At 36.8% G+C, this 144,179-nt stretch overlaps 1 pseudogene; it reads left to right on the plus strand.

Moving 5' to 3' along the window:
- Positions 1-47,871: 47,871 nt before the first annotated feature.
- On the plus strand, positions 47,872-48,791 carry LOC118847523 (annotated as a pseudogene).
- The last annotated feature ends 95,388 nt before the right edge of the window (positions 48,792-144,179 follow it).

Genomic DNA, 144,179 nt, shown 5'->3' on the forward strand with positions numbered 1-144,179 from the left:
TCTCAAGGGAGCTTCAAAACAACTCAGTGGGAATATTTGGGGTCAGGAAGACCTGGTGGCCAATATCTCCCCTGATACTATCTGTGAGTCTACAGGCAAGTCACTCAACTCACTATGAGCAAGGATGTAATTGCCACAAGGAACATACACATGCAAGAACACTTATCAGGTTGATTTGTGCTAGATAACCATGAAGGTATCTTTTTGGAAGGCCCAGGTCTCACTGCCTTCATGTAATCATTTCGTTTCTGCCACTATAGTCTGCTACCCTAGATAGGTCACAACATCTCTGGGCCTCTTCCATTTACTTGACTCTAAAATAAGGAAGGACGTTAGACTAGATAGCTTCTAAATGCTACTTCAGATAATGTCATCCCAGTTTTACTACTAAAGAAACCAAGATTCAAAAAGGTGACATAATTTTCCTATAGTCACCGAATTAGGAAGTGCCAGAGGAAGACTTTGAACCCAAGTCTCTCCTCACTCAAGGGACAGTGTGCTTATTATGGTATCACACAACTAGATGAAAATTTTTATTTCTGTTTCCTTATTGCAAAGATCAGGAACATCTTCAAGATGTCATATTGCTTAGAAGAAGACTCCATTTTCTTGCTAATGCTTCCATATTGCTCAAAGAGGTGATTTCCAATAACAACAAAAATGGAAAATTAGAGACATCTCTGTCTTACCAAACCTAGGACAATTGGATTGTCCATATTTGGTCCCAGATGAAAAGTCTAGATCATTTTGGACTATTCTATTGGGGCAATGATGGAAATATTTTTATGGGAGAAGGATTCTTTTCTTTCTATTTACATAAAGCTGGCTAATAGCCAAACAGTCTGGTGTTTCACTTTAAACACAGAACCATTTATTATACATAACATACATAAGCTGCCTTACCTGGGAAGACCTTTCTATTCCTTCCTTGCTGTTCTTTTATGGAAGATGTCTTATCCAAGTCTTTTTTTTGTTTTTCTTCCATAATGAGTATTCACTGCATTGTTAATAAAGCTAAGTAAGGTATATATGACCATGGGTCATTGGAACAGTGATTAATTACAAGTCTGTCACAACACAATTAATAATTCCCCCCTAAAATAGAAATGTCTGACTTTGGTCCGTTAAGATAAAAAAGGAGAAAAAAGGAGGAAGAGAAAAAGGAGAAAAGACAAAGAACAATAGAGAATCAGATGCAAATTGGAGTAAAGATTTTCTTGAAGACTGAAATCAATGTTAGGTTTTAGCTTATTTGTGCAAACACACTGCCACTCGCACAACAGTAGCATCAAGGTTTTCTTCTGATGGTTAGGTATTAGACTGAATGGTTCCATAGAGACTCCTTCAAATACGTATGTTTAGAAGGAAAAAGGAAGATTTAAGGGAGTGGGAGAAAAGGTGCCTCTAGCTTTTGAGTCCTTTATGTGAGGCTAGGGATGGGGGAGGCTCACCTTTTTGAGAAGTTATCCATTCTGGCTCCATTTCTACCATGACTTTCTCCTTATTTTTTTTAAATCTCATTCACTGCAACTATAGGATGCTTTAATTCTATCAAGTTCCAAATGGAGAGGTTTCAAAGTAAAACAATACAGTTTGTTCCAACAAAAGAAGGGCACAGCCACACTAAAAATGAGCTTCTACAACCAAGAGAGGCAAGTACTTTTTTCCTCTGAGGCATATAGCTATATTAATAGTCAGTTCATAACCACATCATTTTGCTAACCAACACAGAGCTATATTTAAATACAGAGTGCTGCTGACATGAATACTATAATATCATCATCTTTTTTAATACTAATTTTTCGTGTCTTTTTTCTTCCCCTGAATGATCTGAAAGCTTATGGAAAATGTGGCTTTTTTCGTGGTTCTCCCTCATCATGTTTTCTTCTTCCCCATCTCCCCAGGTGAGGATGTAGCAGGTATAATGACCCTCAGATTACAAGCTGACATGAAGCCCTAGGAAGAGTACAGGAGACTTGCCCAAGGCCACTAGTCCCTAGTGAAACTCTTTCCATTCCATTTTGAGAATTTAGTGGAGTCCTCCCTTTGTAACTTTATGTGGATGATCTACAGGTTTTTTGATGAAGGTGGCTCTAACAGAGGAAGATGATAACCCCTATCTACTGGTGTCAAAGGATGACCTCAGTCCCCCTTGTCACACATCCATTCACTACATGATTATGCAAATATATACTAACTAGGCTTAGTTCCCTACTTAGACTTCCTTCCCACTGCCTGTATGATAGCATGGGTGCTGACAGAGTTTTGGAAGAGTTACTAAATAGCTGGAAGGCTTTCTGAATATATCTATCCTGGCCTGTCAAAGCTAGAACAGCGCTGGTCCATCTGGGCCTGGAAGACAATTTCTATAGTGTAAAATACTCTTCGATTCTTTCATACTGTAGACAGCCAGCTGGTGCTGGAACAAGACAGCCAGATTCACTTTACGGAGATCTCCATTCCAAGATAAAGGTTTGCCTGGGATGACCCCAAGTCTGGGTCTATACAATGGCAAGCAAATGTTTGGGGAAAGGAATATGCCATTGCATATGGTTGTAGAAGACAGTCTCGCAGGCCCTTCATGGGTAAACTAAGGGAAATGGAAGATGCTGGCAATTATTTGAAATATCCAAGCCAAAGAAAGAATTTTGGTTCATGTATATAGATATTTACCAAGAATAACAATTAAGAATAATAGTTCACATATATTTAGTATTCTAGTGTTCACAAAGCACTTTACATGCATTGTCTCATGGATCCTCACCACAACCCTGTGAGGTGGGTTGCTGTTTATTATCCCCATTTTAGAGATGAAGAAACAATATGAGAGAGGTTAAGTCATTTACCTAAGGTCAACCACACAGCATGTTGTTTGGGTGTCTGAGGAAAGATTTGAACTAATGTCTTCTTGACTCCAAATCTAAAATTTTATTGTGGAGAAGGCCCTGAATTTTCTAGGCCAACTGCCTCATTTCTCTATTTTGCTTTGATATATATCAATTACAGCCTTGATATGTTTTTTCCCGTTCTAACCCATAAAGGAGCCCTACAAGATACATTTGCCATTAGGCACACCAGCAAAGGAAAGGAAATTGCTTCTGCAAGAACTCTAAGAACTAAACCTCAAGATATAGGATGAGCCAATGCATTACTATGCTGATCGAATCTAGAAACCATTTATTTGAATACTCCAATGGTATGGAATTTTGTCAGCATTGGTAGTCCTTCCACTCATGCAAATTGCAACACCCTTATAACTTAATCAATTGTGATCAAGAATTACCATGGCCCCACATTCATCACCCTGTGGTCAATCTTCAGTAGAATAGTCCTGAGACAGTAGACATGCAATCTACCATTAGACCATTACTGGAAATCACATGGCAGAGGAAGAGAAACTTACAGCATTTCACCTAAGGAATCTATCAACAAACATTTGTTAGCATAAGCATAAAACTTTGAAAGGGAAGCTGGAATTGAGGTACAATCTTGGGTCAACACCACCAAATCAAATTATTTTAAACAAAGGGATTCATCAGTCATCACAGTTAGCCACTCAAACCAATGATAGAGTCACAGAGCTAAGGATCCAAGGGAAGCAAACCCAGCAAATGAGAAGAAAGATCAAAGACACAGGAAATTAGAAGAATGTGACTAAGTTATTAGCCATGGAGAGCTGATAAGGTCTGCTAAGCTAAGATGACCAGAAGTTAGTTGGGTGAGATAAGAGGGAACACTGAAATCCAGCTTCACAAGGAAGGACCCAAGTATATTCCCAGCAGAAAGGAGAATCTCCTGAGGCCTTCAGTTCCTGGTGGCATCTGATATTTTTTCCTCCTTAACCTGATCTGGGAACACAGGCTAAATCTTGTAGGACCATCCTGCCTGCTTTCTGATAGTAATCTCACAATAAAAAAGAAAGCACACATACCCACAAAGGAAAAATACCAATTATTCTGCCCTTGTCCATAACTGCTAAGATAAGATTACTGCCATGAAGAACTCCTTGGTTCTCCTAAGAGTATGGTCCTATAAATAAGGGAGGAAACAACTTTGCTTCCACATTTAGATGGGGGAGGGTTTAAAATATCTCAGTAGGTTTTCGACTCAAATATCCTGCATGTTATGGTGAGGCCTTGAATTGCACATGAGTCGAAGAGTCTGAAAGCAATAGTTTATCAGAGACAGTCTGCCCTAGTAGTGGGGCAGCAGGATTTGATGTAGACCAGCCTTGATTGATTTGGTGTTCCCATAGGCCAGACCCCCTTACTTATGCTTTCTTCTGAGCCTGATACAGGTCAATGAAGCATAAATATCACCTAAGCTCTGAGAAAATCAGGCAGAAATACTCAGAAAAATTGTACAAACTACAGACTTTTCAAGAAGGAATTTAAAAGCCACCTATGGGTATTCCTTTGGAGGAAATAAGCCCCGTTGTCCACTACCATTAGGGATCATTAAGGACCTTTCGGAAACTGAGAGTGGTCATCTAAGAACTAGAATAGCTGACATTTGTATAGACACTTAAACTCTGAAAACATTTTTCATATATTTTATACCCATACTAACTACCTGGGAGGTAGGTGATATTAAGATCTTCATTTTACAGATGGAGAAAATTAGAGTTTAAGTGATGTGCTGAAAGTCGCATAATTAGTAAGTGTGTGAGACAGAATTCAAACTCAGGACTCTATGACTCCATGTACATAGTTTTACCTACTGAGCAGTTAAGTTTTCTCTGAGGTTTAGGGTATTTGGCAAACTGGGCCAGATACCAGATATCCAGATCAATCTTTAAATTCTTCTCTGACTTGCTGCTTGCCTATACATCAACATATGTTGACCCAAACCTCCTGTTCTGCCCCTGGCTGCTTTCTTGTTAAATGCCTCCAGGCCTCAATGAATCCAGCAGTCAGTCAATAGATGAATAAGCATTTATTGAGCCCCTACACTAGGAACTAATTATCTCCTCATCTGCCATATTGTCAGTTCCAGGAACAAAGTTGAATTCAAGGTTCACAGTAGATGTTATCTTTCTCTTAAAAAAATACAGAGAAGACTAAGGGTTATTGGGGTTAAGTACTTATTAAAGTTCTTAAAAGTCAACAATGGATTTAGTAAGAAACTATGACTGGAATAACATACCCCATTAGGAGAGGACCAAAAACATGGAATTATCCTTACCCCATAGAGGAAATGGGATATGTTAGAAAATAAGAATAAGAAAGTGAATACTTCCAGGCTGTGTTCTGTCACGCCCTCTTAAAACTTTGCAAACCCCTTTCCAACTTTCATATAATTGTCTCACAGGTCTAAAAAAACCACTGCTTTCCATCTTTGTGTACCTGTCCCCTTGTGAATATTCTATTTTGTTTGGCTGGATGAGGTCCTTGACCATATGGGCTTAGAACAGTATGGCAAGACCATGGTACTAATATTGAGATTTAGGCATGGCAGTAGTTTCATGTATCTAAAGATAAGTGGTGAAGTCCACTGGCAAACGGAGCCCAAGATGCCTAAGGTAAACTGAAGCAAGGAAGCCCATTTCAAACATGGATCATCAAGTTAGGTCGTTTTACAAATTAAAAAACTGAGCCTCAGACTGGTACAAGATACAATGGAGTGAGCCCTTGGTAAATGTGGGGGAAATGAGGGAATTGTACATTTGTGGAGAAAAAAATCCAGAAACTATTATGCACAATGTTCCAGGCAAAATACATTGCCTTAAATGGATAAGGTATAATTGAAGTTAGCACAAATATGTGTCTTTTCCCTATATTATTTTTTGTCTTAGCCCTGTTTTCCTCTGTCACCCCAAATGCTCATATACTATCTCCTATCATACATAGAGGGTCGTAAGGCCCAACCAAAACTGCTTTCTCCAATGTTACTAATATCTCTTAATTGACAAATATTTTCTTTTGTCAATCTTCATCCTTCTTGACCTTTCTGCAGCCTTCGACACTGTTGATCACTCTCTTTGCCTTGATACCCTCTTCTCTCTAAGTTTTTGGGACAATATTCTATCTTAGATCTCCTTTTATCAATCTCTTTTGCTGGAGCTTTATCCAGGTCACATCTGCTAGCTATGGGTACCTTATAGAGCTAATGGTGGGTCCTCTTCTCTACTCCCTCTATCCTATTTCACTTAGGGACTTTGCCAGTTCCCAAAAAATTCATTTATTATCTCCATGCTAATGATTCGCAAATGCACTTATCCAACCCTAGCCTCCCTACTGACCTTCAGTCTCACTTCTCCAACTGTGCTTCTTGAACTGGATGTCCTGGGGGCACCTTAAACTCGAAATGCACAAAAACTGACTCATTATATTTTTTTCCTAAAGCCTTCCCCATCTCTGGACTTCCTCATTACTATCAAGGGAATCACTACCCTCTCAGTCCCCCAGACTTGCAACCTAAGTGTTGTCCTCAATTTTTCACACTCCACCCCCCCATCTTCTATCTAATCTGTTGCCAAGACTTATTTATTTTGCCTTTTAACAACTCTCACGTATGTCCCCTTCTTTCTTCTAGCACTGCCACCACCTTGTTACAGATCCTTATCAGCTCATACCTGGACTATTGCAATAGCCAACTGATTTTTCTCTCAGCCACATAATTCTCCTCACTTCAGTCCGTCCTCCACTAAACTGTCAAAGTAATGTTCCTAATGCACAGGTCTGACTATGTCACCTCCTAGTTTCAGTGGCTCTCTACTATCTCCAGAATCAAATAAAATCCTCTGTTTGGTATTCAAAGCTCTTTAAAACCTGCCCATCCCCCAACCTATCTTTCTAGGCTTCTTGCACCTTACCTCTCCCTTAATTCCCCTCACCTCTCCCCCCATGTACCATACAATCTAATGACACTGTCCTCCTTGCTGTTTCTCACAAGAGACACTCTATCTCTGGATTCTGAACATTTTGACTGACTGTGTCTCCCATGCCTGGAATCTTCTCCCTCATGCTCTTTACCCCCCCCCCCTTTTTTTTTCTTCAGGACCCAACTAAAATCTCATTCTCTATAGGAAGCATTTCCTAATCCCTTTTAATGCTAGTGCCTTCTCTCTGTTGATTATTTCCAACTTCTCCTGTACATAACTTGTTTGTACAGAGTAGTTTGCATATTGTTTCTTCCCACATTAGATTGTGAGTTCCTTGAGAATGACTTTTTCTTTGTTTTTTGTTTTAACCTTTCTTTGGACCCCCAATACTTAGCACAGTACCTGGCATTACAGTAGGTACTTAATAAATTTTTATTGACTGGCTGACTGACTGACCCTATGGATTTTCATGAACTATCTCCCCTGCTTGAACTTTACCTTCTCCTTACTTGTTCCTCTTGGGATCCTTACCTTCCTTTCAGGTTCTTCTCAGGACCTACTCCCTGTCGAAATCATTTATTATTTCCCATAGATATTTAAGCATTCCTCAGAATCTTTTGTATTTACTTATATGTTTTCATGCAATATTTCTGCTGAAACTAGTAAGAAGACCTAAGTTTGATTCTTGGCTCAAACACTAGTTTTATGACCTTGAGTAAGATAATGTTTCTGAACCTCAGTTTCCACAACTCTAACACAAGGGGAGAGACCTCAATGATCTCTATGATTCCTTCCAGCTCTAAATCTATCATATTTAAAGGTGAAGATAATTTGTCATTTTTGTCTTCTTAATGACCAGCACAATGCCTTGTACATAGTAGGAGCTTAATGAATATTTGATGAATTGAAATTAATTTGTCAGATACATTTTTAAAAAATATTCTAGTTTTTGGAGTCAATGCCCATTTTGAAACAAACCTACACATATGTGAAGAATGTCATGCTTTAATATCATGTGGTGCCTCTGGGCATTTTGTCAAATTATTTCCTTTTTCTATTTTGTCTCCTAATGATTGCAGACACTCACTATGCAAGTGAAAAAAAAATATATTCCATCCCACTCTTTGCTTTAAATACTCAGTATTACAGAAGAAAAGGATATTCCTACACTTGAGGCTTAAACTCAGTTGTCCTCTCTTTGTGTTTGAGATTATGTCCTTATTGTTATCCCCACAGAAATCAGTAAGAATATTTCTCTTCTGTAAACTGTTTTTAATCCTCTAGAACTATCTCTGTTCCTTGTTCCTTGTTGCCAATTCTAGACTTTCATAATACTTTCCCCTCTTTAACATTGGCATATTGATTTCTTATCAAAGGATCGTATATTGTAGTGCTGGAAAAGACCTTTGAGTCATTTTTTTCAAACCTCCTTTTTCACAAGTGAGGAAACCGAGACTAAGGAAAGTCGCGTGACTTGAGAAAGGTTACAAAGCCAAAAAGTGACTGAGGTAGATTAGAACTCAGATCTTCTTACTGTAAATCCATCATTTTTACCACTGCAATATATTGCCTCCCTTAATTGCAAATAGAAATAAAGATAATTTATTTGCTTAGTTCTGTTCTGTAGCAATAGTTCTCAGAACCTAGCCCCCTCCTACCTTTCTAGTCCTTTTACGTCTTACTTCCACAAAAGGTCTCTTGAACCAGTGACACTGGGCTCCTGGCTTTTCTATCAACAAAACATTCCATTCCTCAGCACCAGACATTTTCTATGGCTGACCACCATTCCCAGAATACTCTCCCTCCTCATTTCTGATGACTAGATTCTCTGGCTCCCTTTAAGTCCTAGCTAGGTGGTTCTGTGGATAAAAATGCTGGGCCCAGAGTCAAGAAGAACTACATTCAAATCTGGTCTCAGATGCTAACTAGCTGTGTGACCCTGGGCAAATCACTTAACCCTGTTAACCCATCTAGAAAATGAGCTAGAGAAGGAAATGGCAAACCACTCCAATATCTTTGCCAAGAAAACCCTAAATGGGGTCATAAAGAGTCAGACACAACGAAACAACAAATATCACATCTCTTACTAGATGTCTACTCCAATCTCACTTAATTCTAGTGACTTCACTCTGCTATTTCCTAATTTTCCTGTATATGACTTGCTTTGCATATATTTATTTGCATATCATCCCCTCCATTAGATAGTAAGCCCCTTGAGGGCAGGAACTGTCTTTTGACTCTTTTTGTATCCCTAGCACTTAGTTCAGTGCCTGGCATGTTTATCAAATTGAAATGAATCATCAAATTCATGATGAATACAGGACCTATGTTCAATAAGGCAAGTAACTTATTTCAAAGAAGAAGACAGTGTTGGACTTTCTTTAGTCGCTGAGTTTTCACCTGAAATCCCAATCCTTGCACCAGAAGCAGATTCTTTCAACAACTGGTGATCTCTGAGTATGGGAGGAAATCAATTTAAACATTTGTAGTAGCCTGCTCCTTGGATAGGAAACAAGCCAGACCTGATTTTGTAGGACTTTGTTACTCAGACTTGAACTTCCACTAATTGCCAGTCTTATATCTAAGGCTGGATGTATTGTTTAAAGGTGCTGGATACCCAATGCAAATTGTGATGCTTATTCAAAATAGTTTCCTTATTGGATTGGACACCTAAAATCTGTTTGCATTTTTTTCGGGAGTTTGATAACATAAAGCTGAGGATTTTTATGATAAACCAAGCTGGAACATTTTGTCAAAAGCATTGTTTAACTAGACAACAAGAGAACTAGATTTGGAATCAGAGTACCTGACTTCAAAGCTCAGCTCTATCATACACTACCTGTATGACCTTGTGGAAGTCCTTTAAAATTCTGGGGCTTGGTTTTCTCAACTATAAAATGAGGGCATTGGACTAGATGGCCATTGAGCAGAGAGCTCATAGAGGGCATAGAGCAGGCGACTGCAAGTATTTAAATTTATTTCCTCTCACACTCAGAGATCACCATCCCCATTGCCCCTTAAAGATGTGAACAAGTTTGGTTGTTGAAAGAGGCAGACAAAAAGATATATAAAGAAAAAAATAAGTAAGTCAATTTGGGAATGCTGGAAGGTAATGCCCTTTCCAAAGGGAAAGAATTTGGTGGCTGAAAGGGGCAGAGAAAGAATTTTTGTTTAATAAAAACTTCAAAGAAATCTACGCGTAAAGAAACACAGATTTCAGTCAAAATGTGACCAGTTTGGTTGCCAAAAAGGAAAGAAAATTAATTTTTTCAAGGAAAAAAAGTTTTAAATCACTGTCTAAAGGACATAAAATGATGACCTTTTCATGTGTGAACAGTTTACTCTCAGGAATTTTTATTTAACAAAAACTTTAAAAATCAAGTTTAAAGAAACAATTTTCAGAGGCTTAGAATGTTAAAAGGACTATTTTGAAGACCTTAGAAATGGCTTAGTCTGTAGGGCACTGTAGTTAGTTCCTCAATTAATTTGCATGCAACTATCTTTAAGACATAAGGAGTTAAAATTCACCAAAAAGATCAAATGACTAAGGAACATGGGGTGGTTAAAAAGGACTTTGGTTTTATAACTAACAGAAAAGGAAAATTTGTGAACTTTTACCTGATAAGGACAAGGAACCTTGGGAACCTGATTTTGAAGCATTCAAAGTAGTGGTTTGGGAAGTAGAACCAATTTGATATAATAGCAGGAAGCAGAACAGCAAGCTCCCCTTAGGCTCTCCCCCTCCAAAAAAATAGAAGAAAAGAAAAACCTCCTTCAAGAGTTTAAAATGTTTTTGCCAATGAAATGAGAGCACTAGAGGAAAAAATGGAAAAGAAATGAGAACTATGGAAGAAAGAATTGTAAAGGGAATTAATTTTGCACAAGAGGTACCAAAACTGTGCCCCTGCAATGAACTCTCCCAAAATTGGAAAGAGACAGTTAAAGAGAAGTCAGAAACCTTGGGAAATGAAAGAAGCCTAATCCATGTTCCTAGACTTTCTTAGCTTCCTTCAAGACTCACATGAGATACTATCTCCTATAGGAAAACCTTCTTCATGCCCACCCCCAAATACACATAATCACCTGCTAATGTTCTCTTCTTCATTAAATCATCCTGTATTTATGTATCTGTGGTTGGGGAGGGTGCGGGGCAGGGAGGTTTCTCCATAGAATGTAAGTTCACCCCCAGCACCTAGCAGAGTATCTCATACAGAGCAGGCACTTAGTAGCTTCTTATTTGTTGAATTTGACAAATCAAATTACCAGGGATGTGTGTCACACATCCACCCTAAAGGGTCATCCATTGTTTGGGAGGCTTTTCCACCCTCTATCCATGATGCAAAAATAACATTTTTCTCTTGAGGTAACTTTAGCTAAAGATGGTATCCAATGTGGATAAATGCCTCCAGTGGGGTATCATATGGTGGTTCTGATCTTTTATTAGCTGAGAAAAAAAAACATCATTTCTTACGGGATTTGGCTGAAAAGACAGCTTGTAGGACTCTGTATGAAGGGATCTGATTAGTACAGTACATGACTAATAAAGGATTTTTGTACCTTAGATGTTCAAAGCCTTCTCCTAAACAGGATTCAGATGAGCTCTTTCTTAAGAACTATTTAAATAAATAATTTGCTGAACAGGAAAGACAAATAGTCCCTGGAAGTAATTGGCTTTTTAAAAGTAACTTATTCAAGAGAAAATCAAAGCCAAATACAGTTTGTTTCATGCCTGTTTACAGGACCATCAAAATGCATTTTCTAAAAACTGGCATTCATATCCTCCACCTCCCACATCCCACCCACAGAAAAGGTAAGCAGATAAATGACCTCCTCCCTTCACAGAAAGAAGGCAATGCCTAATGTCCAACAGCCTTTATTTAATCTCCACATTGTTGGATTTTTTCCTTTGTATTCTCAGTGGTTTAGGTCAAGGACTTTGTAAAATCATAGTGACTAGTAGAATGAAAGCTTGGGTATGAAAGGCAGCAGAGACTGAGGTCATGGGGCCCAAGTTCAGATCTTGGTTCTTCCATTTACTATACGTTTGACATCAAGCAAGTCACTTAACCTCTTTGGGCCTCGGTTTCATCATCGGTAAGATAAGAGTGGTGAAGTGGGCTAGATGACCTCAGAGACCTGTTCTAGTTCTGTAACTATGATGCTATGGAATTCCTGACTCCAAATATAGCACTCTACCCACAATACATACTGCTACTTCACATATGTGAAGTCATGAAATATGAAATGATCATGATATATTCATAAGAAAATGAAGAACCAGCCAAAACAAGGCAGAAAGTGAATTTTGGAAAGGAATTGGGAATGATTTTTGGTAAAGAAAGATTTGATACAACGGATAGGCACTAAAGAGTCATTGAAGGTTTTAGAGCAAATTAATATTAAAACTAAATTGTTCTCACAATGGTACACTGGGTGGATTAGTATACAGAAGGCCTCCAGTTAGTGGGGCCATTTGGGAGGTTGTTATAAAAAACCACATGTGAGGCAATAGAGATAGTGGAGAAAGATGGGGCAGCAAAGAAAAGATTGAAGAAGCAAAAGGAAAACCAGCTAAGTCCAACAGCTCTGAGTGAGTGATACTGTGGTAGAAAGAACAATACATTTGGGGTCAAAGGATGTGGATTAAGTTTCCAGTTTACTAGCTGCAACATTGGACAAATCACTAAAGTTCTCTGAGAGCCAGTTTTCTCATATGTAAAATGAGAAAGTTGGATGCCATGACTTCCATGCACACATACACATACACACACATTTCTGAATTATACTTAGGCCCTAAAATAATAATAATAACAATAATAATAATAATAATGGTGTTGTCAACATAGAGACCAAAGAGAAGAAGCGTTCCCTGTCAGTGATGAGATTTTCCATGTGGCTTCATTCCCATTTGGTCTTGGTTTTGATGCAAGTTATTGGAGGATAGAGGATAGTGCTGAGTTGAACTAGATAGATATGGGGTCATGATTGGGAAGGGATCAAACTTAGGTTATTTAGAATTATCTCTGAAGTATTCAATCTAAGCATCTTGCACTGGAAAATGAAAGTCAATGAGTAGCACGTATTGATGCCAAACCACTCCCTGAAACAAAAGTTGCTATTTTTCACATCAATATTCCTCTTGGTCTGTTTTAAGGCTGTGAGATATAAGATACCACTACATCTGAAAAAAAAATTGAAGCCATAGATTACCCTAATGTTAATGGTGAAATGTTGTTCCTAAAATATGGTATCCTATCTCCCAACTGTGCCCAGCTCTAGAGTGAACTTCTTTCTCACTCCCACCTCTTGGGATCCACAGCTATCCTCAAGGTTCAATTCAAATGTTACCTCCTACATGAAGGCTTTCCTCCCAAGTTGCTAGTGCCTCTCCACTCCTCACCATATCCCTAATTATTTTAATTTCCTTTAGATATATTTTGCTTTTACTTTTATGGGAAAAATATATTCTTTCCCTCAGGTAGAATGTAAGCTACTTGAAGGAAAGAACTATGTCATGATGCTGTTTTTCCCTTGCCTAGAGCAATACCCTGGAACATAGTAGGTGCTTGTTAAATACTTATTGATTGGTCATGAGTGGGAGGAGACTACAATCTATTAAATACAATACTTTTATCATCAGGGTACAGGTTTGTTGACAATTACTCACCTTCATAGACTCTACATTCTAATCAAATTAGTTACTTGAGGTTGACTGTGTATGGCATTTCATTTTCCACATCTGAGTCTTCATACAGGCTCTCCCCATTCCTGGTGTCTCACTCTGCCCCTTTGGAATCCCTAGGTTTCTTCAAGAATCAGGTAAAGTGTCATCTCCAACTTCAAGTGGACTAATCTGAGACCCCCTCCCTCAGTTGCTTAACCCCAAATTACTTACATTTGCCTTGTGAATTTATTTATATGTGCACATATTGTTTCCCTCCATTAGAAAGTAAGTTGTTTGAAGGCAGGGACAGTTCTATTTTGATTAGGATGTCAGCTTTTTGAGAGAACAGATCATTTATTTCTTCATCTTTGCGTCCCTAGTACTGTATAGTAGTGCAGAGTAGGCATTTAACAAAGGTTAATTTATTGATTAATTCATTTTGAATTTGCATCTCCAGTAGCTAGCACAATGCCTCAAACTGGGTAGGTACTTAATACATATGTGTTGAATAAAGGAATGAAAAGGATAGTTTTCAGAAGAGGAACAGAGTAAAAGCTATCAGTGCTTTTATGATTGAGATCGGTGGAGGGAGCTAAAAAATATAACAGTAGCAAGAGATAATTGATGAGCAACCCATGATTCCAATATGACAAGATGAAGATCTTGGGAATAATGTGTGTATTTATAGGTGGGAAAATACATAAAAATTCCATATTGGTAGGTACAGGTTATATAGTTCTATATGGATACCTACATACATATGGAGACACATATAAGCACATGTGTATACACATATACACATTCACATATATACATATATACATATACATCTGTATCTGCATGTGTATATGTGTGTATGTACTATATATGTGTATTATATATGTGTATATATGTATGTATGTATGTATGTATTTGGAGAGAGAAAAAGATAGAGGCAAAGAGAGACAGAGAGAGAGCTGTCTATCTGATGGATACTTCCTAAGCCCATACATGATGACGATGAACTAGTCTTACAGATAAGTAGGACAAGGGAATAAGGATATCAGTGTGGATCACATCTGAAAACTTCAAACAGTTCAGTCCTCCCAAATCCTTTCTATTAAGCTCCAATGTCCTCTCATTGAAGCTGTAGGGTCAAGAATCATGGAACACATGCTCCCTCAAGAATTGCTAACATAGTAGTTTCAAACTAAATTAAAGTATACTTGTGGGCACATATTGACTTAGAAAACCACAGATGAACATTATCTATATTTTAGTCTAATTTATTTATTTTATTTAATATTTTCCAATTATATTTTAATCAGGTTCAAGCAGGATTTGGGAGTTCTGGCACAACATATTACCAAGAGTGACTTAAACATCAGAAGTGGGGGCAGCTGGATGGTATAGTGGATAGAGCACTGGCCCTGGAGTCAGGAAGACCTGAATTCTAATGTGGCCTTAGATACTTACTAGCTATGTGACCTTGGGCAAGTCATTTAACCCTACTTTCCTCAAAAAAAAAAGATTTTTAAAAATGTGAGAAGTGATGTAAACTTTGTCTTCAAAAACATATCTGACCAGAAATAAACATAAGCAAGGAAGGAAGCATGTAGTAGGAGATAGAGTACTTGATTTGTGGTCAGAGGAAATACTTTCCAGCCTCAGTTCTTCCACTAACTAACTACTTGTATGATTTGAAGGCAAATCACTTCATCCCTACCTGGCCCTTTGATTTCCTATGTGTAAAATGAAGGGTAGGGTAGGGTGACCTCTAAGGTCTCTCCTAGCTCTAACCTGAGATCTGGGAGCTAGTTGTTAATTTTTTAATATTTTGATAACTATTAAAACATACTTGGTTTCCTTTATAATCATCTGTATTTTTTGCATTTGAAAATATAAATCTGCAAAGTGGTCTATTAGCTTTCCTAGATTATCAGAGGAGTCAATTATACCAAATATAAATAGACAGATAGATAGATAGATAGGTAAGAGCCCCTGCTCTAAATCTATTTAGTAAGAATGAGGAATAGCAAATGGAATCCTAGGTGTACAAGTGGCATTTTTGCAAAATAAAACAAAAATAAAAGAGGAGGGAAGGCTTCTAGTGTATTGGATAGACCCCATCTGGATAAGAATCATTTCCTATTGGATGATATGGAAGGTTATAATCCACATTGGCAGAAGAGTACCTACAGTGATGAGATTGCATCCATCACTGCTGAAGCAAGGCATGCTGTTTCTTTAGACAGAGAGTTAATCATGGCCACTTAAGATGGCATGCATTCACATATATAAGACAGCATAAAGGAAACCTTGGTCATTGATTTAGAAATGCAAAGTGACTAGTGAAATGAATGAATGTAATCATCCATTCAGAACATGAAACTTTAGACTATAGACTATTTACAAATAGGAACTATAGGAACTTTTCCTATAGACTATTTACAAATGTTTTAATTCTACAATAACATTTTGCCAACCCAAGAATGTTTTTAAAAATAACCCTGGTAAGATATATGAAGAGAAAGGCTGAAGAAGAGAGGTCAATATACCAGACATCTTGCTTCTTGATTAAAAACTAATAAGGCATTGAGAAGAAATAGTTGCAAATGGAAAAATTGTGCGGAGATATGTATGAAGAAAAAAATAAATGAATTATCCACCGACAGAGTCCCTAATATCGATGTAGAAATAGGAAAGCAGTAAAGATGGTTATCCTCATGGAAACTGGGATGGCTTTTTGTGTTCTCATTTCTCATCTTACAAAACTGGGGTCAACCCTGTTTTGGTGATGATTCAGACAACAGACATTCCATACACTTACTATGTAGCACATAGTATGTGATGTATAGAAGGAAGCAGCTAAGTGGAAGAACAGATAAAGCATTAAACTTGAATCAGGAAGTCCTGAGGTCAAATTCAGCCTCAGACATTTATTAGCTATGTGTGACCTTGGACAAGTCACTAACTTCTCGGAGTTTCCTCATTTGTGAAATAGGGAAGTGAAGTAATATTTACAAAGTGCTTTGCAAGCTTTAAAGTACCATATAAATTGTCTTTATTGTTATTAGATGCTCTCTGTCCTCACAACTGATCATTGAAATGTATCTGGCCAGAAGCTCATTCTTTGCTGTAGTAAATTAACATTAAATTCTTTTGCTCTGAAAAGAAAATAATAAAACTCTTGTGAGCTAAGAATTTATCATCTCTAGTGACCTGAAGTACTCAAGTAGAGTACATTTGCCCAAGATTCCTCCAGTGGATAACAAGCACTAGTGAGCTCTTAACACTGGATGATCCCAGAAAGTTTCTGGTCATTCTCTCAGAAATTCTCTCAATTGTAAAATCTGTTCTGTTTTCTATAGGCCAGGCACAGAGAAAGTGGTAGTCAATAACCTTTGGCACTGGAAGTTCTGCCTACTGACATGTGACCACGGAAATGTTCCTGGTTTTCTTTGCAGCAGTTCACCAACCTTGTAAGGAATATTTTTATTTCATCTACCATGCAGACAAGTAAGCTGAGTCAGAGAGGATGTTGATTTTCTTATCTCCACTGTGCATAGGAAGGAAATTTCAAAAGGGAAATATGTCCCTGCTGTCCCCCTCTGTCCCTATCTGAGGACTTATTCTAACCACAGATCTAGAGGTTGTTAATTGAGAACATGAAAACCAACCCTGCTATGTAGGATTTCCTAAAAAATATTCTCTCAGCCTGATATTTATGGTATAGAAACGAAACAATTCACATTGACAAGCTGTGCTAAGCTAGGGCCTGAATCATACTGTGCGAGCTTCTCTGTGGATCCCTGAAAATACTCAAGAAATATGCACTTGACATCTGGTTTGCTGGATCCCTGCTGAGAAATGGAGGCTTTGGTGAGATGCTGTCTGTCCAGGTTGGCAGATTGGCTGTGCGTATAACTGGGCATGAATCCACACAAAGGGGTCATGTTCAGGCATTAATTGGGTATGTTCCAACAGAATGCCTAGGAATCAAATGAGAGGAGATTGAAAAGTTGTATTCATGTGCAGAAAAGGCAGCAATAGCTTAGGGCTATGGATGTCAGACTTGCACCTCCACTGAACTCCTTTCGCAGAAGGAAATGCATGCTTGAGAATGTGAATTAACTCCCCACCTACAAAATCTGTTTAGGAAAAGGAAGGACCACTCTGTTTTCAGTTTCAGCTACTATGGAATAGCATTCTGAGTCAGTCAATCAGCATATTAAACTTATTGAATAGGCCACTGCACTAATGGGTGACCCCAAAGAAACATAGGTTTGTAGATTTAAATCTGGAAAGGAGCTTAGAGATGGAACCCCTTCACTTTACAGATGAAAAAACTGAGGCCTAGAAAGAAGTGACTTTCCCAAAGTCACAAGATAGTAATTGGCATAGCTGGAATTTGAATCCAGGTCCTCAGACTACAAAGCTAGAATTCTTTCAACTAGCCTGCTATCCATTCACTCAACCAAATGATTACAGAACTCCTTGCTCTCAATAATCAACTACATTAACAGGAGCAATCAACCGGTACATGCGTAAAGACTAAGGCACTCGTTATATTTCTATGATTTCGTTGTAGTTGGTGCTGTTGTTTTAAATTATGTTCACTGTCTCTAAGTAGCTTATATGACTGAGTCAGTTGACATCATCTTTGAAACCTTTAAGAAAATGATAACTCTGAGTCCCAGTCATAGGACAGGAGAGACCACACAGATGTGGGTACTCCTTCATCTTCCTAATTTCATAGATGAGAAAGGTTAGGCCCAGAGTGGTTTAAGATATTTACCCCAAATCATGTAATTAGTTGCTATGCACAGTTACATACAGAATTACAACCTAGATATCCTGACTACCTCCTCTATCTCAAGCCTCATCTCTATTTCTTTTATTCTATTTTGCTTCCTCATTAACTTTTTCTTTTTCCTTATAAAACATTGCTGCATTAAAACAGTGGGCACATTTTGCCAATTATTTTCCTTAAAATTTTATATAATCACTATTATCACTTTTAAAAAAACTATAAATCTTTCAAAATCTCTATCTTGGCTGTAAAGGGGACTAGTGCTTTCCAGCTTGCTTCACATCCCAGGATTCTCTGAGAACATTGTGAGAAGCAGTCAGTTGGACTTGATTCAGCAAATATTCAATTATTGAGGTGATTCCACAGATGACCTCTATAGTCTCTTCCAACTTTAGAGTGAAGATCTTATGAATTTTGTGTGAATGTGTAAAGGTTAATGTACTTGGAGTCAGGAGTACTGGGTTTGAATCCTGGCAGTCCCAATTTAACTATGTGGCCAGAGGAGAGCCACCTTTCTAAAGCTTCTTATCATCTACATGTAAAACAGGAATTAGGAAAGCACTCCATAAAATTTGAAAGCACTATCAAAATGTAAGTTAAGTGTACTAGTTTTATGTGATAGCTTGCCGTGTAGACTCACAGTCAGTTCTATACTATTTTCATCACCACATTAGGGAACCTGTAAAATCCAGTGTGGGCCAGCTAGGTAGCACAGTGGATAGAGTGGCTTGGAATCAGGAAGGCTCATCATGAGTTCAAATGAGGCCTCAGACAGCTGTGTGACCCTGGGCAAGGCAGATAATCCTGTTTGCCTCAGTTTCTTCATCTGTAAAATGAGCTGGAGAAGGAAATGGCAAACCACTCCAGTATCTTTGCCAAGAAAACTCCACATGGGGTCACAACGAGTTAGATATGACTGAACAACAACAATAAAAACTCAGTCTAGGATACTTTGTGAGAACCCTAAACATAGTAGTTACTTAAGGAGGAGGAGGTTAAGTGACTTGATCACAGTAGTAAAAGCATCAGAGGCAGAATTTGAACCGTAGTCATCTGACTCCAGAGCTGGTACTCTTTCCAATGTATTATGATGCCCCTCAGTTCAATTGTTGATCCTTTCTCTCAGAATATCTGCTGACCAGGGAACAAAACACTAGCCTTTTTTTTTCTACAAAGACCACTAAATAACTGTCAGGAGGTAACTGTAAGAGTTTAAAAGTCTTTATCCCATTACCAATCCCCTGAGACTTCATGGTTATTGGCAGCGGCTACTTAACTATCTTTATTTCTGACCTCAGAAACCAAGGCAGTGCTTCATAGTCAGGAGCAACAAGTCAGAATGAGAAAGTAAGACTGATTCCATTTGAGATAATAAGTGTGAGTCAACTGGGTTTGGGTTAATGGTGTCATGTCCTTTTCTGACTCATGTGCCCAACTTCAGTATAAAAGCGTTCAGTGGGATAAAGAAAGTACGGGGGTGGTAGTGTTACAGTCAATCAATAGGTGGCAATTGGGATGAGCACAACTTACAGCACTGTCATAAAGAAATGTGTGGTGGAAGGAAAGGGAAGGGAAGCGAAGGCAAGGGAAGGGAAGGGAAGGCAAGGGAAGAGAAAGAAAGGGAAGGGAAAAGAAGGGAAGGCAAGGGAAGGCAAGGAAAGGGAAGGCAAGGGAAGGGAAGGGAACAAACAAGCCATGTTCTCACGGCTGTCCCATGTCACCTCAGAGCTACAAAATACAATTTGCTTGTCGCAAAGACGTGATAATACAGTCAGAAATAAGGCATTAAGATATTCAAAAGACCTGAAGCTGAGAGAATGGAGAAGAAAAAGGGATCAGGCAGGAGAAAGGAGGAATGAGATCAAAAAGAGAGAACAGGAAAAGGGAGAGAGAGAAGAGGGAGGAAGAGAAAAGGAGGGATAGGCGACCGAGGACAGCAAGGAAAGAGGAGGAGAGCGGGGAAGAAAGAAAGGAGAAGCAGAGTCGGTGAGCTGTCTGCCTTATTTGTAGCTTCCCTCTCTATTCTATCTTTCCCAAGGTAGGAGTTCAATAGTTTCTCATTTGTCTGGTCCCACTATTGATCCACATGAGAGCTTTGCTCTGCTCCTTTTCTGACCTGGGCTGCTTTGCCCCTTCTGAGGCAGCTAGAGCTTCATCACATTGGAACCTAACTTTAGGGTAGGCTCATGATTGGCTCTAATCCTCCTGAGGCTCATAACTCCAAAACTAGAACAATCCAGGAGCCTCAGCCTCCCAAATATCAGAGATTAGATATGTACACCAGTATGTCAGGCTCCCTTTCTTTCTTTTTGAAAGCTGGCCATGCCGCAAAGGCCTTCACATTGTATATGGGAACTAATGAGTGTATTCATTTTTTAATCCATAATAAGTCAAATCTCAAGAAATGAAAGTCTAAAACTAGATGCAAACAGCTTGTCCCTGTATAGCAACCATGACATAGGAAAAAAAAGCTAGCAGAATAAGCTTTCTGTATCTTGTTTTTCTTCTTTTCTTTCCGTTTTTTTTTTGTAAATAAAAATTAGCTGACATCTCAGCTTTCCTCAAGTAGTAGCATCAGGCTTTAAAAAAAATACCTTTTGGTTTCCCAGGAAGCTCATCAAGCAGAAAACAAGCTGAGTGAGAAATGTTCTTTGGGAGTTAGATGAGGAAAATCCTATCGACAAGGATCATGGTTCACAGAGGTTGGTATCCCGGATAAAGATTGCATCCTTAAAAAGAAAGAGAAAAGAAAGGAAGAAAAGAAGGAAGGAAAGAAGGAAGGAAGGAAAGAAGGGAGGGAGGGAGGAAGGAAAGAAGGAAGGAAGGAAAAAGAAAGGAAGGAAGGAAGAAAAAAGAAAGAAAGAAAAAAAGGAAGAAAAGAAGAAAAAGAAAGAAGAAAGGAAAGAAAAAGAAAAACTGGAATGTGGCACATCATTCTGCTTTGTTATAGTGACAACTTTAGGCTTAAAGGGGCAAAGAAGGAGACATACACTGCCCAGTGGAGGCACAACTGGCTGATGTTCATCTGTAATTAACATTATATTTCTATAATAAGAACTATAAAGGAAAAAAATAAATTTCCACAACTTAAGGTTGCTGAAGATTTCTGTTTCTCCTATTAGGAGGATTTTAGTGTTTTTCAATAATTACAATCACACACGCACACACCCCTCCAGATAGCAGAATCAAGACAGATATTTTAAAGAGTTAAAGGGGAATACGGAAAGGGGGATAAAACTAAACCTTTAGACTCATCTGTTTTCTTTTGTTGTTGTTGTTTTCTGATATAAAGCAGAAATTGGCCTAGTGAGATCTGATGAGTGTCTTATTATAAACTTGAACATCAACCGATAGTAGGGGGAAAGATGATGGAACTTGCAAGTGAAAAAAAGTAAAAGGATATAAATGACTGGCAGTTCCCATTTCTTTACAAGTGTTACATTTCAGTCCCTTGCCACTACCACATGTTTCCTGTTCACAGATAATTTGTACAACATATTTTATCATTCAGTTTTAGACACAGTTGAAAGGCTTTTGCCTAAGGCTTGGAACACTTTGAAAATTGTATACCATTTGCAAAGCTTTCTTTTGCTTCACTGTGCAATTAGGTGACTGTCTTTCTACAGATGCTGGGTTTATCATTTATGGGATTGTGCTGTTTTGTTTTGTTTTTAAACCAAGGTGAACTAGAAATCAATGGGAGGGGTTTCCAATAACCTACAGAAGAGAGATTAGCAAGAAAAACCATTGCCTCAGCTTGGTGGAGAACTAGTGTGTCCACATGCAGCAAGTTTGTTTTCTGCACCAAAAAAGGGTCGTTGTAGGTGACAAATTTCTAATTTTTACAAGCACCAAATTTTATGTGCATCTCAAGAGATATATACTTAAAGTAATATTGCCTTGGTTCTCATGAAAGCCAATATCTCTAATCTCTAATAAAGCCACTGCGCACACATTTTGTTTTGTTTTGTTTTGTTAGCTACTTAAGGAGTCTCCTCTGCCCTGTTTTGACTAAACTTCTCTGTTTCTGAGAGGAGTGGGAAGTACTGATGGACTAAGAGCTTCCCCTACTGGAGATTCCTGGCAAAAGGTGCCTGAGCTAAGAAGGGACAAATCTGGGACTTGTTCCCAGTTATAGGCTCATTGGCGTATTCAGCTCCCAAAGAACAGAGAGTACATAATGTGACTTGAGGTTCTGATTGAATTTCCTGTGCATTTCTATGTTTTACATAACCTGAATTTTAAAGTCAGATTTGATAAAAGATAACTTATTCCCATCATTATGCCACTTCGTAGTTTTCCACTGAATAATGCAAACAAAAAAAAAAAGATGGGGTGGGGTGGGGGGAGGAGGACTGAGACTAATTCAACCCTCCCCTCACAGCAAGAACTTGACTTTCCTCTGAGATTTAAGGCAGCACCCACCATTATATTCAGATATGGATCCACTTGCATATTTACCAAATAGTTGGGGGAGAAGTTTAGCGATTGTTTTTCTCCCTCCTCCCATGGACTAAATAACGATTTTCGGTCAGAAGAATGAGGAGCAAAAGAAAATTTAGGCTATTTTCCTGATCACCTCCCCTCCCTTGTGCACTGAACACAAATGATGATTGCAGTCATTTCATTTATATTGTTTTGCAACTTTCATTTATCTCTACAAGCTGAAAACCCCCAGACAGCAGGAATTGTATGTCTGTAAGCTGTTCTTATTGACAGCCAATAGGCACAAAAAGGCATTTTAATGGTGACAGGCATGACGGGGCACGTAATCCAGCTGGGGGTGGGAGAAGGTAAAAAGTGAGCAGTAAAACCCAAAACTCGTTCCTAAATTCGATATATTTTGTCAGAATCATTACAGAGCTGAAGGAGACCTCGAAGGTCATTTAGTTCAATCCTCACATTTTAAGGAAACTGAAGCCCAGAGAGATTGTGATTTGCCCAAAGTAAATGACAGAGGTGGGATGTGAATGCAGGTCTTCGGACTTAGAGGTCATCGGGTATAACACTCTTATTTTACAGATGAGGAAACTGAGGCCCAGAGAGGTCGTGATTTGCTCAAGGTCACAAAGCTAATAAATTTCTGAGGCAAGATTTAGCAAATGCTGGTTAATAAAAAAATAAGGTCTTTGGAGAAACAGAAAACATAAAATAGATACAGTTTTCATACAGTTATCTATTTCGTGAAATGTTCCATGCCAAAGGGCATGGCCTTCCTAACCTCACAAAGATAGTACAATTTTAAATGATTTCTTTGATAAAATCCTACCAAATGCTAAGCATGCTGAGAACACTAGGAACTTGCTCAGATATTAAGCTATTTAAATAATTGCCCAAATAATAACACTTTCTAATAGCACCAATTTGTGAGCTATGGGGAAGAACATCATTATATTCAAAGGCCAAACCTACCTAGTCACGATGGCCCTGCTAATTCAGAAAAAAGGAGCAAACAAACAAAGAATTAAGCCCCTTGAAGCCTGGTCTTATCTAGTTTCCTTGGGTCACTATATTTTGCCCCAGGTTCCTTGATATGCTTTGTTTTTTTTATGAAAACATTAAGGATAGTATAAAATAGGAACACTTAAAAACTGCATCGTCTGTCAGTGATCAGAATGACTGATGAAAGCTTCTGGACATTTTTTAGATTTATACATGCATCCGTGACCAAGAATGAGAGGTTTAGGTCAGCCAGAATGTCCCTATGATCATAATTTATTTAAGGCCACTCACAGATGGATGCAGTAAAAGACACAGAGGGCAAGAGACCTTCCTAAATGAAGTGCTGCCTTTCTCTTGAAACACGAGACTTGGCAAATAGTCCAAATGATGCATACTTTTGGACCCAAGTACTTTGGGACAACAAATAATCTTTTTTATCCAAATCCTGCCTTCTTAAGAAGACTTAGGCCAGGGAAGCATGAGGAATTCAAGGATCTGTTTTTCAGTTCACTAATGGTTCATTCTAAGTTTCCTGAAGGCATTGACACAATTACTCAGTATGTACTTGAACACCTTCCACTTCACTAATCAGCTCATCCATTAGGGCTTTCACAGGGGGACTTTTATTTGGAGATTGAAGAATCCATGAAAAGTTAGTCTCCCACTCCAGCATGGCCCTGAGTGGAATTCTGCTTGGGACCATTCCCTGACATGCATTCTGCATTAGTTCCAATCCAGATAAAAGTGAGAATAGATGTCTAAGAGAAGAACTCATCATCTTATCCATGCATAACACTTCTAATTTTGTGCAAATTCTTAACTATGTCACTTCTAAAACATCTCCAATTCATTATGCAACTCCCCAAGTGCTTATCTTTCTCATGTGCTGAGAGAAAAGGCATTGAAATGTTATGTGTTGCTCTCTGCATGAGTTTTGATTGACCTGCTACCCGTAGTATTAAGGAATCTCTTTCTTGAAGCCTCACTTTTTTAGTGTGCTTTGCTGGGAGTATGCTCTCACAAGAACATAGACTAAACTCACTGGACTGTATAACATGTGTATGTTGGTGAATTGAATTTCTCCATCTAGCATGTGATGATTCTTTTATATAGGGTATCAAAGAGTACTGCCATTCTTCTTGCTTTGGTTTTTTTTTTTTAACATTGGATATTTCATGAGCATTCATCAAACAACAAGCATTGTACATACCAACTGATGCAACTGTTTCTTTTTCTATCATTTAGTTTATATAAGAGGCATTGGTTTGGGAAGTTGGTTGGTTTATTTGTTTTTAAGAAACACTTTCCTTTCTTGGCTTCAAAGTCACTTCCCTCTTTCCTAGTCTTCCTAAAATTATTGCAATAGGCTCCCAATTGATCTCTCTGCCTCGTCTTCTCTCCAATCCACCTTCCACACACCTGCCAAAGGAATATTCCTAATCAGTGTTCTGACCATGTTACTCTTTTGCTCAAAATTCTCCTGCAGCTTCTTATTCCCTTACGGACACAAACTTCTATTTGGCATTTGATGACTTTCATAGTTGAGCTTCAGTCCACCTTTCCTGGATCATTGCATGTTACCACTCTCCACATACCTCCAGCCAAACTAACCAAAATGCTGTTTCACATAAATAACATTGCATCTCCTATCTCTGTGCTTTGCACTGTCTTGTCTCTGAAACTGGCATGCTCTCCCTCCTCAGAAAATTCCTGCCCCTCTTCAAAGCTTATCTCAAGTACTATGTCTCACATGAGAATTCTTCTTGGCCTTCTGTAACCAGAATGGCCTTTGTTTTCTTTGAATGACTCAGCTTACCTCATTGAGCCTCTGGACACTGTGGCTTGCTCTTCCGGGGCAGGAAGCCCAGAGAGCATGTCAGGAAGCAGAAAACCTCCTGTGATGAGTCATGGGGCTGGCTGAGGGGAGGTGTTAACGTCTACGCTAGGGGGAGGGGCCAACTCAAGAACCAATCGGCCCTGGTCATTCAGGAAACTCTATAAGAGGGGAGAGGACAGCTTGAAGCTCTCTTTTTCCTTTTCTGGTTGGTGTGGGAAGCAGCAGCAAGTAAGCGTGACTCTGGGCCAGCCCTTGCTCTCGGGTCGAGCCCAGATGTTGGTAACTATGAATAGTATTGGGTCTGTCTGTTGATATTTGTAATTTGTTTGTATTTTGGTTTTGAGGTTCGGGGTGCTGGTTTGTTTTTCCCCCGATCTAAATGAATGTTTTGAACCTCAGGGTGCTGGTTTTTTTCCCCTGAAGTAAGTCAATGAATCTGTATTTGGTCTGTCTCTTGATGCTTGTCTGTATGCTCCCCTGAACTAACTGAATGCTAACTGAATGCTGGCGTTTTCCTCTGAACTAAATGAATGTTGTCTGTATGGTAACTGAATGCTGGATTAAAGTAAGCTGGTCAACCCCTTCACCGTGCTTTCCTTGTTTAAGCAGATAAAAAGAACCTGTGCTTTTCCAGCGTCCCGGCAGCATCCTGGGTGCATCTTACACCCCCACAGAAGCTGCTAGCTGGGTTGTTAAAACACCTTCTTACTTGTTAAGCCCACTCTCACCCTAGAAATTTGCTTTACTTTGTGATATACATATATATAAATATATATATATGTATACATGTATTTATATGTAAATGTGATACACATGATGTGATAGATAGATAGATAGATAGATGACAGATAGATTCCTAGGCACACTACTAGGTGTTGGGGATTCAAAGGCCAAAAAGTAAAAATTTTAAAAAGCATTCCTTGTCCTCAAAGATTTTGCATCCTATTGAGGGAAACAATAAGCATAAATATGAGTAAAAACAAATATATGTGTTTGTGTCATTTTACTTATATGTATACTAATATAAACAAGTAAAAATAAATATGTGTATACATAAATAAATGTGTACATATTTATAGAAATAGTAAATACAAGTTTGTGTATATGTGTTACATAATACATACAAACACATTTTTGCTTAAATGTATTCTTGTTGTTGAGCACAAAATCTTTGAGGACAGGGACAATTTTTTTCTTTCTTCATATCCCTAGCAACTAGCATAATACCTAGCAATCAATCCATCAATAAGAAAGGATTTATTAATCTCTTATTATATGACAGGCATGGGTTAGGACTTAGGTGCTAGAGACAAAAAGGCAAATATAACAGTTTTTTTCAATCAAGGATTTTACATTCCATCATGGGAGAAAGTAGACTATTTGTATGTGCATGCATGTGTGCATATATGTGCATATATAAATATGTATGTATGTATACATATATATGCATATGTGTGTGTATGTACGCATGTAAAAATAAATCCAAGGTAGTGGCAGATAGTTGGTGTTTAATAAATACTTGTTAATTGATTTACTAATTCCTACTGTTCTCTGTGTTCCTATACTTATGCTATCTTCTCTTCCTCCTAATGGTGGGTTCCCTTCATGGTTTGATTTTCCTACCCTCTGATGTTCCCTTTTTGTCTTATGTCTTTTAAGAATCTTATCTAGTATTGGCATTTCCACTAAAATGTCTTCATGTCACCTGAAAGCAACATTATTCTAAACTTTATTCTCATAATCTACTCAAGCCAATCAATGATCTTTCCCTCCTTCCCTATTCTTATTAGCACCAAAATTTTCCTAGTCATTCAGATTTGACAAATTAGAATAATACTAATAACTTAACATTATACTCAAATAATCCAATGTATTTGCAGTCTCATCATTTTGGAAGTTGTCTCCATTTATACAGATTTCAACCTATCCTTTTTCCCTAAATCCTTTCTATTAGCCTCATCCATGCCCTTCCATGATTTCCCCCTAAGAGATTCAATCAGTTCGTTGGAGGCCTTCCTCACTTTCTCCTAATGTTTCAAGAGTACCACTGATATCTACCTGTCACTTTTCGCCCTTACCACTTGATCATCCCTCCAACTCTTCCTAGAGTTCATTCTCTTGATAACATAAGATCATATGGTTGTTCTTGGATCTAGAGCTGGAGGGGACTTTAAAAGTTATCTAGTTGTGTTGGTAAGCAAAATGGACTTTGTTTTCTTTGAGTGACTCAGTGTATTTCATTGAGTCTTGCTGGGTGCTGGGTGCTGGGCCCCAGGCCCAGAGCCCTGTTAGGTGTGGAACATATGTGGGTGCAGATTGGTGACTGGGGTGGGCCCAGGATGGGGCTGGCTAGGGGGAGGTGTTAACTCCAGAGCCATGCCCTATTGGGTGTTGACCTAATCTATGTGGATGTGAGCCTCCCAGGGTCCTGGGGGGAGGGGCCAACTCAAGAACCCATCACCAGAGCCTGGGCTCTGGTCATTCGGTTGACGCTTGATGATGTCAAAAGCTCTATGAGGGGAGAGAAGACACCTTGAAGATTCCTTTTCTGTTGGAGCTCTTTGTGGCAGCAGTGGTGGCACGTGACTCTGGGCCAGCGCTTGTTCTGAGCTCCCGGGCTGAACCTAGATGTTGGTAACTATGAATTGTATTGGGTCTGTCTGTTGATGTTTGTAATTTATTTGTATTTTGCTCTGAAGTTCAGGGTGCTGGTTTTTTCCCCTGAACTCAATGAATGTTCTGAAGTTCAGGATGCTGGTCTCTTCCCCTGAAGTAAATGAATGAATCTCTATTTGGTCTGTCTGTTGATGCTTGTAATTTGTTTGTATTTGTTCTGAAGTTCAGGGTGCTGGCTTTTTCCCCTGAACTAACTGGATGTTGTCTGTATGCTGGATTAAAGTAAACTTGTCAACCCCTTCACCTTGCTTTCCTTGGTTAAGCAGATCAAAAGAACCTGTGCTCACCCAGCGTGCCGGCAGCTTTCTGGATGCTGGCTGTGGGTGGATCTTACACCCCCACAGAAGCTGCTAGCCGGATTGTTGAAACACTAGTCCAACTACATTATATCAAGAAGATCCAGAGATGATAAATGATTTGCCAAAGTTTTCACAGGTAATAAGTAACTGAGGTTGAATTTGGACCCAGGTCTCCTGACCAAAACCAACAAAAAGAATATGGTTGATCTCTTATTTGTGTTCTTCTTCATCATTTGTTATATTCTTCAGTCAGTTCATATCCACTGTGAATCTCTCCATTATCCCTTGTGTGGTTTTGAATTTTGGTTTTGAAAAGATAGGACCAATATTCAAAATCACACCAGGGACAATGGAAAGATTCATGGTGGGTATGAACTGACTGAAGAGTATAACAAATGAGAAACTTGGAAAAAAGGAAAAAGAGAAATTTACATGATAACTGTAATATATGTTTTAAAAGGAATACTGAGTTGTATATAATAGATGTAGTTTCATGGGCAATCATCTTTTTTTATTCTACTGTGTTATGGGAATGCTTGTTTTATATCTAAGATTAAAAATAAAATATATAACATTTTTCAAAAGGAAATAAAAGATGGGCCATTGTTTCTGTGGAAAGCTTAGAGAAGGAGGTACAGGAGGAGGAGGAGGAAGAGAAGAAGAAGAAGAAGAAGAAGAAGAAGAAGAAGAAGAAGAAGAAGAAGAAGAAGAAGAAGAAGAAGAAGAAGAAGAAGAAGAAGAAGAAGAAGAAGAAGAAGAAAAAGAAGAAGAAGAAGAAGAAGAAGAAGAAGAAGAAGAAGAAGAAGAAGAAGAAAAATAAACAAAGAAAAAGAAAGAACAAAAGAAAGGCAGAAAGAGAGAAAGAAAGAAAGAAAGAAAGAAAGAAAGAAAGAAAGAAAGAAAGAAAAAAAGAAAGAAAGAAAGAAAGAAAGAAAGAAAAAGAAGGGAGGGAAGGAAGGAAGGAAGGAAGGAAGGAAGAAGTGAAGGAAGGAAGGAAGAAGGGAAGGAAGGAAGGGAGGGAGAAAGGAAGGAAAAGGAAAGGGAAAGAAGGAAAGGAAAAGAAAAGAGAAGAGAAGAAAAAAGATGAGAAAAGAAGTGAAAAGAAAAGCAGCTAAAAGAAAGGAGGAAAGGAAGAAGTCACAGCTGCGGGGAGGAGGTCATAAAACTAGTATATGACACATCTTTGTCTTCCTTCATATCCACCTATTCCCTGCATCTTCTCAGTCCCTAATTATCATTTCTTTTTTTTAAATATCGCTTGAAACTTCTTTTCATACCTCTGATGTTGCCATTTTTTCTTATGTTACTTAAGAATCTTATCTAGTATTGGTATTTCCACTAAAATGTCTTAATGTCACCTGAAATGCAACATTATTCTAAATGCGATGGGTTGATGTATGGGTTGAAATCTGTATAAATGGAGACAACTTCCAAACTGATGAGACTGCAAATACATTGGATTATTTGAGTATAACTAACTTATTAGTATTATTCCAATTTGTCAAATCTGGATGACTAGGAAAACATTGGTGCTAGCGATAAGAATAGGGAAATACTTCTACCCCATTCCTACTGCCACCAACCCAGTCTAGATTTTAATCACCTTATATGTGGGTAACCTTCTAAGGAGTCCCGTGCTTCCAATCTCCAACACAGCCTGCATATTGCCAACAAACTCTCTGTAAAGCAGTCATTAGTGATATCATTCTGCCACTTCTAAATCTTCATGGCTTCTCACTGACTACAGAATAAAGTCAAATTTCTCTTGCCTGTCAAAAAGGACTCTTCACAGTATGACTTCGCCCACCCTTTCCAAACTAAACTCTCATTGCTCCCCCATGCTAATTTTCTACCACTGCCAGAAAAGCTCCTCATATCCCTCCCCAAAATGTCATCTTCATTCCCGCCTCATTGCCTTTTATCTCTTCCCAACGAGCTACACCTAGTCATCCTTTGAAGCCAACCTTGAAATCCCACTGCTTCCATATAGCCTTTTCCCCTCACTTCAGTCATTCCTGATATTCATTCCTTTGAACATGCAGAACATTTATTTTCTTTGTTTCTTATTTGGGAACTTCAATTTTGAAAAACTTCATAATTTTATTTAAGGGTTTCATTTCTATCTGGCCTCCACATCTAGATTGTAGTCTTCATAAAAGAAAAGGGAGAAAAAAAGAAGGAAATGTATGTGATAACTTTATTATATATTTAAAAGCGATAGCAAGTTGTATATAACAGATTTGCAGTTTCACACGCATTTTTATTATGCTATGTTATACTATGTTGTTTTATTTCATAAATTAAAAATAAAATAAATAAAAACTTTAAAGAGAGAAGAAATGGACTATATTGGAAAGAATATTAATCTGGCAGGCAGATTCTGGTTCAAATGTTGCTGCTAACTGTATGCATGATTTTGTGCAAGTCATTTAATCTTTCTTGGCCTCAGTTTCCCAATTTGCAAAATGAAGACTTTTTCCTACATCTTTTGAAGATCTTTTCTAGCTCTAATATTCTATAATTCTGTCATTCTTCTTTTGCATCCCTTGCAACATACACCAGTTTCTATGCATATAGTATGTATTTCACCAATTCTCCTTTCATGACTGACTGAAAGAAGTATTGTTGAACTTGTATTAGCACTATAACATAGCACTTGGGAGAAATCTAGAGTATTAATGTTATTTGGTAGTTTATGATTTAATATTTTTGTACACAGAAGTCCATCATGTAAATAAGCTTCAAAAGGCTTCTGGGCCATTCCATGCTGTAGGCAGAAAAATGAGGAGGATCCCTCACATACTCTAGAGAGAAGTTTTACATAGAGGCAGAGGAGTTGAGAATTAGGAATCTGCAATCCTTGTAGGATTCAATCATGATTTACCCTTGGCATAGAGAGGTGAAAATGCAGATCTTTGGAATTCTCTAATAAGACTAGATACTCCAGTGATACCTACCCTGGATCCACCATTTTTCAAGAATAAGGCAGTTATAAAGGATTATTCTGTTTACTATATTCCAGTGGTCCCCAAAGAAACCAAAAATTCTCCCAAGCCTTAAGGGCCATAAAAGAATTCATTATATTTGCCAAAGCCCTTTATCTTTACCCTTTCATTCTTACTGTTCAGCCTTTCAGGATTCATATTCAACAGTCCGTGAGCTAGGCTCTCCAAGGGTTTAAGTGATTCCCTGCTTGTAATTCAACCATATGGGGAATCTGCATTAAGTATTTTAGGCTAATGGGATACTTTAGAAAGCAACTGTTTTAGGTCTACTAAATGGCTTGCTGGTAGCTACCCAAACAAACAAACTTATTCTAGGAGCTTCTGCCAGAGAGAAGAAGCTAATGCCACATCATTAAGAGTTTGGGAATCACTAGAACAAAGTACTATAGATTTTCTCATCTTAGGCATGCCTCTACTTGACTTTAAAGCCCTCTGCAAATCATTGGATTTAATTATGTTTCATATTGTGTATCTGTCAAATGGATCCAAGAATGTCCATGATCCAATCACTTCATACACCTTGTGATGGTGAAGGACTTCAAGTGTATAAATGCTTACTGGCCCCAAATGATATTACTTTTCTCTAAATTAAAAATTTCCCAATATGGATAGAAGTTGGACTCATGAGTTCATTAGGATAGGGAACTACTGGATGAGGAAACTCCCTCTACCAATGTAGACAGACATCTTCTCCTCAACTTTTAGTCTTGGAGCGTTGACTAATAGAGGTATCAAACTTATGGCCCTTGAACAAAATTCTACTGAATAGCAAAAGCCAGATTAAAATATAGTTGGAAAATGTTTGATAAATACAAATAAAATACAACATAGATAATGTTATTTTGTTGCTTTCCAAGCAACCATACAGCCACAGGAAATAATTTTTATTTGGGTTTAACAATATGAATAGAGCATTAGGAGATTAAGATGAGGCTAAATGGCTTACCCAAGATCACACCATCAGTATGTTTCAGGGGTAAGACTTGAACCCAGTTCTCCTTGCCATTGAAACCACCTCTGACCACCGTCTTTGCTGACTCTCTAATATAATAACTATAAATATAACACCTTTTAGGTAGCAACTAGGGTATGAGATAGTATTAATAAAGCGGTGGCACATAGTAGGTTTTCTTATTATTAAATGCTATTATTACATTCAGGAAATAGAGTTCTTCCAACATGAATGTCAGTAAATCAAAATAATGTCCCATTCATCCCTTCTCATTGATTACATGATAAAATAAGCTTGTCCTTCCTTTTATAAGTAATGCATTTTTAAAACAATCTCAAGCTTCAGACCTTGGAATTCAGAAATATATCAAATAAAACAGTGAGTAATGTAACAGTGTTACCCTTATCCAGTTCTTGTGGTAAGGGCAAAAACTTATATTGTATGGCTGGAAACCATCCTGCAGAAACTACCTAATGCCATCATAAAGCAGAACTTAACTTTCCTCATAGACCTAGAGTTTATACAAGTTCGTGCCCAATATATTGAGATTTGTACTGCAATGCTCTTTTCTCCCTTTTGTAAACCTTGCATTTGAGTCATCCAATGTATTTTAGACTGAGGGTCTTTTTAAAGTCAATGTTTCCTCATATATTTCCTTGCCATAATTGTTAGCAATTGGATCATTCAGCTGGATACCATTTACCTCCTGGGTAAGAGCCCAATATAAATTGAATTATTGTAAATAAATATTTCCTGTGAACCATTAAAAAACATATAAAGCTTGGAATGAAGGCAAAGTAATTCAGAAGCTTTCACAATGGGCTCACAATCTATAGCTTATGAAAAATCCAAAAACTTTTATTACTTTATTTTTGGACACAGCATGAGTCTTGGAATTTTCTCAGTTTTCTAGATGCTACAAAAGACCTAGAGATGAAGGCAAAAGAAAGGATGGAAGAGGGCTAAATTTTGAATGACAAAGGAAAGAATGGATTTCATTAACTCTTTGATAAATAAAAACAATGATGGGCAAGAAAGCTGGAAATATGGGTTCTTATCTCAACTCTGGCACTACCCCATTGTTGCTATGTTGGGTAAGTCATTAATTCTTTAGGTTTCAGTTTCTCCATTTTTATAACAAGAGGGAAGAAGTAGAAAATGCTAAGGTCCCTCTCAGCCACAACATTCCATGAGTTCCACTAGTTCTGGATAGTTTTCCCAGGAGCCCATCTCTGACACCAAGAACTTAAGATCCCATTTGTAAACTGTAAAGATAAAAGCAATGAAACCTATCCCTTTCACAAAAGTTGTATAAGCTATTCTTTTTACATGACAAATGTTAGAGGGAATATGGAAACATTGAGACACTAATGCATTGTTGGTGGACCTGTGAATTGATGAAGCCATTCTGGAGATCAATTTGGAATTATGCCCAAAGGGCTGTAACACTGTGTATGCCCTTTGATCCAGAAATATCGTTACTAGGTCTATATCCCAAAGAAATGAAAAAAGGAAAAGGACATATCTGTACAAAAATATTTATAACAGCTCTTTTTGTGGTGCAAAGAATTGGGAATTAAGGGGACTACATCAACTAGGGAATGACTGAACAAGTTATGGTGTATGATTTTGATGGAATGCTATTGTGCTATAAGACATGACAAAGCAGGATGCTTTCAGAAAAACCTGGAAATACTTGCATGAACTGATACAAAATGAAGTTAGCAGAACCAGGAGGACATTGAACACAGTAACAGAAATATTGTATGATGATGAAATTTGAATGACTTAGCTATTCTTAGCAAAAAAAAAAGCCTAAGACAATTCTGAAGGACTTATAATTTTAAAAAAATGTTATCCACCTCTGAAGAAAAAACTAATAGAGTCTGAACCTAGATCAAGTCATCCTCTTTTGTTGCTTTGTTTTTCTTGGCTTTTTTATTTGTGTTTTCTTTTACAACATGGGTAATATGGAAATTAGTTTTGCTTGACTACACATCTATCAAATTGCTTGCCTTCTCAAGGAGGGAGATGGGGAGGGAGGGAAGGAGAAATTTGAAACTCAACATCTTAAAAAATGAATATTACAAGTTGTTTCTACATGTAATCAGAAAAAACATAAATCAAAAAATATTTTGTTTTGTGGAAAAAAGGATGCATTTAACTTATCAAAGATCTGCCCTGCCAAGTGTCAGCCTCAGATGATTCTTACTATCCATAGCCTTCACTGTTACTCACATTCTGTTGAAATAAGCAAGTGAATGCTGGAGCTGAATGTGAAACTTAAAAAATACTTTTAAAATATGTATTTAGGAATCATCAAGAATAAATATTTTCATATATGAAATACAAAAAAGAACAAAAATGAATGATAAAATTCCAGTTTCTTCTCAATAAACTATGAGGTATTTAATTACATTTATTTATTATATTTACTTTTTATCAATTGCATTTATTCATTATATTTAGTATATTCATATTTATGCCATATATACTTCTATGTCTAAATCTGTATCTTCTTGTCTCTCCCATGGGGGAGGTAAGAAATTGTTTCCTTGTGTATGTATTATTTCACCACCTAGCACAAAGCTTGGGACATATAGCAAACCTTTGCTGGTTTATATTATTTATTCATTCATTTATTTATTTTTAGTTTTCAACATTCATTTTTATAAGATTTTGAGTTCTAAATTTTGCCCCATCCATCCCCTCCCCATGCCCAAGACAGCATGCAATTTGATATAGATGATACATCTTTGCAGATTAATTAATAAACTTCTGTTCCATAGTTTCTTTTTTAAAAGTATGTATTGCACATCATTTAGACATAAAGGGTGGCATCATAAGCAAATCAGAAGAGCAAAGAATAGTCCCTGTAAGATCTATGGAGAAGGGAAGAATTCATGAGCAAACAAGAGATAGCACGACAAAATGTAAAATTAATAATTTTGATTTTATTAAATTAAAAAGATTTTGAACAAACAAAATCAATGCCACCAAGATTAGGAGGAAAGCAGAAAGCTGAGAAACAATCTTTATAGCAAATATCTCTGATAAAGGCCTCATTTCTTGAATATATAGAGAATTGAATCAAATTTATGAGAATACAAGCCATTCCCCAACTGATAAATGGTCAAAGGATAAAAACAGGCAGTTTTCAGATGAAGAAACCAAAGTTATCTATTGGCATATGAAGAAATGCTCTAAATCACTTTTGATTAGAGAAATGCAAATTAAAACAACTCTGAAATACCACCTCACACCTATCAGTTTGGCTAACATGACAAAAAAAAAAGAAAATGATAAATGTTGGAGAGGATGTGGGAAAATTGGAACACTAATACACTGTTGGTAGAGTTGTGAACCAATCAAACTATTCTGGAGAGCAATTTGGACCTATACTCAATGGGCAACCAAACTGTACAACCCTTTGATCTGGTAATACCACTACTAAGTCTGTATCCCAAAGAGATGATAAGAAAAGGAAAAGGACCTACATGCACAAAAATATTTATAGCAGCCCTATTCATTCTGGCAAATTATTGCAAATTGAGGGGATGTACATCAATTGGGAAATGGCTGAATAAGCTGTGGTATATGAATATAATGGAATACTATTGTGAAACAAGAAACAATGAACAGACAGATTTCAGAAGAAAAACCCAGAAAGACTTGTATGAACTGATGCAAAGTAAAACGAGCAGAACCAGGAAATATTGTACACAGTATCAGCAACACTGTTCACAGCAACATAATGATCCAAGACAAGTACAAAGGACTCATGATGGAAAATGCTATCCATATCCAGATAAAGAACTGATGTACTCTGTATGCAGATTGAAGCATATTTTTTTCACTTTATTTTTTTTTCTTTTGATCTGTTTCTTCTCTCACAACTGTGACTAATATGGAAATATGTTTTACATAATTGTACATATATAACCTCTATCAAATTGCCTACCATTTTAGAAAGAGAGGAAGGGATGGAGGGAGGGAGAAAAATTTGGAACTCAAAATCTTGTAAAAATGAATGCTAAAATTGTCTTGACATATAATTGGGAAAAAAATAAAATGCTGTTAAAAATTTAAAAAAAAGAAAAGACTTGAGAAAAGTGAACATATACATAAATGATACAAGGATGCTTTTGTTAACTATGAAAAGCCACATGAGATTAAAACATGGTTAATTATTAGTTGTGTGACTTATCAGTGCAAATACAAATTTAAAATTCTTCAAAAAAAACAAATAAATAAAAAGTATATGTTGAATTTAGCAGTAGAGTAGCTGTTTATATCCTTCCTTGCAATCGTATTTCCTCCTCTGTGTTTTAAATGTTATTGATGTTCTAATGTAATCCACACACTTTAAAATAGAGTATGAGATACTTTGAAGTTCCCAGTGTTTTATTGGTTTGGGTAATTCCTCCAATGATATAAATTACCACTCTCCATATCTTCTTATCCTTTGTGGTTCTTACCGTTTTTTTTTTCTAAAATATCCACAGATCCATCTAACATATTGGAGGCCTTCCTCTCTCATTCTTCTACATTCTTGGAGAGTAAGAGAGCAATTTAACACTTGGACTATCCATATGTATATGGCACCTAACTCTCAACTCATGACAAGCACACTTCTTTTTTTGATTTTACATGCTCTCAATAATATTTTATACACATGGGATTTTTGTACGATAAAAGCGTAAGGTGTTTTAGAAATGCATCACATGATCATTTAGTACATTTTTTCTAGTTAAACTAGGCAAGAAGATGCAAATATAAATTCCTCACTTTCTTCAGGCCTCTTCCAATACTAAGAAGCTGTCATCCTATTTGTTGCATCAAAACAGACTATAAGTAAAAATACCTCCAGATCATCTTCGGCAGGAATTCTTTCCAACTGAGAAAGCTAGTAATGGGGTCATGGGTTTTCTGGAGTAATACATCCCAGGCATCCTGGGTTTCTGGTGTGATTTTCATTAGAAAAGCCTGTCCTCATTATTATGGTAGGTGGACTGCTTTCTTTTGTTTGGCTCCTTTATTAAAGAAGGAAATTTGGATTTAGATGTGGACAACTTCACAGAATTCTTTTTAAATATCTGGATACTAAAATTGATGGAGATTGTTTTTTATAATTAATACAGTGCTAATCTATGCTTGGCAACTGTTTGTAGTCAAAGGAATTAAATACTGGGAAAACAGATAATGAGGGATATGTGAGGTTTGCAGGATCTCATCATCATCATCATCTATTGTTATTTGCTGAGCACCACATGCTGGGTGTTCTGGCATCTCTCATTTGGGTTCTAAGTAACTGACAGTTGGCACAAGTCTGGGGTTTCTTAGTGAAGAAACAAGCCTCTGTTGAGGAAGGGTATCTATTTCCACATTCTGAGGGGGAATGATACCCAGGGGTTTCTCTGAATGCGTCTCTTTCTGGGCCTGAGACTTGTATCAAAGTCTAATGCATTTTGCTCAGCTTTTTGTTACAGTGCTGCCCTTATTAACCCAAGATTTTCCCAGGAGCCAGCTATCTCTTGCAGAGCCATGGGATATCCAATCTACCTGCACTGGTATCTTATCACATTGAAAATTTGGAACCAAAGATTCTTCTCTTTCCAATTTTAGTCTCATAACTTTTATTTAATCCCAAATCTTTTTAACATTGCCCAAATACTAACAACTTTAGATGCCTAAAAATCAGAAATCATCTGGAGAAACAGTAGGGGAAGATTTTAGAACAAAAACAGAAACCTTCACACTACTTTCACTTGGCATAACTACTCTGCCTATACCTTAAATTGGGAGACATTGCCATCTAGTTATTTGTTGCTGAATTATATAAAGCAAAAAGTAAGAAAAAGAAAAGAACCTTATGGGTAAGGAAGAAATGGGTAAATTTTCATGCCTTAATAATGAATTGAATGGTCATTATAGTAGTCCATTTTCTTAGTATTCATAAAAAGCTAACAATTAGCACTAGACTATTCTTTGCTTCATTCAGCCTATCTTCTGAAAGTATTCTCATGGCAAGCTTAGTAGGTCTGATATTAAAAAAAATGACTTAACAGCCCATCAATTTGGAGATTGCTGGGGGAGGAGGGAACAACTGAGGTATATGAATGTAAAGGAATATTATTGTACAGTAAGACATGATAGTCATAAGGAATTCTGAGAAACATAGGGAGATTTGCATGATCTGATTCAGAGAGAAATAAGTAGAACCAGAAGAATAGTAATATAATAAATATAAATTAAAAGTACCCTAAAAGAAAGCATATTAAACAAATGAAAAACCAATAATGATCCCAGAGAACATATGATGAAACATCAATATGCAGGGGCTACTGGGGCAGAATGTTGCATACATTATCAGAATTGCTTCTTACAATTAGTTTTACTTAACTGTTTTTCTTTGTTATAAAATAAGGTTTTATTCAAGGGGGAGGAGGGAGCACTTTATATCCAGAAGTGATTTTAATGTACAATATAGAAAGCATCAGTTATTATATGAAGAATAATTTAGTGGGACAGTACCATACAAGGAAATGTTTAGGATTTGGCATTTTAATCTCCTACCCTTCCTTCAACCTTGTGGCTCAAAGATACACCATATTAATCACTATTAGTAAGAACAGCAAGAGGCACTACAGCTAGGTCCTAATCAGTGCAAATAATGAATCCCCTAAAGAAGTCACATATGCACATTATTTGCACTGATCAGGCCTAACCTTGATATAAACCTACTGGTAATGATATTGAAATGACATCAACTTACATACAACTACTAAACTGGTTTGTAGAACTTTTGCACCTAAGTTAGGAATTGCTTCCCAAATACCATATGCACCTGGAGAAGACCAGCTTTCCAGATGAATCCTAATATTCAGTATAAATTTCTGCATGTCAGTGTGCTATTGGCTTGAGGAAATGGTGGGGGTGGGGAAAGGGAGCAAAGGAGGGAAGAAGGAGGAGGAATGGAAACTAATTTTAGTTAACATTGCAATATACATTCAGAAGGCAAATTGGCCTGTCACAGCTCCAATGTGATGAGTCTTTTTCTTCTTTTCTAATGACTAGTTTCTTCTGATTGCCAGGTAGCAGACATGGCACTCTATTGTGGTGGAGAGACATGCTGTGGAGATTATAGGGGTTAATTGGAGCTACACTTTTTTTTTCAAAAAGAACTCTACTGGAATCCTTCCTGGACCCAGGATATTATTATTTTGATAGGATTTAGTATGCTCTTCAATAAGAACTGGAAGTTATAAATCCTTCCCAAGCTTTTCTAAAAATCTCTGCAAATCTAGGCTATTGGGAAGATTCCACCACCATCCCTCCATCTAGTCATATCCAACACACATTTCTGGAAAGCTTTTCCCTTTTGCACAATTTCAGACATGCCAGAACATTTATTTTAAAGTCCTATGCCTGTGGGCACACAAATATGTTTCTAAAACTGTGTGTTGCTTCCTTCTCAGTCATGGATACCCCTATCCTTTTCACTTGATTTATCCTTTCATATTTTATTTTTGTCTGTGATAGAAGCCCTTTTCCCACTCATGGGATTGCCAGATTTTATTAGTTCTTTTATGCCCTGGCAGAATTCTCCTGACACCTTTCCCTCAGGTGTGAATATGATTTTGTTGGCCTTCACATTTATTTCTTTGTTCTTGTCCTTCAGGCTTCTTTTGCTAGGAGGATCAGGTCATTGTCCAATTTCCAAAATGTTTTAGAGTAGTTTCATTTTGTCTTATTCTGATTTATATGCTCCCTAAAGAAACATACCAGGGCAAAGATGTTGCTCAGAATTGATGCACTTCAAGTAAATGAATGAGCAAATGAATGCATGAATGAATGAAAAAAGCAAGCATTAATCACTTAATATGTTCCAAGAACTGTGCTAAGTCCTGGAATATAAAGAAAATTGAGAAAGACCCTGCTTTCAAAGAGCTCTCATAATAAATGTGGGAGACAATACTTCTAATGTGACTGTTGAAATTTGATTGTGATATCTGAACATTTTCATAATTCTCTCTGCTTTCCCGTCACATTTTTTTTTTAAATTTGGGAAACTATATTTTCGAGATCTTTTTGGTGTGGCAGTGGATAAAACTGTTGTTTCATCATTTCCTAGGAGCATTAGAAGTTGATTTCAGAAACTGAAACAGGAGCAGAAAGCAATGATAGGTATAGAAACACTGGAATTAGAGGTTTGGAGGATTTTTACAAATCATGTAATTTTATTAGTTACAAGTGAGGATAACTAGACTTAAAGAGCCAGAGTGACCAAACCAAGGTCATATTGGTAATTAAAAGTAAGTAAATATTTCAGACTCATAGAGTTTTTGCAATAGTTTCCCGAAATGAGTGCTGTGGAGTAGTCATGAGCACATATGTTGAAGAGGAAATCCTTGCCATATGTAGGTCATTCCCATCTTCTCTCTTTACATGCCTTAGAAGTGCTTAGTTGATGAAACAGTTCTGTGTTTGATTTATCCAGATTGGTAGAAAGCAAAGAGTTAAAATATTTTTTCCTATGCTAGACATAGAGTGTGTTTTTATCTGCTATACATCTGGCCATGTTTCTGAATAATTCACTTAGGTTGGAGTTTGGGGGCACTTGTGTTCATCAAGGTTTTCTTTTGATCAAAGAGATTTCTTGTGGCCCAAACACAAGTTCTTTTTTTTTTTTTAACTGCGCTCTTCTAGTTACACAAAGGAGAGTTTAGGATGTTATTTATGAGGATAGTTACACTTTTTTAAAATGTCCTAAGTAGCCATAGAAATTAATAAATGTAAATTTATTTGTTTAAAACCTCCAATTTACCTGTTGTTTTTAATTTACATTAGCATGCTTCTTGTACTAAGTAGAAATTCTTGAGTTTATATAATTCATGTATGTCATTGTCCATTATCACTGGGCTACTTAATCTTATTTAGGTTAAAGAATATTTAATTATGTATTTAGTATGTTCCTTACTTAAGAAATAAAAGATCCTGCTTTACATATAGCAGAACTATTCCTCTAGATTAGCAATTATAGGACTCCTGAGCTTGACCTTGAGACCTTTCGAAAGGAACAAAAGTTTCTTTTAGGAAATAAATTGATTGGCTAAGTCTCCATAAAAGGGAATTAAAATATTAATAATTTTCACACTACAAGATAGATTGATAAAAAATAGATAAATATATGCTAGATCATAATGATTGTGACAGTGATAGCCGTAGATATAGGTATTGATGAGATGATGATGGTGGTGTGTTTGTGTGTGTGTGTGTGTGTGCGTGTGTGTGTGTGTGTGTGTACTATGGTGGGCGAGCCCCCTATTACAAAACCTAAGGTCTGCTAGACCTCATACAGTGATTTTAAAAATACTTTTGGGGAGGAAGTGTTGAGGAGAAAGAAAGCTTTCAGGTAAGACCACACTGAAATCAGACAGGAAGACCTTTACAGAACTGAAAAGGGTTTCAAAATTATTATAATTTTTCCTAACATTTCATCTAAATCCCTACTCTACTGTTCCAGTAATATTTATGTTAAGATATCAAACTAGCAAATGAGAATGCCAATTGGTCAGAGAAATGCAGGACGAGACCTGGAAATCTCCTTTAGGGGTATGCAGTGTGCGTAAATCTAATTACACTTATGGATTTCTGCTTTGTTAATCTGCTTCTGTTTGCAATGGGATGATGTGGTCAACAGCCAAGTAAAATCTATGGGTTAATTTTGTGTTGTCCTTTCTTGAGCAAAGGCAGGACATGAGTTCAAAATAAATTATGTTTCATTCAGGATCCTACATCAACTGTCATCCTTAACTCATCAATAGATGTTGCAAGCAAGAGTTTATTAACAGCAGGGAGGAATAGTAAAGACTTATGAAAAAGAAGAAAGTGGATTAAAGATGCTCTTTCAAGCAACCATAGAGAGCAAGGATTTTTTTCCATGACCTGCAAACAGTATGCAATATGTTGTTTTTGCCAATATCATGTAACATTTATCTATGAATAAAGTATTATTTTTGTCTCAATACTACAGGGGAAGCTGAATAGGCTAGAGGATGCTGAATAAATTATATCCCAGGTACCAAAAAAAATTAGTAGATATGAATGCTGCCCTGCTACTTCTTTTTTTTCCAAAAATAATGTTGAGAAAGAGGAAAATGCCACAGAACTATAGAAAGTTTGGGGAGTGTGTATATTCATCAAGGTTGTCCTTTGTTTAAAGGTATTTCCTGTGACCCAAACACGTTTCTTTTTTTTTAAGCTGTGTTCTTCCAGCTACACAAAGGAGAGACTGGAATGTTATTTATGAGGATAGGTATACTTTAAAAAATCTGAGGTAGGCAGATAAATTAATAAATATGAATTTATATTTTTAAATCTACCAATTTTCCTATTATATTTTTATGTTACCAAGCTTTTTGTTCCAAGCAGAAATTCCTGGATTTATATAATCCAAATACAATATTGTTCATTATCATTGGATTTCTAATACTAGCACTAAATGATAGGATTAAAATAAAATGAAAAGGGGCAGCTAGGTGGGGCAGTGAGTAGAGCACCGGCCCTGGAGTCAGGAGGACCTGGGTTCAAATCTGGCCTCAGACACTTGACACACACTTACTAGCTGTGTGACCTTGGGCAAGTCACTTAACCCCTGCCTCTCCACCCCCCCCACTGCCCACAAAAAATAAAATAAAATAAAATAAAATAAAATGAAAAAAGGTGAGAATTTCAAGCCTTCAAAACCACATTATTATATTGAGAAACACAGAAAAAAGCCTTTGACCCAACACATGCTCATTTATACTTAAATCCCCACAAAGAATTGAGAAATCTATTTTAAAGTATTATAAAAAAATTATCTAGCTAAAACAAAGCATAACATGCAACAGGAAAACCCTAAAACTTTTTCCATGAAACAAAAGAGTAAATCAAGGATAGAACCTTTTGACATTGTTATTTCCTATATTTCTTGAAATGTAAGCAATAGTAATAATGTAAAAGAAAGAAGCTAAATACATATAAATAGCAGAATCATTTCAAGACAAAACTAGATGCATTTGTTAATGACACAATGGCTTACTTAGAAAATCTCAGGGAATATGTAAATAAGCTAATTGAAACAAATAATAGCCTGGTCAGTGTTGCAGTCTACAAAATAAACCCACAAGAAAAGATACTATTGGTGTTATCAAAATCTAGAAGGCAATAATAGAAAAGGGAGTTAAATTTTTTTAATTTGAATTGATCTACCAAAATGTACTCAATCCCTGTCTAGATTCAATTGCAAAATGCTTCCTAAATAAATAAAAAAGCTGGTGAAATATTCAGTGTTCATGGATGGACCATGCTAATTAATAAAAATTACAATTTAACCAAAGTTAATTTAAAATCTTAATGTTCTACCAATAAAACTACTAAAAGAATACTTTCTAGAGTTATACAAAATAATTAAAATGTCATTTGGAGGCACATAAAGTCTAGAATATCAAAGAAAATGATGTAAAAGGCAAGAATGAGGAGCAACATATTATGAAGCAGAAATCATCAGATTAATTTATGTTGTCTAAAAATGGAAAACTAGCCTAATGAGATAGAACATACAAAGAAAAAACAGAAAGAATTGAACCAAATAAAGTAAGTTTGATAAGCCTCCAAATAAATTACATAGGAAAGAACTCTCTATTTGACAAAAACTGTTCGGAGAAAAAAAATGATATTAGTCAAGTAGAAATTAGTCTTATACCAACACCCTAAACTATATTTGATGTGAATATTAAAAATTATGCTATTAAAATAATTAGAAGGGATATAGATCATATGCCTTTGATTTCTATAGGAAAGGGATGCATTATTAAATCAAAAGGGATTGAGGCAATTAAAAAGATAAAACATAGCTTTGATTACACATGATTTAAAAGCTTCTGAACAAACAAAATTAATACATTTATGGTTATATGGGAAGTAGTTGACTATGACAAAAATCTTTATACCAAACCCCTAATGGAAGGATTTTATATCTAATATATGTATATATATATATATATATATATATATATATATATGTATATATATTATATATATGTATATGTATATTATATATATATGTATATATATAAACCAAAATCAATGCCCAATAGACAGGTGTTTAAGGGATATGAACAAACTCTTCTTAAAAAATAAATATAAACTAGTAACAACCATACAAAAGAATCCTGTAAACCACTAAGACTAAGAGAAACTCAAGGCAGAACAATGTTGAGGTTTGACATCACACCCTGCAAATTGGAGAAAGTTAACAAAAGATTGAAATGGTAAATGCTAGAGGAGATGTAGTAATGCAGGCACCCCAATATACTGGTGGAGTGGGTGTGAATTTGTGCATTCATTCTGAAAAACAATTTGGGATTTTGAAAATAAAGTGACTAAAATGTCCATAGCTTTTGACTTAGCAACTTCCACAAGGTAAGTAATGCAAGGATATTATTAACAAAAATAAAGTCTACAACTCATAACCAAAATACTTATATTAGAACTTTTTGTAGCAGCAAAGAAATGTAAAAATAGTAATCGATCAATTGGGAAATGGCTAAACAAAATTTGGAACATGAATATAAAAGAATATTATGGGGCTGGAGGAAACAATAAACAAGTTGAATGCAGGTGTGCAGGGAAAGACTTATATGAACTAAAGAAAAATGAAGTACGTAGAGTCCTAAAAACATATAAATGAATATATTGAGACTACAAAAATATAAACACAATAACTACAATAGAAAAAACAACCACAAAAATATTGAAAATGAGTGTTGTAAAATTACAAAGAACAAGCTTGGCCCCAAAGAATTAATATGAATAGACACCTACATCAGATTGCCTAAAAAGGCAGTGGTTGCACAGCTATGGAACATTGTATATAGTATCAAATTATTTTCAATGTATTGATTATTTTTTGCTGATTTTTTTATTTTTTTCCTATTAGTTTTTTTTGAAAATTCTTTAGAGAGAGAATTAAAGAAAAGAGAATTAACAAAATAGCCAAGATGACAGAATAAGTACAACCACTCAGAATATCCCCCTTAAAACAACTTTAAAATAATGCCTCAAATCAAATTTTGGAGGAGCAGAGCTAACAAAAGGTTGCAGTGAAACATTTGTCTGGCCTGAGAAAACTTAAGAGGTTGGCAGCAGAAGTCTTTGAGACTAGTATGGAGGCCTGTCTGAAGGCCACACACATGTTGGCATCAACAGCAGACAAAGAGGCAGCAGCTTTGGGAGCAATGTCTGAACCCCCTGTCATTGGAGTTGGTTCAAAAAATGGAAGAATACATAGCGGGACAGAGAGATGGAGAGCGAGGGGGGGGGGGAGTGTTGTGGTATAGAGATGTAACTTAGTAGGGAAATAGAAGAATAGGGGGATAAGATTAAGGGAAAGGATGATTTAAAAAGGGGGGTGATCAGATTAAGGGAGGCATTGGTTATAAACAAAATGGATTTTTGAGGAAGGACAGGTTAAAAAGAGATAGAGGAAGAGAGAGAAGAAAATGAGGAAGGAAATAAACAATAATCATAACTGTGAATGAGAATGGAATGAGCTAACCCATAAAACAGAGGCAGATAACAGAATAGATTGAAAACCACAATCCAGCTATATGTTGTTCACAAGAGATACACATGAAAAAGAAAGACGCAAACAGAATTAAAATAAAGGAACAGAATTTAATGTGCTTTAGTTGAAGTAAAAAAGGCAGGGGTAGCAGTCATAATCTCAAACAAAGCAAAAGCAAAAATAGAACTAATTAAAAAGGTAATCAGGGAAACTGAATTATGCAAAGGTACCCTAGACATTGAAGTACTGTCAAAAATAATTTACAGCAACTTTCTCTGATAAAGGCCTCATTTCTCAAATATATACTTAACATTGAACTGAGTCAAATTTACAAAAAAGAGCATTTCCCAAATTGGTAATTGGTCAAAGGATATGAACTGATGGTTTTCAGAAGAAGAAATCAAAGGAGCCAATAGCCATATTAAAAAGGCTCTAACTCATTATTGATCAGAGAAAGGGCAAGTCAAACTGCTCTGAGGTACTGCCTCCTATCTATCAGAAATGACAAATGCTGAAGGGGATGAGGGAAAATAAGTATATTAATGAACAATTGGTGGAGTAGTGAACCAGTCCAATCATTCTAGAGAACAATCTGGAACTATACCCAAAAGGCTATAAAATAGTATACTCTTTGATCCAGCAATACTACTACTCATCCTCTACTCCCAGATAAATTAACAGAAAAGGAAAAATGTTTATAGCAGCTCTTTTGTGGTGGCAAAGAATTGGAAATTGAAGGGATGCTCATATTTGGGGAATAGCTAAACAAGTTGTGGCAGATGATTACAATGGAGTACTATTGTGCTAAAAGGAATGGTAAGGGGTCTGACTTCAGAAAAACATGGCAAGACCTACATGAACTGATGCAAATTGAAGTGAGATCTGGGAGAACAGTATGCACAGTAATAGCAGTGTGGTAATGATGATCAACTGTGAAAGACTTGGCTACTTTGATCAATGCAATCATCCAAGACAATTCCAAAAGACTCATGGTGGAAAAAAATGCTATCAGCCTCCAGAGAGAGAAACTGATGAACTCTGAGTGCAAATTGAAGTATACATCAATTTTTGCTTGTGTATGGGGGGTGGGGAGTGGGGAGTATGGTTATAGGGAAATATGTTTTGAATGATTTCAAATATATAATTGAAATTATATTGTTTATTGTCTGTCTGTGGGAGAGCAGTGAGAAGAGGAAGAGAATCTGGAACTCAAAACTTTAAAAGAAAAGAATGCTAAAAATATATAATAAAATTTTCAAATGAAAGAAATTTGTTTGTTGTAAGGAATGGCTCCTGGGAGAGAGAAGAAGAGGTAACAGGGAGAAATAAAAGCAAATAATACCCCAAAAATTAACTTTAAACATTGATAACATTTTTATTTGAAAAAAGAATTGAAATGCTGTGCAAAACAAATCACAAAAATGAAATCAACTATCTTTACAGAGATTAAATAATTGGTTACCAGTGTGGACATAATTTTAGAATCAATGTACAGTGTGTAGTCAAAACATCAACTGTTTAGAGTTAATTTCAAAATCAGTATAAAATGTGAAGAAAAGATCAAGTTGAACTAACATTCAATGCAATTTCAGCAAGTATAACTTGTTTTGTTTAAATTATTGATTCTTGAGAAAAAAAGAAGTAGATGAAAATAAATATACTGAAATCCATTCCCATTTTTAACAGAGTTTAACCCACTTAAAACAATATCAAAAAGGAGGTCAAAAGGCTCTTTCCACGAGGCCTTGGGACCAGCTGGTCGTGCTGCTGGTAAAGACGCTGAGGCCCAAAAGGGTAAAGTGACGTGGCCAAACGCACACAGCTTATAAGTAGATGGAGCCTGTGACCCTACAGTCGAGTAAATTTACCACTTTATTTCAGGTACAGTGTAACCATGGCTCGTGGTCCCAAGAAACATCTGAAGCATGTAGCAGCTCCAAAGCATTGGACACTGGATAAGTTAACTGGAGTTTTTGCTCCAAGACCATCCACAGGTCCCCACAAGCTGAGGGAGTGTCTCCCACTCATCATCTTCCTGAGAAACAGACTGAAGTATGCCCTGACTGGAGATGAAGTAAAGAAGATCTGCATGCAGCGATTCATCAAGATTGATGGGAAGGTCTGCACCGATATTACATACCCTGCTGGCTTTATGGATGTCATTAGTATTGAGAAGACGGGTGAACATTTCCTTCTGGTATATGACACAAAGGGACGCTTTGCTGTTCATCATATTACGGCTGAGGAGGCTAAATATAAATTGTGCAAAGTGAGAAAAATCTTTGTGGGTACAAAAGGTATTCCCCATCTGGTGACCCATGATGCCCGTACTATCCGTTACCCAGATCCTCTCATTAAAGTGAATGATACAGTTCAGATTGATTTAGAAGCTGGCAAGATCACTGATTTTATCAAGTTTGATACTGGTAACCTGTGTATGGTGACCGGTGGAGCTAACTTGGGTTGAATTGGTGTGATCACCAACAAGGAGAAACACCCTGGCCCTTTTGATGTTGTCCATGTAAAAGATGCCAATGGCAATATCTTTGCCACTAGGCTCTCAAACATTTTTGTTATTGGCAAAGGTAACAAGCCTTGGATCTCTCTTCCCTGAGGAAAGGGTATCCACCTTACCATTGCTGAAGAAAGAGACAAGAGATTGGCAGCTAAGCAGAGCAGTGGCTAAATGCTTGCAGATAAGAATTAGTAGGGTTTCAATCAAATTGAGATGTTACAATTTTTAACAAAAAATGATTACTCTACAAAAATATAAAATACACAAAATAAGAAATAGATAGCTTAAGCAACTCAGTCAAGTGAAATTGAACAGGCCATAAATGCCTTTCTCTTCTTTCCTTGGATTAGGGTACTGTGGGTATGAATGTTGCATAAAATGTTAGAAGATGTAACTGTATTGGTTTTGCTTAACTGCTTTTCTTTGTTACATGGAACGGCTCACTGATTGGAGGATGGGGAGAGGACATATCCCAAAATGGCTGATGTGAAAACAAAAGATATCAATAAAATGTCAAGAAAAAAGGAAAAAAAAAGGAGGTCAAAAGAGTCTAGAAATTACCTCAGTCAGTAAACAACACATCTCTTTCCTAAATGGAGAGACATGACAACAAAGTGCAACATACACTTAGAACACCAGTTCAAAATACTGGGAAGTAATATTGTGAGTAATATGTCCTCACAAAAATTGCAACAACAAAACAACAACAAAGTGAGAAATTAGCTTACAGTTTTTGACATAATATTAAATTAAATCATAACATTCCAAGACCATTTGTAGATTGAAACTGGGATGATAAGTGGACATAAAATGGAGCAGATCTAATAGATTGTTATAGTACTTTATCTCATGAACAACCCTAATGGAAACATCATTTTCAATATACAATCAGTGATAAATGAATCCAATCCCACCCAAGGGTTTTTCTCATTACTTACCCTTGCATCTGCAGATAGTTCATAAATAAGTAGGTGTCAAGTCAACAAGAATTTACTAAGCACTTACTATGTTCCAGGACTCGGCTAAGTGCTGAAGATGTAAACACAAGAAAATAAAAATAATCCCTCCTCTCAAGGGGCTTACATTCTGATGGTGACAGAGAACATACAAAATGGAGCTGAAACTCAGGGGTGACGGGGAGGAGAGAAGTACCCGTTTAAGGACATGGTGGTGAAGTCCTGAGAGTCAGAAGCAGACTCAGGAGAAGCAGCTCCAACGAAGGATAGCTGGCCTTTGCCCCCAAAATGGAGGTTCTAGGAGAAACTCAGCAATAGGAAAAGGGAGTTGCAGCGTGGGTGGAATTTCCAAGACAAGAAGGCCGTAGGGACTGGAAACATTCAAGGTAAGTAGGAAGCTGAGGTATGGTGATGAGGTTGAGAGAGTTAGAAAACAAGATAAGAAAATTTTAGGGACTGGCCTGAATCCGCCAGTATCCTGTTAGTTCAGGATTGATTTTTGAAATGAATTAAATTACAATATCAACCTTGTCCCCCTGGATCAATCAAGTTCAAGGAAAGTTCCATTATCCTTCAGGGGAAAATTACCTTAAACCATGTTGTGAAGAGAGATAACCCTAGAAAATGTAGTCTGGTCACAACGGTATTTTTATCCTCAGAGTGCCGGGCATATAAGTACTTAATAAATTCTTTATTCTTCTTTCTTTCCTTTCCTTCTTTCTTTGCTTCTTTTCTTCCTTCCACATTCATTCATCAGTCACAATGATAAAAAGATCACCAAGTATTATAAGAACTGTACCTTGTTGGGAGATAGCTTTTAGGGATCTGTTTTGCTCGACCAAATCAAATACCTTTTTCTCCCAGCACAACTCACTCCCTTGACTGCCTCACTTCCTTACCAACAACCCAAACTACTCACCTGAAGATGCCTTTTCACTTTAGGAGCTACTTATCTAATTGATGAGTCTCTGATCAGAATCACCATTTTGTAAGGAGCTCTAATCAAGTTCACTCTCACTCAACTCACTCTCCATACTGGTCCACATCCTCAGGCGCAACCTTGTCCTCACACTGCTACGCTTCCCTGCCCCTACCACTCCATACAGATTTTTAGCTCATTTGCTCTCACTCAAACCTTGGACTCTGTCCCTAAAACCACCCTGGATTTTGAGAGGTGAACTACCTTGCCAAGAAACAGATCTCCATGTTACTTCTGAGCTACCATTTCCAAACCATGATACAATTATACCGCACTCCTTTTTCTTTTTATGGCTTTAATTTTGATGGTTAGAATGTAAGTTCCTTGAGAGCATGGGCCAAATTGTTTTATTTTATTTATATACCAAGTATTGGCATAGTTTTTGGCAAGTAATAAACAATAAATCTACCAATACATCCATCCATCCATGCATCTATCTACATCTTTTTAGTAATCAATAAACAGTGTGAGATCTTGAATTAATTATAGATTTCAGTCAATTGCGTGGCTCAATGCCCTAAATTTTGTGTGGCTTCCAGCAGAGACCTCCTCTAGTTATAACCTGGTCTAATCTAATTGATCTTTACTTCTTTGTTTTCTTTAGTATCTTTTCCACTTTCACATGTAGCACATGTGGGACAACAATATCCAAGTCCAAATGTGATTATTCCACTGCAATTGAAGGTAGAAAAAAATGTTATAAATATCTTTACAGAGTTTGCACTTTTCAACTGATTCTTATCCTCTTTCCAGTTTGATGCTTGCATTCCTTGATCTGATTTTGCTTCATTAGATCTCTTTGTAAGTTTTCTCTAAATTTGCTTTTTCCTCTATTGTTTATTGCTATTTTGTCAGGCTATACCATTCCTTTTTCATTTTCCATCAACCTCCTCCTCCAGAACTTACAAATGAGATGGTACTTTAAGCAGACATTACTCATGACAGTCATATCTCTCCATTTGTCAAAGCAATCAAGGAATTCTTGGTTTTGGTTTCCAAGCTATTTTAGTCTCCTTGCTCTGTTGATTGATTAGCTAAACTTCCTTAAAAAATAATAGTGGCCTTTGTCAATGTCTGTTCTTTTATCCATTTCACATTTTTCAGGCATCAACAGATAGTTTAAATTAGGCAGATTAAAATTGCCTCATTTGTACATTATATCTTTTCATCTTTGCCTTTTTTATAGTTTAATATCTGCTTTAAAGAGTCAATAGTCTGATTGTACACAGAGAGCTAATTTGAAAATGACTTCCATGTCTTTAACTAGTCGTTTCCTTTCTGTTAAAATAAAATCAATTTTATTCTTATGATGTCATTTGATATTCACTACATCTAGCAGCTCTCAACTATCTTCTAGGAAAAAAAGTATCCACAATTTATAAGTTTGGGGCTTTTGTATAATTCATAAATCTCTCCTGAATCTTGTCTCTTAATTTTGAGTCATGTTTTATGAGGTATTTTTACATTCCTCCCCTATTCCTACCTTGTCACATACATATATTGACCTAATTAGAAGTTATTCTTCTCTGTCTCACCCTCTGAAACAGATCTTGTTATAACACATAAGCTGAAATTATTTTCATAGTAATTTTATTTACAAATGCTTATTATGATCACTACAAATTGTTTGGATGACCAAATTGCTTAGCTTTTCACTTTTCTATGTTCCCAAGCTCTACAGATACTGAGATATGGATATCTGCATTCTGGTTGTTTCTGGGCACACACGAAGACACATGTCTCACATGTATAAACAAACACACACACGCATACACACACAAGACATTTGTGCTTGGCCTTTCCTTGTGCCTTCAAAGACTACTGAAGTAAAAGTGGCTGCTTGCCCCTTTAGATGTTTGTCACTGATTCACTTCTCTCCTGTCAGTATTTATTTCTCTTCTTTCAAATATTTATTTCTCATTCTCATATTATAACTTCCAATCTGCCACTATCTCTGCCTCTCTTTTCTCATTCTTATTTTTTTTAATTTTTCCCTTCTGTTGATTTTTTAATGTTACTCATCTTCCACTAGAAAAGACTGACCTTTTTTAACAACCAATATTAGGACCTGAGAACTTAAAAAGGATCTTAGAGATGATCTCTTACCCTTCTCATTCACAAATAGTGATACTGAGACCAAGATAGCTTGAGTGACTTAGTCAAATCACAAGACGAATTAATGGTAGATGGAGTAGAAAAAGTACTCAATTTTGAATCAGAGAACCTGAGTTTAAGTTTCAGCTCTGACAGTTACTACCTTGTGACCTTCTGCACTTCATTTAACCTTTTTAGATGTGATTTTCCTATAAGTAAAATGAGAGTGTTGGATTAGATGATCATTAAAGTCCCTTGAAGCTCTAAGTCCTATTACCTGAGACTCTTGACTTCCAATCCATTCTGCTCTTCTTTCCATTAAATCATTAAATCAAGGAATAATTCTCAAACAAGAACATAAAACCTAGACCCTCTGTGGAAAAGACCTTCAGAGCAGAATGCCTCTGGCTATCAATGAAATTATGCAAGCTGTTAAAATATCAATTTTATTTTTAATGGATATCAACCAGTCATAACCAGTGGTGGGATGCAGCCAGTTCACACCAATTTGGCAGAACCAATATCTAACTTTATGTTAAGTTTGGCAAACTGGTTGTTAAAATGGCTTCTTATAATCACCCAGGTCCCTCCTACCTCTTCCCCTCAAGCATATTTGCACACCATGATAACATTGTAAAGACTAAACAGAAGTCCTTGACACCTGTGAAGTAAGGCAGCCCTCGCCAGCAAGCTGGAAAGTTAGGTTCCCTTCTCTACAGGGAGCCCGGGTAAGGAGAAGATGAGCTTATTAAGAGACCATGGCAAGTTTTAGTAAACCTCATTTGCTCATAGGCTCCAGTCAGATTTATTAATATCCTCCTTGACTCTCCATGAATGAATGAGTATATGAATGAATGAATGAATGAAATGAATCAATCACAAAACTTTCTTATTTCTCCTTTGACGCCTTTATTTGTTTGCAGCTTCCTCCCACTCCCTGCCCAGGCACCTCCTGAGGTCCTTTGGCACATGACATCCACTACTTTTCACTTGGCAGAATTGTAGAATAGTCTCTGGAGTTGGGAGAGAAATGGATTGTGGGTGGGTAATACAGGTGTCAATTCTTTTTGGAAAGCCAGTAGGGCATGACTTTGAATGAGTCATTTAACTTATCTAGCCTTCAGTTTCTTATCCGAATTATATAGGAATTGGAGCTGATGATCTAAGAGGCTCCTTCCAGCTCTAAATCTCTGATCCCATGATGGTAATGACAGTTTAGGAAACTTCGCTCATTTAGCAGTTTGCAGGATGAATTGGAGGGAAAGAGGTGGGAAAAAAAACTGGCCTGGGAGACTAGTGAGGAGACAGCTTTACTTCTATCTGTGATGGAGAATGGCTCAAGCCTCTGCTTCTAGTGGGATATCTATGTTTTTTTTGTTATATTCTCAAGGCATCCAGATTAGCTAGCCACTGAGGTACCTACTAATTCTGAAATTCTGTGAAGTAAGCGTCAGAGTCCAGATGATGTCAAATATATGACGATCAAAAATAAAAAAAAACCTGAGATCTACTCCCTACTCACATGGTTAGTGAGTTATGTATGATCTGGACTGAGGTTGCCCAGTACTTAATAAATGCTTACTAAGTGACTGATTAAAAAGTGATCATTAGGGCAGAGAACCAGTTGTTAATTTATTTGAATTCTACCACTGGTCATAACAAAACTATCATCAATAGGCAGCATGGTATGGTGGAAAGATCACTGATTTGGGAATCAGGAAGACTTGAGTTCAAGTCTTAACTGAGTCAAATCTCACCTATGTCACTTGCTGCTATGTGCTTCAAGGTAATTCACTGAAACTCTTTGTGACACCATTTCGTCATCTAGGGAGTTGGAATCTATGCCCTCTGAAGCTTCATCTAACTTATAAATCTATGATCTTAACTACATGCAGTTTGATCACCAAAATGTATTGCAGAATATGTGAAGATAGAGACATTTAGGATAAACTTAATACGACCCTCCAAATTAAATCAGCGTATGCTTTGATAATCAGTGACATCAGTGCAAGGGTAAGCAGAAGAGAGTCAGGAACAGACTCCTTTCTTCACTTCCTTCTGCCTACAGATTTAGTAAATGCTCATGACTACCCCAGAGAAGAGCTACCTCATATACTAAGTATTTCCCTTTTCAAGGTGGACACCAAACAGACAAAATAATTGAGATGACATAGTAAATAAAATACTGGATTTGAAGCCAGGGAGTTTTGGCTTTGGATACTACTTCCATCATTGGGCTGCCTTATTCCTCTCAGAGCTTCAGCTTCCTAATTTGTGAAATAGGAAAACATACATTTACCTTGAAGGACTATTGTGAGGATCTAAATGAGATACAAAAATCACTTTGCCCATTTTCCATCTTCATTGTCTGCTATTGTTTAAGATAATATCGGATTTTCTAATAATTGTTGAAATAATGTTTTATGGTTCTTCTAGGCAGAATAGTAGGAAGAAAGGCTCCATTGTTTATATATGGTAATTTGTGACCAATTCTGGGATCAATCTTACAACCACAGCACAAAACGGTCTATCTTACTCCAGGTCTTTGGTAAGATGTGACTCAAAATATTTTGCAATGAAAGAATTCTGACCCTAGAACTAAAAAAACAAATCTCATCTTTTGTACTATCTGTGTTACTTTGATTAAATCACTTAATCATACTATGCCTCACTTTTCTCACCATTAAACTGAAGGGGTTGGACTAGGTGGTCTCAGAGGTCCCTTCCAGGTCTAGATGTATGATCCTACCACTCCAATTTATGCTCACTCTTCAATGTGTGTAATGATATAAGGATTGGTCTTATATATAAAGTGGGCAAAAGGAGGGTCTAAGAGTGTATGTAGATAGATAGATTATTGATAGACCAATCTGTATCAGTTATATATGTCTATATGTCTACACACACATACATACACACATATACCCATATATACATATACATACATATACCAGTATGTTGTCAGTCTATTATGCTGAACTAGGTAAAGGTAGAAGCTATAATCATGCTGCAAGTGATGTTGATATTAGATTGGCATTAGACTTGCTCTAGGGCACATACCTGAGTCATCTCAGTTGAGGTACTTCCTTTGGTTACAATCAAGGAACTTGCCAAAAAAATTTATCTCAGCTGCCAGAACCTAAACAGAAACCCAACTCATCTGAGTCTTGAACACCTTACAAAGAAGAAAGGATGAACCATGGGACCCAGATGGACCATTTGAAACTGTTATGGCTACAGGCTCATTTTCAAAGCTAATTGTCTACTAGAAATCTATAGTCAACTATCTGACCTACTATTCTTACTATAACTATAATGCTGGTTGCTCATTCTTGGAGTTTCTCCTTATCCTTCAACATCACCATGTCTGAAACTCATACCTCCATCATCCCCCACCTGCCTGACCTTCTGGTTCCCTATGAATGACTTAAAATTGGAATTTGACCTTAGTTGGTTCTTTTCTGAACTCAGTAATCATTCTCCTCTACAAAAGTAAGAAATTTTCCCTTACCCTCCCGAGCCCATCTTGCCTGAAGTTCCCCCATCTGGGAGCCATTAGTGCCTTTCATTGCTCTCTGATGCCCTCATCTGGGCCTCAGCTGCCATAGCCCTCCATGACCTCCATGCCCTGACTTTTGCCATCTCATCACAGGCTCATTTCAGAATATAACATCAACAACAGTAGGTCTTTTATCTTAGCATTTACATTTTTACACGGACTCATAGAATCCATGGAATTATAGAATGATAGAACTGGAAGGCATCTTAGAGATAATCTAATCCAACTTGATCATTTTACAGATCAGAAAAGTGAGGCCCAAGTAAGTGAAAGAAAATACTTTAATGTAGGACTAGCTGATAAGGAAATTAGAATTTAATTCTTAAAGTCTAGCTCCTCACATAGGACAAAATGGCTTCGACATTAAAATTTTCAAGTCCTCTATATCTGAATAATTTCCTCATAATTAAACCATATTTGATTTAAATTTTCAACTTACTAGGGATAAATTGCATTATTCAATGCAAGGTCACCTTTCCTATCCTTTTCTCTATTTAGTCATCTTTCCTTCAAAATATTACTAAATTTGAAGGCATTACAGGCTATCTTAAATATGTGTATATATGTATGCATACATATATGCACATATGTACATACATACATTATTTATATCTATCTATATATAGATATAGACATAGATATAATCTTTCCTTTGATGCTTTCAGCCCAACTGTTTCGCATATGGATGCTAATGTCCAAAAGAAAAAGAAAAGGTCTTGGAGGACACCTTTTGTCCATTCAGCATGTCTAAACTAATGCTCTGATTCCAGTTCAACTCCTCATCACCACTTCTGTGCACCCCGATGTCTTTTGATTGTTTTGAATGATGAATGATTATCTCCATCTGTGATTTAATTGCCACCTGTCCTGCTTGCTTCAGATCAAGCCCTATCTCCATCCTACAGTCTGATCATTGCTTCTGAGAGGGCCTATATCTAATGTCTATATACTCTGATCGCTTTGTCTGTGAAAGCCTTGAGCAGAGAAGTAGATACACATCAGTTATGATGAAAGGAAAATGGAATGCAGCCCATCTTCAGAGAAGATAAGTCTCGGTAATGTTGTTTAAAAATTTAAGCTTTAAACATTTACCAAGAATTCTGTTGCTGGTTATTACTCATTTAAAGTCAGGTTATATATTCGAGGGCAGGGGAGAATAATTCTGAAGAAAAGTTAAACAATGGATTCATTGATATTCTTATATTGATGAATATTGTGTTTTATCATAGCTCAGGTTGGAGTGTTGATCTTAAAGAATTAGGGGGTTTGTGGCCAAGAAGGCTACCTTAGCCTTTCAAAATGTAATTGTGCTGGTAGGACATCATGTTCCACATTTTTCTGCCAAGAGTAAATGGTTACCCACTGCATCCAGGTCTATAAGAGACACTGGAAGAATCATTCATGGAGGCTTCATCTTCCATAACCTTATCTTTGCTTCACCCCTAGTGGGTTGCCCTCCATAGAGGAACTGCAGGGCAAAGCAACATGGCTTTTTCATACCATTTGAATGAGCTGGAAGTCATCTTACAGTGAGTTGCAGGTTCACCAGTATTCACCATCTTACCTGCCTCCATGCCCTTGGCCTTACCATTAACCCTGGTACTATGTTCACCAGACCCATGGACACTGTCATATAACCTTCTGGTGGACACTATGGAGCCTGAGCTTTGACATTTGTGTAACAGCTCAACTCTTTGAGATGAGTTTTCTTCCCCAGAGTATGAATTTTCTGAGAATGAGTATGGTCTCATTTTTCTAATTGTGTCACCAGTATATGATTTTCATATAGTTACCATGTAATCAAGCCCTAATCATGCTCCACAATTCTAGTCCTACATCACCAAATGCCTGTTGAAAATCTCTGCCTGAATGACCTGTCAGCAGCTCAATTCAGTATATTCAAAGAGAACTTAACTTTCCCACCCTCTCTTTTACCTCTGCAAAATAAATCCCCCAAATTATGCTATTTCTGTTAAGGCTTATACCATCTAACCTATCACCAGGTTCACACTGTCAAAGTTATCCTTGGTTTTTTCCTTCTTCTCATAATCAGTGGCCAATTCTCATTGATTCCATCACCACATCTCTTGCATCTCTCTCCTTTCTCTTAATTCACATATTCTCTATTCAGGACCTCACCATTTCTCACATTAATTATTGCAATAGCTTCCTAATCGTTCTGTTGGCTTTCAGGCTCTCTCCTCATTAATCTATCCTCCACATAACTTTCATGTTAATCTTCCTTATGACTGGCCATGTCACTTCTCTGCTCAAATATCTTCAGTAATTCCTCATTGCTTCTAGACCAAAATATAATGTTCTCAACCTGACATTTAAATCCATGTATAGTCTGGCTCCCATCCACCTTTCCAGACCAATTTCATATTACTCTCCTTCATATGCTCTGCATTCCCCAAACTACATCCCACTATCAATTTCATATTCTAGAATCTACTAGCTATTCCTCAAAATTTTTCCCATATCTCATATTTGCAAAAGCTATCCTTCATTCCAGGAGTGCAGTCATTCCTCAACTGTACCCCTTAGTAGTCTGATTTCTTTTAAATTTCATCTCAGGAGTCACCTCCTACATGAAACTTTCCCTGCCCTCTCCAAATCTAATCATTAATGCTCTTCTGCTTTTCAAATCATCATGTATCTACTTCTAAACCATCTTCTATTCTCAAATCCCTCATCTCCTTGTCCTTTGTCCTATAGTCCTGTCACTTCCATACTTAACCAATGCTGGTGGCTCCCTAGTACTTCTAGGAAAAAACATAAATGCCTTTGTTTAGCTTTTCAAGCCCTCTACAACCTAAACCTGACCTATCTTCCAGTTCTATTTTACTTTACCTTTTTTACATTTGTTTACTATTACTCTCAAAACAAGTAATAGTGCAAAACTGGCCCTTTTTTCTCCCAATCTACCTTGTATTTAATTACTTCGTATTTATACCCTTTGCAAGATATAGCTAAAAATTCAGATGTAGATGCAAATTATATACAAATCTATATAAATACATATCTGCATACAGATATATATTACATATAATAGATTATACACATCTATCTGTACCTATATATTTCTATGTGTATCAACAAATAGATGATAGATAGATAACATATATACATATGCATAAGGTAGACAGATGATAGATGCATAACACATGTACATATACAAAAAATAGATAGATAGATAGATAGATAGATAGATAGATAGATAGATAGATAGATAGATAGATGGATAGATGTCTTCTTCCATGGTAGAATGTAAATTCCTAGAGAGTAGGGAATAGGGATCATTTTACTCTTTGTATTTATATCCTCAGCACCCAGCTATATCAATGACTAGTAGTGAAAACATTTACCCTGTCCTCAAGGAATTTATGAATATAATGGAGATGGCCTCATGAAAATAACTATGTAAAAGCGATATATACAGAGTACATGAAGGTAATACCAGAGGTAAAGGACTAACAACAAAGGTCTTAGGAAAGGCCTCTAATAAAAGCGGGATTTAAGTTGTTTTACAAGAGAAATTAAGAGCCACAAATTAGGAAAGAGTGTATTTCAGGCATGAGGGATAGATAACCAGTAGAAAAGCATAGATAGAAGACAGAGAAGATCAAGTGTCATATACAAGGAACAGACAAGTAGTATAAATGGATTATAGAGTGCATGAAAGAAAGTAAAGTATAAAAACACTGAAAATGTTAAAAGGAGGCAAGTTGTGAAGGGCATTGAATACCAAAAAGAGGGCTTTATAGCTGATCCAAGAAGTAAAAGGTAGAAACCTATTGATTAGGGGGGTGGTGATATGCTTAGACCTGCACTTTATGAAAATAATATTGGCAACTGAGTGGGAAACAAATTGGAGAGGAGAGAGACTTGTGGCAGGAATACCACTTAGAAGTTCTGATGAGAGTTGATGAGGTCTTGTACTAGGGTAGTCTTTGCATGAGTTCAGAAAAGAGGGCACACAAAAGAAATGTAGGAAAAATAAAAATAAAAAGATAAAGATCTGACAAAGTATCCAATATGTGGCATGAATGAGAGTGAGAAGTTGAGGATAATTCCAAGGTTCCAAACATGGATGACTGCAAAGACGGTACCCTTGATAGTAAGGAAAATTGAGAAGAGGGTTTACAGGGAAATATATGAAAGTTGTTTTAAAGGAATATTGGCTTTGAGATGCCTAAAGAGCACTCAGTGAGGTGAGATTAAAGTTCAGGGGAGTTTAGGGTTGTATATTGAGAACTAGGAATCATCCAGATAATAATGATCATTGAGTCCAAGAGAGTTGATGAGATCACCAAGCAAGATAGCTTAGAGAAATAAGAAAAGTGGGCCCAGGATAGAACCTTGACCACCCATGGCTGGTCAGTGTAACATGATTAAAGATCCAGAAAAGGAGGTTGAAAGGACTAGTAAGAAAGTTAGATGGAAAGTCAAGAGATAAGAGTCATAAAATCAAGGGAAAAGAGAAGAAATGGTCATCAATAATTTCAAAAGTTGTGAAGTGGTCCAGCCATTCTGGAAAGCAATTTGGATCTATGTCCCCCAAAAAGTCATTTTGATCCAGTGATACTTACAGACCTATATTCCAAGAATATTAGAGAAAGACAGAAAAGACCCAAATGTACAAAAATATTGGTAGTTCTTTTTTGTAGTGACAAGAACTGGAAACTGAGGTATCCATCCATCCATTGGGAAATATCTAAACAAATTATGGTCTAGGACCCATAAGAAACGATGAAGAGGAAAAAATTTAAAGGAACCTGGTAACACTTGTTTAAACTGATGAAGAATGAAATAAGCAGAATGGAGAACAATTTAAAATATAACAATATTGCAATGAGAAACAAATTTGAATGAGTTAGGAATTCTGAAAAAATGCAATAATCAACCATGATTGTAGAGTACAGAGGAAGAACAATGCTTCCCACCTCTTGACAGAGAGGTGATGGACTAAATATGCAGAATGGCACATACATTTTTGGACATGGTCAATATGGGAACCTGTTTTTCTTGACTATGCATATTTATTACTGCCAATTTATTTTTGTTCAATGGAGGGAAGGATAAATGTTTATTCATTAAAAAATAAAGTTTGATTTAAAACATTCTCTGCAACCTAAAGAAAGAAAGTAAAAGGAGAAATAATGGATCTATCTAATGTATATGACTTTCTCAAGGAGTTTAGACCAAGTAGGAGAGGAGAAATATTGGTTGATGGCCAGCAGGAAGGGTCAGGTCAAGAAAGGGGTTACACAGGAGATAGTGGGGAAAGATGTCTGAATGTTGTGAAATGAGCAGAAAAGAGGGAGTTTTTTGAAAATAGTTTCAATTTTTTTCAGTGCAGTATCAGGTGAAGCCCTTAGCTGAGAAAATGGGTGCAGGGTGTGGAAGAAGGCTTGAGAAGTGATGAAACATTTCAGAAAAGCCACTGATTTCAAGTTCATTAGGGAGGTGTAGTGTGAGGGCAGTTGAGATTATATAACATTAATTTTTAGTTGACTGGATCAACATTGTTTTGTGATTTTCTCTATCTCTGTCCAGCAACACCTGAATAGAAGTGATGAATTAGATGGAAGTAGTAATCAAAATATGTATGATTAGTACTTGGACAAAATTCAAGTAATCTAGAAGATAGTGTTGAATTGGTTCACCAATAGATAAAAATAGGAAAAGGAGGAGAGTATAGCTAGTGTAGGTGTTATGACCTGGTAAAGAACTGAAGGGTAGAAGGAATGGAAGTCATGGTGAATATAAAGAAGTGCGTTGGGGTCATAAAGTGATCATATATAAGAACATTAGAGTTTGTGAACATGGAAATAAAATAATGGTAGATGATGGCAAGGTCAAAGGTAGAACCATGTCTGTATGTAGCTAAGATGGAGTGGACAAGTAGGTAACTGAATAAATTTAACAACTAAAAAGCTAAGGTGTTTGAGGGAGTATCTATATCTATCTATCTATATCTATATATCTATAGATATCTACACACCTATAGATATCTATAGATATATATTAGGGCAGGAGTTAGGTTGAATAAAAGAAAGATGTGAACCAGGCACTGAATTCACTGTATAAAGAAGGATAATGCCCTGGTACATAATGGACATCATGATCTGGTGCCCCCTGAAGGGAGGAGATCTTTCTTTGGTAACATTTCCATACACAAAAATGGATACATAGAGCTATCAGTATGAAGCAAAAGATAATATTCTTTCTCTCATACAATCCAAGAAGTATTTACCGTGTAGATATTTTATGCAAGGCACTACGCTAGATACTAAATGAAAAGAGAAAATCATTTCTGCCTTCAAATAGCTTACACTTTACTTACATCTTCCCTTTCTTCTCTATGCAAACAACACACTCTTATTAGACTTTCTAGCTATTTCAGGGATAAATGATATGCAGATGGTTTTCCCACTTGCAAAATAGAGGGTAATTAGAACTAACAATCTACCTATCAGAGATGTGTGAAGATTAATAAAATAATTTCTTTGAAGGTCTTTGGGCTTTTGGAAAGATGCATGCTACATAGAATGCATTATTATATAGTTTAATTTGTAGATGTGTAAGACAGATCATAAACGATTTACATCAAATGAAAAACATAATTAGTACTACATTAATGCTTCAAAGGTCATCATATATACAAGCCAATAAATGTAAAATTTGAAGATTTAATCATAACACTAATTCATCACACGACATATGTTATGTATATTAAGGTACACATTTAAGAATTTAATATTTAGAATGACGAAATATGAGAAACATGGGCAAGTTTGTTTGTTTTCTAACAGAAATTGAATGATTTTTAAAGCAATTTCTCCCATCTCCCTCTTCTCTCAGGGTTTCTTAAGGGTTCCAGAGAGGAAATGAAAATAGATGCAATCAGGCTTTGAACTAATCAGCAGATATAAGAAACCTGAGAAAAAGTTTCTCAAACTGAACTAAATGCTAAGGTAAACACCTCCCTTTATTTCTGAACAAAATATGGGAACTCATAATAAATTATTAAGTGGATGGATCATTACTACTCTTTATTCTCAGAAACATTGATGTTTTTTCCCTGGTAAAGTCAACTTTTACCACAGTGATCATTCCTTCAACAGCAAAGTTGCCAGTAATAAACTAGTAAAATAAAACCTTGACTAAGCCTACCTAATCAGAGCCACAATTATCACCAATATCACTAATAGGAGAAAATGAAAATAAACATGTTGCTAGCAAGATTTACTATAAAAACCACCTTCCAGAGGGTGCCTGGGGTGACTGTAGATTTGATCAAGTATCTCAACCTTTTCCATGTTTATCTATGATATTGTGTATAATTACTGGTGTTTCAAAAGATAAGTAACCCTGAAGCCCTGGCAGATCTCAGTCATGAAACATTAATTCATATTCATTAAATTCTACTTACAAATTTTTTTTCAAAATAGGGGTTGAGTAGAAGGAGTTTTTTTGTCTCACCCCTAAGTTTATAGGACAATTCTCTTAAATCAGAATGATTAATCCCCTGATCATTCTAGACAATGAAGTTTTGGGCAAAGATGACTTACCAGGTAGCTTTGTACCTTGAATATTGCTGACCCCATCCTTGGGGAAGAAGTTTTGGGTTAATACCTATGTTTAATCCATGGTCCATTTAAGACCTGTAACAACACAAATCCTGACAACAGACTATAAATTAACTAATAACCATAGCATGGAACATCAATACTTTCAGAAATTTTAATTTGCTCTATTTTTCACATTATCTTAAAAATATTCACACAAAATGAATTTTTCTTCATTGTCATTCTCTGAAAAGCAGATATCATGCAAACACAAATTAAAGAAAAGAAAATGGTAGCAATCAGTGTTGGAGGGACTGTGGAAAAACAGGTACAACCATAACAAATGTTAGAGTAGCAAATTACTCCAACCATATAGGAAAACAATTGTAATATGCAAGAAAAGTCACTAAATTGTTCATACCCTGTATACCTCAGTCATCACATTACTGGGCACATAACTTAAGGAAGTCAGTGACAAAAAGAAAATGCCATATTATAGTAAAATATTCATAGACACACTCTTAGTTTTATCAAACAATAATAACAAAAACAGAAATTAGAAATAAAGTAAGTGGCCAACAATTATAGAACTGCTCAACAAATTATACTCTGATTGTGCTTTAATGTTCTTCATTCCTCTCTAAGCTTTATCCCAGACACTCCAGATAATCTCTATCATACCACAGCAGTCTTCTCATCCTGGAAGTTCACTCTGCCCAATGACCTTCATCATTGGCCTTCCCCACCCCATGCCCTAAGTAATCAGTTCCTCCCAGAACCTCCATTTGAAGGAAAGCACCCAGGCCAACCTTGTCTTCATTAATCTCTAGGCTCCCCCTCACTCCTTTAATTAATAAATTGTTTTTTTACTTACAGACCATAAAAATTATGAACATGAAGAATTTTGAAAAACATTGGAAGTGTTGAATAAACTCGTTCATGGCAGAGAGAGAATGAAGGAAAGAAGGAAGAAAGAAAGGAAGGAAGGAAGGAAGGAAGGAAGGAAAGAGGAAGGAAGGAGGAAAGAAGGAAGGAAGGAAGGAAGGAAGGAAGGAAGGAAGGAAGGAAGGAAGGAAGGAAGGAAGGAAGGAAGGAAAGAGGAAGGAAGGAGGAAAGAAGGAAGGAAGGAGGAAAGAAGGAAGGAAGGAAGGAAGGAAGGAAGGAAGGAAGGAAGGAAGGAACGAAGGAAGGAGGAAGGAAGGAGGAAAGAAGGAAGGAAGGAAGGAAGGAGGAAAGAAAGAAGGAGGGAGGAAGAAGGAAGGAAATATTAAGCACATTTTATATGTTTTATATGTCAGGTACTGTGCTAAGGACTTCACAAATATCATCTCATTTTATCCTCCCAATAACCCTGGAAGATTTGTGCTATTATTATGCCCATTTTACAGACAAAGACCAAGTATCTTGCCCAGGATAACACAGCTAATAACTGTTTGAGGTCAAATCTGAACTCAGGTCTTCCTGTCTCCAGGCCAAGCTCTACACACTTTGCAACCTACCTTCTTAGGTAACCAGCTTCTCTTCATGAATACACTCTTATCTTTGGGTTTTCATGATATTACTCTCTCCTGGTTCTCCTCATTTTTCTAGTTCTTAGGTTTTGATGATTTGGTCAATAGTAATACTTAATTCTGATTGACTGATTTAGTTAAGAAACACTCTTACCTAATAAATGTGTTCTTTAAAGTGAGATGAGATAGTAAATGGGCTTTCTCACTACATGTATGTGCACATGTACACACACATGTGAATTGCATGGCATATTATACATGTTCACATATAGTATGAAATAAAGGGCATAAATATAAAGTAGGTACAAGTTAATTGAGACAGAGGCCACTAGCATTTGTGGTAGGGGAGAAAAAGTGTCATACATAAGATGGTGCTTGAGCTATATCTTAAAGGAAAGGAGGAGCCCTGTGAGATGGAAATAAGGAGGGGGTACATTCCACATTCTATTTGTGTACATGTGTATGTATATACAGATGTCCCAGAGATATGTTCAGCTCAACATATCCAAAACTAAGTTCATCTTTCCTACCAAATCCTCCCATCTTCCACACTTTCCTATATCTGTCAAAGGTATTACCATCCTTCAGCCTCCCAGGCTTATATTTTTGGCATATTTTGGACTTCTCACTTTCCTTCATCCGATATGTCCAATTAATTTTCAAATCTTACCTCCAGTCATCTACCTTCACAACATATCTTGCTTCTGAACACTTCTCTCCACTCACACAGATAGCATCTTAGTTCAGGCCCTCATCACCTCTCATCTAGATTACTGACCTAGCCACCTAATTGTTCTTACCACTTCAAACCTCTCAGCACTTCAAGCCATTCTGTAAACCACTGACAAAACAAGTTTCCTTGAACACAAATTTAACCATTTGAGTCCTCTATTCAACCAACTCCAGTGATTGGGTATAAGTCCTCTCTTTTAATTTTAAAGACTTTCTTAACTTGGTTCCAAACTCTTTCCATTTTCATTCATTTCTTTCTCATTCCATTTTCATTTCATACTCCTCCTTCTATGCTCTGCAATCTAGCCAAATTGCTTTTTGGCTGTTCCTTACAGGTGCAATTCAAGTAACATCTTATGAATGAATCTTCTAATTTCTTTCTGCCAACTACCTTTTACTTAATTACTTTATTTTTTTTGCTTTGTATTTATGCTGTATATATGTATGTATATGATATATATGTATATATGTGTGTGTACACATATGTATATACACATAGATACATATATGTATATATGCACATGTATGTACATTCTGTTACCTACATTGGAATATGAGTTCCTAGGAGATAGGGATTGTTCCATTCTTTGTGTTTGTGTCCTCAAATGCCTGAAACATAGTAAATACTTAAATGGTTTTTGATTGATTGATTGAAAAAATAGATGAAATTGCAGAGAAACATTCCAGAAAAATTTCAGAAAAGAGATTTCTAATCAGTCAAGCTGTCCTAAAATTGAAGGGTGTTGTTTCATGAAGCATTAAGATCTCTATCACTGAGTATCTTCAATCAGAGATCAGATGACCACTTATTGGGGGTACTATGGAAAGCATTCCTCACCAGGATAAGGCTAAAATAAATGACTCTCAAAGTCCTTTCCAAATTTGAGATTCTGTTATACTTCTTGAGACATTCAAAGCAGCTTTTGAATTAAATATCAAGAAATATTCATTGCACTTACTTTGTGAAGAGCACTGTATTAAACATCAATGAAGATGAAATGATTCTGCTCTCAATGAATTTGTGATCTTCTAGGATGATGGGATATGCAAATAACTAAGGAGTATAAATGAAATACACAATTGAAGAGGTATATTTAATACTTAAGAGAAATAAAATGTTTAAAATATTGAGAAAATAGGTCTCTCTCTCTTCCTCTTTTAAAAATTTGTTTTAACTTATTTAACTTAAATTTAAATTTTTTTTAAATTTTTGTCAACAAAAACCAAAAGATTATAAAAGACTTTTTAAACTTTGAACCAAAGCACTGGTGGCCTTTCATAAGTTGAAGGCTGGTTTAAGAGGGTAATTTTTAATCTGCCAATGAAGTATGACCCAGCCAGGGCAAAAAGTACTGGGAAAAAAAACTAAGGGAATACAAAGGTGGATTTTGCTCTCCTTTTCCTAAAACCATTCTTCCTAGATCTAGATGTGTTTCTGCCATCTTCCCTTGTCTGTTTCATATCTTTCTTCGATCTTTTTGACTTCATGAATGAGGCTTTCCTGGGCCTTTCCTGAAAGACTAATTGGAGAATGGCTAAACAAATTGTGGTATGCCAATGTAATACACTGCCATTTTTCTGTAAGATATGGGAAAAAAGACAATTTTGAAGAGATATGAAAAGAATCATATGAACTTATGCAGAGAGAAGTGAGCAGGACCAGAAGATCAATTTATAACATCAATAATATTTTTAAAAATTAAATGACTTGAGAATGCTGATCAACTCTTAATCAACTATGATTACAGATATGATTCCAGCTAAAGAATATTCTGCTGAGGAGAGGATTCTGGGAAGATGATTTAGTAAGTTGGAAAAATCCAAGCTCCCAAGATTTTCCCCCACAAAAGAGATGAAATAGTGCCTCAGGGTGAATACAGAGTGCTAAAAATAAATAAGAGTATGAGTAAAAAAAGGAGTCCTCCTGGGACAAACAGAGAAGACCTCAAGAAAAATCCCAGAATGAGTTTATGTCCTTGTTAAGAGTAAACACCTCCAGACTAAGTTCTAGATCTGCTTAAACAACAAGGAATAAGCCCTGAGGTTAGCTAAATTGGGAGGTTTCCTAGGCCCCAGGCACAGGAATTTTTTCCCAGGGATGATGAGGGGAGTTGGGTATCTGAGACTGGGATGATTGAGGGTACCTCTGCTGACAAGGAATGCCAGACCCAGCTGTGCTTTGAAGACATGGGGTGGAGTGGGGGGGGGAGAAGGAACCAGTACATGTTCAGTGAGTACAGAAGCAGTGGGGCAGGGACACCACTGGCTGTGGTCACTTACAGGAGGTTGGAGGTCTTGGTTTTAGTTCTACACCAAAGGGGAGAGTGGCAGGAGGATCTGAGGACAGGGGCATCATCCCCCATACCCCAGGACTAAAAGTGATTACAAAAAAACTAAGCTATTGCAAATATTAAAAATTCAGAGGCAAAAGAGAAAGGATCCAACCATAGAGAGAGACTACGGGAATAGAGAGGACAAGAGTTAGTCTTCAGAGGAGTATACTGAAGCAAAGAAACCCTCTTCTACCCCAAAGATTAATGTCAAATGGTCACCTGCTCAAAAATAATTTATAGAACTTAAAAAAGACTTTAAAAATGAAATGAGAGAAATCGAGGGGAAAAATAAGAATAATCCAAGAAACACAAGAAGATTATGAAAAGACAGTCAATGAATTAGAAAGGGAGATCCAGAATCTTAAGGAAGAAAATGACTCCTTGAAAATCAGAATTGGACAAGGAGAAGCCAGCCAAATTATGAGATCAAGAAATAATCAAGGAATAATAAAACAAAATATAATGAATGAAAAATAGAAGAGAATGCAAAACATATCATAAGAAAAGCACCTGATCTGGAGAACAGATCAAGAAGAGAAAACAAGAATAATCAGGGTACTTGAAAGCTATGATCAAAAAAAGAATCTTGATATAATAATACAAAAAAATAATTAAAGAAAACTGTCCTGAAACATAGAATAAGAAGGGAAAGTAGAAATAGAAAAAAAAATCTACTACCTAAAAGATAGTCCACATATAAAAGATGTCTTATGAAGAAAACTCACAGAAATATTATAGTCAAATCCTGAAACCCCCAGCTCAAGGATAAAATATTATGAGCAACAAGAAAAATAACAATTTAAATATGATGATGTCACAATTAGAATCACACAAGACCTAGCAGTGGAGACACCAAAAGATGGCAAATCCTGGAACACTGCATGTTGAAAAGCAAAAGAAGGGGAGTTCTGGAGGCAGCTAGGTTTCACAATGAATAGAGCGTTGGCCCTGGAGTCAGGAGGACCTAGGTTCAAATCCAGCCTCAGACACTTGACACTTACTAGCTAAGTGACCTTGGGCAAGTCATTTAGCCCCAATTTCCTTGTCTTCCCCCTCAAAAAGAAAAAGAATATGGGTTCTGACCAAAAATGTCATACCCAGCAAAGCTAAACATAATCCTGAATGAAAAAGTGGATTATTAACAATGTCAGACTTTCAGGACTTTGTTAAAAAAAAGAAAAGAAAAATAAACAACGCTGAACTTAATAGAAGATTTGACATAAAGAGCCAAGAGAAATTTAAGTTACATACAAAGACTAATCATGAGGGACTCAATAAGGACAGACTGTTTATCTTTTATGTATATAAAATGTATAATTTATTCCAAGATTGTTATTAGTAATTGGGTAGTTCACAAGAAAGACTGGAATAGAACTGAGTATGATATGACTTTAAAAATTAAAACCATTTAGGAACAGCTAAAAAGAGTAGTTATGGAAATGAGGTGGGAGAGGAAGAACTGACACAGAGGAATTATATGGGGGAGGAGGGCTGATAGTTCTGGAAGCTTACTTTCATCAAGAATGGGTTCAAGTGGGAACAATACATATATATCTAGAAGAGTATAAAAGTCTTGTATATTCAGAAAGAAATAAAATGCCAAGAAGAAACAGAGGAGGGAGAGGATAAAGGAGAGATCTCTAGAGGGGAGAGGGAGGGAATAAGTCAAAGAGGAGTATAGAGGGGTATTTAGATTTATGGAAACGGGAGGATGAAGGAGGGATCCTTGGAGGTGGGGTAGGTTAAGTAATAAGAGGGCAAGGATGTGGGTAGAAGTAGAGGAGTTAGCAAGGATAGGAAATAAGAGATACACGCAAATATAAAAACTCAAGATCAGAAGTAGAATTTGTTAGTGAAAGTATGTGGCTACACATATGTATGTGTATATATGTATATGTGTATGTATATATCTATATCTATATTTAAATATATCCACACTTATTTGTAGCCTTCTGGGGGAGGGGGAGGAATGGGGAAAAAGGAACAAAGTAAAAAGTGCACAACAAAGAATGAAAGAAAACTTACAAGGAAGGAAAGAAAAGATCAACAGCTCTCAACACAACGTGTAGTATTTATTATATGGGCTTTCTTGAAATGGAAATTTTTTGCTATATATTTTGAAGCCTCTCGTGTTCTGCTGTGCATATGACATGCTTTCTCTTTTCTTATTGTGTCTCTAAGTTTTAGTAATAAAAAAGAAAGAAAAAGAATATTCTGCTACCCCCATGAAAGAAAGATAATGGTCATTCCCCAAATGACAAATAATCAAAGGATATGAATGGGCAGTTTTCCGAGTCAAAGCTATCTATAGTTATAAGAAAAAATGTTCTAAATCACTATGGAGTAGAGAAATGTAAATTAAAACTACTTTGTGGTACTACCTCACAGCCATCAGATTGGCTAATAAGACAGAAAAGGAAAATGATGAATGTTGGAGAGGATGTGGGAAAATTCAGAAAACAATGCACTCTTGGTGAAGTTGTAAACTAATTAAACCATTCTGAAAAATAATTTGAAACTATGTTCAAAGGGCAATCCAACTGTGCACACCCTTTAATCTAGTAATGCTACTATTGGGTCTGTGTCCGAAAGAAGTCATAAAAAGGGGGAAGAGGACTCAGGTGTACAAAAATATTTATAGCTGCTCTTTTTGTGGTGTCAAAGAATTGGAAATTGAAAGGATACCCACCAGTTAGGGAACGGCTGACACGATGACTGTGATGTATGAATGTAATGGAATACTATTGTGCTATAAGAAATAATGAGCAGTTGGATTTCAGAAAAACCTGGAAAGATTTATATTAACTAAAGCAAGGTGAAGTGAGCAAAACTAAGAGAACATTGTACACAGTAACAGCAACCTTGTGTGATGATCAACTCTAACTGGCAACTCTTTGTGGCAATAATGATCCAAGATAATTCCAAAAGACTCATAATGGAAAACTGTAATGGCAAGCAAAGTGGGACTTTTTACCATTTTTTCTTTTGTAGTGCTTCTCAGCATCAAGGCAATCAAGTGACTTTGATTGAGTCTTGCCTTTGTAGGAAGGCCCGCACCCTTTTGCTACTTAGGTCGTGAGAGATGTGAAACCCTTCAGAGGTGTGAAGGGCTCTGACCCTGAAAAGGGATAGATATACATACATATATACGTATATATGTGTATATATATATATACACATATGTATACATACATACATACATACATACTCAGAGGATAGTCACAGAACTAAGAATTGGGAATTTAGAGAACTCTCAAAACTATGGGAGTAGAGGTTTTGCTTTGGGGCACACTCATTGGAAGAGTGTTGGCGTGGAGACTCTGAGTAGCTGTTAAGGAGCCCCCCAGCTTTGAAAACCCAGATGCTGGTGCTTCTCTCTCTGGTAGCTATGTATGTATAACTTTGGTCAGACAGCTAGAAGCCTGTCTGTTGATTTGTGTTATTTGCTCTGTTTATATTTTCTCTGTTGGTAATTTCTGTTTGTATTTGCTCTGAAGTTCAAGGTGCTGACTTTTCCCCCTGAACTAAGAATGATATGTGTATGTTTGATTGAAGTGAGATTGTAAACCCCTTAAAGTTGCTTTCCTTAGAAAAGCAGATCAAAAGCCCTGGCTAGCAGCCCACCCCTGAGCTGGTTTTATTGGCCTTACACCTCCACAGCAGCTGCTAGCAACATTGTTGTTACAAAAATGCTACCCATATGCAGAGAAAGAACTGATAGAGTCTGAATGTTTGAAATATACTATTTTCACTTTCTTTATTGTTTTCATTTTTTTCTTTTGTTCTATTTCTTCTTTGAGAATATGACTAATATGAAAAATATGTTTTACATGTTTGCACATATATAACCTATATCAAATTGTTTACTGTCTAAGGGAGGAGGAGGAGGGGAGGGAGAAAATTTGGACATCCAAGTTTTATTTTAAAAAATGAATGTTAAAAATTGTCTTTTAATCTAAAAAAAAGATGATGAACTAATATGCAAAATAAGAAATGCATTTTTGGAGGTGCCAAAAAAGTAAATATGCTTTACTTAATTGTGCTTATATAACATTAAGGTTCTCCTTTCTCTTTTTTCCTTCCTTCCTTCCTTCCTTCCTTCCTTCCTTCCTTCCTTCCTTCCTTCCCGCCTTCGTTCCTTCGTCCTTCCTTCCTTCCTTCCTTCCTTCATTCCTGGCCCCCTCCCTCCTTCCTGCCCTCCTTCCTTCCTTCCCTCCATCCTTCCTTTCCTTCCCTCCTTCCTTCCTTCCCTCCTTCCTTCTTTCCTTCCTTCATTTTCCTTCTTTCTTTCCTCTTTTTTCTGTCTCTTAAATAGATGAAGAGAAGAAAAATGAATGCTTCAAAATGGAAAAAATATATTTTTTTAAAAATAAAGAATGTTTAGATGACTGAAAAGTTATAATACCTTTTCATTTTATTTTTGGGTTCCTGGGCCATATTACTCAATGACTAGGATGTGTTTTGTATTGCTTTGCTTTAGCAACAAAACATTACTCGTAAAAGAAGGTTTTCAGTAGATTGCCATGTTTGTTTTGATGTATAATGGCTTCTCAAATAATCCACTGATATTTTATGTCTACGTGTTCAATTAATATTCATTCTTGTTTTCAAGGAGAAATTATATATGTTTTTATTGGTTGCAATTTTCCAAGATGCTCTATCGTCAACTGTTGAAAATTTCTTGATTTTAATATAAGTTTTGTAAAAAATAATTTTGGGAATAGCCTTAGTAATAGAGATCTCATATTGAAAAGAAAATACTTCAAGCAGCCAGAAAGAAACAAGTGCGATATCATGGAGCTATAATCAGGATCACACAAGATTTAGCAGCTTCCACATTAATGGAGAAAAGGCCTTGGAATATGATATTCCAAAAGACAAAGGACCTAGAATTAAAACCAGGAATAACATACCCAGTAAAACTGAGTGTAATCCTTCAGAAGGAAATGGAGTTTTAATGAAAGAGAGGACTTTCAAACATTCCTGATGTAAACACCAGAGCTGAATAGAAAATTTGACATTCAAACAAAAGTCAAGAGAAGTATAAAAAGTAAACATGAAAGAGTAATCATAGAAACTAAATAAAGTTAACATTTTAGATCCATTTACATTCCTTTATGTGAAGATGATACATGTAACTACTATACATTTTATCATTATTCTGGCAGTTAAAAGGAGTTTACATATACAGAGGGCATTGGCAAAGTCAATTATGTTGGAACAATCTCCAAAAATAAACAAAGGGGTGAGAAAGAGAGATGAACCGGGAGAAGGGATAGGTAGAATGGGGAAATTTTTCTCATGAAAGAGGTTCTCAAGGAAAAGCTCTTACAATAGAGGGGAAAATCAGGGGGGTGGGGGTGGAGGCTGGGCAATGCTTGAACCTCACTCTCATTGGAATTGGTTCAAAGAGAAAGAATATACACACACATATGTGTATATCTGTATATATATACATGTATATTATACATACACATATATCTTACCCATGATTTATGTGTCTATATGTATATATACATACATGTATACATATATAGAAATTTATGTATATTTGTATGTATGTATGTATATCCCAATAGGGAAATAGGAAAGAAAGGGGATAATGGAAAGGAAATGATTAAAGGGGATGGTCGATCAAGAGAGGTAGCAGTTAGGAGCAAAATAGTCTTTTGAGGATAGACAGGATATAAAGAGAGAGGATGAAACAGGAGAAAATGGGATGGAGGGAAATAGTAATCGTAACTGTGAATGTGAATGGTATGAACTTAACCATAACAGGGGAGCAGATAGCAGAAGGATTAGAAACCAGAATCCAACAATATGTCGTATGCAAGAGACACACTTTGAACAGTAACACACACACAGAGTTAAATAAAGAACTAGAGCAAAATCTAATATTCTTAAGCCGAAATAAAAAAAGGCAGAGGTAGCAATCATGATCTCGGACAAAGCAAAAGGAAAAAAATAGACCTAATTAAAATAGATAATCATAGAAACTGCATTATGCTAAAAAAAAATCCCATGGGCAATAAAGTAACACAAAAAAATTCTGCAGCAAGTTTTTCCAATAAAGTTCTCATTTCTCAACTATATACTGAGTCAAATTTATAAAAATAAGAGCCATTCCTCTGCTGATAAATGATCAAAGGATATAAACAGGCAGTTTTCAGAAGAAGAAATCAAAGCTCTCTGTATTCATATGAAAAATACTCTAAATCAGTATTGATTAGAGAAATGCAAATTAAAACAATTCTGAGGTACCACCAAACCCATGGCAGAAATGACAAGTAACAAATGGGGTAAGGGTAGAATAAGAAGATAAAAGGATCAGGCAAGCATTAGGAAAACCAGGTTTGTGTGATGTCAAAGATCACAAAGAAGGAGAAAGACTCAGAGATGTATGTAAGATGACTGAGCACCAAAATAAACAGAAAACAATATATAAAAGTGAGACACATATAGTAGCATTACCTTAAGTGGAAAAGCACCAGCAGCTATGTTCAAGACTGTGGTAGTTAATAGGGTTCAATAACCAATGATGAACATACCTGCCTTCAAGGAGCATGCATTCTGCTAGTTCATGAAAAGGTAAAGTTTTATGGTGAAGAGACAGCAGCACAGACTGCTAGTTTTGCTCTGTAAATATAGAATTTCAAATGAACGCCATCTTTCTTCTCAAAGGAGCTGTAAGATTTCATAAATGAAATAGTCTATTTTTCACTTTCTTTCTCTTGGTGGATGTCAGCAGCTAGACACATAGGATCATAATTTTAGAACTGATAGAAGTATGGGAGCACAATTAGTCCAACAATATTACTTTCCTGTTATGAGAAATTGAGACTTGAAGTCACTCAGAGGTATTGAAGCGTAGGTCCTTTGACTCCAGAGCCAGTGTTCTTTTCAATATACTATAGTCCATATGCCTATGACCAAATATACTGAACAATAGACATTATAATGGCTAGAGAAATTTGAAAAATAAAAAGAACACATTAAAGAATAGGGACAACAAATGCTTTAATGAGACTATTTTTCCTTGTGCATTTTCATAATAATCTTGTACAAGACAAGAGAATTTCTATGTACAAATGAAAGCTAGCTTGTAACTCAGAGATGATCTATGGAACAAAATATAGGAAGCACTAATAAAAACTATTAATAATTGTGTATGTATAACATATTTGGGCCAGAGGTATTTGGAGGAAAGCAATATTCTACATTACAAGTGTTAACTCAGAAAAATGTGAGTATATTTTGTTTCTTGTATCCAAATTTTCAGCATTCCCCTGAGATTAAGCATAATTAAATAGTTACCATCTATTAGAAGTTAGAATGTTCTTCTCACTTTAGCTATTTTCTAGAAGTAATCGCATTTAATATTATCTGATATGTGAACATTTAACCACTATATGTATGAAAAACTAGAGTATGTGATGTGAAGCTGCCTGGTACTTTTTATCTTAATAGAAATCTTTACATAGTTATATACATATGTATATACACATATATATATATACACATATAAGTTCAAATATATAAATTTATTTACACTATACATTTTTATTCATACGTACTTTACTTGCACAATTTTAAGTAATGTTTTTCAATTGTTTTTCTAAGTTGTATAAAAAACAATTTTTAAGATTCATTTTTTTCTACAATTTTGAGTTCCAAATTCTCTCCCTTCCCCTCCTTTAAAAAGCAAATAATTTGATGTAGATTATACATACTCAAACAATACATTTTTTTTATATTAGCCATGTTACAAAAGAAAACACAGACCAAAACAAGCAAACCAACCAACCAGAAAAATATAGAGTAAAAAAGTAAGCTTTGATCTCTATTTAGACTCCATCAGTTCTTTCAGCAGAAGTGAACAATATTTTTAATCACAAGACCTTAGGAATTATTTTAGTAGTGGTATTTCAAAAACTGGTCTGCGAACAAATAGAAACAAATAGCACACCCCAAAAGCTTTCAGGTTTTCCCTCTATGCTCTCTCACTTGGTGATTCTATCAGCTCCTATAGGTTCAAATTTATCTCAATGAAATTGATTCCTGGACCTATATATCCAGTCCTAAACTCTCTCCAGTCTCACATTGACAACTGCATACTAGACAACTAGAATGTGATACTTTAAAAGAATTACAGTTAAGATGTCCAGAACATAACTCATTATTTTTTTTCACTCAAGTCCTCTCTTCTTCCCAGTTTCCCTATTACTGCTGAGATCACCACCATCAATCCAGTCACCCAGGCTTTTAAGCTTACTATCATCTCCAACTCTTCCCTTGTACTCACCCCTCATATCTAATATGTTACCAAGTCTTGCAATTCACGATGCAAGAGATAGGAAAGAGTGAGGACAAAGAGGGGGGAACAGAGACAGTAAGAGAAGGGAGGCAGGGAAATAGAGAGGGGCAGAAGGGGGACAGAAAAGAAGAAAAAAGGTAGAAAGAAAGGACAGAAAGCAGTGGTAGAGAGAGACAGGGAGGGGGAAAGAGGGAAGGGAGAGAGAGAAAGAGGAGAGACAGAGAGAGAGGGAAGGGAAGGGAAGGGAAGGGAAGGGAAGGGAAGGGAAGGGAAGGGAAGGGAAGGGAAGGGAAGGGAAGGGAAGAGAAGGGAAGGGAAGGGAAGGGAAGGGAAGGAAAGGGAAGGGAAGGGAAGGGAAGAGAGAGAGACTCTATGCAACTTCCAAACTGTGTTCAGAGCCCAGACCTGGGAATCAACTTTCTACAGGTGTTGCTGGTTCTAAGGCTTCAAAAATTCCTTTGAATGTGTTAAAGAAAGTGTATGAGTGGGGGGGGGGGGGGCGGAGCCAAGATGGCAGCTGTAAAGCAGGGACCAGCTTGAGCTCCCTGCCGAGTCCCTCCAAAAACCTATGGTTCTGAACCAATTCTAGAGTGGCGGAACCCACAGAACAGCTGAGGGAAGCAGGGCTCCAGCCCAGTACAGCCTGGATGGCCTCTGGGTGAGGTCTATCCCACACAGAGCTGGGAGCTGGGAGCTGGGAACAGAGTGGAGCAGAGTCCAGCCTGAGCGGCGTGGATCAACCAGACCAGGAGACGGGCGGAGCGGGCCCTGGTGCCCTGTGTTGGTGAGCTGCGGCAGTTGCTGGTCTTCTCAACCCACAAACACCAAAGACTGCAGAGAAGGTTAGTGGGAAAAGCTGCGGGAGTGGAAGGAGTTCGTGGTTCGGCTTCCAGCCCCGGGAGCAGCGGAGGTGGGGCAGCTACAGTTGCTGCTGCTTCTGGCCCCAGGCCCACCTGGTGGGAGGAATTAAGTGGCGGATCAGAGCAGGAGTGCAAAAGCCTGCTGAAGATCTAAGCCCAGCCCGGGCTGGGGGTTCTTGGGGAAGGAGGAGTGCAGGTCTGACAGAGCTGGCACCTCCCCCCCAAACGTGGAACATAGAACTCTCTAGTCTACAAGCAGTCATACCGCACTGAAAAACTCAAGGGTCAAGTTAGTTGGTTGGGAATATGGCCAGGCAGCGAAAGCACACCCAGATTCAGTCTCAGACTTTGGATTCTTTCTTTGGTGACAAACAAGACCAAAACATACAGCCTAAGGAAGACAACAAAGTCATAGAGCCTACAACAAAAGCCTCCAAGAAAAACATGAACTGGTCCCAGGCCATGGAAGAGCTCAAAAAGGATTTGGAAAAGCAAGTTAGAGAAGTAGAGGAAAAATTGGGAAAAGAAATGAGAAGGATGCGAGAAAACCATGAAAAACAAGTCAAGGACGTGCTAAAGGAGACACAAAAAAATACTGAAAAATACACTGAAGAAAACAACACCTTAAAAAATAGATTAATTCAAATGGCAAAAGAGCTCCAAAAAGCCAATGAGGAGAAGAATGCCTTGAAAGGCAGAATTAGCCAAATGGAAAAGGAGGTCCAAAAGACCACTGAAGAAAATACTACTTTAAAAATGAGATTGGAGCAAGTGGAAGCTAGTGACTTTATGAGAAATCAAGATATTATATAACAGAACCAAAGGAATGAAAAAATGGAAGATAATGTGAAATATCTCATTGGAAAAACCACTGACCTGGAAAATAGATCCAGGAGAGATAATTTAAAAATTATTGGACTACCTGAAAGCCATGATCAAAAAAAGAGCCTAGATATCATCTTTCAAGAAATTATCAAGGAGAACTTCCCTGATATTCTAGAGCCAGAGAGCAAAATAGAAATTGAAAGAATCCACCGATCGCCTCCTCAAATACATCCCCAAAAGAAATCTCCTAGGAATATTGTTGCCAAATTCCAGAGCTCCCAGATCAAGGAGAAAATACTGCAAGCAGCCAGAAAGAAACAATTTGAGTATTGTGGAAATCCAATCAGAATAACCCAAGATCTGGCAGCTTCTACATTAAGAGATCGAAGGGCTTGGAATATGATATTCCGGAAGTCAATGGAGCTAGGATTAAAACCAAGAATCACCTACCCAGCAAAACTGAGTATCATGCTCCAAGGCAAAATATGGACTTCCAATAAAATAGAGGACTTTCAAGCTTTCTCAGTGAAAAGACCAGAAATGAATAGAAAATTTGACTTTCAAACACAAGAATCAAGGGAAGCATGAAAAGGTAATCAAGAAACAGAAATTGCAAGGGACTTACTAAAGTTGAACTGTTTTGTTTACATTCCTACATGGAAAGATGATGTGTATGATACATGAGACATCAGTATTAGGGTAGCTGAAGGGAATATGCATATATATGTTTATGTATATATAGGTGAATGTGTATGTATGTATATATCTATGTGTGTATGTGTATATATGTATATGTATGTATATGTGTGTATATGTGTATATATGTATACATATATATATATATATATATATATATATATATGAAAGAGAGAGAGCAGACATAGGTGAGTTGAAGATAAAGGGAAGATATCTAAAAGAAATAAAATGAAATTAAGGGATGAGAGAGCAACATACTGAGAGAGGGAGATAGGGAGAGATAGAGTGGGGTGCATTATCTCACATGGAGGTGGCAAGAGGAAGCAGTTCTGTGGGAGGAGGGGAGAGGCAGGTGAGGGGGGAATGAGTGAACCTTGCTCTCATCAGATTTGGCCTGAGGAGGGAATACCATGCATACTCAATTGGGTATCTTACCCCACAGGAAAGAAGAGGGAGGAAGATAATAAAAATAAAAGGGGGGGGATGATGGAGGGGAGGGCAGATGGGGGTGGAGGTAATCAAAAACAAACACTTTGGAAAGGGGACAGGGTCAAGGGAGAAAATTCAATAAAGCGGGATGGGTTGGGAAGGAGCAAAATATAGTTAGTCTTTCACAACATGAATATTGTGGAAGCGTTATACTTAATGATCCACATGTGGCCTAGGTTGAATTGCTTGACTTCTTAGGGAGGGTAGGTGGGAAGGGAAGAGGGGAGAGAATTTGGAACTCAAAGTTTTAAAAACAGATGTTCAAAAACAAAAAAAAAAGTTTTTGCATGCAACTAGAAAATAAGATACACAGGCAATGGAGTGTAGAAATTTATCTTGCCCTACAAGAAAGGAAGGGAAAAGGGGCTGAGAGGGGAGAGGGGTGACAGAGGAGAGGGCTGACTGGGGAACAGGGCAACCAGAATGTATGCCATCTTGGAGTGGGGGGGAGGGTAGAAATGGGGAGAAAATTTGTAATTCAAACTCTTGTGAAAATCAATGCTGAAAACTAAATATGTTAAATAAATGAATTTAAACTTTTAAAAAAAAGAGAAAATGTATGAGTGGGTCATTAGTGACCATCTTCCTGTGCCCAGGAAAATGCACCAGGCAAGAGCAGGCAGGTTTGCCCTTATTCTCTAAGAGTAAACAAAGAAAAAATAGAAGAATCAACGTGAATCATTGTGTTGGTAAGCAAAATGGGCTCTTAGCACTTAGTTGGCTTTTGTTTCCTTTGAGTAATTCAGTGTATTTCATTAAGCCTTACTAGGTGCTAAGCCCCAGGCCCAAACCACTATTAGGTGTAAAACCTATGTGGGTGTGGATTGGTCACTAAGGTGGCACCCAAGGTGGGGCTAACTAAGAGAAGGTGCTAACTCAAGAGCCAATCACAGGAGCCTAAGTTCTGGTCATTCAGACGACGCTTGATGACATCTAAAATTCTATAAAAGGAGAGAACACAGCTTGGAGATTGAGACTTGTTGGAGCCAGCAACAGCGACAGCTACAGCTGAAGCTGAAGACAAAGCCGAAGCCAAAGGAGCTGAAGAAGCAGGAGCTGCTGGTAGCAGGGCTGACCCGCGTGTGGACCGAGGAGTGCTGAGCAAGGGCTTAAGGCCAATGGGTAATCTTCTTACTGGAGGGGGGAAGCACAAATATGATTTGGTTTAATGCCATCATGTTTTTCTGTAACCCCCTGGTTACTCTTGTGAGGTGGACTTATTGGGCCTGGAAGCTTTTGACCAGGATATCAAAAGGAGGACACTGGTTCATGGGTCTGCTACTTTTGAGCTTGAATAAATGCTTTAATTCTTCTGCCTTCTACTTAGAGAATTCCTTATATCCTGCAGTTCTGAACCATTCAGACATATATATGATTCTCTTTGAAATCATAAATAATAATAAATAATAATAATAATAATAAATAATAATAATAAATAACAGCCTTCATAATATAATCATTGTGAAAGTTTTATGAGGTGAACTCTCCCACTGCAACAAGACATTCTGAATGTCAGTTTCTGCACAGTACAATTATATTATTTCTAAGTTTGAGATGTTGACTCATTTATTGGGGTCACCAATAATTATAAGAAAATATGAAAAATATCACAACATTCTAACTGGCAGAGGGGAAATAGATGGTTCCTCAGCATTCATGTAATAGATTTGATTTTTATTGTTATAGGATAAAAAAAAGAATGGCATGAAAAAAGAAAACAAAGAGACTCTGCCTCCCAGGCCAATAGCAGAAAAATATATACTCTTCTGAACATAAATGATTTCAGAGCTAGAAGCATTGCTAAGCAAGTTTTACTCAATGAAGCATATTTTTCTCCGACTGAGCAATTTCCTTCACTAAAATATTTCTCCATTGCTTCAACTTGACTTTGAGGTGACCCTGAGTTCTTGAAAGCCATTCCAATGTACTGCAAGTTCTGACTAGCCCTTCAAAGCTGGAAAGACTGAGAACAGGACCAGGACAGAGACCATCAGTGACCTGAAGTCCAATCTAGCTTAATATAAAAAAGATTCATCACCAGAAGCGTGGCTGTCATGTGAAGGAGTTTAGGGGTGCAGTAATTCATGTAGATTGCACATCTGGGTGTGGTCACGTAAGAAATTTCCATTGATGAGATCATTGATTGTTTGAAGTATTAAAATATTTGAGTATATTAAAATTATTTATCTCTTTTTAACTTTGACTTTGGGGTAGCTAGATGTCATAGTGGGTAGAAAACCAGGCCTGGAGTCAGGAAGACTTGAGTTCAAATGTGGCTTCAGAGACTTACAAACTGCATGGCCCTGGGTGAGTCACTTAACCTGGTTTGCCTCAGTTTCCTCATTTGTAAAATGAACTGGAAAAGGAAATGGCAAACTACTCCAGTCTCTTTGTCAAGAAAACCTCAAATAGAGTCACAGAGAGTCAGACACAACTAAAACAATTCAATGAACATCTTCAACTTTAAAAGAAAATACCATAGCAGATTAGTTATACAACAAATAGGAGAACGTGAACATGTAGCCTAGTGTTCAGTCAATTTGGCCCAAGATACTGAGGTAAGGACTCACTGATTAAATCTACTATGAAAAGTGGAAAACAGTCTGGCAGAAATAAAGTTTAGACTAACACTTCACACCATAACCCAAGATAAGTTTCAAATGAATACATTTTAGACATAAAAAGATTATATTATAAACAAATTAGAGGAACAAGGAAGAAATAGCCTTTCTAATCTATGGATGGGGAAGGGATGATGTCCAAACAACAGATAGAGAAAATCAGAGACAAAATTAGGGAACTTAAAAAAGTTACAATATTTTTTCACAAGTATAACCAAGGTGGCCAAGATTAGAGGAGAAGCAATTAATTGGGAAAACTCTTTGGAACAAGTTTTTCTGATACAGATGAAGAATGAGATGTAGGTTTTTTGGACATGGGCCATGCAGGAATTATTTTATTATCTATATTTATTTCAAGGGCTTTGTTTTCCTTCTTTGTTCTAATGGGGGAAAGATGTTAGGAGGGAGAGAAAATACACATCTCTAAAGTGACTAAAATAATGAAATAGAATATTCAATTTTGGAGTTCCAAGTGCTTTGACCAATTAAGGATATATAAGTATGTAATTCAAGATTGGAAATTGTTAGGAAATTAACCTTTATATAGTTCATTTTCAATTCACTTAAAACTCACTCAGGATTTTTCATGTTGAGATCTATTGCTGAGATCAGCAACTACTCAGATCCACCCTAGCTCTGGTTTATAGAAGTCACTAGTGGTTATAGAAGTCTCTCACTTTTCATCAAGAAGGATTTCTAATGGAAAGGAAATATATTACCCTGCCCTGCACTCTATCAAGAGACAATGAAACAAAAACTCATCTAGATAAATCAACGAATCAACCAGTCAACTAGCATTTTAAGCACTTACCATGTGACAAGTACTTGAATATGCATTAGATATGCAAATACAAAAGTGAGTCAGCTTTTGCCATCCACCTGAAAATATATGTGTGAATACATATATACACATACATTTTAAGTGAAAGAGGATTTTTTCAGCCAAAGAGAAAAAAATTATTAAAGATTCACCATATTGGGTAGACTCAGGAAATCTCACCATTTTGTGATCCTTGTATTGACATGAGGGCCAGAACAATCCTAGCCAGATTGAGTCTGAGCTAGATTGAATCTGAGCTGAGGATTATTTTGAGATTTTTTTAAAAATTCATAGCTTGATTTCACTAATGATTTCAGTATTTGGGAGGTTATACATAATTAAATTAAGGCTTCTAACCATGGAGATTGCCTACTGTAGGGAAAAGAATATGGGTCTTGGAATTGACTCCCAGACTCTGTCATTGAGCTATGTAACCTTTGACAGGTCACTTAAGCTCATTTTCCTTATCCACAACATGAGAGAGTAGGGCTAGACACTCTTTAAAGATTACTTTCTGCTCTAACATTCTATGATTCTTACCTTTAAAATTGTGAGTATTTCCTGGGTCAGAGGCCACATGCCATCGTGAAAAGAACCCTGAATTCAAAGCATATGATTTAAGTGAAAGTCCCTGATTCCACTTTCTAAACTAATGACTTTGGTTAAGTCCAAGTCAGTATTCTCATTGCTAAAAGGAAGATGATAATACCCTTTGTTGTGGGGATTCAATGAAAAAAACTTTCTGGCAAGAGCTTTGGAAATTGTAAAGCTTGTATCAATATCAAATATTGTTTGAACGGGGATTTGAAAAGAATTACTGAATTCAGCCAAGGTTTCTTACACTCTCACATCTGTAATCATTGTTGGAGGGGAGAGGTCAGGAAGGCATATCACTTGAGCTTGGGGGTTCTGGGCTGCAGTGAGCTATATCAATTGGGTATCTGCACCAATTTTGCAATTTATATGGTAAGAGGACCTGGGGGTAGTGAAACACCAGGTTGTCTATGGAGGAGCAAAGTGGGCCATTTTGGAAACAGAGAAAGCCAAAGTTCCCATACAAATCAGACTGGAATTGGATACATGAGTACCCCTGAACATCCAGCATGAATAAGACGAAAGAAAGAAAAAGAAAGGAAAGAAGGAAGGAAAAAGAAAGGAATGTGGGAAAGAAAAGAAAGAAAGTAAAGAAGAAAGAAAGAAAGAAAGAAAGAAAGAAAGAAAGAAAGAAAGAAAGAAAGAAAGAAAGAAAAAAAGAAGGAAGGAAGGAAGGAAGGAAGGAAGGAGGGAGGGAAGGAAGGAAGGAAGGAAGGAAGGAAGGAAGGAAGGAAGGAAGGAAGGAAGGAAGGAAGGAAGGAAGGAAGGAAGGAAGGAAGGAAGAAAGGAAGGAAGAAAGAAAGAAAGAAAGAAAGAAAGAAAGAAAGAAAGAAAGAAAAAGAAAGAAAGAAAGAAAGAAAGAAAGAAAGAAAGAAAGAAAGAAAGAAAGAAAGAAAGAAAGAAAGAAAGAAAGAAAGAAAGGAAGGAAGGAAGGAAGGAAGGAAGGAAGGAAGGAAGGAAGGAAGAAAAAGAAAGGAGAAAAGAAGGGAGGAAAGAAAGGAGCAAGGGAGGAAGGAAGGGAGGAAAGGAGGGAGGAAGGGAGGAAGGGAGGGAGGGAGCAAGAGAGGGAGGAAGGAAGGGAGGAAGAAAGGAAGAGAGAGAGGGAAGGAGGAAGGGAGGAAGAAGAATGGATGGGGAGAGGTGAGGAGAGAAGGAGAACAAAAGGAGAGAGAGAAGAGGGGAGAAAAGGAGATGAGAAGAAGGGATAGGGAAGGAGAGAAGAGGAGAACATAATATTATGTGAATGTTTGTCTTTCCTCAGGTAGAATGATTTAACAATTGATGTTATATTATCTTTGGAGATTTCTTGCTGAATGAACCCCCAAAGTATGAAGTTTTGCCCTCCATACAAGAAAAAGTAGCATCCAGACAGTCTCCATCTCAGAATTAAGTAGGTTCTTTTAAAGATTTTCTTATGGGCTTTTTAAAAACATCTGCTTGCTACATACAAGTATATATGATACTGTAGAGTATATAAAGTGAAACAGAGTATAGTAGAATTATCTCAATCTGATTTCTATTCTTTCTTATTGAACCCAATTAATTTAGACCACTTCAGAACCAAGTGGATTTTAAATACTGTGACATATTGTATTACCATATACAATATATATGTACATATATATGATGAAGTAACATTTGAGTCAGTAAAAAATTTAAATATCTTAAAACCAAAATTGCCATTCAAAATAAAAACAAAAAATTCAAACATTGCCAAATTTCTTTAGGTAATTGTTAATTTTTATACATGCTTGTCCACTATGTAAATGTTATATATATATACATATATAATGTGGGTGTATATTAATATATTCACACATGTATTCAAAATAATTTGTTGATTATATGAAGAACACTCAAATTCTAAATTTTAAAATATAATTGCCATGTAAAATATAGGAATTCCAAAGGTCATACTATCATCATTACATATACTTTAGGATTTGCCTCTTTTTAAAGGTAATTATCTTATACAGGTACTTTATTAACTTATTTGTTTACAAAATGATTATCATGATTTGGGTTATACTCTATATTAAGGATAGCTATTCTTCTCATTCTTTAGATGGCAGAGTCTCACAATACTTTATTCAATGTGTAAACTCACCCTCCAAAAATGGGCATGTGTATAAGATGTGAAAATCACTTGGGCTTGCATGTATTTTCTAATCTCTATGCACTAAAAATTTGATTTTAGTTCTCAGCTCAATAAAGATCTCTTACAAAGTATAACTCCTCAAGTATTCCTGAAAGAAAGCAAACCTTCACAGAAACCTTAAAAATATACAATCCCCGCAATTCAAGAACAGAGACTGTCTTGCTTTGCTATTTGCATGCCTAGTGCATATCACAGGGCTTAGCATATTGTAAGTAACTAACAAATGCTTATTCATTCATTTATTATAATGTGTGTGTGTCCCTAGCATGTAGCATTTCTAATCAAATGATACAACCATATATAATATTGTATAAAATTTGGGATATTAAAAAAATAACAGCTCATTTTCATGAAGTCATTGTGACATTTGTGTAACATTTTACAATTCACTGAGCATCGTTGCACATTTCTTTTGTTCTTCACAACCCTATAAGAAAGCATAGCTATCATCAGCTCTTCTTCGAAATAAGGAAACTAAGACTCAGAGAGACAAAATAACTTTCCTGAGAACATTTCATGTCCTCTTTCTCCAAGTCAAGTTTTCCTTTTTTCAATTAAAAAATATTCCTATGGCATGAAGAACACTGGTGAATTATAAAATCTAATATATGGTAGAGAGCATTAATTTCATTCTATTTTTCTCTCTAAATACTGTTTCTAGGAACAGCAAAATTGGGATATTCATATAGAGGAGCAGAAAAAGGAAATCCTCATTTTTCTTTTACTTTTGCATTTATTTTAATTAAGAAGTTCTCAGTTATTTTCCAGTATAGTAAGTATCAGGGAAATATAGTCTATATCTAAAGAAATGGTGATTATAGTGAAGTGGCTATGATGGTGGGTATGGTAATTATTAATTATGTTTCGATTTTATCTTTCACTGCACATATGTAATACAGAGAAAAAATGCATATTTCCAGTGTATTTGAGTTCATTTTAAAACTCCAAAAGTGCCATTTATTGGCTTGCAGGGCAGGGGTTAAAAAACTGAAATCAATAACAACTCATGAAAGGTAGACATTTATAAATTATCTTATCCCAACTTTTATGTTCATTTTAGCATTATCCTAAAAAAAGAGAAAGAATTCTAATTTCACTATTTAAAGAAGCTCTATTATTTAGATTGCTTGCATTGTCTATTTTTTTCCATGAAAATCCATGAATCATGTTTAATAAAAATATTTGACTCCATTTTATTTTGTAATTACGAAATCCATTGTTCATTTGGATATTTGTATTTGTTTTCCAGCCTACACAATTCTGTGGCCAGTTGCTGACCCGGTATTAGCTGGCCCTTCTATTTTTAAAAATAATGTTATAAGAAACAAAATAGTACCTTTTAGAATATTTAGTGATAGAAATACAAAGAGTGACAGAGGTAGACAGTCTTAAAAAGAAGCCATGAGAATAAACTCTGTGGAGAATTCCTAAGTATGTATAATTATTCCAAATATATATCATTAGGTCATTTATTTCATGTATGTCATAGCAGTCTGCCAGTATATTTCTATTTCATCTTTTTCAGTCTGGGGACATATTTCAGTATCAAATGGTTTGTCTTAATCTGACCATGGCTTCTAAGATTTTTCTTCTTTTTGGTGTAAGAAGAGGAGGTGGAGACTTGAGGAGGTTGTTAATCTTTTAAACACATTTCAGAAAGATTGAAATCAAACTACCAGTTACTCATAATTACCCTGCAAATGAATCTGATCATTTGGGCAAGATGACAGCTCATGAGTGTTCCTGAATCCCATTTTCAACACCTCCTCCCTTTCCTTTTGTTGAAGATTTCTGCCTTCTGGGCTGTAAGTATTTTTTTTTCCCCAAAAGCCCAATTTATTTATTTATTTTCCTAAAACCTTCCTCAGCCCTCCACTAACCTTCCCCAACACCTGCCTCAGGTAGGCCATAACTATTATATGTGGGGTCTGTTTTTGAAATAAATTTAAATAATTCAAGATGTCTCTTTTCAGAAAAGCTTAAAACAATGTCACAACCTTTTAACAAGCTCACAATGAGCTTACATGTGGGGCTGAGGTAAATATAGAAAAGAAGTAGAAGCCCTAAAATGTGACTCTCTTTGGGACTCCAATTTCAGTCACACAGCAACTAGAGAACCAAAAGTAGTAGGGAAATTAAGGAACTAGAAATCCCCACTACCTCTTCAAGTTGTTTGTTTATTTGTTTGTTTTTAATGAATATTTTAAGTTTAGTTAGCTTTCATAGCTACCTCTGGGTATTTAAGGAAGGAAAATTAAATCTTAATCTGCAGATCAACCATCCCACTTCTTTATGAATTCAACCAAAACAATACAAACCATCCCACCTTCTTTTTTGTGCTATCTCTGACCTTTGGAAACAGGGGCAGCCCATGCCAGCTCAGCCCTCACAGGAGGCCTCCTCATCAACCATAAATGAGAAGCATTATGTCTCTTTCACAAGTATTAAAGATCTAATCTGGTCAGAGCTCCACAGATGCTGATCAGGTATAGAGGTTCCTTCAAAAATGGAAGACACATGATTACCTTTTATGGGTGAGATATTCTAATTATTCAGCAGGGATTCATTTCAGGTTACAGAATTTTTATTGAAAACCATTTAATTTTCAGTACCTGTCAGTCGGGCTGGACAATGTAGAGGCATACATAAGAATTACTGGAGCACAGGGCCAGGCCCTTCATCATTTGCATACACCCATATAATATAATTTTTATCTTCTTTTCATACAGAAAGGCAGTGAAATTCAAAGATATTGCCCACAGACTGGAGCACAGCATATTGGTCATGGCATACTGCTATTATTATCACTACTGATAACAAAAATAATGATGTCAAAAATTCAGTTTTATAAACTAGCTATATTTATCCATACAAGAGTAACTTGTTTGTATTGTGAAAAAAGCAAAGGAAGGGTAGAACACATCTGTGTCCTCACTCCTATATTTCTTTTAGTTTTCACTTGGGCTTAATTTCCTACATCCCCAGAATCCCAGAATCTCAGGGTAAGAAGAGACCTCTGAAGACATCTAGTGATTTGATTATTCTAATTATGAAAAATATGTAGAAACATATCAGATCAATAAGAAGAGAAAGAAAGTAACAAATAGCCCAAATATGGAGTTTAATTTCTTAACATTGGATCATGGTTATCGATCCATAGTTCATGGACCTTAAACTATTCAACTAATTTTGGGAGCTATTATATTTGGTTCATTCTACAGGGAGACCCCTAAATCAGATGTGACATATGTTCCCATTCAAGCACTTTTTGCTCATTCTAGCTAATACACAGAAAGATGTTTGTCACCATTCAAATAAGACCATAGGAGACACTTCATCTTCAGAAAATATAACCTTGTCAATAAATTAGCATTTCACATGTTGGGAAATTATTCTAGGGAATGCCTTTTGTGATGGAATTCCTGAGGCAGCATCTTTCAAAGCTTTTTTCATCTCCTCCTGCCTTCTTTGAGGACTTCTTATCATGGATACCCTTCTTTCTTCTCTTACTGCCCCCATACCAATAATACCACTACCAGACAAGAAAAAGCAGCAGGATTTCCATGTTCTTGGGCAGAGACAGTCATCTTTTTCGTCTTTTGCTTCCTTCTGAAAGGAGACATGCTAAAAATGAGAGCAAATGGATAGATAACAAGGTAGTAATGGGTGAAAGGCCCAGAAAGGGACTTGTTCATTGGCAAGAGGAGAAAAACAGCAGTCTTCTTGATGGAATGACTTCAGGCAGGGGAGGAAACTGGAATCCTAGTGAAGCTCCCTGCAACTCCAACTAATTATTCAGATCCCTCCAAGGCAGGTCTCTATTACAATCTCAGAACAGCCTATTTGCTTGTGTTCCTCCCCAGGGTGGTGACCTTCAGGTTGAGAAACAGTTTTTTTTAAATGAATGGGCATTAAAATTAATCAGTGCTTTTGCTGTTCCTCCCATATAGAGAGCTGTAGAAGAGAGCCTCTCATGGACACTTGGGCTTCAAGGAGAGACATAATAACAATGACAACAAAAGAGTTTGCTACTGCACTGGAGGCTGGCTGTAAAATAAGTGCTTCCAAATATGCCTATAGCTGGAGGGACCCAGTGCTTCTGGAACCATTTTATTTTCACTCTAAATGAAGTCTCTTGAAATTCTTCTGAAGTTTCCCCTTTTGCTTGCTATACAGTTAAATCTGAAAGGAGAACAATGAACACATAGGTATGCTCAAAGGTCTATTAAAAGCCACTCTTTCATATTTGACATTTTCTTTCCTACAGTGCTTGTGGATCCCCAAATAGACTTCCAGCTCAGGCATGCACCTAACACATTCAACATGTAAATAAGACTTCAGGCAAAGTCATCAGGAGAAACCCCAGTGTCAAAAATTCCTTATTGATACTTTGATCACAAGCAGCATGGGACAGAAAGTTTTTGAACAACAATCCATTTGAGAGTGTGTAACGTGCTTGTGAAAATATTCATGGCATAATTAGATAAATAACAGATCCAGTGTCTATTTTTACTTTCCCTTGATGAGAAGCTTTGCAGGAGAGACTGCTGGTAGTTAATTCTCCCTAACAACAATCTGTGTAATCACAAACCCCAATTAGCGGTGCCTGTTCTATGCTATACAAACTATTTCCTTAGCGCTTCACATCACTACTTTGTAATTAGCTTTCATCTACGCGAGCTTTGACTAAAAAAATATAAAAGAGTGTAAGTGATTGTACTGCCACTCAGTATTCTGCGAAATAATCGCTAGCGATTTCAATCAGATTAATTTTATCACCCGTATTAAGGAAAATTACCTCCCTCTTCACTCTCTACAGCTGAGGGCTATTTCATTTCCTGAGATGTTCATAAAAGCATAATATAAAGCAATCTGTAATTGTAAATATCCTTCCCTAATAACTTTGAGATATTTCCTTAATACATCTTTACATTTGGAGTTTCCGTTCCATAAAATACAGTAACAAGTGCTCTATTATGTTTAAGTGTGTGCTGTTAAGCTGGACAACTTAGTGCTGTCCTTCCTGTTTTTACATAGGGTTATATTTAACTTGCAGATAATGGGAACAAGGTTTAAAAGTGATGGAGCGGAATAATGGCGTTACAGCAATAATATATCTTGCCTTTGTGAGGAATAGAACTTTACGGCCCTATTTCAGGTCAGCCAACACTGATGCCATTTTTCACAACCTGACAACTTTCACCTTCACCCAAACTCCAAATGGGTATTAAAAACCCTTGCCAGCCAGGACATAGGTCTGCCTCTACTGGTGCCCTTCCACATGAACGTCTTCCAACAGAAAGAGAGAGAAGAATGAAGAGAAAGGACAATAGGAAAGGAGAAAGAGACGGAAGAAGGAAGGAAAGAAGAAGGAAGGAAAGAAGGAAGGAAGAAAGGAAGGAAGGAAGGAAGAAAGAAAGGAAGGATGGAAGGGAGGGAGAGAGGAAGGAAGGGAGAGAGGGAGGGAGGAAGAGAAGAAAAGAGGGAGGGAGGGAAGGAGAGAGAAAGAGGAAAGGAGGAAGAAAGGAAGGAAGGGAAGAAGGGAGTGAGAAATTAAATATAAGAAAGAAGGGAGGTAGAAAGAAAGGAAGGATAAAGAAAGGAAGGAAGGAAGGAAGAAAGAAAAAGGAAAGAAGGAAGGGAGGAAGGAAGGAGCAAAGGAAGAAAGAAAGCAAGAAAGAAAAGGAAGGAAGGAGGGAAAGAAAGAAAAAGAAAGAAAGGAAGGAAGGAAGGAATGAAGGAAGGAAGAAAGAAAGAAAGAAAGAAATAAATAAAGAAAGAAAGAAAGAGAAAAAGAAAGGAAGAAAGAAAGAAAGAAAGAAAAAGAAAGGAAGAAAGGAAGGAAAGAAGGAAGAAAGAAAGAAAGAGAAAGAAAGAAAAAGAAAGAATCATTCTAAAGTCTTAACTAGCCAATCCAGCATTTAGATTCCTATAACTGTAGCAGTCCCACAGGTTCACACCTTGTAATATGGGTGGGCAGTCACAGGAAAATTTTCAGTCCTGAACTTGCCATGCACTGAAATTTTCAAATTGCACCTTAGTGCTGTTACCTATCAAATCCCTGGCAACATTTTCTTCTGTTGTAGACGAAGGCAGCAGTCTATGCTGTAGTGAACACTGCAGGCCACTGCCTCCCTGACAACAGGATTTATTAGGTGGTTCATTCCATCAGAGCTTTTCCTGAATGTGGATTCTAGAGCAGGTCAGAATTCTGAGCTGAAGAGGATTCCCAAACCTTCAGATTGGGACACCTGATGGGAATGCATGAATGCTGGATGTCTATATTAGAATGTCATTTGCATTCAGAGCTACCAATCTATAGTTGTATGCATAAAAAGAAAAAAGTAGCTCTAAAACATAGATACATGGAAAGTATGAGGAACTGTGTATATCTGTCATGGTAGGTACAGGTCATTTAAATTTGATAAAGACCATAGGGGGTAGTCTAGCCAAGAACAGAAGCTACTTTGCTCAGTGCACTGAAGCCTGAATATGATCCTCATAGTGTTTGCCTCCATAGAGAAATGAGGTGTTGAGACAGTTTTGATCTGGCCTGACTCTGAAAAACACTACAGTTTGGGTTTGGGTTTTTTGTTTGTTGGGATTTATTTATTTATTTTTGTTTTCCCATCATGACTTGAAAGTGCTGTGCTCTTTTGAATATCCCCTCAGTTCTCTCTGTCTGAATTCTGACAGGTTTGCAAACGACAGTGTGTGTTTGTATGTATGTATATATGTGTGTATATACACACATATATACATATATTCATATAGGTTATATATATAAATGTTATATATAAGAATATATGTAGTTAAATATATTGTGTATATTGGTGATATTGCTATGTATAACATTTATATGTATAACACATAGTATGTTATATATAATAATATATAACTGTATATGTATGTGTGTGTGCGCATGTGTGTGTACCCACATATACATTAGGCCTGTGGAAAGCAATAACATGAACAATGGCATGCAGTAAAATTATAATAACATCAAAAAAGAAATATAAAAAAATACTTTTCTCCTTCATGGAGGTGGACTATGAATGTGGAAGATGACCTATCATATCAGACTTTTTGATGTCTTTTATTGTGTGTGCATACTTATGGATTGGAGTAAGGGGAATGGAGTAACAGAGTAAAATAGATATGCATGAATGGCATTTTCCTGGCTTAGCAGCATAAGAGAAGAGATTACTGATATAGGTCCTTTAGAGAGAAGTAATAGTGACATAAGACAGCTTTATGTGATCTTTCTCCCATTTGGCAGCTGTCTCCTATTGAGAGTACTAAAACAAAATTCTGCACTTAAATTGCTGGTATAAGTGATGCTTTGGAAAAGGGGCCTGAAATCTAGGGCAGCGACTGTGATCTCACTAGTGCTGGACGGGTCCTTCCAGTATGTGATCTAGAAAAGAAAGCAGAGAACCTGCCATCTTATTAGCCTCCTCTGTTTTTATTTCCCTGGCAGATTGGGGAGCATAGAGGAGAAATGTTTAACATATGTCTTATATGTTCTAGTGTTTGTCTCATGACATTGGACCTTTGAGGATGTGAAGTCATCATTTACGATTATGTTGTAGATATTGGCTAATGCATTTGCAGAAGACATTTAAAACCCCATAAGACAGTACTACATGTATGGCTGTAAAATCATTATTGTTAAACATCTATTTGGGACCAACAGGGGACTAAATAGTATTCACAATGCAGGTAGTATCACCTCCATTTCTAAAATGTCTATCTATAACTAGTCTGCTAAAGTTGGTAGAGTGCTACTCTCAAAGTTAAAAATTGCAGTGATCCATTATAAAATACTTTTAGCTCCAATATGTGATACAGAGATACTCAAGGTGGAAAAGAAAAAAAGAAAGGACTGTTTGAATTTGTTTTTCCTATTTAATCAATAGTAAAGAAAGTAGCTTGTCCAAAGTATTCAAATTTCCTGTCCTCTGAAATTCCTGTCTTTTACTTTGGAAATATGATTTGAAAAGCTGTTGGATGGAAATATGGCAGAGGTAAACTCTTAAGTATTGGCAGTGTTTTTAATTGGCAATTACAAAATTATACTCTATAGTAATCCTATTATTGAGTCAATTTGATTCAACAAACATTAATTAAATAACACTTTCTGTGTGCAGAGCACTGTGTTATGTCTTGGAGCAGACACAAAGTTTAGATGAAATTAAGAAAGAGTCAAAGTTGATGATTTATAAGGTGCTTTCCACCTTTGAAGTTCTATGATTCTATCAATCAGCCCTATTGAGTTTTTTAAAAATACATTTTATTAATGTATTTTGTTTTTATATAACATATATTTCCCAATGTATCTTTCCCTCTCTCTTCTTCCTAGAGATGCATACCTTATAAAAAGAATTTTACAAGAGTCCAGCAAAACCACCAAACACATGGAAAAAGTTTGATATTATATTCAGTTGTCTCCCTAGTCCTGTACCTCTTTTAAGAAGTAATGAAAGGCATCCTTATATCCCTTTTGAGGTAAAGCTTAGTTATAATTTCAGTTTTCAGTTTCAATGGTTTTTTATTGTTCTTTCCATTTACATTACTGTAGTTATGCATATCATTTTCCTGGTTTTTCTTACTTCATATCATCTTCCCATGATCCTCTAGATTTATTTACCATATTCATTTTCTTAAAGTACAGTAATATTCCCTTATATTCATGCACTATAACTCCTTCAAATATTCCCCATCTTGCATTTGTTTCTAGCTCTTTCCCACTATTAAAAATACTGCTATTAATATTTTGATGTGTTTTGGGGTTAAAAGATAGCAGTGCAATCCCTGGTCGAAGAATATGGGAATTTGGGGCATTTTCATCCTATAACTACAAATGGCTTTCTATAATGGTGGGGGTAATTCATAGATCCACCAAAAGTACACAAGTGTGCTTATCATTCTAAAACTCCTCCAACACTGACTATTCCCCTTTTCTGTCATTGCTATCAATTTGCTAAATATGAGGTAAAACCGCAGAATTGTTTTGATTTATATCGCTCTTATTGTTAGAGTTATAGAACACTCTTTTATGTGGCTTGTAGTTGCACATCTTTGTGAAAACTTGTTCATATTCTTTGACCACTCTAGAAAAAATGCAGTTTAAAAAATACAATCAGATTTAATTTTAACACAGTGCCAGGTTTGAGATTCCTAAATTCTATTTGTAACAGAGTTTAAATTTGGCTGTAACTAGTAAGAGGCAGTGTGGTATTGTGGGTCCTTTTATCAACTCTGAGTCAGAAAAACTTGGGCTTGAGTCCTGTTTCTGATACATACAGACTATGTAACCTTGGGCAAGTGATTCACTCTCTCCACGACCCAGGCAACCTTCTAAAACTATAAATTGAAGAGTAGATGTTGATCTGTTTTGGTAGAGGGATATTCCTCACTGGGGATACTCTATTTCAATGAAATCACAGATCTTGATCCTCAATCACCTGTGACTTCACTGTGCCCCAATATATTAATTATTCGCCTACCTTACACAAATGTTCTGAGGATTTAAGAAAAATCTTGGATTCAGATAAAATCTGCCCATCATGAAGAAGCAGTATTATGTAATGGAAAGATTAATGATTCTAGAATCAGAATTGTATGTTAGAGTCCCCAGTTCGTGTCACTGTCTACAACATTTAGCCTTCCTGGACCTCAGTTTCCTCATCTGTAAAATGAAGGAATTGGAGGAGAGTGTCTTTAAAGTTTCTTCATTCTGAATCCCATGAAGTTTATGAATTCATATAGGATGAGAGCCAAAATTTGTAAAGAAGAAATGAACATGTAGCCATATATTTTCCATCCTTTTCATAAGAGCCATCAAGCAATTAATCCAAGTAGAAGAGATGGCATTTTAAAGCTTCAAAAAAAAAACAGTTTAGCAGCTTCTCACTTCCTTACAGCATTCATACTGAAATGAGCTAGGTTAGTATATTTAGTTGGTAGGAACTGACACTTTGGATGGGGCACCACTTTTTACTCTATGCTATTACAGTCAAAACTCCACTGGCTCCCCTATAAAGTGGAATCTTAAAGGAGAACTATGCATTGTGAGAAGGTGAGTGAGAGTCAAGCATATACAAAAGAATTTCTGGACGATCCTCTTGTTTTTCAAAAATAACAAAAGTAACATAAGGTTAGAACTATTACCTGAAATTGACCCTCATAGTTCACAGTCAGAAAATCTTATTTTGCAGCTATTTACATGGGCCAAACTTGTGATTTGCCATATCAAATAAGCAATGTCTCTGAGCCTTAGAGTTGCCTGGAACACTAAAACATTAAGTGACTTGTCCAGGGTCACACTATCTATATGTGTGAAGGAAGGAACTTAAACCCAGGTCTTCCTTATTCCAAGGGTGTTTCACTAGCTCTTTATATATTTTACTACAAAGCTAACTAAGGTAGGAACATAATTCAAAGCTTAAAATTATGAAATCATTGTATTTGCTTCAAAATTATCACAGGTTGATACTATTTCTATGAGGCAAATAAAGACATTGTTAATGGTTCCAACTTTATTTTAAAATTGTTTATTATTCCAATAAAACTAACTACAAATAAAGAACAATCCCACTTTACTAGAGACAGAAATTATTATGAGGGGCAATCAAGAGTGTGTTTTATCTTCAATTTTTAAGGTGATACAATTCATTGGTTAAAAATCTCATCTTATTAACATGTATACACTTACCTTTCTTTAAGTCCCTCACCCACTGCACATCTTAATCACTTATAAATGGGGGCATTACACTGGGTTGACGCCATCCGTTCAAATCTACTAAACAAAAGGATAGCTGAGGAAATTGGTGACATTAGCTTACTTAGTTGATATGCAAGAAACTGTGACATAACAGTCTTCAGTATGGATCCCTGTTGAAATATTGTGAAAGAAGAATGATTGTACTGAGACAATATTCTCTTTAGCTGAAAAAGCCAATAAGTAATTAAACAGATACAAAGAGAAGCACTAAGGCAGCTGAGGACTATGCTTTCTATACTTTAATGGGCATCTGGGTTATCTGCGCATTTTGACCAGAAGTGAGGTGAGGGTAGGAGACAACTATAGAACTCACAGTGTATCTGGAAGGTACCACGGAATCCAGCAAAACTGAGGTGTTTAAGATCAAAACTGAATGGATATACCACAGTCCCCCAATCCTCACTGACTTCAAGGGGGAAGGAAGTAGGGAATTGTGTGTATAATTATGTGTATTATATTTTAGCTATGATCTCTCTGGTCTCCCAGAATAATTAAGGCTAGATGAAGAATTCCTGCTAAGAATGCTGAAATTTCATTCCCAGTTGGCATGAAGCAGGATGTTTTCCGTAAAAGATGTTCATCTTTCTCTTTATTGGACCAAGCCCTCTGTAATACTACATAAACCCTGTGAACTTAGAGTCTGGCTTCCCAGTTCCCATCTCCATGTTCTTGCTGCCAATATCACATCTCTAGAATGAGTTAAGAAAACAATTCTACAAGCATTTCTTAATCACTTACTATGTGCCAGGTACTGTTTTGAGTGCTGGTAATAAAAATACAAGCATAAAGAAAGATAGTGCCTGTGGTCAAGACCTTACATCTAATAGGGAAAGCCAATAAATACATCGATGGAAGCTTCAAGAGGGGGGAGGAATGAAGGTGCCAGATGAGTTCATTCTAGTAAAATTCTTGATGGAGGCAAGCCTGAGAAGGAATGAAGACATGGGTGGCATAAGTGTCAGGAGTTGGAGACACTTCCAATTTGAGAAGTCCAGTGTTGGAGTGAGCCTCCAGAGTGGACATGTTTCTGGGACATTGCAGAGAAAGTGTGGGAACAGTTAAGAGTGTGGTCTGGAGAGTTTTTGTTACCCAATCAATAAACAAGCATAAATTGTCTATTATGTATCAGGTATACTACTATGCTAGGCACTGGAGATACAAAGTGAAAAATGTAATAATTGCTGGTGTCTGGAAGCTTACTTTCTATTGGGGGAAACAAACTGTACATAAATTATTATATACAAAATGAATACATGGTCAATTTTTTGGAGACAGAATCGAAAAGAAATCCAACCTGCCAATGCAAGTGGGAGTTGGAAAAATAAGCTCAGAGGTGGTGCTACATCAGCAGATCTACACATTCCTATTTTTAAGTCCCTGACCTACTGCACATTTTAATTGCTTATATCTGTGGTTATTATGCTTGAATCATGCTATCTTTTTGAATCTCCTTCTCTCCTCCTTTGCATAAGGAAGTAGTCAGTTTAATACCTCTTGTCTCCCACACTTTCCTTCAAGGCCTCCCAGACATTGAGCTAGCTCTGGCAATGCATTCATCAGCCTCATTATCAATTTGTACATCCCTAGAAAGGATACTGCCAAGCAAGTGAACTTTTCCTCAATATTCAAAACTTCTCCATTTGCTGTAAGCACCGGTCCTACGTATGGATGGTGTGGTGCTGGTTGATAGAGTACCTGTGTTTTCTTGCTGTTAATTGTTAAGCTAAAGTTAGTACAAGCAGCAGAGAAATGATCCATTCTTTGCTGCATCTCAGCTTCAGAGCTGCAGGTGCTGAACTCGTTGTATGCCCATGAAACCTGGACAGTATACTATCACCATATCAAGAAACTGAATCACTGCCATTTGAATAGTCTCAGGAAAATTCTGAAGACCACTTGGCAAGATAACATACCAGACACTGAGGTCCTTTCCCGAGTTGGACTGCCAAGCATTCAAACACTACTGCAGAGAGCACAACTACGATGGGCTGGCCATGCTGTTTGAATGCCAAACATACACTTGCCTAAAAGACTATTTTATGGATAACCCACACAAGGCAAGCACTTACGTGGTGGTCAGAAGAAGTGATTCAAGGTCTCTCATAAGAACTTTGGAATTGGTTTGTGACGTGGGAGACACTGGCATAGAACTGCTCTGCATGGCATGCCTTCATCAGAGAAGGTGCTGTGCTCTATAGCACAATTCAAGTAGCAGAATTCAAGTAGCTCAAAAGAAACGGAAGATGTACAAATTTAGAGAATCCACCTCAAATATTCACATGGACTCTTTGTGCCCAATCTGTTGTAGAGCATTCCCAGTTCACATTGGTCTGACCAGCCACAGTCAGATGCATTGTAACTTGACTCCAACTTAGTGTCATTTTGCTTGTCTTTGAGAACGAAAGACAACAACCAAACGTAAGGAAGTAGGCTTCAGAATTCCCCGATCCCTTATTCTCACCCCATTTGCCCTCTTCCACTAAAAGCATGAGTGGGACAATAAGTATTGACTTAGTATCTCTCCAGAAGGGTCTTCCAATATTTCTAACATATTAGCTTTCTAATATTTCTTCTGAAATCCACACAGACAGCAGGGCTTATACCCACAGTGATGAAATCACAGGTCCTTGAAGTCCTGGCCCTGTTCCTGACTTTGAGAACTTCAGATGCATGCCCCAGTGCTGGGTATCTTCTTCCTGTGCCACCCCTGCCCCAGCTTTTAATCTCCCTTTCGTGGGTTGTCTTACCCATTATAAAGTAATACTAAAGTCTTACCCATTATACTTGAGGGCAGGGGGTGGTTTTCTTTTTTGTCTGTATTTTTATCCCAGCCATAAGTAAAGTGCCTAGCACCCAATTTGCATTTAATAAATGCCTGTTTCTTCCATTCTTCATAAGCATGGATGAGACATTTAGAAGTCATTTTAATCCATTTCCTTTTCCTTAAATAAATAGGTAGAAATCTCACATTTAAAGAGATTTCCAGAAGAACCACTTCCAAAACTTTACAAGCATCATATTTTGTTTAAAAAAGGGAAAAAAGGCAACAAAAAACCTGGAATGGAATGACTTGCATTCAGATGCATCTTCTGCCACTTACTAGATATGTGACCTTTGGTGAGTCATTTAATAATCTCTGAGCCTCAGTTTCCTCATCTGTAAAAGGAAGATAATTTTATGTTTGTTTATCCACATCTGTGTTTGGTGTAGAAGAAACTCCCTCTAATAATATAGATCAGCAACTATTCTGCAATTTATAGTCTTAGCTTTTGCTTGGGGCTTAAGAGGTTAAGTTACTAGTCCAGGGTCACAGAGTCAGTATGGTTAGAAGCTGAGTTGAAACCCTAGTTACCCTGACTCTGAAGCCAGCTCTAACCATTTTACCCTACTGCATCTCAGGGATAATACTTGAACAAATTATATTACAGGATTGTTGCAAGGAAAGTACTTGGTTAACTGAAATTCTATAAAAGTGAGTTATTAAAAGGGGAGAGAATTATTTTTCCCATTTGGGCAAAATTATAAGTGTATTATTTGAAGTGCAAAAACTTGGAGTTTAGGGGAAACTGTAAATCAAGGTTAGAACTTGTCTAATTGGTATATCTGAAGGTAGCAAAGACAACTTAATCAGAAAAATTGTATTTAGGAGTGAAGCTAAAATCCTTTTTGCCTTAAGAAATGGTTGCTAGCACTCATGTAGTATGTGATGTTTGCATTTGGACAGGCCCAGGTGCAAAGGAATAGGATATCAATGACATTAACCAACATTCTAAAGGATTGTAGGTAAAAGCCTACACTATGATATTAACTGAAGCTTGACTGTCCAGATTCACGAAATGCAATGTCTTCCTGTTATCCTACCTTCTTTATTTGAAAGGTTAAATACTGACTGAACCCTCTTAAAACACAGAGGACCCAATTTACTAATGATTTGTGCTCAGACACAAATCAACTTAATTGCCCTATTTCTAGAAATATTACAAGCAGGGAGATAAGTTTCACATTTATCAAAACTGCTTAGATCCATTTGGAACCTTTTTTGAGAGACATTAAAAAGATTTAGCAGTTTAAAGAGGGAACAAGGCTATTTGGACACAATTATTTAAAATTATTAAAACATGCCTCTTGTTTCTCCTAAATTTACCAGTGCATTGCCATCCAGACTACTGGGACAGGATTATGGGATACAGGGATTCTGTTACATTTTTGACATTTGCCTGTTATTTTATTTTAGAGCAGTAGCTCACCACATAAGAGCCCACTTTCCTCCTTTGAGAAATTGTTATTACTAAGTGCATAATTAGGAAGGAATCAAGCGAGACGCCAGCATCTGAAATTTATAATTATTTCTAAAATGTTAAAGAACTTGGTAAGGCTCATTTGAGGATGTCAGGTGTTGCTAACATTGACACCTTTTCTCTTTCTGGTTACTATTTCACCGAGAGAAGCACTTTTCTGCAAAAGAGGTGTTTGCAACCAGGAACTTGGCAGAAGGGGTGATCAGTGAAGTACTCTGCTGGATGAAGCCCTATCATTCTGGAGGTGCTGTGTTTCAACCCCTTAGCAATCTTCCATTTTACAGATCTCTAAAGATGCTTTGAGTGTGTGTGTGTGTGCATGTGTGTGTGTGTGTGTGTGTGTGTGTGTGTAGGGGGAACAGATAGTACAACCCTTTCCCCAAATTTCAGATGTCCTAGTTTCACTACAGAAATAGACATGGGCCAGGGGGAGGATAGAACAGTGAGAGAAGGCGGGAGAGACACATTCAACACAAAACAGTGAAATTGAACAGCATGCCTGCCATTTCTGTTAATAGAAATCATGTGGTTATAGCCCCATTCACCCCAGTGAAAAAGTACAGTACCCCTGCTTGTCCTATTATAGCTTTTCATTAGGGAACAACTTCATTCCCCTCCTTCCACATTAAACACAGGCTACACTTTCTGAAAAGAAATACCAAGTGTTGGAGCAGTGGCTTGGCTCTGGCATTAGGTCTTGTTTACCGCTCGGGATAGCAGGAGTTCTGCTCTGTCATGTGGGTGACATGTGGAGAGGGGTAGATAGCTAAGCTATATGCTCAGATCACTGCACTTGGTGAATAGGAATCTCCTTTCAGCCAGGCTCAAGGTTTCAAGTGGAATTGGCCTTACTGTGTCTGATTACTTTGTACTGAAAACTAATACAAAGCAACTCGGAAATGGCCACTGATTGAAGAAGCTCCCTGGGTCAGAAATAAAGGATGGCCAGAATAATGAATGTGGGTTGGGAAACATGTACAATCTGGACCAATCATGACAAGATTTGCCCACAGCAGAGCTAGTTGCAGTACTGGCCTTTGGTTGTTCCCTTCCTCCTCACTTCCACAAGTCCTAAGAGCTAGGTCTTCATGAAATTCTTTAAGTCATGGTTTCTTTGTGTTTATGATCATGTGGTCATCACGAAGAAGGTTACATAAATTCTTTATTGCCTGTGTCCTACTCACTGTGGATTTAGTAGTCAACTTCCTCTTCCCTGTTAGCCCACACTAAAAGTATAAAACATGTTAGTTATCACATGGGTGACAAGGAAAATACTAAAATATTCCCCTCCCTTGGGTATTTTGGTCATGTTGGTGCTAGGCACAAGTTACACATGCATGTGTGCATATGCACACATACATATCATAATACATAGGTATATATTTGTGTGTACGTATATACATATGCATGTTAAACTATGATTTCATTGCTATGGGGAACGCCTGGTGAGAGAACTCTACCATTGCGTATTACCATGTACGTTCCAATTTACAGTCTTTGAAAATTGCCCGGATACTGAGAGGAAAAGTGATTTGCCCAGGATCTCACAGTCTGTATGTAAGGCAAGGCTTCCTAAATCTGAGGCCAACTCTTATCCACTAAACCATGCTGCCTCTCCCTTATAAAGCTGCTTTTTTTCATAGAAATCATTTCTGGGGTTAATAGGACTTTGATTTTGATTTTCACTCATATCATTTTATTCCATGATATGGTTTACTAGAGGCTTTTAGAATTTTAGAGCATAGTAAAGTGCATAGGGAGTTAGCAGCCTGGGCCAGGAAGGTCTGAATTCAAGTCTTCCCTTGAACACATATCATCCATGTCTCTGAGGGCCTCAGGCAATAATCTAAACTGATACGCATTGATAAAGGAAGATTTGCCACGGGGAGGCCCCTAGACCAAAGAATTTCTAGGACTACACTAAATAACAAAGGCAACAAAACCAATAACTCTTTAGACATTTTGTTTATACTTATCTGTGTCCATGCTGTTTCCCCCAGGATAACGTTATGTGTTATCTGAGAAGACAATCTTTTTTTTCATTTTTGGGTTTTTATACATAGCACCTAAATTTGGCATATAACACATGCTCAATGAATGTTTTGTTGAATTCAATTGAAAGTACTTCAGAAATCCGTTCCAAACCTCTAATTGTGTAGGCATGAAAACTGAGACCCAGAGATGGGAAGCAGCTTCCACTAAGCAAAAGTAGAACTAGATCCTAGGTCTCATGCCTCATCGGCAATCTTGCTTATGTCTACCCAGGACAGATTCTCTGTGATCTGAATTATTTGATATAAAGTGCTCCCTTTAAATGGCTAAGAAAGTCAGCCCTAGGGAGAATTATTGGACCTCTCTATGCCTTGTAAAGCCCTTCACAATCTACTGGCCCCACCCTACTTTCCCAACTTTGTTTTATATGCCACCAGTACTGAATTTTTCTATTTTAGTCTGACTTACTTTCTTGCTGTTCCTCATAGGTCTTACTTCATCTGCTTCACACAAGGCAGCTTGTGGTGCAATGGATTAGGCATGAAAATAACAATCAATAAGACTCTGATTTCAAATCTGGATTCATACACTTACTGGCTGTGTGACCCTGAACAAGTCACTTACTTCCATCTACTTCAGCTTTCTCAAACTGTAAAACAGAAATGAGAATAGCCTCTACCTCACAGAGTTGTTGTGAGAATCAAATGAGATATTTGTTTAAAAGCTTTTCGCACAATGCCTAGAGCATGGTAGGCACTGTAAAATAGTTTACTTTTTTCCTCTCCCCCTGTCTATCATTCCTGGAATACTCTTCCCTCCTAGCTCCTGCCTTTATAATCTATTTATCCTTCAAAACTTAGCTTAAGTGCAATTTTCTTCATTGAAGCTTTTCCTAATGCACTTACTTTACAAAGAGTTTTATATTTTTTCTTTATATTTTTAATATGCTTTTATATGTATATGTTGTACACTCTCTCCCACCATAAAAACGAGAGTTTCTTGAGAACAGGTACTTTTATGTTTGTATCTCTTTCTATAAAGTGCCTAGTACGTAGTAGGTATTTAATAAAGACTTATTGATTGATTAATGATGATAATTATTAATAATAACCAAATAAAAATTTAACAGAAAACAGAAATAATCTTTATAAAGTCCTACTCTGGTACATCATCGTGGCTGAATCTTAATTTTCAAAGGCTGTGCCAGAAGAATATAAGGTACAAATGTTTCCATGATTCAGGAAAAGCTTCATGCAAGTATGGTCCTTGTAAAAGAGTCAATCTACTTACTGTCTGACAACCCATCTAAGTTCAGAAATGCTTATCAATAGTAGGGTAGTTAATTGGTGATAATTTTGTTGGTCATGGCAACACATGAAGAAAGAAAATACCAAATGGCTCAGAGTCTTGTGTGGTTCTTTTCCACTTTTGCAGTGAGAATGGTAGAATGCTGGGAGTAAAAGGAAGAAAATGTTGATTCATAATTTTTCAACCATCTATAAATTTTAATCTGACTGTTAATACTCTAAATGTAAGATCCTTGTCCAACAAGCACTGAATGGACACTGTTGAAAGAGTTAAACCATATCAACATTGATATTCTTACTTTAAACAAAACTAGAAAAAAGAAAATATAGTTATATAAGAGGGTTGGTTTGGGGAGAAAGATAATAATTTGTACATGTTAATTCTGTGAAATCTACAAAATATTAAATGCAAAATGTCCATTAGGCAGTTAGAGAAGCAGGTCTAGAAATCAGAGGGGACAATAAGGCTGAATAAGTAGAAAGAGGAGTCATCTGCTTAGGGATTTAATTAAGTCAATGGGAGCTGATGAGGTTACCAAGTCTAGAGAGAGTTTTTAAAAGCTTGGCAAGAAAAACAAGTAAGCAAACCATTCTAAGGGCCTTTAAGGATTGGAATTGAAGGAAATCAACAAACATGAAAAATGGAAAAGATCTGCACATAGTACTGTGGCAAACTGTGTTCATAATCAAGGAAGTGAAACTAACTCACTCTGACCCTTATATTACAATCCCAGACGTGTTTATATTGGAGGTAGAAGTGGCATTAAAGAACAAGGATGGGGAAAAACAGCTGGATTGGACCAATTGTACATAGAAGAAATCCATGCTACAGCTGAAACAGTTGTGTGAATGTTAAAGTTTTGATATGCAAGATACCTGAAAAAAGGAAGAAACCAAAAGCATAGAGGGGAAAGCAGGTCTTATTAATATCCAAAAGGGAAAAAGGTGACTGAGAAAACATCAACAGCTATGAGTTTATTCTCTCATAGATTTATAAAATCTTCATAAGAATCACCTATACTTGAATCAAGGGACATCTGTAATAGGGCATTAGCAAGAAACAAAGTCTTTCAGGAGCAATATTCAAGAATGGATCACCTTTATACTATTTCATGGAATAAATGATAAATGTAGAGAATATAAAGCCCCGCTGTGGTTATTATTCATATTGATTATTTAAAAAATTTGATAGAGCAAAATTCTACCTTAACACCTTTCCAACAAGATTTCCCCCGTCCACATATCACAATAATTAAAGAGTTCTTGAAAGCTACATCAATAGAACAACCCCATTCAGTCATCCTCTGATCGTGAACATCGGAAAGGTCATAGAACAGGGGGATGCATGTTTACCAAAGGTATTTGCCACTATGATGAAGATTTCAAGGTGAAGAGAAATTCTATGTGGGTGGTAATATTCTTCAGATTTTTGTGAATAAGGTTATGCTGCTTGTGTCAGGCTCCAGAACATTATAGAACTTCCTGAAAGAAATCTGCAATCACTCAAAACAATTTGATCTGACCATCCAGACAGGGAACATCAATTGTATAAAGAATATCTGTCTATTTGGAGATATATTAGTGTTCAACCTGTGGAGCTTGGCCATCAGTGTATATATCTGGAATAGCAGGTACAGATGGACAATCAATTGAATACAGATTTGAACAGGAGGAGAATAGTAAGCTACATTGCATTCCAGAAGTTGCCATTAGTAGTATCCACACCTCTACTTTTTAATACAAAGGCTGTTTTTTAATAGAAAGACAGAGGCATAATTGGGATTTTTTGTGTCAAGGTCATGAAAAATTTCCTAACAATTAAAGCTCTCACAAAAGTGGAATGGCCCTACCTCAAGAAGCGGTAGGTCTAGATATATGACCACTTATCAAAAATTGTTGCTGTTGGTATTCATGCTTTGTTTTTGAAGAAGACCAATGACATTGTAATTGGGATTCCTTTTGGATATAAGTTGGATTAGATGGCTGCTAAGGTCTCTTCTGACTCACAGTTCAGTGATTCTAATTACAAACAACAGCCATGACAAGTGGCACAAAGAGTACCTTCAGTTGAGCAGGGGTTGAGAGTGGCAAGGTAGGGCTGGAAAGGAACTCGTTTGGTAGGTTCCTATTTAAACTAATTATTCATGTTGACTAGGGCCTAAGCTATGTTATTTCTGTGCTGCTAGAGGACTTTCAAGTACTAACTTTGGAACCTTCTAAATCTAGAGCCCTCCAGGAAATCCAGGTTGTGTTGACCTAGTTATGGATTTGATTTGGAGAAATGCAGGACTAGATGCAAAAAGGAAAGAAAAGATGGAAAATGCTCTGTAGAGCTTCATTAAAATAAAAATATCTCACCAATTACACCTACAGCTTTCCTTTTTCAAAAAGCAAAAAAAAAACCTTTAAAATAATAAAAAAGCAGCAATACTTTTGATGAGACACCAATGACATGATGCCAATTTAAAAATTATAATAATTTGGGGAGAGAGCACAACACTGTAACTTGATTTGTTAAAGGTAACTCCTGGTGTGGAAATTTCCTCCACCAATGAACACCAACACCTTTTTTTCCATAACACATAGCATTAGATACTTTGCTGAGACACTGGGGGTTTAAGTTACGTACACATAGTGACATAACTATGTGTCAGAGGTAGAACATGAACCCAGATGTTCTTTACCCCAAGTCCACCCATCCTACTAGGCTATATTTCCTCTCTTTAAAATAAATATAATTAAATTTATTTAGCCCCATAAAATAAACTCTAAATGGCATTATGCTGCATATATTACATGATACAGAAATCTCTACCATGCATCCTTTGGAGAAAACTTGTGACCTTCCAGAGGCTACCGAACTCTAATAACGCATGTCCCTTCTAAACCTCTATGTCTATGATATGTGGACATATTTTATCATACAAGTTTATAGATGAGTAAAATTAATATATGTATATACTTACATTCTATCACTAAAAAAATTCACTCTAAATTCTGTTTCATTCAAGGTTAATTAAAACCAGGGTACACATTCAAAGTTATCCCCCCCCAAAGTTTTCCATAGAAGTAATCTAATATGGCACTGTCCTCTCTTTCTACTTTTTTCATATTGTTTGCCTGAACACACTCTAAATTCCAGCAAGCTAAATGACTTTCTTATGCCTGACCATGCTCTGCTCTATCCCTTCTTAAATCTTTTTTTTCAAATCTATGCCAGTACCTCTCTGCCTGTTGAACTTATCTTTAAACAGACAAACAAACACACAAAACGCACCTTAAATGTCACCTCTTTTGTGATGGCTTCAATGATTTACTCAGTGATAATAACCTACTCCACCCCCTGTCACCAGCCACCATTCTTATACTTCATGAACACCCTACTTTGCAATTCTCTAATGTACCTATCATGTGATTTTACATATTCTAGTACTCCATACTTGTATTGAAGGAAAAGATTGTTTGTTCCCATCTTTATATATCAGTTGACACTAACTAAAGTTTATTTGCAGCATAGTCCATGTATGTTCATCTATGCAGTTCTGAAATACTATCCATGATAACTCCACTCAGGAGGGAGTCCATTTGCTTTAATTTCTATCAATGTACACAAAATAACACTCTTAGGAAAAGAATAAAAAATTTAAAATTGCAAAATTTCAATAGTGAGAAATTGGATGCATGAACACCATAACAGCTCCAAGAAGTTAAATAAGAAAAGGTCAATACATCTTGAATTATGAAAATTATTTTTAGTTTAAGTCATGCTCCACATCTGGAGTATAATGAAAAATGCTGGTACCATCCTTTAGAGGGATACTGGTAAACTTAGTATACCAAAAAAGATGACATGGAAGGTGAAGGATCCAGAAGTAATGGTCAATGAGGAACAATTGAAGGAAATGGAGACATTTGTCCCACAGAATGATTTAAGGGAAAAGTGACAGCTGTCTTCAGATATGTGCCAAAAACTGGCATGTAGAACAAGGACCTATGGATAGAAGTTACAGGAAGGCAAGTTAGGTTTTATAGAAGGAAAAACGTTCTAACCATTAGAACTGTTCAACAATGAAACAGGCTGTCTTAAAATGTAGTGAGCTCTCCAACAGCAGAAATACTGGTGAGTAGCCAAGATGTTTTAGATTCTACAACTTGAGCAAGGGGAACACTAGATCTGACATTGCCTTCATAACGCATGTCAACCATTACATTGTATGAGTTCTGTATAGTTGGAGACTTACACTGGGATTTGTTTGTATGCTTTGAATGTGGGTAGATGTTTTCCAATCCCTCCCCAAGATACTCTTTTTTATGATCTTCTAGACTGACTTCCCTTTGACATGGAAATCAATTTAAAAGATACTTTTTTTTAGAAAACTTAAGTAAACACACATTGCTGGGAAAAGATCCCAAATTTGAGGTTAAATGCGGTTCTTTTAAAAGTCCAAATATTAAAAATGTTCTCAACCCTGCCCCAATAAAATAAAATAATACCAAAAAAGCATGCTTTGTCATTACCAGAAATCCATACTTCTTTTTATCTCTCTCTTTTGGGGTAAGAAAAATTGCAGCTATATGAATCCAAAGCAGAGTTACCTGATTTGTACATACAAATACACACACATTTTCTCATCCAGAAAAAAAAAAACTTATACGTGAAAGAAATCACACATGCAAACACATTGGCTGCTTCAGAAAACTTGGCCCTGAAAGTTTACTATATTTTGCCGTCGGCAGATGTTGTTGTTGTTTTCATCATTGGAGGCATTGGTATTTTTACACATTTCGGAAGGGATCGCTATAATCACAAACACTTTTAAAAACAAATTTAAAGTAATCATTTACATTTAGTGTCCCAGACAAGGTAAAAGCAGGAAGCCCACATGGTATATTAGCACTTTAGTGAGATGCCTTTTTCCCCCTTCCTTAAACCAAATGCCGAGTGACACATGATCCAGTTTCTGAGCCAGGTCACCTTTAAGAGCACAGCCACGTAACCATAGAATTATTTGCTGGTCCTCACCAGAGATGTCTGCAAGTGCAAAGCCTGTGACAAAGGGCTGGAATGACAGCACTTTGACTCACTCCTACATTGTGTTTGTTTAGGAAGGTCCTAGAAATTGTATTTCACCAACCACATTCGCTATCAACACACAATTATCTGGCTTAATCATGTGGAACAGTGGCAAATTCACCTGGGGCTTAAGAACTAATGACATTCTCGTCTGAGCTGCTTTAGTGAAATGGCCTAGCACCTGAAGCAGGAACAGCAAGATTGCTCAAGAAAATTTGGTTTTCTTTTTTCATTTCACAGCATAGGGGCGCCGCTCAAATCAACAAACGCTCCTGATTAAATAGCTGTGGTAGTTGACTTATTTGCACTTCTGTGTATGGCTCTGAATGTACATTGAGGATCCCCAACCAGTACAGGAAAAGGATTGTCTGTGTCTTGTTTGGAGTTACATTGTCCTTTCGATGGGAAAAAATGGTCCAATAAATGGGCATTGAATAATTTTGGGATGATTGCAGTTATTAGTGTAGATGACCCCACTGTGACCAAGAGCCAGTGCCAAGGTGAGAGACAAAAAAAGAAAAAGAAAAAGGAAAAAAAAGTCATGACTCCTGAGTGCACACGGGCAGATCTTTTCATTTATTTCCACAGTCTAGGGGCAGGACATTAAAATTCTGCTTGCTTCAGGGAAATTCAGACCCTAGCTTTGGCCTTAAACCCCCAATGTACAGGTGCTTTGTAAAGTCATTGCTGACTTTGCGGCTTAATCTCCATAGAGGTTAGAGGCTGTATTTTCAAAGACTTGGCAATGGCAAGAAATTGAGTGTTCATACTTCCAAAGGCTTAAACGAAGGGGTCAAGTATATTGCTCCTTCTGGGAGGCTGTAAAAAAATGGGCATCATTTATCAGAATAAAGATTTATTTCTATGGTCATCCAATGACAGATGATTCTAGGTCAGAATATCACATGGAAGAAGTGGTTTCCTTCCTTGCACTCTGTGTAGAATGTGTTGTCATTTTATTTTTGCTGCATACCTTCATTAACCACAGCATTAGGGCTGCCCTCTGATAAGGATGAGATATTACACAATAGCTCAGTTCTTTGATAAAACAATCCTCACCTGGCATCTCCCCTCCTTGATCTTTATGGGAGTTGTGTCCTGAAGATTCATGAAGTCCTTAGTTTTACCCCTTTCTAATGATATCTTCTTTTACCTGACTCACTGTCTTTCCCAGGCCCCCCAATTACCATTCCCTGAAAATCAGTAATGAGGTAAGGATAGGTTTAGAACTAGCCCTGGAAAGGAGAATTACCTAAATTGAAGAAAGAAGTGGGTAAAAGGAAAAAAGGCAGCAGAATTAAAAATGTACTGAAGTTTTGCCACCGCATTGACTTTGAGGTGGAATACCCCAATCTGATAGATGCCATAGGTACATTATAGCAATATGATAGAGTGGATAGAGAACACTGGACTTGGAGTGGGGAAAATATGAGTGTGAATTCCACCTCAGACACCCTGGGTGAGTCATTTAACCTTTGTCTGCCTCAGGTTCCTGATCTGTAAAATGGGGGTAATAATGGCCCCTACCTCCCTGGATTGTTGTGAGGATCAAATAGGATAATATTTGTTTGCTTTGCTAACTTTAAAGAGCTTTATAAATGCTATTTTATTATTATTATTATTATTGTTTCCATACTATTCTTTCCTTCTGGGATATTCAATGCTCCATCCAAAATGTGATACAGTAGTCATTAGTATACACCCCTTTATTCCCTACTTCCATACTTTTGCTGATGATAATCCTTTACCAAAGGAGGTTACCCCAATTATTTTCTTGTTCAAATACTATATATCCTTTGAGTCCCAAATCACATACCAAATCCTACAGGAAACATATTCCAATTCCACACAGGTTAAAAAAAAAAAGTCTTTCATCCTCTGACCCCAAATAGTTTTTTTTTAATTTTTTTTTCATGTCTCCCATTCTATTTTGTAGAGAAGTACTAGCCAAAAGAAAAAAAAAATCAAGCAACTTTAGTTGCACAGTTATGAGTTGTGGTCACAAAGGTCTATTCCACTGAAAGTACAGGTACACTTCAGAGACAATTCCCATCTTCATAACAGTAGTCTCCAATTTTTTTTGGGGGGGGGGGGAGGGGTGCTCCTATGTGCTCCTATCATTATATATATATATATTTTTTCAACATTTGCCAAAATATATGCATATTTACTTATTTTAAGTTATGTGCATATGCTATTTTGCTAAAGCTATGTTCATTATAAAATTTACACAAAAATAGATTTTTAATAGTATGAGATGGGGGGGGCGGAGCCAAGATGGCGGCTGGTAAGCACGGACTAGAGTGAGCTCCATACCGAGTCCCTCCAAAAACCTATAAAAATGGCTCTGAACCAATTCTAGAACGGCAGAACCCACAGAACAGCAGAGGGAAGCAGGGCTCCAGCCCAGGACAGCCCGGATGGTCTCTGGGTGAGCTCTATTCCACACGGAGCTGGGAGCTGGGAGCTGGGAACGGAGTGGAGCAGAGCCCAGACTGAGCGGTGTGGACGATCCAGACCAGAAGCCGGGCGGAGGGGGCCCTAGCACCCTGAATATGTGAGCTGCGGCAGTTACCAGACCCCTCGACCCACAAACACCAAAGACTGCAGAGAAGGTTAGTGGGAAAAGCTGTGGGAGTGGAAGGAGTTCGCGGTTCGGCTTCCAGCCCCGGGGGCAGCGGAGGTGGGGCAGCTACGGCTGCTGTTGCTTCCGGCTCCAGGCCCACCTGGTGGGAGGAATTAAGTGGCGGATCAGAGCAGGAGTGCAACAGCCTGCTGAAGATCTAAGCCCAGTCTGGACTGGGGGTCCTTGGGGAAGGAGGAGTGCGGCTCTGACAGAGCTGGCACCTCCCCTCCAAACGTGGAACATAGAACTCGTTAGTCTACAAGCAGTCATACCCCACTGAAAAACTCAAGGGTCAAGTTAGTTGGTTGGGAATATGGCCAGGCAGCCAAAACACGCCCAGATTCAGTCTCAGACTTTGGATTCTTTCTTTGGTGACAAAGAAGACCAAAACATACAGCCTAAAGAAGACAACAAAGTCATAGAGCCTACAACCAAAGCCTCCAAGAAAAACATGAACTGGCCCCAGGCCATAGAAGAACTCAAAAAGGATTTGGAAAAGCAAGTTAGAGAAGTAGAGGAAAAATTGGGAAGAGAAATGAGAAGGATGCGAGAAAACCATGAAAAACAAGTCAACGACTTGCTAAAGGAGACCCAAAAATATACTGAAAAATACACTGAAGAAAACAACACCTTAAAAAATAGACTAACTCAAATGGCAAAAGAGCTCCAAAAAGCCAATGAGGAGAAGAATGCCTTGAAAGGCAGAATTAGCCAAATGGAAAAGGAGGTCCAAAAGACCACTGAAGAAAATACTACTTTAAAAATTAGATTGGAGCAAGTGGAAGCTAGTGACTTTATGAGAAATCAGGATATTATAAAACAGAACCAGAGGAATGAAAAAATGGAAGACAATGTGAAATATCTCCTTGGAAAAACCACTGACCTGGAAAATAGATCCAGGAGAGATAATTTAAAAATTATTGGACTACCTGAAAGCCATGATCAAAAAAAGAGCCTAGATATCATCTTTCAGGAAATTATCAAGGAGAACTGCCCTGATATTCTACAGCCACAGGGCAAAATAGAAATTGAAAGAATCCATCGATCGCCTCCTCAAATAGATCCCAAAAAGAAATCTCCTAGGAATATTGTTGCCAAATTCCAGAGCTCCCAGATCAAGGAGAAAATACTGCAAGCAGCCAGAAAGAAACAATTTGAGTATTGTGGAAACCCAATCAGAATAACCCAAGATCTGGCAGCTTCTACATTAAGAGATCGAAGGGCTTGGAATGCGATATTCCGGAGGTCAATGGAGCTAGGATTAAAACCTAGAATCACCTACCCAGCAAAACTGAGTATCATGTTCCAAGGCAAAATATGGATTTTCAATAAAATAGAGGACTTTCAAGCTTTCTCAGTGAAAAGACCAGAACTGAATAGAAAATTTGACTTTCAAACACAAGAATCAAGAGAAACATGAAAAGGTAATCAAGAAACAGAAATTGCAAGGGACTTACTAAAGTTGAACTGTTTTGTTTACATTCCTACATGGAAAGATGATGAGTATGATTCATGAGACCTCAGTATTAGGGTAGTTGAAGGGAATATGCATATATATATGTATATATATATATATATGTATATATATATATATATGTTTATGTATATATAAGTGAATGTGTATGTATGTATGTATCTATGTGTATATGTATGTATGTGTATATATATATATGTAAAAGAGAGAGAGCAGACACAGGGTGAGTTGAGGATGAAGGGAAGATAGCTAAAAGAAATAAAATGAAATTAAGGGATGAGAGAGTAACATACTGAGAGAGGGAGATAGGGAGAGATAGAATGGGGTGGATTATCTCGCATAAAGGTGGCAAGAGGAAGCAGTTCTATGGGAGGAGGGGAGAGGGCAGGTGAGGGCGGAATGAGTGAACCTTGCTCTCATCAGATTTGGCCTGAGGGGGAATACCATACATACTCAGTTGGGTATCTTACCCCACAGGAAAGAAGAGGGAGGAAGATAAAAAAAAAATAAAAGGCAGGGGGATGATGGAGTGGAGGGCAGATGGGGGTGGAGGTAATCAAAACAAACACTTTCATAAGGGGACAGGGTCAAGGGAGAAAATTCAATAAAGCGGGATGGGTTGGGAAGGAGCAAAATGTAGTTAGCCTTTCACAACATGAGTATTGTGGAAGGGTTATACATAATAATACATGTGTGGCCTAGGTTGAATTGCTCAACTTCTTAGGGAGGGTGGGTGGGAAGGGAAGAGGGAAGGGAATTTGGAACTCAAAGTTTTAAAATCAGATGTTCAAAAACAAAAAAAGTTTTTGTATGCAACTAAAAAATAAGATACACAGGCAATGGGGCGTAGAAATTTATCTTGCCCTACAAGAAAGGAAGGGAAAAGGGGATGAGAGGGGAGGGGGGTGATAGAGGGGAGGGCTGACTGGGGAACAGGGCAACCAGAATATAAGCCATCTTGGAGTGGGGGGGGAGGGTAGAAATGGGGAGAAAATTTGTAATTCAAACTGTTGTGAAAATCAATGCTGAAAACCAAATATGTTAAAGAAATAAATTGCATTTAAAAAAAATAGTATGAGGTAAAAATGAAATAATATTTGATCCTAGAATAAATGGAAAGCCACTGGGGTTACCTCAGTAAAGAAGTTACATAGTTAGATGGGCACTTTAGGAAAATCACTTTGTGGTTGTATAAACTAAAGGATGCATTGAGACTTGAGGCAGACAAAAATGGTGGCTATTGGAATAATCCCTGTGAGAAGAAATGAGGTCTGACCTATTCTGGTGGCTGGGAAACAGAGAGAAGGAGATAGAAATGAGATATATTGTGAAAGTAGGAATGGCTAGATTTTGGCAACTGATCAGATGTATGGAGTAAGGAAAAATGAAAATCTAAAGATAAAATCAAAGCTCTGAAAGTGGGTGATGAGAAGGCTGATGTTGCCCTCAGTAGTAATAGGGAAGTTAGGAAAAAGGAAAAGGAAGGATATGAGATCTATGATGGAGACGACAACACACCCATGTCTGCTCATCCTGTGTGATATGGTTCATTCTGTCTTACTAAAATGAACCTTTGAGTTGGGGGAGAAGGGAGGGATATATCCTTATTTACGGGCTAATGACCCAGGCAAAGGGTATCTGCTAGATCCAAAAGGTAATCTGGGGTACACAGTGTGGGTTCCCAGGGAGCAAAAAGGGGAACAGAAATTTCCTACTAGGACTTGCTGCTGATGTGGGTGCCCGCATTGAAGTTTGGTTCTAACTACCATGAAGAGGCCATAACAGGGCAGGGGGAGAACTTTCAGAGTCACAGAAGGGAACAGAATGGAGAAGTACTCAGAAATAATGAGTGAAGAGGTAGCGTGGTTTGTTTCAGAAATAAGCTCTATGATTGGATATGATATCTATTTCCGACCATCTGGTTGGTTAATCATATCCCCATCCCCTCTCAGGAAACCCCTGAACTTTGGAGACCTGTGGTTTGCAGAGTTGGTTCCTTTCTCTTTATTTCTTATAAACGACAGCTCTCTGAGACAGAGAAGGGAGAAGGAATGCATGGGGGAAGGGAATGAGCATTTAAATATCATTTAATATGTACCAGGCACTGTATGAATTGCTTTTTAAAAATATCAGGTCATTTGATCCTCATATAACCCTGAGATGTCGGTACTATCCCCATATTACAATTGAGGAAACTGAAGCAAATACGTTATTTGTCTAGAGAGCACACTTGTTTAATGCTCTGTAAAGCAGTCTCATTTTATGAAATAAATGCCACGACTTGCTCTAAGTCTTTGTCCGAAAGAGTTACTAACTGAAATTTCTCCCAACTGAAACTTCTTAGGAGGCTGTCTTTTAGGAGATGATGCAGAGAAAGGGAAAGCCAATCTCATTCTCTCCCCTAGGGTTCCCTTGGCTCCTCCAGTTCACCTATTAATGAGCAGTTGGGGCTGCATAGGAATAAAACGTTATTTCAGCTTAATGACTGCCCAAACTTCATCCCTCTTCTATATTCCTACAAAATCCAGTCCTACCCCTGACTTCTGTTTGAGTGCTAAAGATCAAATGCTACTAAAAACACAGATTTATGACTGCTCTAAACATAGTAACAATGATGATTGTTGGAGAAAGAATAACAACCCCTAGCTTTGTGCTTTGTGCAGGTTGTCCTAGGTGCTTAATACACAGTTATTTGATTAATCAACTCTAAAAAAGTAGTGCCAAAGATATTCTGATAACATAACTATCAAGGAAGTTCATTCCACATGGGTTTACATCATGGATGGAGAACCTAAGACCAGGTGAGATATTAGAAATATCATTTTAAGCCCAGGAAAAGGAGTGACACAATGAAAGGGTTGAATAATGATCTTTAGTTGCATTACATCATTTGCTTATCCTAATACCAAATGTTTACATGGAGAGGCATTTGCCTTTACAGTGAATGCATGTCACTCAAATTACAAATTAGACCTAAATAAGAAAGAACAAACATGATGTTTAGCAGATGAAGACTTCATAATTCAGGTAGATCTGGTGAGGGTAGGTGGAAAGGTGGAAAGAAAAGGACAGAATAGTTAAAGTTTATATCTGATTAGTCCCTTTGGTCTCAGTCAATAAATATAAACATTTATTAAGCACCTACTATGTGCCAGGTACTATGCTAAGCACTGGGGATACTGAAAGAAGCAAAAAGAGAGTCCCTGCCCTCAAGGAGGCTATGATCCAACGGGAGAGATAACCAACAAATATATATGAACACTCTGTCTCTCTCTCTCTCTCTCTCTCTCTCTCTCTCTCTCTGTATGTATGTATGTATATATATACCCACACATATACACATACATATATACATACATATACACATATATATGCACATATACATTTACATATATATGACAAATAGGAAATAATTAACAGAAGGAAGCAATAAAATTAAGAGGGATTGGGAAAGATTTCCTGTAGAAGATGGAATTTTACTTGGGACTTAAAAGAATCCAAGGAAGGCAGGAGGGTTAGGCAGAGATAAGGGGGAAAAAAGCATTCCCAGCATGAAGGATAGCCAAAGAAAATGCCTAAGAGCTGAGAGATGGAATATCTTATTCAAGGAAAAGCAAGGAGACCAATGTCACTGAAGCAAAGAGTATGTGGCAGGGAGTAAGGTATAAGAAGACTGGAAAGGCAGGAGTGGATTAGGTTATAGAGGACTTTAAATGCCAAACAGGGAGCCACTAGAGTTTATTGAGTAGGGGTGGGAGTGACATAGTTGGATCTGTGCTTTAGGAAAATCAGGTTAGTGGCCAAATAGAAAATGGATTGGAGGGAGTAAGACTTGAGGCAGGCTGACCCACTAACAGTCTGTTATGATACTCCAAGCATGAACTGATGAAGGCCTGCACCAGAATGATAGCAGTATCAAAGGAGAGAAGGGGGTATATTCAAAAGACGTAGCAAAGGTGAAATCAACAGGCCTTACCAATAGATTAGGTATGGGGAGTGAGAGATAGAGAGAAATTGAGAACAACTCCTAGGCAGTGAGCCTGAGACATTGGAAGAATGATAATTCTCTTTATAGTAATAGGGAAGGTAGGAGGTAAGAGGGAGGAGGCGGAGAAGTTTTAGGAGGAAAGATAATGTTTTGTTTTAGACATGTTGAGTTTAATTGGTCTACTGGACATCTAGTTCAAGAGATATAAAAGGCAGTTAGAGATGTAAGATCAGAGATCCGCAGAGAAATTGGGACAAGAAAGATTTGAGAGCAATCAGCATAGAGAAGGTAATTAAATCTATGAAGGTGAAGAGAACACCAAATGAAGGAGTATAGAGGGAAAAGAAAAGGCCCAACACACAGCCTTGAGGACACCTATGGTGAGAGGGCATTGTTTGGATGAGCATCCAGCAAAGAAGACTGAGGAGCAATCAAATAGGAAGGGGGAGAACCAGGAGAAAGTGATATCCCAAAAACCTAGAGAAGAGAGAGTGATCAACAGCATCAAAGACTACAGAGAGAGGGTCCAGAAGAATGAGGATTGAGAAGAAGTCATTGAATTTAACAACTAAGAGATCATCGGTAAGTCTGAAGAAAGCAGCTTCAGTGAAATGATAAAGTGAGAAGCCAGATTTTAAGGGGTTAAGAAGAGAGTGAGAGGAAAATGGAATTGTCTTTGTATATGGGCTTTTCAGAGGGCAGATGTGATATAAATGGATGGTTAGCAGGGATGAAAGAATCAAGTGGGTTGGGTGTTTTTTGTTTTATTTTTCAGCCTAGAAGAAACATGAGCATGTTTGTAGTCAGTAGAGAATGAGCTAGTAGATGGAGAGAGATTGAAGTGATAGACTGAGGATGACAAAGTAGGTAGTTTGTTGGAGGAGACAAGAAAGCATGGGATTTCTTGAGCAGGTAGAGGGATTGACCTTGGTAAGGAGTGTCACAAGAGTGACAGGGGAGATTGTGGTGAGAAGATATATGAATAATATGTGATAAGAAAGGGGGAAAGGAGGAAGTCATGGCGAATGGCCTCAAATTTTCTATAAAATATGAAGATTCTCAGGTGAGAGGGTGAGGGATAAGGGAAACATGAGAGGTTTGCGAAGAGGTGAAAAGATTTGGAAGAACCTCTTTGGACAATGGGATAGTTGAGTTGATAAGGCAGAGCCATTACAGATACATCAGAGGGATTTTGGACAAGACTAATTAAAAAATCTCAGGGCCAATAGTTGTCCTCCCCTGCTGTCTCCTGTAAAGCAAAGTTAAGAGTAGTTATACTTATTATATTATATATATATATGTAATATATTATGCCACACAGCACATAGTAGCTACTTAATAAAGGTTTTTAAAATTGAATCGAATAGTGTTTTGCATTAATAACCTTTTGGGCAATGGTGGCTGAGGAAGGGGTAATTGGATAGGGTGGAACGCTATAAAATTTGGGCATTGGATCCCAGAGTTTACATTTACACAATTAGTTAAATCAGGCATGACCTTCAAGGATAACTATAGTTTGCATTTATATAGCCTTTTAAAGTTTACAAAGCCTTGACAAATTCTGTGACTTTTATCACTAAATCTCTGGGCAACAAGGGATGCTAGGAGATACTCCTAATACCTCAAGGACCCCATGAACAGACGGTTTGTCTTGTGCTCTACTTTATTCCCAACTCATTTAGTAATAGGTGTATTCATGAAACTAGAATTTTATCAGTAGTGGTAATCCATAACGTTATAATCTTATGTATTAATTTAAATGGCCAATCACCTACAAACAAAACCTGCACTCACTATGTATTATTTTGTCTGGTTAGAAGACAAAGCAACTAAGAGCATTTGCCTCTTGTCTGGTGAAGATGTAGAACAATGTAAATACGGATTTCAAATCCTGCTTTTTTTTTTAACTTTGGAGTTATTGTCATGAGTTTAAAGCTCCAGTTTATAGAGCAAGTAAACCTAGCTGAAAGGAGAACAAAAATCATTGACACATGGCTGGCCCAATGGATCAGACTTTTTTACTCTCCTTTCACTTTGTACTATGATTCTTCAAATTTTCATTGCCAAAAGGAATTGTGGCATATTACACCTTTAAATTGTTGACACTACAGAAGAGTCCTTCAATGAGAATAGCCATTCTCGTTGAGCTCTTTGTGAGTTCAGGTTTAGACATATTTTCAATGTTAGTAAGTGCAGTGTATGAATGTTATCAAAAGGCTTTGCTACTTTTGCTAATATTTATTTGTCATACTATGTGTAGTGTAAGTAAAATTTATATGACTATATTTATAAATTTTCATCTATCTCCAACTGCGTAGTATCCAAAATTTTACAACTCACCTAATAAAACTTGTGGTCACTCAAAGAGACAACTGCTATAGTGACAGAGACCAGATCTTTCCTCCCAGAAGGAAAGAGAAAATTCTAGAAAAGTATAGACAAGCCCATGTGACTAGACATCTAAATGAGAGTATGTGAGCATAGCTCATCTCTGAGCTCCCTAAGTGTGAGTTCCTACACAGAAGTTACTGTATCCCAGGGTCCATATGACATATCTGAATCAAGAGATAATATGGTAATTTTCACAGTCATTGAGTGGAAAATACTTATGGTGTGGCTGTTGAATGTGTCTTTATTTCATTTTTTTTAAACTATGCCATATGACAGAAGCAAAAATCATTTTGAATAAGATGTGGAAAAATCCAGGAATTCTTGCCTTAGAAGCTAAATGGCTTTTTTTAAGAATTAAAAAAACTCCCTCACTTGTCAGGTTTGCCATCCTATGGTGAGTTTAATTAAAATCAATGGAGAAAAAAACTGAATACTGAGAAGCACTATTCGGGGTTCACAAAACTTTAATGAGTCAAAAATATGAAATAGCCAAATCACTTATAGTAATAGGCTTTGTTTTGTGAATGTCTTACTGTTCTGCCTGCTCATTTCTTTCTTTTCTCTTCCCTCCTGCTTTCTCTGCCAGACTCCAGAGTTCCTGGCAGCCCCAACAAAAGTATCTCTATTGTTTGAAATGACATCCTTACAATGCTATACTTTCCTCCCATTCACCTGCCTGTCTGATCCTAGATCTCTTGCTGTCTCTGACTCTCTCTTTCTGTCTCTCTGTCACTGTCTCTTTCTCCTCTCTCTCCTCTCTGTCTTCTCTCTCTCCCATCTCTCTCTTTCCCTTTCCGTCTCTCCTTCTCCCTGTCCCCCTCCTCTCTCTCCTCCCCCCCCCCCCGCCTCTCTCACCAAATTCAGCTTTCCAGAGATGGCCTAACATAGAATACAGCTCTTGTTTAATCAATAGCTCACTTTAGAGTGTGCAAGCCATTTTCTTCACAACTATTCTATCAATCTTCATCAATTTAGCACCTACTATGTTCCAGACAATGTGTAGATGCTGGGGAAACAAAGTCAAAGGTGACTGCCCTCAAAGTGTTAATGTGCTGTCAGTGAGATAAGCATGTACTTATATAAATAAATAAATAGTAAATATACAAAAATAGATAACAAGATAAGGAGAATGCACTAGCTGCTACAGTGGAGGAGGGTAGATCAGGAAAGTTGCCCTGTCGAAACTGGTTATTAACTTCTGTGAAAGGAAACAAGTACTTCTATCAGGCAATGGTGAAGAGGTAGTACATTCCAAATGTTGTTGTTGTTTGTCCTTCATTCATAAAGAGGACCATGAAACCAGGAAAGTGATGTCGTGACTTGCAGGTAAATTGGATTTAAGTGAAGCAGTGCTGCGCAAAATCACCAGCCTCACTCTCTCCTCCAGAGTCATCTGGGTCCAGTGGCAAGATGTAGATCAGGACTCTGGAGATGGCCCCAGGTACAAGGGGGGACTTTGTACTTTTTAAGCTAAGGTCTTTCCCAGGTCTCAGTTTCTCTGAGGTAACATGAATTCTGTGATTAAGGCTAGGTAAAAATGAGGCAAATAATCACCTCTTTTACCTAACAAAAAATCTGAGAAGGGAAGAAGCTCAAGGGTTTCTCATCAAAGTAGAAACAATTGCTATTTACACTCATCCTGAGCCACCAGAACCCAAACAATGATCCAGTAAGGATTGGGCTGGTATCTATCATTGACCAATCAATGAAAGCCAGAGTGATTTAGGTTTAAGGCACGGTCCATTAAAAAAGAAATATTTCTAGCCTGTAAATCTCAAGATATCTTGCTAGGTTTCAGCAATCAACATTTATGTACCTTGTCAGAAAGCACCTGCAGGTAAGGGTATGGAGAGAGAGGAGGGAGGGAAAGTAGAAAAAAGAAGGAAGGAAAGAAGGAAGGAAGGGAGCAAGGAAGGAAGGAAAGAAGGAAGAAAGGTAGGAAGGAAGGAGTTGCATTGCCCAATGAAGAAATGAAGTGCAAAGGCAGGAAAATGTAATGTGGAATGTTGTGTAAGAGGACCAGTAAAAAGGTCAATGTGTACAGAATTAGTGTGCATGAAGAGGAGTGATCTGTAATCTGTAATAAGACTAGAAAGGTACATTAGACAAGGTTTTAATGAGATTTGAATGCCAAACATAAAAAGTTTATATTTTATCCTAGAGGTGATAGTCACTTAGTTTTATGAATAAAGGAGTGATACGGGCAGCCATGGACTTTGGGGAAATCACTTTGATGTAGGCAGGGCAAATATTAAGGAACTTATTTTACAAATGAAATCAACAAGGCTCAGGAAGGTTGAATGATTTGCCTGTGGTTATAATGATACTAAAGGGCTGAGCCAGGATGTAAACCTTCACTCTTCTGACTCCAAATCCAATTGGCATCAAAGTTTCAATATCTTCATCCTATCCATGCAATTTCTTGAAGGGTGTGAGTGAAATTCACAGATAGGTAAATTGAACCTCAAGAAAAGTTAATTCAATCTGTCTGACAATAGAGCAGTGTTTAATGTTATTGCCTGCCCCAGCTTCAAATGAATATCATTGTAGAGACTGCTTTAGATAATGAATTGAGTCTCTATTGTAAAAGCATCCCTAGCATTTTGTAAAAGAAAAACAAAGGACCAGACTAGATAAAATCATAACAATGAAATTTATAAGAAGTGAAGTCCCTCCAAAACATCTAATTATTAGTTTTTGTAATATGTTCAAATGTTCCATACACTTCTTCAAGAACATTTCACCTGAGGATGACTCTGGGAAGCTTGAGAATTGAGAAGTGAATAGTCATTGACAGGTAACAAATGACCATTGGGTCTGAAAGCAATCTCTTCAGTTTCACTTTGTGGTAATTTTTAAAAAAAAACTCACCTGAAAAAGAAAAGTTAATTAACACCTTCCCAGTATACCTCAATGTAAGGCAAACTTTAAAATATGAAACCCTTGACATTGGCAGTATGGAAAAATAAAGTACATGTCTCTCAGTGGGTGCCAGGGACCTATATTATGTCCTACTGTTGGTTACAGAATTTTCAATATTTTCTTATCCTTTTTCACTCATATGAACTGGAGCTTATAGCAGTGGTAATCATTTCCTGTGTTTGAAAAAGAGATGAAAGCATTCATGGATGAAAGCAAGTTGGATTTAATCTCCTTCTCTCTCATCCAGTGCACTGTACTGATCATTTTCCAAAAAAACAAGACTTAAGCTCATTTTTGTCATGACAAAACTAGTTTCATAATAATCAGATGGCAATTCCTAGTGTACACAATTCTAATATAATTACCAGGAGGAAATGTAGAGGGAGTTGCAGGTTTGAGATAAAGAAAAGCCTGTGAATTTTGTATTAATGTCTCAGACTCTCTTATTTGTGCAAGTAATCAATCTTTCAGGGAGTAGAATAGTAATTCTTTGTGAAAAAAATGACAAGAGTCTGAGGAAGAAAGAAGATAATCTGAGTTCCATTCTGTACACAGCGGGTCAGCTGTGATTGACAAAGCTCATCACCAAACTATAGCTCCCAGAGTAATCCCAATAGCAGAGTTTCATTTGCAGCCGAAGCAGTGTTAATGACATGTTTAACAGCTGCTTGTTGAAGTTTGGAATCTGCATTAACCTGCAGAGCAGTGAACAGAGAAATGAGGGAAAGTACTGAAATCAAGCCTTCATTATTCTGACAGTCCAGGTGAAGGGGTGAATGGGTATCATAGAAAGGAGGATGGGAGGGTCCAGGGGTGGAGGGTTCAATTGCAGATAAGGACAGGCACTGTGGTGACAGGGCCTGATCAATAAACATGGAGGGCTACAAAAAGAAACTGACATGTGCTCAAGTCACAGATATTGAGAAGGGGAAGTGAGGTAAGGAAAATGAACTCATAGCAAAAGTATACATTTATACATTTGTTGTACAAATAAAGGGTTGATACTGTAATTGTTATGTAGCAGTTCAATATCAGCTAGAGGTTTTATTTGGAGTTGTCACTCTGGGAGGAACCATCAATGTCTTGTCATTCCCTTTCATCCCAGGTAATATTGTTTCATTTGTCTTGACTTCTACAGCAATGGAGTATATGAATCACGATGCATTTTCTAACCTTCTTCAAAAATATTTGTTCAACAAATGACCTTAAATACATTAAAAATGTTGCAATCATCAAAATATATTTGTTAACTCATCCTTTCTTTTCCTTCACACTGCCTCGAAAGAAGTGGCTCTTGTCCCTGTGAATACTAACCCGCTTTTTTTTCCTTGAGTCCATTCCCCCTCTAAATTCTTTCTTTCATCAATCATTCCTTCCTTAATATCTTCAATTTCTCTTTCTCTTTAGGATCCTTGCCCCCTATGTCAAGGATCCCACTATTCCTTCAACTCTGCTACCTTCTCCTCCTTCCATGTGCTGCCAAACTTCTGTGGCACCACCTCCAATTCTACTTCAACTGCTAATCATATTAGCACACTGGTTCCACAGAAGCTACCTGAAAACTAGGAGTTTCAGGGTTTGAGGATAAACCTGAGAGACTGAGCTTCTAGAGCTGTTTATAAGCCCCTACTTGTGTGCTTCCCACAAATACTTCCCACTAACTTTTTAGGAAAAAAATCGTTTTTTGAGCCCTTCTCATCATGATTCAACCCTACCAGGCTGCTGAAACTTCTGTATCAGAGATTCTCAAAGAATTCTCAATTATTACATCCAGTGCTCAATCCTCATTCTCTTTGGCTTATCAGCATTTGATGTTGACAGGGTGGTCAAGTGGCACAGTGGATAGAGTGCTGGGCCAGAGTCAGGAAGACTCATCTTCCTGAGTTCAAATCTAGCCTCAGATGCTTACTAGCTGTGTGATCTTGGGAAAGTCACTTACGCCTGTTTGCCTCAGTTTCCTCATCTGTAAAATGAGCTGGAGAAGGAAATGGCAAACCACTCCAGTATCTTTACAAAGAAAACCCAAATGGGATCATAAAGAGTCAGACATGACTGAAAAATGATTGAACACATCATTTTCTTCTTTGTCATACTTTTTGATCCCTTGACTTTGTGACACTAAACTATCTTTCTCCTGCTATCTGTCTGACCTCTTCCTCTACATTTTCTCAACTCTTTTGCCATTTAATGTAAAATTAACATAACACTCTGCTCTTAGACTTCCTCTTTTATATATTCTCTTCCTTGGCATTAAAAGTGTTCAAACTTTTAAATAAATGACTTAGATAAAAGTAGAGATGACCTCATTATGAAAGTTGTAGATTATGCCAAACTGGAATAATTTACATATTGAATGAACAAATCAGGATCTAAAACAACCTCAGACTATAAAAGAATGAAATGAAAAAGCATTTATTAAGCACTTATTATATGTCAAGAACTGTGCTAAGCACTAGGGATACAAATAAGAAAGTGAGATATTCCTTAACCAAAGACTTCACATTCTAATAGGTGGAACAATCCATGAGGTTTTAGCTGCAGTGCCTGGTGATCTTTGGGGTATCCTGTTGAGACGGAAAAATTTTGATGAGATCAGGAAGGGTGGGGAGTGCAGTATGAGGTAATTGAGGTAATATGAGTAATGAGGTAATTGGTAGAATGTCTTACCTATACAGTAGGCCCTGGTTAGTTTAGGGGTAGGGACCCACTATGCTGGTCTGGTTGTTCAAATTTCAATATTTCCATGGAGCTGTGATCAAATTGATTTATTGCCCCAAGATATTCAGATCACAATGTATCCACACCATAGCAGGATGATTAAATAAGACTTCTTCCAACCAGAGTTGTATTCTCTGAAATGACCGGATGATTGGTAGTAACATCACTGTGTTTTCTATTCAAAGAAGATATTAATGATGGATGTTGATGTCAATTGCATGTACCTCCTAATTGCCTACATTACTGCCACTGGTGCAGGTCTTCATTACTTCATACCTGGACTATTGCAATAATCTAGTGATTGTCTTCCAGCCACAAGTCTCTCCTCACCCCAGTTCATTCTCCACTCAGCTTATCAAAGTGATCTTACTAAAGTACAGGTCTGGCCATGTAACCCCACCCAAACCTCCATAAAGTCCAATGACTTCTTATCACCACCAGGATCAAGTTTGCAATCAAACCTCTTCAAAACCTGCTTCACACACACCCCCTTCTGATCTTCTTAGACCTTATACTCCACCAAACCCCTTCCTTAAATATTATTCAGTATTATCACAAGGTCCTCCTTGTTGTTCCTGGGACAAGATCCTCCATCTCCTATATCTATGTAGTTGTTATATCTACGTAGTTGTTTGCATGTTGTCTCCCCCATCACACTGTGAGCTCCTTAACAGCAGGCACTACTTTTTGTCTTTATATCTCCATAGTTCCTGGAACATGGTAGGTGCTAAACAGTTGTTTATTGACTATGGGCATGCTCATATAAAAGCTCCCAAGACTGAGGTTCAGGGGCACGTGGGAAAACTGATCTCTCATAGTTCTTTTCTTTGAATAGTTGTTTATACCTTTGGATCTGAGATAAGTGGTATGTTGGAAGCCTCTGTTCATGAACAGTAGTTAGTAATTGCTGACTCCTGCTCATCAGATTGAACTGTCTTATAGTTTCTCAGTGACTTGGTTTCTCATATATGACTTATTACTAGAAGTTTTATTTCAATATGTCTCTAAGTAGTGGATATTTTAATGTATTCCTCTGCTTAATTATGCATATCTTAAATATGCATACTCTTCCCATCAATAAATCACTTCTTTACTTCCTTAATGGTACCAAGAAGAATCAAACTTCCTTATGGTCACAAACTAGTTGGTGGAAAAGCCAGTACTCTTTCCACTAAACGTTTTTTAGCCAAAATTCAGAATTTCACAGCTTATATTCTATCAACTTCACTCAAGGACAATTGCTTATAGTGCTTTTACATTTACATATGTATAAAAGCAGGACAGTACCATGGTTTACATATCTACATTCCAGATAGTGAAGAAAGGGGATTCCAATCACTCCTCTGCCACTAAGTATATTATCCTAGGTAAACTGGTCATTTATTTCAATCACTTCTGTTCATACCCTATGTTCCTTATTAATAAGTTGCAGTTGTTTTAATTGGATGCCATATCTTTTCTCATTTTTATTGTTCTAGTTTTGCGCTCATTTTAGTCTTTGCTCTAACATGTCATTGGTTAAACTATAAAAAGCTATCTGATTCAGGAATTTCCCTATCTGTCAAGAAATGATAAATTAAATTTTTTGTGGTATTACAGCATGTTTTGTTCATTCATTTCCTCAAAAAAATCCTTCATGATGTATAAATGTGTAACTTTTGTGTAGCCTACAAGTATGTGGTACCCTTAATTTTTTATTCTTTATCCTCATATTCCAACATATTTTTCAGTGTCCTTGCCCATTCCCACCCACACTTCAAGATCACGTAGTATTAAGATATATGTTGATTTAATTTGAAGAATCTTATCAAGTTCTTCATAAAAGTCATCTACTCCTTCAACTTCTGCAAGACATTGGTATATAAAATGCAATTAGTTTCATGTTGCACATTTTCCAAAGTTATAAATAGCAGTCTTCACTATTTTTAAATGGCACCATCATTTTCTCAGTTATATATGTGAAAAATGTTAGTCATCTTTGATTATTTTCTTTTCCAATATCCCCACAACAAATATTTGCCCATGAATTCTACCATAGCAATATCTCTGAAATTCACTTGCTTTCTTTTATTTCCACTGTCATTACTATTGTTTCAGTCCTAATTGTTCTTCACCTGGATTATAGTGATAACTTCCTATGGATTGTTTTCCTTATCTTTCCCACATCCCATCAATTCTATGCAATACTGAAGGCTTATTAAAACACAGTTCCTATTTGGTCACTTCTCTTTTCAAAATCTTTCAGCAATTCTCCATTGCCTCCTAATGACCTAATACCTCATTCTGGCATTTTAGTCCTTCACAGTGCTATCCAAAACATATATTTCTAACCATATTCCCCACTATTTCTCTACAAATGTTTTATTTTTGTTACATCTCAAAGGGATTATTCACTACACCTCTAGATATTCTCCTGCTTCCTGGCCTTTGCAAAATGTTGTTTCCTCTGTGTTGAATGCCTCTCCCTCCCCTGCAGAAGATCCATTTGGCTTTCAAGATCTAAGTCAAATGACACTTCAGCATCACTAAGCCACCCATAATACTCACAAATAGATCATGCTCTCTTATTAAATCTCAAAGCACTTTGTTTTGACCTTTCTTATGACATTTACAACATATAATCTTGAATTTTAGGTATTTCTGAACTTATCCTGTTCTTACCTAGCAGATTTGAAGCAAGGAATTGGACTTTACTTGTCTCTATATCTCACAAATCAAAATTATTTATACTACAAATCCTGTTTTAACAAATCTCTTTTTCACCAGAGGAAACTGAGGCTTGGAGAAATTAAATGACTTGATCATGGTGTCTGGTCTTCTGACTCTAAGTTTAGCATTTTTGCTACTATACTACATGGACACCATTGGACCCTGCCTGTAGTAGTTGTTCAACAAAAGTTGTTAAATTGAATTAAATTAAATTCACCTTTAATTCTAGGTTGTGGTATTATGGCAGGGGTGGGGAGCACATTGAACTTCTGTACCATAAGACTCAAATTCAAATTCCACATTGACTGAATCATTTAAGCTCTTTGAGTCTGTAATGGTAACCAGGATGGGACTTTTTTTTACCGTTTTCTCTTTTGGAATGTTGAGGTAATCAAGTACCTTTAATGAGTTTTGCCTTTCAAATGTAATGGCAAGCAAAGTGAGGTCTTTTGTTTCAGAGTGCTTCACAGGTGTCTTTGAGTCTTGTCTTTGTTTGAATTGAGTCATTGATTGGAAACAAATTATATGATGTGGTGCTAGTCTTTAAAGATCTTTCCCACAACCCATTTGGCTAAATAGGATCTGAGTCCTCAGGGCCCTTAACAGGGTATATGAGCTCTGAGGTTGCTGTTTTGCTTTTGGGGGCACACTCATCCAAAGAGTGTTGGCGTGGAGACTCTGGGTAACCAGCAAGGAGTGCCCCCCGCCCCGGCATGGAAAACCCGGATGTTGGTGCTTCTCTTTCTGTTAACTATGTATGTGATGTCTTGATCAGACAAAAGCCTGTCTGGTCATCTGTTTATATTTTGTGTTTGTATTTGCTCTGAAGTTCAGGGTCTTTTCCCCTGAACTAGGTGAATGATATATGTATGTTTAATTAAAGTGTGAGTGTAAACCCCTTAAAGTTGCTTTTCTTAGAAAGCCAGATCAAAGCCTAGTAGCCCTCCTGTGTACTGGTGTTATTGGCCTTATACCTCCACAGCAGCTACTAGCAACCTTGCTGTTATAGAGTCTCAGTTTCTTCTATTATAAAATAAGCATAATATTTTCCTCCTCCCAAGTCAGTGTGAGGGTCACATGAAATAATGTGAGTAAAAGTGTTTTATAAACTATAAAGTGAAAAAATTATAATATGCAGATATAATGAAATACTATTGTTTTCCAAGAAATGATATAAGGGACGGATTCACAAAAACCTGGGAAGACTTGTATGAGCTGATGCTAAGCTAAGTAAGCAGAACCAGGTGAACAATTTACATAATAAAGCAATATTTGAGAAATAAATCTACTGTGAAAAATTTAGTAATCCTGATCATTACAATGATCTACCACAGTTCCAAAAGATTCATGATGAAAAATGCTATTCATCTCCAGATACAGTTAAAGCATATTTTTATTGCTTTTTTTCAGAATATAGCTAATGTGGAAATATTTTTCATGACTTCATATGTATAATAGGTGTCATATTTCTTGTCTTCTCAATGAGTGGAGGAGGGGATGGAGGGAGGGAGAGAATTTAGAACTGAAAATAAAAATAAAATCTAACAAATAAAAAATAAAGCACTGTCTATACAAATAAAAATGATGTTAACATCATTAATATCACTTCTATTGTTATTAATAAGTCCTTCAGCAGTCAAATTTAAATAAGGGGCACCAGACTTTCTCTAAAATCCACTGGAAAAAATCATTTGCAGGAATTTCTTTGAGATACTGATTTACTCTTAAAGAATAGCCAATGTGATAGCAACCAGGACATCCCCAGCTATCTCATGGGCGTCAAGAAATTTTCACAAAAAATTCAAAACAAAATTCCTTATATGTCATGTAAACTAGTTCACTCAATTAATCACTTTAACAGTTTTTTTAAATACATAAGCAATATTACACTTTCAGGAATGGTGTGAGTATTTTTGCTTGTGAAATAAGAATTGTAGATACCAGCAGAGGTTACTCTTTCCAAAATTGTGACAATTCCTTTAGCCTCTGACCAGTTTTAGTTCTGCTCTCTCTTCTTCTCTCCTCTTTTTTTCCTCCTTTTTACTTCTTTTCTATTTTTTCTCTTGCCTCCTCCTCCTCCTCTTCCTTCTTCTTCTTCTTCTTCTTCTTCTTCTTCTTCTTCTTCTTCTTCTTCTTCTTCTTCTTCTTCTTCTTCTTCCCCCCTCCTTTCTTTTTTCTTTTTTTTCTTTCTTTCTTTCTTTCTTTCTTCCTTTCTTTCTTCTTTCCTTTTTTTCTTTCCTTCTTCCTTCCTTCCTTTCTTTCTTTCAAAACCATCATTTTCCATCATAGCCTTTTTATATCTTCATATTGGCCCCTAGTAACAGCAAGAAGCCTTTTACAGATCTCTGTTCATCTTTCTGCCTTTCTCCATATTTAAGCATTACTTCCAAGTTTCATTTTTTCGGAACTTTACTAAGTTTAGGGCTAAGTTAATATGTTAAATTATGTCAAGGAACATCTTAATATATTCTTCCAAAGGTATGTGTATTTGAAAAAGGGAAATCCTATAGACACATGCCTTAACCCAAGGGAATGAATCTCCAATGGTGAGAATTTCAGCCACTTGAGGTCAAGAAACTATCAAATCACTCTATAAAAGCCACTGGTTCCTGTGCACATAAGGTTGCTCTTGTAATCAACAGGGCTTCACAATTCTTCTTGGATGCTCAGAATAACCCATAAATTCACTAGAATGGAGAGTATGTTTCACCATAAAACCTCCATAGAGCCCTATAGCCAGGGCTCTAGAAGCTCTCTTTTTGTATTGTTTTGTGTGTGTTAATATTCCCAAAGAATCTGAGACCTTAAGCCCATGACCTGCAAGCTTTGTAGAAGAGTGTACCTGTGGTAGGCCTGGTCCATATCTATTCAAGCAGAAGAATTCAAGCCTCATGAAGTCAAGAGACCTTACCATATGATAAATATGCCCTGTTCTGTCTAATACTGCCAACACCCTAATGCAAGCTCTTATCTTCTCACTCTTGGATTATTTCAATAGTCTCCTAGTTGGTCTGTTTGCTACAACGCTCTTCCCCACTCCAGCCTGTCCTCTACTCAGTCATCAAAGTGATTTTTTTCTAATGCACAGGTCTAACTATGCCATCTCCCTGCTCAGGAAATTCCAGTGATTCCCTATCACCTCCAAGTTCAAATACAGAATCCTTCATTTTGCATTTAAAGCCCCTCAAATACTACCCGCACAGGCAGAGACACATATATCTTTCCATTCTTCTTATGCTGTACACTCTACACTTGCCTCCTTGCTATTTGTCTAAGAAGACACTCCATCTTCCTACAACAGGCATTTTCATTGGTGTTCCTCATGCATGATATTCTCTCCCTTCTAAATTCCACTTCCTGGCTTCCCTAGCCTTCTTCAATTCCCAACTAAAATCTTGCCTTCTGTAGGTGCTATTGATGTATAGAATGTGCCTAATAAAGATTTATTAACTGGATGATTGATACGGTGTGTGTTAGTGAAAAGAACTATATCTTTTTAACTAGTTGTCCATTTGAAGGATTCCTGGGTCCAGGTGTGTAGAATAATTATATAGACTACATATAGCAATATGTCCTCACTGGGAAATAAAAAATATTAAGTATAATTTCTTTTACTACCCTTAGGGGCCAATTTATTTCAGAGAAATGTAGGAACAGAGATCTGTGTTGTTTAATCACTGACATATCTACTTGGAAAGCAAAGTTATCAGCAAAGAATGATCCATGAGCTATCCCTAAGAATTTTGATGATGTTTATACCCTAAGAAGAAGAAAGTTTCTCAGATGACTAGCAGAAGACTCTTAAATGGGCATACAGATCCATTGTTGGGCACCTGAGAAAAGCTGCATGAAATAGATTAAGCAGTCAAGAAGCCTGGGTCTTTGTCCCAATTCTTCTATGAATTCGAATGAGCTTGTTTTGTGATATTTGGCAAGCCATTTAACTACTCTGAGCTTTACTTTCCTCATGTATAAAAGAGGCATAAATAAGGTTAGTAATTGTCAATATATAAATTTATAAAAAGAAAGAGAGAGAGAAAGAAAAAAAAAGAAGCCACACAATAACAATTATATTATAAATAGTCATGGTTTTGGTACCATAGTGGATAGAGAGCAGTATTTAGAACCAGAAGGACCTGAGTTCAAATCTTGACTCAGGTACTAGCTATGTGACCCTGAGCAAATTACTTAACTTCACACAGTTTTGATTTCAATCTCTTCACTCATAAAATGATAACAATAATAATAACATGTATAAAGTGTTCTGTAAAACTTAAAGCTCCATATAAATGCTAGCTCTAATTATTTAGTATCCATAGATCGAGAAAATCCACAATGACAATAACTATGAATATACTAATCCTTTAAAATTAATTTGTATTTTATTAGTTAAAAGAACACTAGCATACATTTGAAAAATGATTCATATATGTGTTCGATATTTATTAATTTTATAGAAAGCATATTTACTTGTGAATCTAGAATATAAGCTCCATGAACCAAGGTAAGCTGGATGTAGTCAAACAGCAGATAAAAAGATTAAACATCAATATCTTGGGTATCAGTGAACTTAAATTATTGAATTGGTTGAATTTAATTCAGGTGATCATTACGTATAGTACTGTAAGCAAGAATTCCTTAGGGGAAAAACTGGAGTAGTTCTCATAGTCAATAAATGGGGGAGAAAATCAATACTTGGATATAATCTCAAAAATTACACAATGATATCTGTTCGAATCCAAAACAAACCATTCAACATTACAGTAATACAAGTCTATGCTCCAAGCACTGATGCCAAAGAGGCCAAAGTTGACAAGTTCTATGAAGACCTACAACATCTTCTAGAAATAATGCCAAAAAATGTCCCATTCATCATAGGAGATCAGAATGCTAAAATAGGAAATCAAAAGATATTGGAAAGACAGGCAAGTTTGGCCTTGAAGTATAAAAGGAAGCATGCCAGGGACTAATGGAGTTTCAACAAAACTCACTGGCCATAGCAAACACTCTTTTTCAACAACCCAAAAAGTGACTCTACACATGGACATCACCATATGGTCAATACTGAAATCAGTTTAATTATATACTTTGCAACCAAAGGTGGAGAAGCTCTATACAATCAATTATAACAAGTCTGGAGCTGGCTGTGGCTCAAATCATGAGCTTTCTATAAAAAAATTGAACTTTAAATTGAAGATAGTAGTGAAAACCATGAGATGATATGGGCATAACCTAAATAACATCCTTATGTATATGAAATAGAAGGAATGAAGAGATTGAAGGGATTTGATATAGAGGATAGAATGCCTGAAGAATTATGCCCAGAGGTTCACAATATTGTATTGGCAACAACAAAAAACTTTACAAAGAAAAAGAAGATCAAGAAAGCAAAATGGCTTTCTGATGAGGCTTTACAAATAATTGAGGAATGAAGAAAAGGGAAAGGAGAAAGGGAAAGATATACTTAACTGAGTAAAGAATTGCAGGGAAGAAGGAGTGATAAGGTTTTCTTAAATGAACAAGGCAAAGAAATAGAAGGAAAAATAGAATGGGAAAGGCAAGAGATCTTTTCAAGAAAATTAGAGGTATCAAGGGGACATTTCATGCAAAATGGGCATGATAAAAACAAAAATGGTAGGAATGTAACTGTAGTGGAAGATGTTAAGAAGAGGTGGCAAGAATACACAATATGCAAGAATGACCTTAACATCATTGACAGCAATGATGGTGTGGTTACTGATCAAGAACCAGATATCCTGGAGAATAAGTCAAGTGGACCTCTGGAAACATTGATAACAATAAAGCTAGTAGAGGTAATGGAATTCCGACTGAGCTGTTTAAAATACTGAAAGATGATGCAGTCAAAGTGTTGTACTCAATATGCCAATAAATTTGGAAAACTCAAAAGTGGCCACTAGATTGGAAAGGATCAGATTACATGGCCAATGATAAAAAAAGGCAATGCCAAAGAATATTCAAATTACTGAACAATTGTGCTTATTTCACACACCAGAAAGCTTATGCTTAAGATTCTGCAAGCTAGGATTCAGCAATATGTGAACCAAGAATTACCAGAAGAGCAGGCTGTTTTTTAAAGAAGCAGAGGAACTAAAGATTGAATTGACCTCATTCATTGAACTATAAAGAAAGCAAAAAATTTCAAGAAACCATCTACCTCTACTTCATTGACTACACTAAATCCTTTGACAATGTGGATCACAACAAAGCGTGACAAGTCCTCAAAGAAATGGGAATACCAGATCATCTTACTTGTCTCCCAAGGAATCTGTATGTAGGCTAAAAAGCAACATTTAGAACAGAACAGCTGATTGTTTTAAGATCGAAAAAGAGTATCCCAAGGCTATATATTGTCATCTAATTTATTTAGCTTATATGTAGAATACATCATACAAAATGCCAAGTTGGATGAACCAAAAGCTTAATTTAAGGTTACCAGGAGAAATATCAGCAATCTCAGATATACACTCTGATGGCAAAAAGTGAAGAAAAATTAAGGAACTTCTTGATGAGAATAAAAGAAGGCAGTCAAAAAGCTGGCTTGAAGTTTAACATCAAAAAAGTAAGATCTTAGCATCTGGTCCCATCACTTCCCAGTGAATAGAGGGAGAAGAAATGGAAGCAGTGTCAGATCTTATATTCTTGGGCTCGAAGATCACTACAAACAGTGATTGCAGTCATGAAATTAAAAGATGCTTGTTATTTGCTTCCAAGGAGCTTCCAAGGAAAGCTATGGCAAATCTGGACAACATACATCAGAGACATCACCTTGGCAATCAAGTTCTGTATAGTCAAAGCTGTGGTTTTTTTCCAGTAGTAATGTATGGCTGTCAGATTTGGACTATAAGGAAAGCTGAGCATCACAGAATCTTTCAAAATGTGGTGCTGGAGAAGCCTTTTGAGAGTCCTTTGGACAGCAAGGAAATCAAATCAGTCAATACTAAAAGAAATTAATTCAAACTATTGCCCAGAAGATCAGTTACTAAAGCTGAAATTTAAATCCTTTGGACACATAATGAGAAGAAAGGACTCATTGGAAAAGAAACTGATGCTGGGAAAGATTGAAGGCAAAAAGAGTAAGGGACATCAGAGGATGAAATGGATGGATAATATCATGGAAGCAGCAAACATGATCTTCACAGATTTTGGGAGACAGTGGAGGATAGAAGATCTTGGTGTGCTGTGGTCTATAGCGTCACAAAGAGTAATACTTAATTGAACAACTAGACCACAATGACAACATATTTACTTACGCATTATGAGTTGGGCAAAGCTTGGTACACCTATGGATTCATAAATCCTTTGTAATTAGTCTATAACTCCATAGGGGCTAGCTCACTAGACTCAATATCTAAGGTTCCATACAATTAAAAAAATTCTGAATATGGTGGAGTAAGCAGTAAGTCACTCTCACCCTCCCTTATAGACTTTGAAAAACCCAAAGAATATTGTCACAGAAAAAAACCTGGAATAGTGGATCCAGAAGAAAGACAAGGTACAGCAGTCTTTTAGCTCAGGAGGCTAGGGGGACCAACAGGAAAGGTCCTTCTTACTGTAGCTGAAGGGGACCAGTACAAGACAGGAGATGTTCCAGTAAGCCAGCAGCAAGCCCCCCACACACAGAGGCCAGTGGGAGATCCTGAGCCCCAGGGTGAGGAGCCAGCAAGCTCCAACACCAGGCACACACCAGCCACCACGAGCAGCTCTGGTTCAGCACCAGGTAAACTACTAAACCACTACAACATCCAACTGCCAGCATCTGAGGCCCCAGGGAAAAAAAACGGTAACCAGACCCCTAACCCCCAGCATAAGAAGTCTGTGCCAGTGCCCCCTAGGCCCCATAAGCAGAGATCAAATTTAAAAGCCAGAAAAAAGGCAAACAACATGAACAAGAAGAACCAAAGAAAAACAATGACCATAGAGATATATCTTGGTGACAGGGAAGATCAAAACACAAATTCAGGAGAAGACAGCATGGTCAATATACCCACATCTGAAACCTCAAAGGAGAATATGAACTGATCTCAAGACCAAACAGTCTTCTTAGAAGAGCTCAAGAAGGATTCTAAAAGTCAAAAAAGAGAGGATGAAGAAAAATTGAACAATTCCTTTAAAAATACAATTGACAAAATGGTGGGTAAAGTACAATGAAGAAAACAATTCTTTAAAAAGTAGAATTGGCCAAATGGAAAAGGAGGCACAAAATCTAATAGAAGAAAACAATTTGTTAAAAATTAGAATTTGGGAAGTGGAAACTAATGACTCTATGACATATAAAGAATCAGTCAAATAGAAACAAAAGAATGAAAAAATAGAAGAAAATATAAAATACCCCATTGGTAAAACAACTAACCTGGAAAATAGATGCAGGAGAGATATTTTAAGAGGGATTGATCTCCCTGAGAACAATTATTTTAAAAAGGGCCTGGACAGTGTCTTTCAAGAAATCATCAAGGAAAACTGTACTGAGTTCCTAAGACCAGAGGGTAACATTGTCATCAAAAGAATCCACCTATCACCTCCTGAAATACATCCCAAATTGAAAGCACCAAGGAATACTGTAGCCAAATTCCAGAAGTATCAGCTCAAGGAGAAAATGCTGTAAACATCCAGAAAGAAACAATTCAACTATCATGGCACCACATTCATGAGTAAGCAGGACTTGCAGTTTCTATACTAAAAGATCGGAGGGCTTGGAATATGATATTCCATGAGGCAAAGGAGTTTGGATTACAACCGAGGATCAACTGCCCAGAGAAATTGTACATAATCTTTCAGGGAAGAAGATAGACATTCAATGAAATAATGGACTTCCAGACTTTCCTGATGAAAAAAACAGAACTCAACAGAAAATTAGAACTTCAAATACAAGAATTAAGAAAAGCATAAAAAGGGATTGAAGGGCATAGAATATGATATTGCAGAGGTCAAAGGAACTAGGATTAAAACCAAGAAAGACCCACCCAGCAAACCTGAGTATAATACTCCAGGGCAAAATACAGACTTTCAGTAAAATAGAGGACTTTCAAATGTTCTCAATGAAAAGACCAGAGTTGAATAGAAAATTCCACTTTCAAATACAAGAATCAAGAGAAGTATGAAAAGGTAAACAGGAAAGAGAAAACATAAGGGACTTACTAAAGTTGAACCATTTTGTGTACATTCTTACATGGAAAGATGATATTTGTAACTCATGAGACCTTTCTCAGTATTAGGATAGTTAAAGAGAATATACATCTATATAGACAGATGGCACAGGGTGAGTTGAATATGAAGGGATGATATCTTTAAAAAAAAATAAAAGGTGAGAGAGGAATATATTGGGAGAAGGAGAAAGGCAGAGATCGAATGGGGTAGATTATCTCACATAAAAGTGGCAAGAAAAAGCAGTTATAATGGAAGGGAAGAAGGAACAGGTGAAAGGGAATGAGTGAATCTTGCTCTCATTGACTTAAGGAGGGAACAACATACACACTCAATTGGGTGTCTTACCCTACATGGAAGTAGGGAAGAAGGGAACAAGAAGGGAGATATGATAGAAGGGAGGGCAGGTTGGGGGAGGAGGTAGTCAAAAGCAAACACTTTTGAAAAGGGACAGGGCCAAGGGAGAAAATTGAATAATGGAAGACAGAATAGGATGGAGGGAAATATAGTTAGTCTTTCACAACATGACTATTATGGAAGTGATTTGCATAACAATACATGTATGGCCTATGTTAAATTGTTTGCCTTCTCAAGGAAGGTGTGTGGGGAGGGAAGAAGGAAGAGAATTTGGAACTCAAAGTTCTAAAAACAAAAGTTTTTTTTTAAAGTTGTTTTCCATGCAACTTGGAAATGTGATATACAGGCAATGGGGTATAGAAATTTATCTTGCCCTACAAGAAAGCAAGGGGAAAGGGGATGGGGGGGAGGAGGTGATAGAAAGGAGGGCAGACTGGGGGAAGGGGAATTCAGAATTTATGCCATCTTAGGGTAGGGTGAGGGTAGAAATGAGGAGAAAATTTGCAACTCAAAATCCTGGGGAAATCAATGTTGAAAACTAAAAATATTAAATTAAAATATTAATTAATTAAAAAAGAAATCTAACTTGATGTATAAGCAGTTGGAGGGGAAAGGATAAAAATAAGGTAGGGAGGGATCAAAGGGAGTGAAGAAAAAGTAAAGGAAAAGGGAAAGAAAAGAGAGGGGAGCTGATAGAAGGAAGGCCAGATTGAGGGAGGTGGTGGTCAAAATCAAAACTCTAGGGAGGAGGGAGAAGTAAAAAGGAGAAATAAGAATATAAATACGGGGAGAGGAGCATAAGATGGAAAGAAAGACACAGATGGTAATCATAACTGTGAATGTGAATAGGATGAACTCTCCTATAAAATGGAAGGGTATAGCAGAATGAAATAAAAATCATAATCCTACAATATGTTGTTTACAAGAAATACACACAGGGTAAAGCTAAAAGGCTGGAGTATATTATATTATGCTTCAGTTGAAGTAAAAAAAAAAGCAGGTGTAGCAATCCTGATCTCAGACAGAGCAAAAGCAAAAATAGAGCTAATTAAAAGATATAAGGAAGGAAACTATATCCTGCTAAAAGGCACCATAGACAATGAAACAATATCAGTACCAAATCTATGTGCACTGAATGGAATAGCATCCACATTCTCAGAGGAGAAGTTAAGGGAGTTACAGGAAGAAATTCACAGCAAAGCTATATTGGTGGGGCACCTCAACCTCCTCCTCTCTGAAATAGATAAATCTAACCACAAAATAAACATAGAAGAAGTTGAGGGGGTGAATAGCATTTTAGAAAAGTTAGACATGGTAGACCTCTGGAGAAAACTGAATGAGAATACATAGGAATATACCTTTTTCTCAGCAGTACATGACACCTAGACAAAAACTGACCATGTACTAAGGCATTTTAAAAAACCTCACAATCCAAAGCAGAAAGGCAGAAATACTAAATGCATTCTTTTCAAATCATGATACAATAAGAATTATATGTAATAAAGGACCATGGGAAAATAGACTAAAAATCAATTGGAAATTAAATAATCTAATCCTAAGGAATGAGTGGGTCAAACAACAAATCATAGAAACAATCAATAACTTCATCCAAGAGAAAGACAATAATGAGACAATATACTAAACTTATGGAATACAGCAAAAACAGTTATTAAAGGAAGTTTTATATCTCTGAATTCTTACATGAATAAAATAGAGCAAGAGATCAATGAATTGGGCATACAAGTAAAAAAGCAAGAAAAAGAACAAATTAAAAATCCCCAAATAAATACAAAATTAGAAATTCAGAAAACCAGAGGGCAGGTTAATAAAATTAAAATTAAGAAAATTATTGAAATAATAAATAAAATAAGAACTAGTTTTATGAAAAAAACAATAAAATAGATAAACTTTTGGTTAATTTGATTTAAAAAAAGAAAGAAGAAAACCAAATTATCCAGTATCAAAAATGAAAAGGGGAATTCACCACCAATGAATAGGAAATTAAAACAATGATTAGTAACTATTTTGCCTGACTTAATGCCCATAAATTTGACAACTTAGTGAAATTGATGAATATTTACAAAAATATTTAACAGAAAAGGAAGTAAAATACTTAAATAACCCCATCTCAGAAAAACAAATTGAACAAGCAATCAATGAACTCCCTAGGAAAAAAGTCTCCAGGGCCAGATGGATTTACAAGTAAATTTTATCAAACTTTTAAAGAATGATTAATTCCAATGCTATATAGACTATTTGGGAAAATAGGCAAAGAAGGAGTCCTACTAAATTCTTTTTATGATATAAATATGGTACTGATACCTAAAAAACAAAGAGTCAAAAGAGAGAAAGAAAATTATAGACCAATTTCACTAATGAATAAAAATGCAAAAAAATTTAAATACAGTATTAGCAAAAAGATTACAGAAATTTATCATGAGGATAATACACTATGACCAGGTGGGATTTATTCCAAGAATGCAGGGCTGGATTAACATTGGAAAAATATATTGAACATATCAACAACAAAACTAGCAGAAACCATGTGATTATTTCAATAGATGCCGAAAAAGCTTTTGACAAAATATGACACCCACTCCTATTAAAAACATTAGAGAGCACAAGAATAAATGGAGTCTTCCTTAAAAAGATAAGTAGCATCTACCAAAAACCATCAGCAAGTATTTTATGTAATGGGGATAAGCTACAAGCATTTCGAATAAGATCAGGGAGAAACAAGGATGACCATTATCACCACCATTATTCCATAAGGTACTAGAAACATTATCGTTAGCAATAAGAGAAGAAAAATAAGTTGAAGGAATTAGAATAGCAAAGAAGAAACAAAGTTATCACTCTTTACAGATGATATGATGATACGCTTAAAGAATCCTAGAGAATCAAGTAAAAACTACTTGAAATAATAAACAACTTTAGCAAAGCTAAAAGATATAAAATAAACCCACATAAATCTTTGGCATTACTGTATGTTACTAACAAAGCCCAACAGCAAGAGATAGATAGAGAAACTCCATTTAAATTTACTGTAGATACTATAAAGCATTTGGGAGTCTACCTGCCAAAACAAACTGAGGAACTATATGAACACAATTACAAAACACTTTTCACACAAATAAAGTCAGATCTAAATAATTGGAAAAAATCAGTTGCTTATGGGAAGGCTGAGCTAATATAATAAAAATGACAATTGTACTAAAATTAATTTACTTATTCAATGACATGCCAATCAAATTATTGTATTATAAAGCAGCAATTATCAAAACTACTTGGTACTGGCTAAGGGACAGAGTGGTGGATCAGTGGAATAGGTTAGGTACACAAGACACAGTAGTCAATTACTATAGTAATCTACTGTTTGATAAACCCAAAGACTCCAGCTTCTGGGATAAGAACTCATTATTTGACCAAAAAATGCTGGGAAAACTAGAAAACAGTACAGCAGAAACTGGGCTAGACCAATACTTACACTGTATAACAAAATAAAGTCCAAATGGGTACACAATTTAGTTATAAAGGCTGATACTATAAGCAAACTGGGAGAGTAAGGAACAGTTTACCTGTCAGGTTTATGGAGAACTGAAGAATTTATGACCAAACAAGAGATAAAGAATATTATGAAATGCAAAATGGATAATTTTGATTGCATTAAATTGAAAAGTTTTTGTACAAACAAACCTAATGCAACCAAGATTAGGAGGGAAGCAGAAAATTGGGAAATTTTACAACCAGTATCTCTGATAAAAGCCTCATTTCTAAAATATATAGAGAACTGAGTCAAATTTATAAGAACCCAAATCATTCACCAATTGATAAATGGTCAAAGGATATGAACAGGTAGTTTTCAGAGGAAAAAATTAAAGATATCTATAGTCATATGAAAAAATGCTCTAAATCACTATTGATTAGAGAAATTAGAGCAATTTGGAACTATGCCCAAAGGGCTATAAAAATTTGTATATTTTTTGATGCCCATCAATTGGGGAATGGCTGAACAAGTTGTGGTATATAGATGTAGTAGAATACTATTGTGCTGCAAGAAACGATGAGCAGGCAGACTTCAGAAAAACCTGGATAGACTTATATGAACTGATGCTGAGTGAGGGGAGCACAACCAGAAGAACATTGTCCACAGTCACAGCCACATTGTGTTATGACTGACTTTGATAGACTTGGCTCTTCTCAGCAATGCGAGGTTCTAAGACAACTCCAAAAGGCTCGTGATGGAAAATGTTATCTACGTCCAGAGAAAGAGCTATGGAGTTTGAATGCAGATCGAAGTATACTATTTGCTCTCTCTTTTTTGTTTTTTTATTTGTTTTGTTTTTTCTTTCTCTTGGTTCAATCCATTGGTTACAATTCTTCTTTACAACATGACTAATATGAAAATATGTTTAATATTAATGTACATGTAGAGCCTATATCAGATTGCACATCCTCTTTGGGGGGGGAGTAGAGGGAGGGGGAAAAAATTTAAAACTCAAAATCTTGTGAAACTGAACGCTGTAAAAGAAAAATAAATAAGTAAAAGAAAAAGGAAAATTCTATTATTGCATGATTCACAAACAGGATCCATTTTATAATTCATCTTTGATCCATTGGTCATGGCAAATTAGTGAAATATTGCATCATATACTCTCATAAATTTGACCAATCTATCACAGAGTCTCTTTAGGATCTGGAAAAATTTCTCAGGAACACAAAACAAGCTGAGTAACTTCAAAAATTCTTCGTGTCTGCTAAGGAGATTGAACACTTGTGTCCAGTTGATAAATTTGCTCCTGTATTTCTCATACTGCAAGGATTGTATTCAGAAGTATGATCTCATTGGCTTGGGGTACTCTCAGTATGCTCCCTCCCTGTGCCAGGTCATATCTCTGGCAGGCAATTGTTTTGCTACTTAAAGTCTATGTAGAAATTGTATAGGGTACCAAGAAGATTAAGCAACTTGCCCATAGTCATACAGCCTGGATGTGTTAAAGGTGAGACTTGAAGTCTTTCTGACTCCAACAGCTACTCTCTATATACTATGGAATGCTTCCACTTATACTCTATAATATTGTGACTTAAGGTTAGGTCATGATCCTGATGGTCACAGGTCTATGATACTCTTAAGAAACCTTGCCAACTTTGACATTGCCAGCAACAACAAAGAAAACTCAGATGACCTAATGGTGTTGTTTGCTCTCTTTTGTTCTTAAAGGTGAAAATACATCTACATGGACCTTCTAAGTTTGAAACTCAAGACCTCTGACTCCATATCAAATATTTTGCCTACTATATTATGTTATGTCCTTGCATTGCTTATAATTCAAGCCTTCCTTATCCCCTATAGATAGAATATTTCTGTATTAATCATGTCAAAATCATACTGAAACGTTGAGGAAGACCCGCCCACCCCTGTTACTACAATCAAATGAAATAACATTTTATAAAGTCCTCCGCAAACCTAAAAGCATCAAATAAATGATGGTGATGGTGATGGTGATGGTGATGGTGATGGTGATGGTGATGGTGATGGTGATGGTGATGGTGATGGTGATGGTGATGATGATGATGGTGATGGTGATGGTGATGGTGATGGTGATGGTGATGGAGATAATGTCCATTAGTTAAATTATGGTGTGTTTCCATCTACCCAAAGACAATTCCAAAAATTCACTTGCAGGACCATTCTAACTTTTGTTAGTGTGCTAGATGTCTCCTAAAAATAATATGAGTTGGTGGAACAAACAGATCATGCTATAACCATATAATTTTCTCCTTATAAATATTGATGAATATTTCAAATGGTCTACTTTCTAAATCATTTCCTGTCTTTTACCAAAGGACAAAAAGGCCATTGTTTTCATCATTCCTTCCAAATATACATGAAGAATTTTTTAAATTTCTCTTTTTAGCAAAAGAATCTACTCCTCTTTTGGTACGACTTCACCAGTACCTTTCTTCCCAGGTATATAAGCAAACATAATGGCACAGATTACACCATACTGAGAAGACTGATACTCTGAAAATAGGAAAAATGAAAGTTAAGGACAAATTTTTTGTTTGTTTTAGTAGCTTCATTTATTAAAAAGAATGAATTTTTTTCTTGTTAGCTACAAAATTTAAAAAGAAATGTTTACAGTCTCTGAAATTGTAATCCAGTTTTAATTTTTCCTATTGAAAGCTCATTCCCATACAATTAAAAAAGCTACATATAATGGACTTCTGATTTCAGGTGAACAAGTATAGGCATCATGTGAGTATAATGTATACTGCATACATATATGTGTATACATTATACATATACACAAAATATACATATCTAATGTATACTATATAATGTTTATATAATGTATAATATAATATATGTGGTATATATTAAAATCCATGTGTGTGTATACAATGTATAGCCATCAAACATCCCTCTCTTAAAACATAAATGAAAATCATAATGTTAATACTTTACACTCCACATCTGTATATATGACTAGCACAGGAGGAGAGGAGGGTCCTTCTAAGGGAAGGAGCTTTATTATTTAGTAGATCCAAATGGTAGTGGCTAGGATTAAATCTCATAAGCTTAATGCCTATAACAACAATGGGACTAGCAGCTGCTGTGGCTGTGTAAGGCCAATAACAG

Source organism: Trichosurus vulpecula, chromosome 4, assembly GCF_011100635.1.
Source record: "Trichosurus vulpecula isolate mTriVul1 chromosome 4, mTriVul1.pri, whole genome shotgun sequence".
NCBI lineage: Eukaryota > Metazoa > Chordata > Mammalia > Diprotodontia > Phalangeridae > Trichosurus > Trichosurus vulpecula.